Genomic DNA, 127444 nt, shown 5'->3' with positions numbered 1-127444 from the left:
TATGCATTAAATTAAAGTTACTTTTATAATTTTCATTTTACTTTTATATTTCAAAACAAAAACGCCAGTGAAACCTGCTGTAATCATTCGTCGATAATTTGCGTCCTTGTCAGACGTCATCTCCCCACAATTTCTCATGATCTCTCCTGAAGATTTATTGTTGCTTACGCTTATTCCAGTGGTTGATGAACGATTGATCCAAATTGTGGTCCGAAATTTGTAAGAGTAAATTTGTGTATTTTTTTTATATGAATATTTGATTTTAATCGCCGGCTTAGCTGATAACACTGGGATGAGAGTTAATTCTTGATTCTGATTGATCAATTTTGACAAAGTCGAATTTATTCAAATCTTAAAACAGAATTTCCAACAGAAACATCAAAACGGTATGTTCGTGACCTATTCTTGGGAGTACTTTTCTGCAGTCTACTTTGTTGTTACTGGTTTGAATCTTTGCATATTTTGTATCATTGTTATTGCCTTTAATTTACACTATTTCCGCGGTTACGCCGGTGGTTGTCCTCGTGGAGTATACCATTGTTACTGCCTTTAATTTATTTTCTATCCCCTGTTACACCGGTGGATGTCCCCGAGGAGAACACCATTGTTATTGCCTTTAAATTATTTTGTATCCCCTGTTACGCCGGTGGATGTCCTCGAGGAGAACACCATTGTTACTGCCTTTAATTTATTTTATATCCCCTGTTATACCTGTGGATGTCCCCGAGGAGAACACCATTGTTATTGCCTTTAAATTATTTTGTATCCCCTGTTACGCCGGTGGATGTCCTCGAGGAGAACACCATTGTTACTGTCTTTGATTTATATTATCTCCCCGGTTACGCCAGTAGATGTTCTCGTGGAGTATACCATTGTTATTGTCTTTTATTTAGGTTATCCTCCTGGGTACGCCTGTGGTGGTCCTCGTGGAGTATACCCTTGTTATTGTCTTTTATTTATGTTATCTCCACGGTTTAGACGGTGGTTGTCCTGGAGTATACCACTGTAATTGCCTTTTATTTATGTTATCTCCCTGGGTACGCCGGTGGTTATCCTGGAGTACACCATTGCTATTGTCTTTAATTTATGTTATCTCCCCAGTTACGCCAGTGGTTGTCGTCGTGGATTATACCATTGATATTGTCTTTATTTATGTTATCTCCCTGGGTACGCTGGTGGTGATCCTGGAGTATACCATTGTTATTGCCTTTAATTTGTGTTATCTTCCCTTTTACGCTGGTTGTTGTCCTCGTGAAGTATACCATTGTTATTGTCTTTTATTTATGTCATCTTCCTGGGTACGCCGGTGGTGGTCTTCAGTAAACCAATGTTAATGTCTTTAATTTATGTTATTCACCGAGTACGCCGGTGGTGGTTCTCGTGGACAATACTTTCATTATTGTCTTTAAATTATGTTATCTCCCTGTGTAAGACGGTGGTTGTCCTCGTGGAATATACTATTGTTATTGCCTTTAATTTATGTTATCTTCCCGGGTACGCCGGTGGTGGTCCTCTTGGGGGATACCTTGTTTGGTGTATTCCTGTAATCATAAATAAATATTCAACGCTTTCGGAAGTTATATAAGTTTTTGCACACACCTGCTCAAACAGTACTGAACTTTTTATTAACTTTTGAAAGGAAAGTTTAGAGTCAAAAACATGTATTAGGAATGCCAAAAATATATTTATCAATGAAATAATATAATTAGTGAGTTACATGGTGAATAAACAAATCATCGTTTCATTGGTCTAGGTTCTCTTTCTCCCTAGAAAATTTTAGCCCTTCAATTTCGTTTATTTGTCCGAACTTTTACACTAGATTTGTTAAAACTGATTACTTGATTTGATTTAATTAATCATTGTTAGAGGTAACTCGAATAAATTAAGTCGTTATATTTCGCCGATCTACGATTATTTCAAGTAGAAGAGATCGAATACGGGGAGGGACTGAATTATTCGGGTTATGTTAGCGGTGGAATACAACTAGACGGGTCATACTGTCGGGAACTAAAAACCCAACAGCTGTGCGATCAAATGATCGGAGCAGTTGATATGTAAATCATTTATTTTGGAATTCAAAAAGTAAATATTGTCATAAATGAAAATAAGACTTATATACATTTTGCTAGTACTTTTGTGAATTAACCTGCATGAAGAATGCTCAATATCCCAAAGTTTGAAAGGCAATGAATGATATATAAAACCAGAAAACATCAGGAACAATATGCTTAAAGGGGACATAAAAAAAGAACAACCAATCCATCTTACTAAACGCTACCTCGGCCTGAGGGAATCTTGGTTTTAATCAATTAATTAAAGAATTTGAAGGATTTTAACAAGACATTACTCTATTAGAAACAAATTTTATACTTTTAAAAAGCGTCGATTGTGCCTGATGTTCATATGATGAAATCATAATCTTTCAGTCAGTTTAATTGAAGTCTGGAGCTGGCATGTCAGTTAACTGCTAGTAGTCTGTTGTTATTTATGTATTATTGTCATTTTGTTTATTTTCTTTGGTTACATCTTCTGACATCAGACTCGGACTTCTCTTGAACCGAATTTTAATGTGCGTATTGTTATGCGTTTACTTTTCTACATTGGTTAGAGGTATAGGGGGAGGGTTGAGATCTCACAAACATGTTTAACCCCGCCGCATTTTTGCGCCTGTCCCAAGTCAGGAACCTCTGGCCTTTGTTAGTCTTGTATTATTTTAATTTTAGTTTCTTGTGTACAATTTGGAAATTAGTATGGCGTTCATTATCACTGGACTAGTATATATTTGTTTAGGGGCCAGCTGAAGGACGCCTCCGGGTGCGGGAATTTCTCGCTACATTGAAGACCTGTTGGTGACCCTCTGCTGTTGTTTTTTGTTTGGTCGGGTTGTTGTCTCTTTGGCACATTCCCCATTTCCATTCTCAATTTTATTATATATAATAATATTTCGCCAAACACAAAGTGTGAATAATATTTTAGTCAATTTCAACACATCAATGACTTCACAGAAGCATCCATTTTTGTGTTCAAAAGTCCTGAGTAATGGTAATACTATCACCTAAACATATATTAATTGAATTAACATACATTCGAAAAGACTGAAGATTATTGTGATTTTTGCAATTTCGGAAGCCAAATAGAATTAATTGCATAACAGTGTGGTCGACAGTAAAACGTTTGTAGGTTGTAACTTGTTTGTCAACGGCTATGATTTAATGCTCACCCAGTCTGTCAGAGGCCTTCCAGTGGGGATTGAAATTCACTTGTTACACATTCCGATACATAAAATGAAACTTTCTTTTTACAAAGCTTGAAAGGAATTTGTTTTAAATATTTATTATAATCATCACATACAACCGTGTCATTTATAAGAATAATAATGTTCAGAGATGATATTATTTAATAATAATAAAAAAAAATAGGTTTATCCATTATAAAAAAAACTATTAAGTTGATGGGGTTAATTCACAAAATATCTCATTGATTAAGAGCACAACTACTTCTACGGTGTGATCATTTAAGAATGGCCTACTATTTATTCAATGCGTATACATGTGGGTTTTGTTTGTGAAGAGTTCTGGATAATTAAAAAATCATTTGATTTCTTTGTTTAATACCATAAAACGATTCATTCTTTCAGATATTTGTCACTTTGCCTTATCTTCAAGTCCAACACAATTTCTCACGTTTCTTACAAAACTTATATTCTTGTGATGTATTCTTTTGTTGAAAAAAAAATATAGAGTGGGGTGCGCGGCATATTCGCCGGGGACACAATTTCGCCGTTTTATAATTTTGAGTTGTAAATACTTCAAAAGATGGCTGAAATGGAAGAAATATATATGCCGGTAACTAAGATTTTTATAACAAATATGATTTTATTTTAAACTACGACAAAATTGCGGCACTTACCGCAAAGGACCGAAAAACGGATAACGATTTTCGGCCAATTTTCCGAATGAATAATACGATTTCAAAGAAGTATTTCTTAGTAAATCTTTGACTGATTGCCCTAAATTTCAGTTCTGTACACCTTTAAAATGTCTGCTTTTGCCATTTATAATGAAATTGATTTGAAAAATATTGTTTCAAGCTGCAGTTTTTTGGGTTTAAATAGATGTATAAAAACGGCGAATATGTGTCCCTCATTGACAAAACATCAGGCAATTTCAAACACCCTTTAATCTAACTTTTCAGATGATTATTTTCAAACAAACACGTTTTCAGGCTTAAGAATATTTTGCATTTGAAGTTATCTTTATATAAAAATATCAGTATACTTCAAAAACATATAGACCTGAACATAAACTCTGGAAAACATGGAAAGATATGGCGAAAATGAGCACCCCACTCTATAGATATAGATAGATATAGGAAGATGTGGTATGCGTGCCAATGAGACAACTCTCCTCCCAAGTAATAATTCATAAAAGTAAACCATTATAGGTCGAGGTACGACCTGCAACACGGAGCCTTGGCTCACACCGAACAGCAAGTTATAGAGGGCCCCAAAACTACTAGTGTAAAACCATTCAAACGGGAAAACCAACGAGAAACGAAAAACACATATGAACTACATAAACAGACGACATCATGCATTGTAACTTTTAAAGCCAATTAAGTAAAAAAAATAATCATATTAGGAAAATTGATGGTCAAACCATAACAAAAAATCAAGTAAAGAATTTTAAGTATTCAACCTTTATAGCTTGCTGTTCGGTGTGAGCCAAGACTCCGTGTTGAAGGCCATTTTTATTTATTTTCAAATTACAAAGGTTATTCCTGATAAGTATTTTTAATTATTTTATTTAGGCGTTTAGAACCTTTGGTGACCTCACAGTTTAAATTTTTATGATAAGTACGTCGTGAGCAGTGGGCATTACAGACGAACGTTCACCTAATTTCCCCCAGTCAATGAATGGCCATAGCTACACTGTTATGAATTTCATTCTAATCGTTTCCATTATGTACCGTTCTTTCAAATAAAAGATCATATTTAGACCATTTTATAATGTATATTCAATTGTTGCAATGATTCGTTAATTGTTTATCATACAATACTCACTAATAAAGATATCGTTTGCTGGTTGTATATTTATCTGTCTGATTCTGTTATGGCGTTCCTCAGATTTAAAACAGAAACAAATAATCATGAATAATACTATGAATATACATATTGTTCCTCCTACCACCCCTCCAACAATCAATTCTTCCATGCTTCCAAAACGTCCAGCTATAGTACAACACCTGATGTATCGACAATATGCTTTCACTCCAGACGAGTAGAGGTAGTAATATTCACTTCATAAACGTTCTGAAATAATGCACGATAGCTTAAGTAATTTTAAACAAAATACGTTGTAAAACAATTTTTCAGTTCGTCGTCTGAATTTAATCCCTGTTTTACTTTACATTTGGAGCAAGAATTGTTAGATTCACGAACTTGAAAATCCCGAATAACCCCCAACTCATACATTTGAAGTGCTATTTGGTACATTGTAATTTCAGGGTTTCCAGCGACACGCTCTCACAATTCCTTGTGATATGGTTATGGAAGTATGCTTATAGTTAAACAACTTTCAACTATATATCTGTTTCCCTTTCAAAATAACTACTTAAATTTCAACGGGAAATCTTACAGGCAAATATCTGGTACAGCCATGGGAAAAAAGTTGCCCCAATTTTATCCCATTTAGTTATGGCATTTTTCGAAACTCATATGTACGAACGACCTAAATTACAGTTCGGTTTCAAATTCCACAAATACATTTTAGATCATTTGTAACGTTACTTAGATGGCTGTTTTATATTGTTTATTTCTTGTATTTTGTTTAGTATTGTTTATTTCTTGTGTTTAGTTTAAATGAAACAACGCACAACATTTTAAAAACAGACCGGGCGTGTTAAATTGTTACAAAAAACGAATGTTCCACAAGGTTTTCCTTTTTCAAAGAAATAATATTACTCCCGCCAATCTAAATAACTCCATGAAACTCACAATGAAAAAAAGTGGGGGGCAACAACAAGAAAAAATTATAGCTTATTCACGAACAGTGCGTTTTGTTATCAAAATACACAAATTTATACCGAAATATGTAGCTGCGATCTTTAATTTCCAACTTGTTTTGATAATATAAAAATCTGAGCATACCTTTATTTGTGTTGAATTGCCAATAAAAGAGCAATGAGAACCGTGTGCTTCCTACTTCTAAAAAAAATGTATTCATATTTGTAAACTTGTTATGTGCCGAACAAACATACACTAAAACTTTATTCAATTGAAAGCATAGTTAATTTGTAAATAAAAGGCCAATAATTTAAGTATTTATAAGATTAAAAGGATTAAAACCTGTAACATTATTACATGTGTTACATGATAAACTGTAACAAAACTTTAATTACAAAAAAAACCCATTTTACATTGACAACATTTAAAGCCCTTTTAGCACTAGTGATATCATGTAATCAAAATGTGGAAAATCTTCAAGATAGAATTGAGAATGGAAATTGGGAATGTTTCAAAAAGACAACAACCCGACCAAAGAGCAGAAAACAGCCAAAGGCCACCAATGAGTCTTCAACACAGCGAAAAAATCCTACACCCAGGGGCGTGCTTCAGCTGGCCTCTAAATACTCAATACTGTTTTGAAACACATTTATTTCAGAATGGTGATCATAACCAAACAATGAAGATATGCATATGAACTTGAGTTTTTGATAGTAAAGTTGCTGACAATTCAATTTGCCGAATTTAATCGATTGTAGTTTTAAAAGCTAAAAAGTTATTTTTTTTGCGAAACTACATAACTTTTTTTTTTACGTGCATAGATAGCAAAGCTTAAATACACCAACCAGAACAAATTGCATTGGTCATACACACTTAGATCTTAAATAATGAAACTCTTTTAATTGATTACGTGTTTTTTTTAAAACTTTTTTTTACAGAAAAGGTTGAATAAAAGGATAACATCAGTTTGTATCCGCAATTGCTCCAGCACCTCTTGATGAATTTGGTTAACATCTACAGAATTTCCCACTCATTATGACACGGACTTTGTCAGACCTTCACATTATCGTACACATTTGCACACATTTCTCTTATTTAACCCCTAAAAAGAATCGAATGACGCATTTTCATTACCTGTATAATGCAATCTAAAGGCGTGTTTTATTTTCTTTAACCATTAACCTGGTTGAAGTTTGGTTATTGGTTCAATGTTTTATTATTTTTTGTTCTTATAAACCAATTGGTTATTTGGTTAATGAACCCTTTAACCGTACTTCCAAGGACGGTTTAGAGATTTTCAAAATGGTGGCCTACAGGCGATTTTTTTTTTTTATCTCTCTGTGTGTTTAACAGTCTTTTTCATATAAAAGTAAGAGCTCTAGCATACAGAATGGAGAAAAAACCTCCTGGCTCCCATGTTTGAAATTTAAACTTAAGTCTATATGTTCATATCTATATCTGGTATGGCCGGTTTATTTAGTTTATGGAATATAAGTTAAATAAGAATGCCTCAAAGAATAGACTTTTCTGTGTTCTATGACATGCAGTTTTAACCATTATTTCTAAATCCTTGACTCCTCAGAACCTTTTTTAACCGGTGTCAGTCATCATGACTATATGCAATAAGTCACCTATACATGCATGTATATGTGCATGATGTATATAAGAAGATGTGGTATGAGTGTCAATGAGACAACTCTCCATTCAAGTCACAATTTATAAAAGTAAACTAGTATAGGTCAAAGTACGGTCTTCAACACGGAGCCTTGGCTCACATCGAACAGCAAGCTATAAAGGGCCCACAAAATTACTAGTGTAAAACCGTTTAAACGGAAAAACCAACGGTCTAATATATATAAAAACGAGACACAAGAAACACTTATGAACGACATCAACAAACGACAACTACTGAAGATCAGATTCCTGACATAGGTCTTACTTAGGAAAGGTGCAAACAATTATGCACTTAACGATTGCCTTATTTTTTAATTATGAAAAAAAAATCACATTAACTGATCACAAATTCATAAAAGAAAATTAAAAAAAATTGTAATGCCCAATACTCTAATGACAAACTTGACACAGCATGTACACAAGTCTATAAAACCAAAGACTTTCGGAACAAGAAAATTGCACCTTAATTTTCTAAAATCAAACTTTTTTGCCAAAATTCTCAAATAAAGAATTTTTATTAAATCATCATAGCCTTTTTAAACTATGTCCGTTGTAGGTGTTTTGAGTGATACTTTTTTTATGTGAAAAAAACCCTGATCAGTAGAATGTACAACTCAAAGCCATCCTGTAGCAATTGTGAAGTTGGCACTGAATATATATCTAAGGTACTTACCTATGAATTGTTTCGGAATAAGGAAGCGATGTTCTTTGACTTAACCCATAAGTATTATTTTTCTCACACATCGATGACATTTATAAAGTCTGAGTAGAAGTAGCAGCTCTCGAATTTAGAGAATGAGTTAAGAAATAGATAATCCATGCACTGGTGAACTTGGTTCATTGCTGTTAAAAGATGAGAAAAATTTACAATTTCAAATAGGAGTTGTCGCGTTTGGCAGACACTGGTACTGAGAAAACATAGAAAATATAGAAGCCCGGTTAACTGTCAATTTGCTCATTTCGAGTTGTTAATATATAAAAGAAGAAGTGGTATGATTTCCAATGAGACAACTCTCCACAAGAGCCCAATGAGACAGAAATTAACAACTAAAGGTCACCGTACGACCTACAACAATTAGAAAAGTCCATACCGCATAGTTAGTTATAGAAGGCCCTGCAATGACAAATGTAGAACAATTCAAAATGACAAATCGTTTGTTTTAAGTCTAAGATGTTCAAATATACTGGTTTTCTCTTGAAATGTTTCATATTTAATTCTTGTTTTAGCTTATCTTATTCCCTGACAAATCAATTTTAACACTATAAGGCAGGATCCTTTCCATAGTTCAAATGATCCAATTCCAACTTCTAAATATTCTCATTCAAAAAAGATAAATAGACTTATTAAAAAGGGATATAGTTACGATACTGTTGTCATGTCATTAAAGATTGCATATTTTAGCGTCAATATTGATTCACTTCTAGGGTCTTTACATCGGAACTAAACACATTTATTTAAAAACCAGCTGTTGGCATGACACGGGTTGTGTTCTTCTCATATATAATATGATGGTATGATACTAAACTCCTCACGGGAAGGATTATGCCTTATATTCATACGAGGAAGACTTTATCTTTCAGTCAGTTTAATTGAAGTCTGGAGCTGGCATATCAGTCACTGCTAGTAATCTGGTGTTATTTATGTATTATTGTCATTTTGTTTATTTTCTTTGGTTAAATCTTCTGACATTAGACTCGGACTTCTCTTGAACTGAATTTTAATGTGCGTATTGTTATGCGTTTACTTTTCTGCATTGGCTAGAGGTATAGGGGGATGGTTCAGATCTTATAAACATGTTTAACCCCGCCGCAATTTTGCGCCTGTCCCAAGACAGGAGCCTCTGGCCTTTGTTAGTCTTGTATTATGTTTAGTTTCTTGAGTACAATTTGAAGTTTAGTATGACGTTCATTATCACTGAACTAGTATATATATTTGTTTAGGGGCCAACTGAAGGACGTATTCGGGTGCGGGAATTTCTCGCTGCATTTCAGACCTGTTGGTGACCTTCTGCTGTTGTCTGTTCTATGGTCGGGTTCTTGTCCATTTGACACATTCCCAATTTCCATTCTCAATTTTATTTCGAATATATTGCGAAAAGTGTTCTTGACCATATTAAAAAAAATGAAAAAGATTTAATAGAGTTCATAAAGTGCAGCCAATATTTCGAGAACGTTCCACTTTTCCACTCTTCACCATTGTTCGGCATACTTAATTGAAGGAATATTTTTGTTTTCTCATTTCATATAGCATATTCTTTAAGAATAAGTACTGAAAACACATGTATCTGGTATAAAGGATATCACAGTGAAATAGATATTTTACGCGTGTGCTCCTCTTATAATTGACTTGATTGTGTACTCATGTATAGCAAGTTTCAAATAGTAAGTAAGAAAGTAAGCAAATAGTTTACTATAGCGTCACGATCAAATATACATCATCCTTTTAAAAATAAAAATATATGCTATAATGTATAATATTTGAAAGATAAACTTTTCATACGATATTAAAAATTCTAAAAACTCTTCAAGTTCATTTATACAATCAGTAAACATTAAAAATTGGCTAATAAAACTTGGGCATCATCACAGTTCATAATAAAATCAGACATATATGCTACATATCTATACATCTTTTTTTTTTAACTTGCTGATCAACAATTTACAACTAGCATCTATAACAAACACGATGGTTTCAGTTTCCATATTGTCCAACCCACATTTTTGAGTAGTTATATACCATTTAATCGAGCCTAACACGATTACCCATATCTGTATGTAAGATATAATATAGTTTTTTCGTACTTTTTTTAAATACAAAATAGCAATTTCACTTACACCGGTATACGTTTTGCTTAAAGCATCTCTCCATTAAGGTCATACTAGTAAGAAGGGGAAAACAATAATTGATACATAAACAATGATTGGACATACTATCAGGTTCAAATAACCAATGCATTTTTTTTATTTATTCAACATATTATATACATTAAGCCAATGTTGAAATTGCATAAATTATTCACAACTTGATAAAAGAATCATATCATGGTTCTTTCAAGACATCATTATAATATAATATAATTTACAATAGTGTACAAATTGAGCTTAATTTACTCCTCTGTTCCCTTTGTTCTTTGTTATGCCCACAGTAACATAATGATCCATCTAGACAACATTGACGTGTATTGGAAGAGTCTGGTTTTTCAGCTTTTTCCACAGTATTTATAATTGTATTTGCTGCGGCCATGACGTCATTTGAATTTACAAACATGATAGCTTCTGCCATTTCTGAGGCAACTGATGCCTTGAATAATAATAAAACAAAAATCATTATTCAGAACATTAAAATTAAAACAAATTATGTGAAATTAATGCAAAAATGAATAAAAGGAAATCAGTGACATGAATTTATCAATGTCAACAACCCAACGACACTCACATCGAAAGATGCAACACACAGTCTTCAAAGAATGATAGATATTTCTACATTATATCACCCCTAAATAATACCGTGTCTTAACATTTTGTTAGGGAATTATATGAGGAACCTCATAGATATACCATCAAAATTTCACAAAAATATTAGTTCAATGATATGGGAATATCAGTCAATTCAAGGCGCTGTTATAGTTCTCTAGTTCTTATCCAGTTTTAAATGTTTTAAATGACCTCCTGAGAAAAATAATAAAATCACTTAGAACACATCTGATTCCGCAGATGCACACATACATATATTATGTCACGTCTGTTTATGTGCGAGTTTATTTATTTGGGACATAAACGAGTTTTGTCTCAGAAGGTTAAGCACACCAGAAAGGATGGTATGGTGGCCGGTTAAGGCCATTTCGCGTTTTGCGTTTTCGCCTTTCATATTCTATAGGGCGAAATCGCGAAAACGCGAAATGGCCTTAACCCGCCACCATACTATGCGAAATCGCGAAGTCGAAAACGCGAAATCGCGAAAAGGCGTTTTCGATTCGCGATTTCGCGTTTTCACGTTTTTGCCTTATGGAATATGAAAGACGAAAACGCGAAAACGCGTAATGGCCTTAATCGGCCACCATAGGATAGGGAAAAAAACCTATAAAAACGTCCGCAATGAGGGTTTCAAACTTATATATACGTAGATCTCTTTTTTTTTGGACACCTGCACCAATTCTATATAAAGAGAACAAACCAAAAGTCCCTTTATGCGTGAGTGTTTTATTTGGGAATAATTACATTAGATGTATGTTACATTATAATACGTTATTCTGATTGGCTAACTGCACATCACGTGTTATACCTTAAGCAATTGCATTTCACAATAAAACTTATCATTCATGATAACACAAGGTCCCATAATAAAGTGCACAGGTGAATTAAATAAAAAAAAATTGATAAAATTAGTGATTTCATGATCCTAGCAAAAAAATATAATTATAAGTATTGAATGCTTCTTTTTGTAACTTCATAGGGTTGTAAAAGCGTTGACCGTGCGCACATTTTTAGAATGAAGCGCCGCGCTTCATACAAAATGTACTTCGGTCAACGCTTTTACACCCCAATGAAGTTACAAAAAGAAGCATTCAATTCTTAAAACAAACATATGTTGTCGGAGAAGGTTAAGCAAACAGAAAGGATGGAAAAAAGGTAAAAGTTTGGTAAAAAATGTGTTTCATAGCTTCAGGATGTACACCTCTGAGGAGCCAAAAATTTCTAGAATTAAACTTTTTTTCTTAACCTGATTTTTGGGTTTATAAGACTGTAACAAAATAATTGATGAAAAAATCAGATGGGTGGTGCACTTCTATTTTTGCTACGGCCCTTTGAGAATGCCCAATTGTGATGATTTTCCCATTTTTCATCGATTTTTACCTATTTTTGGGCTATGATCGTGAAAAAAAAATCACAGTTCCACAATTAAACTTTTTTTCATACTTTCGTTAAAGATGAAGTGGACCAATCTGCATAAATTCTACTTAAAAAAACTATAGTTAGGTGTTAATATAAGAAAGTTTTATCATAATTATTTTGACGCTTTTTTGTGTAAAATTTACCAAATAATTGCTGTCAATTTTGTATTTTTGTGATTTTTCTCAGTTTTAAGAACAAAATGCATATTATTTCACCTTTTTTGTTATCAAATGATTAAAAAAATACATATCTAAGAAATTTGAAAAGACCAAAATGATATGGGATATACATAATTCTTGTAAAATCATTTTTTGTATCCCTCACCCATTTTCTCAAAATTTTGGCTAAAAATACTGACTTGATTGTTCGTAAAATTTGAAAACTGGATTACTCAAAAACCATTCATTGTAAATACACAATTTTTTCACATAGTTATGTTTGATTATAATATTTTAAAATTTCATTGACATTTTCCACTTGTATCACATGTTTTGGAAATAATTCAAGAACGAGATTTCAATGAGACTGAACGAGACTGAAAAGTCAGAAGAATACACAACGGTACCATTTCTATACAAAACAAAGATATACCTGGTACGTTGTCCATTTTCCCCGTCTACCACTTTCCTCCCCTATATAAGCAGCTACAGCTGAAGCTAAGATGGTCGCAACAAATGATCCAACTGCCTTCTGAATATCCATTTCAACATGTGCTTTACAACGTTCTATGTTATTATCACATGTTGGCCCAGTGGAAGTGTATGCTAAATCCTCTGTTTTCGTCAATTTTTGTTTAATTGTAGGTTTATCTATTCTCAATTGTAGCTTAGCATCATTTGCACTACATTTGACTGTTTTAATATTCGGTTGTGTATGTATACTTTCTGTACTCGAGCTGGTAGGTTTATCAGTGGTCTTTACATTCCAAGTAATATCTTTACGCTTAAACTATATTAAAAGAAAAACGGTAAAACATAAATGTATTCTCAATCAAAGTATGCCATCTAAAAAAAATATATATTTGAAACTTACATACTGTATATATAATACGTAGTTGACATTAAAAGAAATACTAATTTCATAAAATAATAGAAAACCTGGGATATGGGATATCCATCCATGACACAAAATCAATGCATGCACAGCAACAACAGAAAAATTACACACAAAAAGCAAAATGACGAGAAATCATCATCTAGCATTATAACAGGTAGTCTAAGATCATCTATTTAGAGACGAATATTCTAAAAGTTATGTAAATCATGCTCATCTGATAAAAGAATAACAATGTTGATTAAAATATGGAAATTCATCGAGTAACTGATTAGTCATTTATCACTTAAAATGATAAAATCTAGTGAGGTATCGTTCATGATATTTATTTGCAGATAAAATACCTTATTTTTCTTTACAGTTGTTTTTGGTTTTATCATTTCTAATTCTAAAGCCGGCTGTGTTTCTTTTCTATCTATTTCCAAAGATCTCCCTGTTTTACTTTTTAAATAGTGTGCCCATTGTTGAATTACATCTTTTTCATCTGTAACTTCAAAATCTAAAATAATTTTGTATATCATTTTAAACATCAATTATATCATCAGTGTCTGTTAATTTCCTTTCTGCATAAACAATGGATTTACTGATATTAAGCCCCAGACCCACTAGACTACGATCGCACCACGCTCACCGCGATCTAAAATAAATTCAGATCGTGGTGAGGTCGTGGTATGTGCGGCATGAAAATGTAAATTGTCGTTGCTTTCACGATGCTACTACGTCCTCATTACGCTTCTACAACGATCCCGATACGATTATACCACGTTCTCGCCGCGCTTATTCTGCGACCTCACTATGCTTATCAAGATCTTTTCACGTTCATCACGTTCTCACTACGACCATACCAAGAGTTATCCAATTGCAACACGATCTTACCACGCTTCTACTGCGATTATAGCACGTTCTTACCACGATTATACTACGTTCATACCGCGATCTTACTACCGTTCTCATCAATAACGTCAACATCTTGTTCCATATCGACACAGTTCCATTCCTTCTATTTCTGATTAATACGTAGATTTCTCGGAAACAAGACAGTCATGCCACCAAATTCTACTAGAACACGTGGGCGTGGTGGTAGGTATTGATGTAGAGACAGGGAGCTCTGATAGTAACAATCCTGATCAAGCAGAGATGTCGGACCGACCAATCCAACCTAAATTACAACCTATTACTGGTCTATAAAGCTCAAATGACGATATTTTGGTGAACGATAGAAGAGATGACACAGATGTTTCAATAGAAATAGGAAGATGTGGTATGAGTGCCAATGAAACAACTCTCCATCCAAGTAACAATTTACAAAAGTAAACCATTATAGGCCAAGGTAAGGCCTTCAACACGGAGTCTTGGCTCACACCGAACAGCAAGCTATAAAGGGCCCCAAGATTACTAGTGCAAAACCATGTAAACGGGAAAACCAACGGTCTAATCTATATAAAAACGAGAAGCACGGTAGAGCCGTTAGAGAAAATAAACAAGAAGTCCTAATCACATGCAGACACACAAAACCTGGAGAGATTTCATATATTTTATGTGAAAATGACAATGAGAATGATGGTCGTAGTATGAACGTAGTCAGGTCGTAAGAAGAGCGTGATGAAGACGACAAGGGCGTGCTAGAATCGTACTATGGTCATGAACAGCGTGGTATAGTCGTAGTGGAAGCGTAGTTGGGTCGCGGTGAGAATGTACTGGTCGTAGTGAGGTCGTAGTAACGTCGCTATAAGATCGTAGCGCAGTCTCTCCAAATAGAATCACGCTCTCGCTACGATGGTACAGCGACCTTTGCGATCTTACTACGATCTTAGTGCGCTCTCACTACGCTTCTACTACGACCTGATTTCGCCATGCCCGCACCACGATTTTTTGAAAGCTCAAAGTTGGCCACGCTCATCACGATTTAAGACCTCACCATGACCGTGATACGACCTTACTGCAATCTACACGATCGTACTACGATCATCAAAATTTGCAATTTTTTCCCAGATCGTAGTGCGATCGTGGCCTAGTGGGACTGCGGTTTTAAGATGCGTAATTTTAAGTCTTAAATATTTGTCATTTTATACTGGTAGAGAAATTTTAGGGTCGTAAAGCAACTTCTCATTTATCAGTAGTAACATATTCTCTGCCCCATATGATAATTACGTACATGTTTACACAATACGACTTCCTTGGCAGGAATTAGCTTCTTACACAAAAACTGCTAAAACCATGTTAATATGATTAAGAACGACAGAAACCAACTCAAATTGACAGACAGATACAAACATGCCTATATCTCAACCTGCCAGCTATAGGTTCACGCCTACTTTAGATGCAAAAAAAAAAAGTCGTCCAACTTTTGTGTTTACCAATTGTGTCAAACCAAAAATACATAAATATAAAGCGGAGATTTTTTAAAATGTAAGACAAATATGTAAAAAAAAAATATCAACTACGTACTCATGTTATCTTTGCCGAAACTATTTTATCTACAAATGTTAAAACTTCTGTTAAATAAACGAAAGCTTAAATGATTTGGCTTTTACGGTAGTAATATATTTTGTTTTATTGAGAAACAAAAAACTTATCTATCGTTGATATTTATACAGTAGTCGATAACACATTTTAAAAGGAAGAAAAATACTGATTATTCAAACAGCTTTCCATACATTTATCAGTTGATATTGACTGAACTTTGAATTGTTCGCCCATCTTAAATTTGGTAGGTGTTTATATACTTTTTACTTCAGCATGTACAGCATTAGTTTATACTAGTTTTTCTCAGAAACTTTTGATTTTTTTTAATTAATAGTTTTGTTTTTCAAATTGATTTCTCTGATATTATTTTTTATGTCATACATCAATGTTCAATAACAAGTTGAATTTAAAAGAAAGATATTTTGTTTATTATGTTTTATTTCATCGATTGTTTGTGATAATTAGAACTATTTTTAGAAAGGTATACCATATAGTTATGAAAGGTACCAAGCTTATAATTCAATACGCCAGACGCGCGTTTCGTCCACATAAGACTCATCAGTGACGATCAGATCAAAATAGTTAGAAAGCTAATCAAGTACAAAGTTGAAGAGCATTGATGACCTAAAATTCCAAAAAGTTGTGCAAAATACGGCTAAAATTATCTATGCCTGGGATAAAAAAATCCTTAATACTTCGAATAATTCTTACTTTTGCAAACAATAAATTTATAAAAATGACCACATAATTGATATTTATAGTGTTGACTACTTGGCTGGTGATATCCTCGGGACAAAATGTCCGCCAGCAGTGGCATCGACCTAGTGGTGTAAATAGTTATCAACGGTACTAGTCTTATGATTTAATAAGCCAGGCACGCGTTTTCTCCACACAAGACTTATCAGTGACGCTCAGATCAAAATATTTAGAAAGCCAAACACGTACAAAGTTGAAGAGCATTAATGAACCAGAATTTAAAAAAAGTTTTGCCAAATGCGGCTAAAGTTATCTATGTCTGGGATAAGAAACTCTTTAATATTTCGAATAGTTCATACTTTTGCAAACCTCAAATTTATAAAAATGATTATATATTGATATTCATGTCAACACCGAAGTGCTCATTACTGGGCTAGGGATACCCTCGGGGAAGAAACGTCCACCAGCAGTGGCATAGTCCCAGTGGTGTAAATAGTTATCAAAGGTACAAGGCGTATGGTTTATAATTGATATTCATGTCAACACCGAAGTGCTGACTACTCTTTTTATCACACATACATTGTATTTGGGTTTTGTATGAATACTCGATACCAAATCTTACAATTTTGAACAACTTGTTGCTTGAAGAAAGTCCTGGGCTCATTAGTTTTATTTTATTTTTGAAAAGCATGATTTCAGCTACATTTTGGCAAATTGTAAATAACTCTATGGATTGAAATTTAGACCATGATAATCTATCTGAAGTTGTTCTCTGTTGATGTAAAATATTAAGTATGATTCGTAACAATACAGAAACAGGACCGTAATAATTGGTGTCCATTAAGTCCCCACTGATATTCCGATTACTGGAATATACGGAATCTCCATAACGAACAAAAATTTAAGTGTTGTTATCATATCAGAACAGGTCGGAGCAGATCAAAACGACATATTTTTTTCTTCTTTTTGGGGGGTCAAAAATATGACATAAAAGAGATAGATTACATATATAAACATTCTGACTTTTTTTCACCAGACTAGCAGTCAGCACTTCTGTGTTGACTTGAGTTACCAAATTAATAAATTATCTGTGAACAAAAATTTGAATTGCCGAAATACTAAGGTTTTTCTACCTGAGGAATAGATACCAAGATTGAAAATTTATATTAACGCCAGACGCGCGTTTCGTCTACAAAAGACTCATCAGTGACGCTCGAATAAAAAAATGTAAAAAGGCCAAATAAAGTACGAAGTTGAAGAGCATTGAGGACCAAAAATTCCTAAATGTTTTGCCAAATAAAGCTAAGGTAATCTATTCCTGAGGTAGAAAAGTCTTAGTATTTCAAAAATTCAAAATTTTGTTAATAGACAATTTAGTAGTGAAAGAATGGATAAAAAAAACAAAACAAATTTATATTCATTTGGGTATTTTGTGCAGCTTTGGAAGCCAGTACATAGTTGGACTGTGGAAAATTAATTTCTTTTATTATAGACATTTTCTTAACGTCGTTTAGCGGTAATTACGTAACAGTATATTTGATATCGCTACTTAGCGACGATATTGTGATCATATGTAGTTTAAATATGGGCCTGCTTCGGTTCTTCTTATAAATTTACAGCTACAAGTTTATGTTTGTTAGCAATGTCATTTTCCTTATACTGAGTCATACATGATTACATTCAGTGACTTTCTTTCTTCAGAATGCTGAAATGGCTACAGCTGGTTTTTGTGATCAATGCTCAGAATGGAACAAGTCATTATCAGCAACAAAGTATTGCTTCGACTGTGAAGAAAGACTCTGTGCAGACTGTGCTGAAACACATGACCTTTTTAAATCATTAACATCTCATAATGTAATTGATTTGTCATCTGTCGATTCCAATAACCTAACATTTGCGATGAAACACTGCAACTTCCATTCAGATACGGTTTTGGATTGTTACTGCATAGATCATCAAATCGTTTGCTGTAAAAACTGCATTCGTCATAACCACAGAAAATGTCAAAACGTTCTTCCATTAGAACATGCGTCGAAGGATGTAAAAAGTTCTGCATTGTTCTTCGACATTGTGCAGAACATGAAGCATATGATAAAAACATTAACGGATTTAATCGATAACCGAGAGTCGAACTTACAACGTCTTGCAAAAAGTAAATCAATTATAAGAAAACAGATCCGTAAAGTCAAATCTCGACTATTGAAACAAATCGATAATCTAGAAATCGATCTTCAGGCTAAACTGTCAAATCTCAAACGGAATCACGCCATCGAAATCAACAAACAAAAAGAAGACATACTACACGTTTTGGACAGCTTAAAAGCAACTGGTAATGAAATTAATTTCCTAAAAGATCATGGATCAACAACTCAGCTATTTATAGCCTTGCATCAACAAGAACCTATTATCCATAGCACCGATGAAAAAGTTCTGCAAATGGTCTCTAATTCAAAAGAAATTGATATAACATTTGATGAAAAGAAAGAAATAAAGATTGAATCTTTCGAACCACTGTCAGACACTTTTAACCCTTGTCAAGTTCAATACACGTCACGGAAATTCCAACAGGCTCAGAGCATGGCAGAACCAACACAGATCATGGTAGAACAAACGAAACGTATAACTGAGTTTCAAATAGATACTGAATTAAAACTGAAATTTAGGGTCAATTATAACATAACAGATTTATCAATCACAGACGATGATAAGCTGCTCTTGGCGAATTGTTCTCCCTCCGTTTCAAAACTATATGTCTACAGAGACTGTACGAATTATGAAACAGAGATAAATTTTTATTGTAATCTTTTTGGTGTTGCGGTTATACCTGGTATGGACAGAGCTGTTGTTACACTTCCTTCCAAGATGTCCATACAATTTATAAACACTAAGCAGATGACAAAGAGCAACATAGTTAACGTTAAATTTGAATGTTGTGGAATCACTGCTGGACGTGACAAAATTTACGTTGGGGGTACATATGGTACTATCAAAACATTAGACACCAATGGAACAATTCTTAAATCAATTAAAAACGGAAGTGGCATTATTTACTTTATTTTACATGATGATATTCGTGAACAGTTTATTATTAGATGTCATAACAAACTTCTTTGCGTCAACTTTGATGGAACACAAGTATACAGTGCGGATGCGTCAGGAGTAGCAGGAGTAACACGGGATAGACGTAATAACTTTTATTTCGGTAATTACCATACCAACACCATACAAAGATTGTCACCAGATTGGATAGATTGCGCAACACTGCTAAACGAAGCAGATGGCATTAACCATCCATATGGAATGTGCTTTAACAACGACTTTTCCGAACTGTTTGTTGTTAATAACTTCTTGAAGTCCGTATTTGTATACACATTCAAGTAATGACATTTCAGTAGCGCACTCGTGATTCCATTTATTTCTTGTTTGTAATGTTTGACGATAACAGACACATTTTTTAGTATTTTTCATTTTCAAGCTATTTATCATGATATACCATTTAGAAAAAAAATTAAAGAAAAAAAATACAGATTTATTTGGTATAAAACAAAAAGTTATCTTAATTAGTTTGTGACAATATTTTATACTTTTTTTCCTTTATTTTTATCAGATCTAAAATCTAAAACTTGTAAATGAATAGATTAATGATAAATCAGAGTGGCTACGAAAAAAAATCGTTGTCTTAATTCCAGTCTTTTTTTAAATGACATTGTTTATCGAAACCCATAAATTGAAAGTTTTCTATGAACTACACGTCAGGGATACTCATGATTTGGCCACATTAATGTGTCATGGGAAATAATGTTGCACCCCATGTTCTAAGTGTTAAATTTTTAAGTCATTCTTTCGGAACTGTACGCCATGATGACCATGCGATGGTTGATTGTAATGGAATATCTTTGCAAAGATGACAGCGGATATGTTCCACTTGTCGGAACCACAATCTAGTCTTCAAAATTATTTTTTTTACCTAGAAATCGGATATTATATATGCTGCGTCTGGCGCAAATACAAAATATTAATCCTGGTATCTGTGATGAGTTTATTTTATTGATACAATTTTGACGTCAAATTTTAATAATCATCATGATGAGTTGATAATTAGAATTAGTTCAGTAGCAAACATTACAAGATCCTCAGGGTAAAAACTTGGTAATATGAAATGAATATGAACCCTGCTATGTGAAATGTCTGAAATGCACAGCCATTGTTTTTAAACTTTAAGTTGACATGGTATACGTCTACAGCAAGACATGTTCATACACGGAAACATTATTCTGACTCCGAGTAGAAAAGTTCGTTTCAATTTCTCATAATTGTTTCGTGATAAGTGGAGAAACTACATATACCACCTTTCGGGACTGTGGTTTGAGTCCGCCAGAGATCGCACCAACAAACCCCAGCACTTGAAGCACAATATCACACGAGAAAAAAGACTTTCAAATATATATCAATCAAATCAGTTTGTTTTTGTTTTTGTTGTTGTTTTTATTTATATTATGTCACAAGTATCCTTTTGTACTTTTTAGAAAAGCAAATTATATATTACGAATTAACAACTACATAATAAAATAACTTGGTTTAACATTTAAAAACGATCAACCGTATTGCGCGTAAAGATCTTAATACCACGGAAATATGTCGCTAGTGCGGTGATATATCAAAACATCGTATTAGTAACCCATTCGTGATAAGACCGTAAACTTATGTTGTCTTTATTCCATTTGCATGGCACTTTTGGTACAGAACTCACTCCAGGTAATCAAGTGAAAAATAGTGTGGATCGTTTACTCAGATATCTAAACGACATACGATTGAGCAGATACCATGTTTCTACTGGGAAATGGGAGGGTTCACAATTGGAAAAGTAAGAATTGTCGTTGATTCTAGTTTGAAGTCGTTCATCTGTGTCAATATCGAGGAAAAGTTCAAAATGTAAAGCACTCATTTTTCTTTATGTTAGTATCCTCCATCTAAATTTCACTGGAGGCGAAAGCAATCGTTTGAATGTTAGTTAATGAGTCACAAAACATGATCAATATATCTGGACGTGAAATTAAAACTTTGCAAGATACTTTTCGTTTTCTTTGAGAAGGTTCTGTATGAATTCTGCAATTTATACACAAACAAGAAAACCAGTACTGGTGTACGATTAATCTTTGATGAAAAGAAAAATATGAAACCTGAACCTTTTGGACCACAATCAAAAACTGTTAATCATAAAGAATTATAATGTACACCAAAAACTAAACTTATGGGCAACTTATGAAATCTTTTGTGGCATTGGAATTGAACCATCTACTGATTTATGAGTCCCCTAACTCTGAAAATGTGTTGTCGAAAACAAATTCAGCATTCATTGTGGAAATCAGTGCGATTCTTCACAAAACATTTTTTTTTACCTCAAACATGGACTTTCTGTCACATTTAAAAATAAAACCAAAAGACACGGTTAACGGAGACGGTATAGTCAATCTTACAATTAAGCATGGTCAATACGTAAAGCATAAAAAAATCGAAGGTTTCGATAGTACTTCAAAAGTGTAAAGATTTGGTTGAAGTAGACGTTTAGAATTTAAAGAATCCGGATCTGATTGAGGACATTGTTTGAAAATACCTCTTCACAATATTTCTACGGGCCATCTTTTACTGAAAAAGAACATTAGAAAGATGTTAGTCGAACATTTTGACGACACGGCTGTATGTCGTTCTTTATACCGAGTTTTGTGTGGTGTTGGTATCCAATATAAACATTAGCATGATTAGAGGTTATCATTGTCCTTTTGTCCATTAATACTGACGGAGAGAAGGGTTGATTTGAGATTCTGAAAAATTAATAACATTATCTCACTTCTCCAAACGCATGAGTGCACATGTTTGCGGAGAAATGCAGGAAGATCAATATTGTGAGCAGACTATTTCTCAACACTTGGTATTTTTTGCGATAGATTAAATGTTTTGATTAAAGATGAACATTATTATTTTTTTACCTTGAAATGGAAACAGTATTTTTACTTTTGTTTCTAATTCTTCTTCCATATCATCTTTCTTTTTGTATCTATTTGTCAACAAAGAAGTCAAAGAACTGGCACCAATAACATTGCATGATCGAAATTGTTCTCCATCAGCAGACAGGTATACCTTCAAATAGAAAAATAAAATGGAAAAAAAGGGGAAAGAATGTTTAAGTGCAATTGCAGAAAATGTTAATCGCCTCTCGGTTATTGACTAGATATTTCTGTAACAAACTTTCCTGACTCTCAATTTGAAAATCTAAATATGCATAAAGCAAGCACACTAGTCTTATGTAATATGCAACCTGCATCAAACATGACATGACTGAAAAGGACAATGAGATGAAAGCGAATAGCTAATAGGTTTTATTTGAATACATCCCATTACTTCTATAACAGTTCAGCGTTATGTCATGCACAGTAAAGTTCTTTTCAGACAATACATTAAACCATCTAAAACCTAGATCATATTCTGACCAAAGCAAAACAATGAGCTAAAGTAATGTTCATGTTTTTGTATGTCTATTAGTAGTTATTTGTGGACTCTAACTGGTGTGGTATCGATATATCTACTTTCTTCGTGACTTGGATTTTTATTCACAAAGTATTGTTAATTGTTGTTTATATATATTTAAAAGCATTATTCCATTTTCACAAGACATTACTCTGTTTGATGTCAGTATAATTAATGATTTGGTCATAATGCTTTCTGCACTTATTGTTTTTTCTTTCGATAATTGCAGGACTACTTTCTGGATATACCATTTCACTGATATTTAAACATCTTTTCAAAAATAAATATATTTTAGCACATCATTTATACAAATGATGATATCAGTCGAGTATCTCCTTGGTGAAGTATGTTGCTTATCTTCATTATTAATCGTCGGATACCAATTTTTGTTTATATTCCTGACTAAAGGTAAACCACGAGTTGTAATGGTCAACAAAGTACAAAATTTACATAGTTTTGTATGAATATTTGGGCAAAACTACGAAATAAAACTTCAACAAAATACTTTTTTTTTCTCTCAATCCATTGGAAAGCACGAAGATTAACGAATCCACAGCATGAGAAAAAAATATATAAAAAAAAAATCCTCTGGTCAAGTGTATGAAGTGCAGCCGTTTATAACATAAGATGTAGTTTTACATTAAACATTACTCACTTTATTTGTGAAAATGAGAAGAAAAAAAATCGAATGATTTAAGTACTTATGAGACAACGTTTTCCATTCTTACCTTTACTAGTAATAATTGAAACCTAACTTGGTAAATAATGAAACGCGTCTAGTGGTATATATAATTGATATCATAATGAATATTTCAAATAATTTCATATTCGCTGCATTTTGAAATAATCATTTAGTAGAATACCGCAAATACTTAGCTGTCCAAAATAACTGATGACAGAACGAAAGCTTATATGTTGGCGAATTTGTACTATGCATCCATCAAACTTGCTATTACGTGTATATATCTTGTTACCTGATAATTTAGTTCTTGCCAGATTGAAACGTGATTTAAAAAACAATCCAGTGCTAAACCAACAGTCATCCAAAGTGTTTGACATGCTTCTTCAAAACTAGAATATAAATCAATATCTGTTCGAACAAAATACTCCAAGGACTCATTCTGTGTTGTTATATAGATATAAACCTGAAAATGAATTAAAACAAGAGTATCAAAGAAAACCTACTGAACACATGACAACCATGAATAGACGTGAAGGTGCGATTTAATTAGGTTAACAAGCCGAGAGAGAACAGTTTGACTCACACCATTATCCAAGTTTAGGGAGATGGGTGTTGCAACAGCAAACATGTTTAACCCCCATCATTTCTGTATGTGCCTATCCCAAGTCATGAGCCTGTAATTCATTTAGGGTTGTTTGTTGCTGTATATCATTTGTGTTTTCGTTTCTGTTTTTGTACATAGATCAAGCCGTTAGTTTTTAGTTTTGAATTGTTTTGCTTTTATCATTCCGGGACCTTTGATAGCTTGCTATATGATATGGGATGATGGCCGTACAGTGACTTATAGTTGCTACTTTTACATCTATTGGTTTTTCGTGGAGAGTTGCCTGTCTAGCAGTTATAGCACATCTTCTTTTTTTTTTAATATGTTTGCAAAAGTATTTGAACTTGTTTTAACTGAAATCACATCTGTGTCTATGAATAAAGAGCAAGATCCTCGCTATTATCATGATTAAAATTACCTCAATATATTACAAACAGTTTCAGAAGATTTCAATTAAAAAATTATAAAGTTCCTCTACATTCAAATTCACACATGTTTCATAGCAGATTAGGTAAAATTCGAGAGCATGACGGTCGTTTTGCTGTTGTTTTTTGTTGTTGTCTTATTCAGGAGTGAATGTGGTTGTATTAAGGATACCGATGCATCAAGAAACAGCTTGTGGTCATTTAATGTAATCTCGTAACAGAATTTATTATGTAGAAAACTTACATCATTTATTCGCAGTAGGATTCCAGTCTTCCATCCATAATAGTAATTATTTACATATTTATAAACAAAATATACAGCACCAATGTATCTTTCTAAACACCCCGGTGGTAAACCTTGAGGAAATAATACTTTCAACTTGAGTTGTATATCAGATGTCTGAAGGTCTTCATACCAGTTTAAAGACTGTAAAATAAATATTATATGATAACTAATGTATCTGTTAGAAGGCTTGAGATGAGTACAGATCATATAATCGTCATTTTAATCATAAATAGCGAGTAATAGTATGTCAGCAAGGGGTCAATCTCATTCTTTACTTCATCCAGCTCTCCTTATTATATTAAAGTGCATTTCTTTTAGAAGATAAATGAAAATTAAAAAAATCCCACCTGCGCTTTCTTAATGAAATTAAAATATGGACAATTTTATGTTTAGGGCGTCTTGAAATCTTTTGACAGCTTCCGAAGTGCTAATTGGCAACCTTTTTCAGCTGGACCAAATCACTACTTTCCTTTAAAATTCTGAACCCAAATTTTTTTACAGTGTAATTTCACCCCCCTTCTTGCAATTTGAGGCATTAAACATGGAAAAATAAATTTAGAAGAGGTATAAAAATTAATGGCAAGTAACCTACTGTCAACACTAGGGACTATCAGAAGGGTTGAACTATAATTTACTGTTATAACGCTTGATGCAAGCGATAATCCTATTTCAATGAGATCATAATAGTAAACGGAAACCCTGGAAAATATAATCATTTGAGATATACTCCATATACAGGCGCTGCTAAAACGTGACTGCACAGAAATGGCGAGTTCATAATTATAAATTGTTAGAATCTCGTGTGTTGGGATGCTTAGTTCTCCATCAACCCATAATTGATAAATAATAGCGATAGTAGTTAACCAGAATCGAAATCAACAAAGGAGGGACAAATCAAGACAACAAACAGAAACATAGGGAATCGTAGAAACACCAAAAAGGGTGAGATATTGTACGTCGACAGAGTAAACCGATATTATAACATGACAGTTTCCATAAAATATGATATGGCTACTGGGCGGAAAGTACATTCGGAATATTGTTTTTTTCTTAAATCCATTAATTATTTAAACATTTAATACGATCTACTATAAGTTACCGGTTTTAAGTCGCTCATTTTTCCCATCAACAAAAGAGACATTTGGTCAACTGCTGACAATTGAGGATAATCCTTTAAACTGATTACATCACTAAACATTGACATCTTTTTATAGGGCATCAGAAGGCCAAATCTCTCCATCTCAGTAGATACCAGGAGAATTTGTTCTTTGTTAGACAATAGGTCCTGTAGGTTAAAAATGAAAATAAAGACAAGTTATCAGGCTATTTTGCATTTGAAAAATTATTTACACTAGTGATTAAATTGGTATATGTTCACTTTCTGGAAAGAATAGAAGGGTAACGGTAATGTTACAAATAAGGGAATGATAAAAAAAAAAGAGTAAACACATGGCTGCCTATTACAAGTCCATATACGGATGTATGCGTAAAATTCTGCAAATTTGGTACAGTTATTTAAATTATCCAGATTGATATGCTGAGTTACGTACACTTGTTTCGTACTAAAAATTAAAATCACAAAAATACTCCGATAAAAATTCGAACAAGGACAGTCCCTAATCAAATGGCAAAATCAAAAACTCAAACACATCAAACGAATGGATAACAACTGTCATATTTCTGACTTGGTACAGGCATTTTCCTATGTGGAAATGGTGGATTTAGATAGCACAATACAAAGATTTTTCATGCTCAATCAGACAACTTCAAACTGATGTTATTCCTCTCATCCTTCTTAAAATTTTATAAATGAGGTACCAAAAGAAAAAAGAAGGATTAATCTATCAAATTGATGATTATACCATTACATAATTATAACTTTTGGTACCTCATATATAAAATTTAAAGAAGGATGAAATGAATTACAACCGTTTAAAGTTTTCTGATTAGGAGTGAAAAAATCTTTGTAATGGCTACCTTAAACTTGGTTTTAAAGCTGCTAAATCTCTCACTTGTATGACAATCGCATCAAATTCCATTACTGATACATTTTTAGAGTTTTACTTCCGCTTTCTTTGAATTATTCTGTATCTTTTCATTATTGAATAGAATAGGAATCCTAGAGGATGACAAACACTTCTTGCATCAGAATAGAATCATATTCAAAACAGTGTAGCTGTGGCCATTGATTGACGACCTTAAATTATCCCATTGACTGGGGCAGATTATGTGAACGTTTGTCTGTAACGACCGCTGCTCACTATGTACTTGTTAAAGACACTTAAACTGTGGGGTCACAACAGGTTCTCAACACCTAAATGAAGAAATTAGAAAAACTAATCAGGAATAACACGATGTTTTGATTTATATCAATAATATAAATCAAAATATAGAGTTATTCCTAATTAACTTTTCGAATATTTTAATATCAAAGGAGTTAAGAACCTTTGATGACCCCACAGTTTAAATTCTATAATAAGTAAGTAGTGAGCAGTTGTCGTTACAGACACACGTTCACCTAATCTGTCCCAGTCAATGGGATAATTTAAGGTCTTCAATCAATGGCCACAGCTACACTGTTTTGAATATGATTCTAAGTCACACGCAATACTAAAATTATTATAGAAAAACACTGAAAAACTACCTGCCATAGTAGTGGTAGAAGACATTGTCTAAGTAAACCATTGATTGGAATATCTTCTAAAACTTTTACCAGAGACTCCCTGTCTGGTTTGTCTTGATGCCAGAATCTGTTTGGTGCAATATGAAATGTCTTGTTACAGCTGTCAATGTGAATAGCATAGACAAGTTTTAGAAACAGCTGTGGATTCACACAGATAAATTCACCGTCGTTATTGGGGTAGCATCCATGTTTGAGTATTAATCCCTAAAATAATATTTTAGTATCATTTAAAACTCTTAACAGATTCGAATGTTAATAAAGCATTTATTATTATTTCTAATTGTGTCATGTTTGTACAATTATGATTCTAAAACTTAATCAAAGTACTGAAGTACTGAACATCGGATGACCGCAGGTTCTTGTGGATGGTCAAAAGCACATGTCACAGAAACAGATCACATCTCTATACCTGAAACTTGGGTTAATTTACAGAGATATTTTTTTCTGATACAAGTTCGTGCTTGGATGATGAATAAATGACAGGAAATTCAACCTCACCGTAATAACTATTATTTTGTAGTGCAAGAAATCAGTATACCTTGGACTATTATACTTGTATAATAATAGTCGTAGATAATACACTGGTTTGTTGTTATATATAGTATTAATATTACGATTGCATGTATGTACCGATTATCAGGTTGTCTGCATGTTGATATCGTAAAATATCAGCTGCGAGACATAATATTAAGCTTTTTGTCGAGTAAGCGCAGCGAACGAGATCAAAAAGCCTTCATATTATGTCGAGCAGCTGATATTTTACAATATCAATATGCCGATAACCTGATAATCGATTTATCGGGCTGCATTTGCGTCTTTTGGAAGTATTGTCTTAGTTTCACCAGCAACCGGAAGTTGACTTGATAAGTTCGGGTCAAACTTATCAACGTCGGTTCAAACATTATGACGTCGTTGATATGTCCGGGTCAAAGTTATTAAGGCCAGGTCAACGTATTTGACGTCACAAAGCCGTGATATGGAATTTTATTAAGAGCTGAGCAGATTGATATAGACATTTGGACGACCGATACATATCATTTTCATCTATTTGTATATATGATAATTCTATTCTACTATTATTATAGTGCAGTGCAAGTGCATGGTGGACACTCTTCTGTAAAAAAATCAAAGCCTTAAAGGCTGTAAAAGCAATTGCTGCCATGTTAATGTTTTGGGACACTTTTATTTTTCATCTACATATATAAGAATTAAACCTGACAGGACATGGTTGTCTAGTGAAAAGCAAGAAGGTTTTGACTTTATATCAATAAAAGACTTAAGCAGGAAATCATTTTTAATATGTTTTATATTTCACAAGGAGACAACAAGTTTATCCCCTGGTAGTGTTTGTAACTGGGCAATAATTACTTTTATTTATTTAATTTTAAAAATATTTTCATAGTGTTACTTTGACATCATTTCTTAAAACTAAGTCCCACACATAATTGTTCATTTGATATGTGTCATCCTCATGCGATACGAGAAGTTTTCATGTCGCTAAATAGTCTTCTTGTCGTTTAATTTATTCTTCTTGTCCGTTCTTGACGCTTCTTGTCGCTAAAAGTTCTTCTTGTCGTTATTAGTGAGACCGCTATTTTTAGATTACAGGTGGTCATTTACACTACACGTATAACCTGTGTAGTGATTTTTATTTTCCGATAAATTTATGAATGAACGATAATTTTATGAATGAACAAGAGCACCTGCCTCTTTCTGAAACACCAATTAAACATATAAAATCGTATTTATTAAGATATAATTCAGTCAAATTTTCACCACTAAATCAACAACTGAAATGATTCCATATTTTGTTGAAACATCGTACAACCGGAGAACAGAAATCGCAGGTATGAAAATGCACTTTTTTCACTGGTGTTGAAAACCCAAAACTAATTTGACTAGAATTTATGAATGACGGAAATTTAAGCGATAACAATACATCGGAGTGACCTCAAGGTCATCCTCTGTAAAAACAAAATGCCATGATTATGCAGTAATAAAGTGAGCTAGACGTTGCTTTGTCTACAAAATGTCCATCGATAGAGGTGGCATCAAATAAATTGCAGGCGATAGTAATTACGAACCTGGAGAGTAATAAAAACCTTAAAGAAAAAAAAAGTTGCAAATATTTGGGTCATCAAAGCATGAGGAGAAAAACCATTGTCATTCTGAAATTTTTAACATTCCATGAAAGGATAATTTACAAAAAGGTGACCGTCACACAAGCGCCGAATATTTTGGATAGATATACCAAAATTCCTTCTATTTGAATGACTTCACATATATTTTAATAACATTACAAAACTATTGAACTTTTGGATCATAATATACCTTTGCGGTTAAGTTGTTCAATATATTTCCAATATCAGCTGGTGTCACAATACTGTTATATTCAAGTGTAGAACTAAACACAACATCCTTTCTTTGTTTCAATACAGTATTCTTTAGTCTTGTCAAATCGCCTTTTTCTGTGATCATGTTGCCTTTTTCTTCTCTTAAAAGTGTTGTTAATATTGTCAGAAAACCCTGTAAAAGATTGAATTTAGTCTCAAGAAATAAATTTTTGTAGTGAGTCTAAATGTAAATGGAACACGGTCTGACGTTATAAGCACTTGCATTGAAATAACTGTTTCTTGTTTTTATTTTTGACAATTTCAAGAAAATACAATGTATCATAATAATTATTTTGATATTTTTTAACATTCTTAGACTCTCAAACTTTCTGTCTGAACCGTATCTTATTTTAGGAACACTTGCAGTGAGAGTAAGATTTGTTGGAGTTACCTACCTTTTCTTTGGCCGTATGTAGTTTGTGGTAAGTTCTAGAAAGTCTGTTAACTCTGAAATCAAGTATGACACACAGTAATATTTGTATTGAGTACTTGTTCCTTCACTTTGAAATAAAACTGAATGGTGTGCTTTATCGAAAGGATTAAGGTATAGAACAACTCACCGAGTAACAAACATGATACTGCTTTGGTATTTGTCTAACATGGCAACCAGTACAATTTTTCGCAATTATTTAGCGCAGTTCGTGTTGCTTTGTATTGCGCAGCTGTTAGCTTCATAACTTTCATTATGGTGTCACTCTGTATTTAATATTTATCCAAATTTTATTTAAGATTATGATAAGGCAACAGCAGCTTAAGCCCTAGTCACACTGTCACGTTTTACTACGTTTAAAATTGCTACGTTTTGAAGAAAAATGTCCCGTTATTTTGAAAGAGAGGTTTTACTAGGTTTGAATTACGTTCTTACCACGTTTTGTTACGTATTAGTACGTGTAGACCAACGTTTCCACCACGCATTGATACGTTTCGATACGTAGAAAGCACGTTTTGTTACGTTCCAATTACTAGGTTTCAATTTCGTTTCAATTTTCGCTACCTTTTTTTTTGGAATTTTCAAAACATACGGGGCAGGTCCCGTTTTAACCACGTTTTGTTACGTATTAGTACGTGTAGACCAACGTTTCCACCACGCATTGATACGTTTCGATACGCTTCGTTACGTATATTCCCGTTTTGCTACATACGCTTTCAAAACGTAGTAAATCGTAGCTCTTGAAACGTGACAGTGTGACTGGTTCTTTACCGATATACAAATCTCATACATTGTGATGATTTAAATCAAGGTCAAATGATTCTGGAGGGAATTGCACAAACTTTAAAATGAGCTAGACCGGGCGCGTTAACAAAATAAGCGTTTCCTGCAACGCATTTATCACCTGTCATGTAAATCCTCGTTCAGTCAAAATGTCGCGATTGTGAATAGGACATTTCAAACATTTGTTAACAATGATTTTTATTTTCGGCGATTGATTTGACAAAACTTTTGCTCGATTAGAAATAATATGCAGTTTATTTATAAAACTCAACTAACTGTATATAGTACTTACTGGGATTGGCTTTGCTTGTATGTGTTAAGACTTTCATCAAGAACTTCAAAGGTTTGTACTGTTTGTTGAATGACATCCGACGTGGAATTTTGCGATACATTCGTGATAATAACATGTTGAATGCCCTGTTTTAACAAGCACACTTTTTAAATACGTTTTAACAATAGAAAAAAGTTATTTGTAAAAGAAACTTTATGAAAGGCAAACAATAAACAGAAAAACTAAAAAAAATTACAAGGTTTCAATGGCTATAGAAGATACATGCACTGGAAAACATGTGTTCGAGCAACACTTGAGCTTCTCAGGGTAATATAACTGTTGAATAAAGCAATTTCAAAACAGGTCACTCAAACATTCTTTTCAACTTGCTATAAGAAACAATTTTTAACTTGTTTAAGGCTTGGGTTATTAAGACCTTGAACGATAGTATAGAGCAGTTTGTTTGTCTTTTGTTGATATGTATATTTTGTTTTGAGGTTTTATTGTATTGTTCAATTACAGTCTCAATGCCGTATACTCCCACCTTCTTCCGTCAATATTTATAGATTATCGTTGATCATCTCAACGAGATTGATTTTCTCACTTGAGCCGGGACGGCGAAAGCGATAAAGGCAATCGAGTTGAGATGACCAATGATAATCTGTTTATCGCTATTTTATCTATGACGACGTTGTCAATTTCATGTCAATTTCGTTAGCAACGCCACGTGCCTGCTTAGTTTCTAGCGATAATTTTTAATCTCAAGCGAGTAGCATGATATGAAAAATTATCACAAAAAAATATCAAAGGAAAAATGCACAAAATAGCGATAATATCAATTCTCAACATTTTGTTATCACTCTATGTGTTAATGTGAATGTGCTCACATCTCAAAACATACCTTGAAAGTAAAATTTCTCCATAGTTTGGCAATCTTTTCCGTTGCTGTAATGTCTTCATTACTAACTATGATGATAACAATGGCATACTGGTTTATAAATAGTTGAGATATTCCTTGGCTGAGCTGTAAAACATTTATCATTGAGAAAAAAAACCAGAAAATATTTCTTTTTCAAAGATTTAGAATGTGATAATACGCGCGATGTTTATAAAGAAAGTGTTTCATCAATTAATTAATCAATTTCCAACACAGCTGTTAGGTTTCATTTATTTATGTTCGCTTGTATTGCATCTAGTTACAAACAAAAATAAAATAAAAATAGAAAGTACTCCTGAGCATATGTTGTGCAAGAATTCGAACATATTCGTACTCATTAATTGCAGATAATTTTCTGTTACAGACTTCATCCATGGCTATGATAATTAAAGACAATGCTTTGACATTAATGTCAGCCTCCAATTTTATAGATATTTTAAGCGATCTCCCAGATATTGGATAACATACCACAGGCTATCTTTTAATACAGATTAAAATTACAAATAACAAAACGCAATCTGCTTTATATCGTATCCCAACATATACCATATAGCTTTTAACTAGCTATCAGTTACTGCGAGTACTCTCATATCTTTACTTTGTGTCTTTTTTGTTGAGTAGATATATTAAGATCCTGTCACACCCGGTCTGTGTTTTTGTTATTATGTTAACTTGTTCTGCATTGTATGTTCTTGTATCGATCCTATGAGTAAACCTTTTTTCAACTGATGTTTATCGTTTCTTCTTATGTTATACTGTTACATCATTGTCACATGTAAGGGGTGGAATTGGCGCAGTCAGACATTAACCCCGCCCTATTCTTTATTTGCCTGTTCCAAGTCAGAGGCCAGTAGTTGTCGTTGTCGTTGGTTCATATGAAAAGGAGATGTGGTATGATTATCAATGGGACAACTCTCCACAAGAGACCAAATGAAACAGAATTTACAAATATAGGTCACCGTACGGCCTTCAACAAAGCACATTCCGCATAGTCAGCTATAAAAGGCCCCGGTATAATTAAAAGAATTAAAACGAGGAAACTAACGGCCTAATTAATGTACAAAAATGAACGAAAAACAAATATGTAGAACATCAACAAACGACAACCACTGAGTTACAGGCTCCTGGCTTGGGTCAGGCACTTACAAACAGAATGTGGAGGAATAAAACATGTTAGCGGGATCCAACCCCCACGACCCCACCCCCTCCTTTAACCTGGGACAGTGGTGTAACATTACAACATAAGAATTAACTATATATATATATATATATATATATATATCTGTTAAAAAAGGCTTAACTCATCAGATGAATAGAAATAGAAATACATCTAACAAAAACACATTACGGACGTGGCCGGGTACTTGTACATCCTAACAGCAAAAAGGCAAAAAGACACTAAGTAGTGATATGGGAGTACTAGCTTGCAGTTACTGACAGTTCGTTTAAGGTAACTAACAACTACACAAAATCATGCATCTAAGACTAAATTATGTCTATTAAATGTCAAATAAAGGATCGATGTTCGATACTATACAGTTGAACGGGCATGCTACAGTGATTCTTTCCGAAATGACGACATACATATTTTCTCATTCGTAAGCCGAAGTTGACTCGTATGTGGTAAAGCAATAGATGCAAAAACGGTAAGCTTGATATGCTTTTATTTTCGCGTTACCTACCACCATTTTCTTCTTTTATGAAAATGTATTCCAACACGAGCTTCAGTTTTGAGAGTCGTCTTTTTCCTTTTATGTGAATTTAACAATAAGGCTAAAATTTAGATAGTTAAAACGATCCTGGTTGAATTTACAATTAGTTGATATAGCAGAGAGCTCCTTCTCTTCATTTACATGAATCTTCAAAACAACATAAATAGTCTAAAAGAGCTTGATCACAAATAATATTCTTGTGGGATTAAAGATTTTCTAAAGGTGTTAAAAACGGTTTGAAAATGTATTTTTATTTTTTATAACGTTTAAGACATTATGAAAAAATGTTCCCATTAAGTTTCAGGCTAATATAATGAAAGTTCAAATACAAGTCATATATGCAAGTGTCCAAAAACATACCTCTTTGTCCGAAAAATTCCAAATTTTACAACTTGCTTTTTGGCTTACTGAAATCAATAATATCACAATATGTAAGTATGTTATATAGTCATATATTCATTATATTAGCTAAAATGAATATTTCAATGAGTTACCGATTTATATACACTGGTTTTTCTCTTTTTGCTAGTTTTTTTTTATCGCCCCTTTTTCCACTTATATGATTTTCATTTGGATGTCCAATTCTCACTTTTTCATACATTGTTTAAAAGACAAATATCAGCATTTTTTTATACAGATAACATTTCATATGTACACGATTGGGACAATCGTCTAATTATTTCTTTGGTCAAAATTCCAAGTAATTAAGAGCTCCAGCTGTTGAAAAGTATATAGTCGTTGATTTGGCTCGTTCATTGACTATTTTATCTTTTCAGATAGAAAGATATGCTTCGTAACGATATATGTTGCTATCTCATTGAATCACTCCCTCCTCCATCTTCGTTGCTCTTGTCTTCTTATCCTTATCTTATATTAACGAACTGTAACACTACCGCAGCGAAGCTGTTAAAAACTGATCTGATTATTTAGGTTTGAATAGGGCAAGTAGTTATTACTGAAAGATAAAATATGTATTGCATGTCTAAAGAACTAGTTTAAAGATTAAAGAGAGAATGTTTACCTTTGAATATAATAAGGTTTGTAATGAAAAGAGGAAATTGGAATACTAGTACTACTTTAAAATGACATATTTCTCCAAATTTTACATAAAGTAACATGATAAAGGAATTGTAGTATATAATATCCTTACAAGGTAATGTATGAATTTCGACCTCCTCATCAACAAACACAGCTGTATCATTTATGTCCTTGGAGTTAGAGGATGTACTTATATGACCTTTATCGTACTCGCTTAAGGTCACTCGGATTAAATCTTGTCTTTCAGAAAACGTTCCACCAAACACGAAAACATTGAACCTGAATCACAAAAAGAAAGCATGGCGAATCAAATTGTATTGCATATCGCAAAGATCTTTGGGACAGTAAATCCAACAGGTGACGACATTAATTTTAATCAACATTAGTAAAAATGTGTGTCTTGAGTGCATATTTTTCAAAGCAATGTAATATTTGGCTTCATATAGACACAACGAGTGTCACTTAAGAAGGATCTGATTAACCTGATTGGCCACCGTTTTTATTGCTGAAGTTCATGCCGCTCAATTGTCAGTTTTATTTGTGGTGGTTTTTTTTTTATTCGAACTGTTGTTTGCTTTTTCGTCGTTTGTTGGCATGGCATGGTGTTGTCTATTTGTCTTCGATGTTTGTTTTTTTTTGTTGTCTCTAATTTAGGACTAAGAGTAAATACTTTTTTTATGGAGTCAGAATCATTTATCCGGATAGGACATGTATTCAAGTAGATATTTATCATATGCACTTGCAAGGTTAAAAAGTCCGACCCGGGATATCAGTCAATTACAAATCAATTTGTGTGTACATATATTAACATTTATGTTATTTAACATGTTTGTCACTGAACGTTGAATCCCGATGCTTCTAAAACACAAATCATACAGATGAAGGAAGATATTAATACTTTGCAATACTATTTACCCTAGACAGTACATGTTTGTTCCCTTGAATTAAGTTTTGGCACAGTCTCTGTTTTCTCATAATACATCTTTTATTATATTAAGAAAATTAAGAAAACAAGATAATGACGCAATATACCAATAACACATGCTTTCAACACGAAATAGTAGTCGATTATGTCAACATTTCGATAAAAAGGGGGAAAAAATGTAAACTTGCATTATGAAATTTTCTGAAAAGTTTTAAAATATTAGCCCTGTAAAATTATCGTATAAGACATATTTAAACATGTTAATAATTCATTTTAATTTGTAACGGACGAATGGTATTTAATTGTTATTAAGTGTTTTTTCTTAAATTTGAACGCCAAATAACGATTTTAAACAGTACTAGTGTTCATTGTAATAGAGAATTTTGTTTACTAGTATTTTAGGTAAATATCGTTTTTATTAAATTAAACTGCGAGTTATCTATTGGAGTACATTTTTAAAAATATCGTCGATAAAGTTTTTCTCATCTCAAAATGATTTTTTGTGTTAACTTTTATATGTTATAGATGATATTACTTCTCCCTAATTTTTCCTTAAACTGATCACTAAAACTGTGCCTTACATTATAGGGTGTAAACAAATATTAAAAAGGGAGTGGTGGGGGGTATCGGAATATACTAAGATATCTACTAGTCACCTTTACATTAAGACTGGGGGTATCGGAAAGAAAAAAATATAGAATAAATATATAAAAAAAAAAATACAAAATTGTAAACAATATGATTATAACACAGTTTTCTAGAATTAACAAAGCAATTCAAAGCATTGTTCTTTTTTGATTACATCATCTTCGACCATTTGGTAGTCATAATTATCATACAAACAAAAAACTTACCTGTCCACGACATCAACGCTGGATTCCATTTTGTTTTAATAATTTACGTGAAGAACATGTGTAAACAATCGAGATGCTGAAGATATTGTTTATCTTTGAAAACACCTGTCAGTTCTCAAATGAAATGAACAAGATTCTGTAAACGGACAGCTATGTAAATACTTCATATCTTTATTTAATTTAGAATTCCAGATATCTTATGTGTTTTCCTAAACATGAACCGTTGCCAGCATTGTAAATCTCTGCCAACAATATTTGCGGTAATTTCCAATTTCCAGAACTTCCTATTGTTCCTGTAACATGTGTAATTGCTCATTAAAGTTTTACAGTCGATAGTTTGTGAGGTTTTATGTTAAATGTTTAAAGGTAGAATCAGAGATAAAAAAAAATCCTTCCTTTAAAAGTTTAATCAAAGATGGTATATATACTTTGATGGCATCCGTTTTTTTGCTGTAAGACATATACATTCATTGCATATTCTGCCGAGGCTACAGCACGGTATTCCTGTTAGTTACTAGTCACAACTTGGGCAGAATTCGTTTATATGAGTGATAATGAAGCAATTCAATTACAAAAGACACTTAAAAAAACATATCTACAAGTCCCACTCTAAAGATTTCTTACTTCGTACATGCTTATTATTTTTATAATTAAGAATTTTTTATTACAAATTAAATTTGCAAAGATGAATTCCAAGCGATGATAACGAACAATAGTCACTAAATTCTAAAGATTGAACTACGCGAACTCAATTAAAAAACGGGAGGTGTCCGCACGTTATATATAGCCTATTAGGTATATAGGTAAAATAAAAACTACCAGTAAGACAAATGCTTGTGCTGTATGATAATGCGTTCGGAGTAGTGAAAATAAGATTTCAGTTGGAGCCATACTTAGATATTGCTCATCATGTATCTATTATTATTATTATTATAGTGTTGTATCTTCAATCCAGTGCCCTTGGCTCTCTGACAGTCATTCAGTTTTAAGTTGTTAATTTTCAATTTCAAAGTAACAAGAATTCCAACAAATACTGTATATAAATACCCAAGTTGATTTATTTTAGAGGGTTGCTGCTTACAAAGATGCTACTGAAGTATGTGATCTTTGTGATAAAGTTAAGGTCATTCCTTTGAAAGTTTTACGTACCGCATAAGCTGGTTACCCGGAAATGGGATAGCTGTGTCACGGATGAACACGGATATCGATATGTAGAAATAATCCCGTCTGCTTAATTGTAATCAACTGTGACATACAAACATGTAGCACCAAAATGTGTACTTCCGACATGAGACACGAAAGATGACAAATGTGGAGTAGAATCTTCTTACCCTTCTGTAGCACCTGATATCAACCCAATATTTTGGTGGGGTTCGTGTTGCTGAGTCTTTAGTTTTTCTATGTAGTGTTTTGTGAATAGGTGTTTGTCTTCTTATTGTTTTTCGTTTTAGATCATTGGGGCTGTCGGTTACTTTTTGACTGATGGATTGTGATTGTTTCTTGAATCGTTTTGTCATTCCGTACAAACCCCCGAAAAGAGACAAACTCGTTATATGTTCATCCTGTGTTTAGTCTTTTCATTAAATGTGACAGAGAGAATCGAAACCTTTTTATATTCTCTTCTGATTCTCCTGTTAAACTTTATTTACCAAAACTTGTTTCATCCCACTGTCTTATACAGTTTTGCAACCATCTTTTATTTATTTCTGTTGAAAAACAAGACTCCCCGAAACTCACTTTTTCTCAATTCCAAAACCAATGAACTACTTTATGGATATGAGCTACAATTAAATCATTCATTGAGGCTTTGCAATACTTTATTTGTGTTTATTATTAAATTTTCTCACATTTATTTAATTATGTATTGTCTTCAGTCTAACGTTACTGTGAAGAATTGCAGCAGAAATGATTTAGCGTAAAAAGATAGATAACTCTGATTAGTTTCTTGAACTAAAAATATCGGTCATACTTATTGGACTTGTGCAATTCATCTGCCAGTGTGTTAAGAAACAGAGACAGCTTAATAAAGAAATAACACGAATAACTAAGAAATAAGGGAACTACATTTGTTTATTGTGGGTTTATTTTTGTAAATAGAGAAATATGAATGATAAGTGTTCTATCAGATTTTATAATGCATTGTGATTATCAAAAGGAAATTGTCCTCATGTCCAATTAAAATGTATATGCATCGAATTCATTAACAGAATATGTCAATCGTGAAAAGAGGCTAAAATTATTTGTTTTATACAATCTATCAATAATTTTAAAAAAAAACATACAAGTTTACCTTTGACTTTCATATTTGTGAACAAACTTAGGTAAGTCTCCTGTCGGATCAAGGCCTTGTAGGGAGCTTTTTTTTGTGTCTGGGAGAGCATTTGATGGGAAGTGATCATAATTTCAGTAGACCTGTAACATTCGAGACATTGAAATGTTGGTTCTTTTCCAACAACAGGCATACAAGTTCATCGGGCATTCCTCCATAATGTTTGCAGACCAACAGGTATCCATACTGTTAGCCACGTAAGACTGATCATGCAATGAACTTACTACAGAAATCTTATGGCAGGTGGATACATGAGCATAACCTGACAAGTATGTCCACCATAACCATTTCTGTAACCGGACTGTATATTTAAAGTCTTTTTTCAATAATCATGACAAATGAAAGTTTAATCGAGCACGCTCTATGATGTAATATCTTCTAATTGGTGTTTTTCCATGTGATAAGTATTTGTTTTATGAATCCCCTAAACAATTGTCAGACACATAATCATGAATCATTATGAAACGGAATTGGGTCTGATTTAGCTGCAGATAATAAAATGTATGAACCTGAATAGTGTTCTAAATTAATATAAAAATATTAATTTTTACTAAGATATATTTGTTTTCCTTCATAAAGAACTATAATGGGACATAAGTATCCGTTTGGGTTAGGGTTAGGGTCAGGGTTAGGTTTAGGGTTAGGGTTAAGGGTTAGGGTTGGAGTTAGTGTTAGGGTTAGGTATAAAGTTAGGGTAAGGGTTAGGGTTGAGTTCAGAAATTTTACGAGATTTTTATTATTGCGAATAATGCGTCAGAGTTGTAAACGCAGTAATAAAAATTCGCATTTTGTAATATTTTATCTGAACTAAGCAGGACTTTAGCTCAAAATCGTAAAAAATAAAATCGCATTTAAGTTTAAAATGACAAAATCGCAATAATAAATGCACGCAATAATTTCTGAATTTACAGTATTCATAATCTATGGAACGCCATGACTGCCTTATGTTGATGATCAGCATTATATTCAGTGGTCAAAACATTATATGAAGTGGTCACACCATTATATGCAGTGCTCACAACACTATATGAAATGATCAAACCATTATATGCAGTGCTCACACCATTATGTGCAGTGCTCACACCATTATATGCAGTGCTCACTACATTATATGCAGTGCTCATAACATTATATACAGTGCTCACAACATTATACGCAGTGGTCCCAACATTATATGCAGCTGACGGGACATTATATGCAGTGATCACAACATTATATGCAGTTGTCGGGACATTATATGCAGTGGTCACAACATTATATGCAGTTGTCGGGACATAATATGCAGTGGTCACAACATTATACGTTTTTTTAGCTGATGAAGGTGATGATCAGTGATGGTGATGATAATGATTGATGTATGTGATGATGGTGGTTCAGATTCGGTAAACTTGGGAATTTTTAGCGGAAATAACCGAATACAGTCATAATTGATAATGCCCCGCAAACAAATTGAAACAGTTGTTGAAGTCATGTTATCAAGGCAATTCGATTGAAAATTTTATCAGAAAAAAACCACCTGCTATTGTCTGCAAATTGGACAGACACAATTTTATTAATTGTATGGAAAGTTAAATATGGGAAAAGAGTTGAATTAATGAAATAGTTCTGTTCGTCGTAATAATCGCCGAATTGCTACTAGTGTCGAAAGAAGTTTTTTCTTTAGATATTCTTGTTGAGTGACTTTATTCTTAGAAAACAAAAAACTAATAAAAAAAGAGTGGCATTTTCATAAAGTGTGCATGCATTTCGTGCCAACCAAATTAAACTTGACCTTGAGTGGATTTTTCTGTCCTTTTTTAGATTTCCTTTTGACCATAAGCGCTCTTAAGTATGCAAGTAATTACTAATACCTCATTCAGTTCTTTTTTTTGTAAGGTTTAATCGTTCCTGATGGAGGTAAACCCAGAAACGCAGAACAAATATAGTGTTATTTTCATTTTCAAGCGCTGTCGATAAACGAGGGTATCATCAGTGTCAGTGCCTCGGTATTGACATGATTTATATCATACCATTCTTAAATTAAAGTTGATTAAATTTGGATTTTTTTAAACAAAGGTTCCAACTTCGGCATGCAAAGTTGATCTTAGATTATTTGGCTATATTCTTAATTCTCTATCCTCACTTATTTAAGTTGTTGTACATCATTTTCTTTCATTGTCTTGATTGAACTGTTCATTATTTTGTTTTTAGTTCAAGATATGCTTGAACTAGTTGTCACTGGACGTTGACGGGTTAACAAGTCTCCTATGACTGAATTCAAATCTGGGACCGCAAAGCGATAAAATACAACCTACTGTCAGTTTAAAGTTCAAAATTTTAACATTATATCGTCCTAAAATATGAGTCGACTCATGAGACCATTAAGCATTAAATACTTATTCAGTCAACTGTAGAAGGTCATATAATATTTTTTGGAGATGCAACCTTGACATATAAGACCGGGCATTCACAGGTACATAAATTTGTAATAGCTTTTAAAGGCCAATTTAATATGACTGTGCATCCATTTGTTCCCACAGACGTAAATTATAATCTTTTAAAAATAACCTGTAGTTGAACTTGTTCAGTAAATATTTGTTAGTTTAATTCGTATACAGGTTTTATTTCGAGGGTTGTCACAAAAGATGTTTAATCTTCATTGGCAGTTGCTTACAATAGATTACCTGTTTAAGTTGTTATATCATTATATAATAGATATGCGTTGTTATCTTAAATTCAAGTCTTTTTCTTTTTATTTAGAAAAAAACGAACAGTTCTAGTATTCAACCATTGTTTATCGTGATGGAAGTTTTTAACGACCTTGACTGGCTATACAGCCCTTGCATGGCCGGTACCATTGTTTAGAGTGAACTTCCCATTATATGAAGCAGACCGATATGAAAAAAAGTAGGTCTCATATTTCATAAACCGTGTTATACTGCTAAATCAACTTAACATACTGAAGTTCATAAATATATCGCATCTGTGTTTAATAATATAAATTAATAATAATTAAAAAAAAAGGGGTAATAGCGTGAAGGATCAAAGTAAAGTTACAAAAGTTTATATCTTAAAGAAATAGCAAAACACAGATTCCGTATGCATACAAAATTCAATGCAGAAACATGGGAACAAAGTCTAAAGATGTTTGTTGAACTTCTATTCAATTCGATATATTATTAAACTTTAACTAAACATTATAATTGCGTCTTTACTAAACTTGTTTATGTCCGTTTAAATAACTGCGTATTTTATTTAAATTACCAAGCATTCTTTTTTGGTCATATTTCGACAAGAATAAGAATTATATACATGTATCTTCATTTTTTCTGTTTAAACGTGCAATTTGCGACATACCCCACTAGGGCCTTGGAGTATGGACGCTCATTTTTCTTTTTTTTTTGTCTTTGTGTTTAGAGTTTTCTTTTTTATTTCTTTAATATAAATACTTATATGCCCTTATTTTAGATTTTGTACATATCCATACAATCTTACAATAACTGTGATTTATACCTGCTGACCCTCTACTCTGAAAAAACTCTTGAAAAATCAACGTAGAGGGGAACCCAACTCTTATAACAAAGAAGAAGAGGGACATAACATATAGATTACAGTTGTTTTTTTCATTTTCATTGTTGACCTTTATCTTAAGTATGGTTTTGTGCCAATCTGCCTATCAGTTGCTATCTGATATGCGCATAGCCAAAATCTTCTTTCATTCAATTGTCAACGATGCCGCATGATGAGGTGGGAGATGGATTAACGACGCCAGTGCAAGTATTATGTTCATTCATTCATTAAAAAAAAAAAAAAAAAAAAAAAGTAAATTGTATTTATATAAAAGTTTAAAGCAAAATTTAGAAATGGAAAACTACTTAAACTGTAAATCTTTTGAAAAGAGAAGCAACATAACAAAAATGAGAATTAGCGATCATAATTTAATGATAGAAAAAGGAAGACATTTAAAAATACCTAGAGAAAAAAGACTATGCACATCATGTAATACAATGGAGGATAAAGCCCATTTTATTTTATACTGCAAAAAAATTCTAAACTAAGAGATATATTTATAGGAAATGTAATTAAACATATGCCAGATTTTATGTCCTGGCAAGAAAATGAAAAAATTAAATATCTTCTTTGTCCATCAACCTCAAAAGAAGTAGAAAGCTTAGGGTCCTATTTTAAACAGGCATTTGAACTGAGGACAGGGGACTCTTGATTTATTCATAAAATATATTTATATATCATATAGATAGATTGTTTTGCTTTTTTGCTTTTTTTGTTTTCATGGTTTTGTTTGTTAAATGTATTTTGTGTATGTTTATATTATTTGTCACAAACTTATTGTTCAGAGTTTATATGACAATAAATATTTGAATTAAATGGATTTGCTTCAGGTAAGGGTGAAGGTTGGTACTTATATTATAACATTTAAAACCTCTTCATTTGCTTGCATATGTTCTAAGTCAGGAATCTGATGTTCAGTGGTTGTCGTTTGTTGATGCAGTTCATAAGTGTTTCTCTTTTTTTTCCGTATAGATTAGACCGTTGGTATTCCCGTTTGAATGGTTTTACACTAAGTCTAGTAATTGGGACCCTATAAAACTTGCTTTTCGCTGTGAGCCAATGCTCCGTGTTGAAGACCGTACTTTTACCTAAAATGGTTTACTTTTACAAATTGTGACTGAGTCGGAGAGTTGTCTTATTAGCTCACATACCACATCTTCTTATATCTATTGAAGAAACCCATTCATGCTTCGAAGGATGTTTTATCAATAAAATATAAATTTCGTTCAAATTCAATATTCGGAGTAGAAGAGCAAGCTACTTATGTACCTGTGTACCAGTATCGAGTAAAACATTTCCTATTTCTTTGTAGAAAAATTCATATGAAGTATATTGTCTCCCGGTTCAAAAGCTTGTTTTTCTTATTATGTTCTCCCAAATAGGGTTTGATGCTTAAAAGAAAAGCCATTGAAACAAATTGTTCTTAATGGTAAAGTTGAAGTAATGTTTTCAAAAGTTTATGGACGCTATCAAGTTTGGATTTTGAACATGTGTCACAAATAAGTTACTTGAAAAGATAAACTTATATTTTATATAGATATTTTATTGTTATATACCCTGTTTTATACGTTTAATAGGCTTACATTGGTTACACAGTTGCTATATTAATACCTTGACTAACAAATTTCTTAGATATAAACTTTGCTCAAAGTATATTTTCAAAATCATAAAAATAACCAAATACTAAAGCATTGGTACAATTTGTTTGTCAACATAATGTTAAACAGTCCAAATGGTATCCGCTATGTCGTCTATAAATAGTGCATGTTGTAGTCCATCTGTTCCCGGTAACCATAGTGACGAGTAAGCATGTGTCCCGATATTTACTTATCTTTGGTATGACGACATACTAAAACAGGTACATGGGAATGATGAACAACAAAGTCACTAACACTTCCGAGTAGTGTTCTTCGGAGTTTGCCCATTCCACGTGTTCCAGTAACAATAAATGTTGCGTCATTCTTCTGGGCAAACTCACAAATGGCGTGACCGGGTTTTTCTGCCGATTCTACAACAAATTCAGCTTCAACCTACAACAAAATTGATAATTATTCATTGTACATATGATGTATATTGTCAATGTCAAACACGTAATTGTTGAAATTATTTGCCAAACGGTAGTTTATGAACTCGCAATGTCTTCTTAAAAAATCAGAGTGAAATTAACATACTTGTGTAAAAAGTCGGCTATTTTAAGCTATCTAATACTTATATGTATGCACCCTTACGGAGAAGATTTGTGAAATTATAACGCAACAAAATGGTCACCTACCGAATCCATGTGATACTTTGGTGATAAAACTGAGAATGGAAATGGTAAGCATGGAATATGCTAATTATTAAATTGTTTTTGCTGTGACAAAATATCAATCCATTGTTATCTGACGGGTCACTTCAATTACGTACAACTCCATCTCTAGTCGGGTATTGCTATCACTTTGTGTACTTTTATGTTGATGTGACTAAAAAAGTTTGTGTTGTGTGTCGATACAATATTGTTGCCTGAAGCATCACATAAAAAGTATTTTCGAAATATGTAACTGAGAAAGTGATATTGTTCGAATTTTCGTTACTTTGTACTTTAAGGCATATGTTTCTAAAATGGACAAACATACGATGCTAGCTGCTCATTAAATCTGTCTTGATTGCTTCTTATTGATCAAAACTATTTTAGTTCGATTACTGGTAGTACTGTAATTAGTTTTTGAATAATTTAGTACCAAGACTTTTGTGGCTTAAAGCAGATTTACTTTGTTTTGCGTATTTTGCATCGTATATATTCATTTCAGTGACATGTGGATAACTGTATACTACTTGAGTTATGTAGGATCATGTACTAAACATTTACATAACATACTATATGTACATACATTATCTGCATTGGCTTTGGATATAAATTTGGCCTTTAACTCAGCAGTTTTTGCATCAGCTTCTCTTTGACATTCTAGAACTCTTCCGGGACCTATTTAAGATAATTAAAATGTTGGTAAAAATATCTAAATCAATTTAACCCAGTGTTACTTACAGCAATTTGCGTCACTATTAAATATATGTTTCAAAAAACAAGTTTAGGACTAAAGCCGGTTCTTGACAAATGTAATTTATGAAGCTTATCTTTTTTTGGATGGGTCGATTTTTAATTAAATTCCCTATATATTATCACACTTTCATACTATGTTACTCTTGTTTGAATTATATATTTCTCTGGTTTATAGATTTAACAGTTCATTGTCTCTCATCTGCTGTACAGTTACTATTTTTTAAGGAAGATGTAATTCATCAAACTATTATGACTCGTCTGGACCATTTCATACGGGAAATGTTTTATCATAAACTATCTATGTAACTCAAATGTTTTAGTAAGATCCACACGACACTGTAGCCATCTCTTAAAAACATTTATAATCACCATGGAGAAGTATGGTTGTATTCTCATGAATAAACGTCACAGCAGATTAAAATGAATGTCTCATAGTTTTTTGTTTTGTATAATATATCATATTCACGTACTCATTGTAGTTGCGTTAATGTAACTTTCAGGGCTGTGTAGGAAAAGAACTTTGTTTCCAGCTTGGTGGAAGTTCTGGACATACCCTGAAAAAGATGAGAAAAAATCTATACAGATAACTATCATTAATATACAGTGAATAAATTAATATTAAGAAATTTCCCTTTTTGCTCTACCAACGCAAATTCCACTTTTAAAATAGTCCAAAACTGTATAAAAAAAAAGTTTCTTCTTTATGAACTAAATATAAATCGATGTATTAAAGTTATCTTTTCATCAGTAAAAAGTTGTTTCATTTTGGGTATGGTTCGGTGTGTTGTTAATTGCTTATGTTTTTATTTAGTCATATAATATATTTCGTCCAACAACCTTAGTGCCTGTTCCAAGTCAGGAGCCTGTCGTTTGTTGATGTGTTATTACTTTGTTCGCTCATTTTTTTGTACATAAATTAGGCCGTTAGTTTCTCGTTTGAATTGTTTTAAATTTGTCATTTTGTGGTCTTTAGTAGCTGACTATGTGGTATGGGCTTTGCTCATTGTTATAGACCGTTCGGTGCCCTATAGTTGTTAATTTCTGTGTCATTTTGTCTCCTGATGAGAGTTGTCTCATTGGCAATCATACCACATCTTTTTTTTATATATTAGGTACAGTTTTAAACATGGAAATACAATAGTTTCTTTTGAAAAAAATGCTAGCAGTAAAATAAGATTTTCTGCTTGTTGACAAACATGGCAGCATGAGTGCATGTGATTTTATCTTCTCTACAGATCACCACGAGGAGATACAATCGTATAAGTAACCCCAATATCACTACAGAGGTTACTTAATCCTCTTCATAAATGACACAATAAGAATATCATCTTCACAAAGTATTCAATTTACAGATACCAAGGTATAGGAAAAGTATGTATACTGTCCTGTTATGTTATATAAACACAATGGAGTACGACCCTTACTAAACAGTACCATGTCAAGCTAACTTAAAGTATAACACGGGTACTTTTTATAAGTACCACTATTAAAAAGTAAGATCGTTCACAATGATAAACACAATTGATAGAGGGAAGACCGTCTTCTATAAATGTTTATTATATGTATTATCTCCACTATAAAGAAGTTTAAACATGATAGTAAAGTAATTCTTTCCCACCACGAAAAAATAAGATTGTCTCCTCCATGTCCTCGGTGGAATCTTTACCACGCATAAGTTTCTTGAGGTAGTTTCCTCAATAGAAACTTCTACCACTACCACAAAAAGCAAACTATGATATTTGATTTTTAACAACATAAACCCCATAACATATTCGCTCGTCTATTTATTTATTTGTATTTAAGCAAGTTTCAGTTTTAACATTAATATTTACGTGTGCTACATTGAAAATATTACCAATCACATACAACATGTGTTTGTTGTTCAACATAGAGGTACTACATGTAATAATATTAATATCAACATACATTAAGGATCCTACAGGATTCTACATAGGAATTCGTATCGACCAGACTATATCTGACAAGCTAATAATTGAAATCATCTGAATTATTGTAAGTGGTCTATGTTTACAGCGAACAACTAAACGACTGGGATTATCTGACAATGAATACAAGAATGACATCAACTGACAGCTTAATCACGTGTCCATCGAGTTCTGAATACTGTCTGGAATGCCAGACTAATTCCAGGTTGATGCGGGAGAGACTGCTTCATAATCATTTTTGTGGTAACGAGAAATTATGTACTCTTTCAATGTAAAAAAAGGTTTTATTGTAAGCTTTATTTTATGTCCTTCATCAGGAACGTTCAAACCTAATCATGCGAAAGCTAGAGATGTACAAGTACGTAGAAACATTAAGGAATATATGAATTTATCAAAATATCAAAATATATCTATTAAATGTAAACTTAGGCCAATAGTTTCAAGGGATATAACAGACAAATGTATCTTATAACACGATTTTTATATTTTAATTCAAATCAATTGAATTGAAAAAAGTAGGCGTATAATTTATTAGATTTGTATAATGTGTTAATACTCAATCTCTGTCAAGAAGTACTATATCTATTTTTTAAATTAAAAATCGTATTTATTATGACAAACTTTATATTCTAAATTTTAAAAACAGTATTTATTATGACAAGCTGGTATTCAATTTATTTAAATAAATGCTTGTGATAATATATCAACAACTCTCTTGGTTGTCTAGTTTGTAGTTTCTCTTGATCTGTTGAACAATAACATTATCAGACATTTCGACCGTATTTTGAAATTTCTTTTTCCCATATTAAGTAGTCTCGTACATTTATTATATTCGATATATAAATATGTTGCTGTATTATAAGAATCTATATAGATCTCTAATGACCTACAAGGTGGAAAGTGGGGGTGATCGAGGTCTTGAACTTTTGGCGATTGCCGAGTTATGAGTTAATGTACCGTGTTGGGATTGGATCTTTCGTTAAATAACAGCAATTAAGGAGCCGTACCTTAGCATGCTTAGCTTATGTTTATACCAATTTCATTTAGGAATTTTGTGTCTTGAATAAATGTACTTTATCATTCCTTTATAGGACAGGTTTAAAACGCGAAGATAATTTTGAACCGGTCTTTGAACTACACAAATACTAGAGCGCGAACATAACATATTTGTCATTAGTCGGGTTAACGTGCTTGACTGCTCAAATATTTCAAGTTTTTTTTAAGATATATACTTAGTATAAATGAAATGCACTGTTGATCTTCAATTCATATGCGCTACGATGTTTTTCAAAATTAGGAAATATTTTAAATACGCTTTTATATTGAAGTGTCAAATGTAAGGTAGAGGTCATTTCACAATATCGTCGGAAAATTTATCATTAAGTAAGATTTTAATTGGGTCTAATTCAACCAAGTGAAATAAATACCAGAATATTCTAAATGCTTTCGGAACCACAAATTAAACTTCAAAACGCAGTTTTATCCAGAAGTATCTACCATTTCATTTATTTGTATTTGCATCCATGATCCATTAAGTAAATGCGCAGTAAATATGTTTCTACATGTATAGTTTAAGCAGATGTACATCGTCTAATCATCAAGATGTATACTAAAAAATAACTTCAAATTAATTGAGAATATGAAATCAGAACCATCTATAATACATGTTATATATCAACTACAGCCTGAGTGGGAGACTGGAAAGCCCCTTCCTCTTCCAAATAAAGGATCAATATAGGCACTTTTTTTATGAATAAATATAATAATAATAATAATAATAAATTATTTTATTAAAGCAAGGATTTGTATAGTAAGACTATACAAATCCTTGATTAAAGTGTCACGTATTGATTAACATCTGAACAATATACAGTAAAACATATACAATATTTAAAATAATCAACACCCAGCCAAACAAATTGACTTATGAGACACTGTAAAAATATAATAAAAACAAATATTTCACGTTCAAACGATTCAATATATATTTATCTCAACAAAAGTTTGGTTATTTTTTTTCAGAAAGTCTTATTCAACCTAACACAAGTATTTTTTAAACAGAATTAGGAAAGATTGAACAGGGATAAGGAGACCTTGAAAAAAGGGGTAGGAAAGTAAGAATAATTAATAAAAGACTGATGCCCCCTCCCCCTCCCAATCAACACCACTACTCAGAGAGGGAAGTTTAGCTTATTTCAGTCATTCCCAAAAAATGGGTACAATTCGAATGTAGACACTGTTAAAAAATAAATTTCAACTGAGCAGAGAGAGAGTGCTGTTTTCTTCTGTGTCTATATCTAGTCTGTCATTTTTTAAATTTTTACTTACACCATTTTTGTTGTTTTCAAGTTTTAGCATTTTTTGTAAGACAAGGTAAGTATGAACGTATCGGAGGTTAGTGTTGTATAAAGTCATCTTAAAAATTGCATTAGAGAAAAACACAAGATTTAAATCCAGGCTCATGTGAAATGGGTTACATTAACCACCATATCAAACTGATGTATACGTATTATTCTGTATATATTGAAAGCAAATACCAATTTTAAGGTCTGAATCAATATAGCGTTTAAAAAATAATTCAAATTAGTAGTTTTCACAACTTATTTAGTAATGAATTTGAACTAATGAAATGTTATGCTGTATAATATTTTAGTTTCATAATACAGCTTTCCATGAAAAACCCTATTATATATGTTTTGAATCACTTGTATGTATTTTTTATGCTTGTATTAATCCACACCCCCATCTTTGTTACGGAGGTTAATATCAAACCAGTATCTAAATGCTGATACAAAGTAACACTTAACTCTTTAATGCTAGCTTTTCTAAACAATTTATTGACATTACAAATTAAAAAACTGTTTTCTATCAAGTTATATGTTTCTTTTAGTCAAATGGACTTGTTCTTGTCAAAATCTCCGTAACGATTCATGAACTTTCACTCAAAAATATGTTTTACCTAAACCGAATACTGTTCAACTTAATTTTATTAGCTCTATACATATAATGTCATCTTCCTTCACACTATAATGTATATATTATACTCAACTATGAAGTTTTGGGGTCAAAATAATTTCATTTCGAAACTTTCTATCCTCCGTAACGACATTTAAAACCTCCATAACGGACAATTCCAGTTCTTACCAACAGCAAACATATAAATGAATGTAAATATTGGAATTAAATGACAAACAAGACAACAGAATTAAAAAAATTTCTTAGTAAATCCTTATCGAAAAAGAGTAAAGTCCTGTTAGAGAAAAACACTTTTTTTTCCTTAAATTTCTATCCTCCGTAACGTAAATCAATGATATCGGTTATGATTTACATCACCTTTTGATATTTATTAGTGATAATTGATGGACTAATTTGGTATTTATAACAATGTACAAGAATTTCAATTGGTATGATCGTGTTTACATGCATGTTTAGATTTTTTTAAATTTGTATAACCTCCGTTACATTGATGAGTCCTAAATGATCTTGAAAATGTTTGCCATTAACCGCTGTTAAAGTTATGATTGTCGTCGTAATTACACAAGTTGTGTTGTAGACTATTTTACATCTGAGAAAATGGCTGATATAACGTTTATTAAACGTTATAATGTTGCTCACATAAAAGGAAAAAAGAAGTTAACCTACCTTTCTCAAAACAACATTTTTTTTCTCAAAATCTGTATTTTGTTTGTCTGTTTCCTTTATAATAAATGCTGTCTGCTACAAAAATGACTTTCGGCAGTGTCAGCAGCCGCTGATACTGATAAAAAAGTCTGACAACTTAACTGTAAATAACTGCGTCACGGAGGTTATTCAAACGGAGGTTAGATTTATTTACATTATACATGGAAATATGGAACAATATTGTTGAGTTGCTTTCTCAAAACTGATTATTGAGAAGCTTTATGGGTGATTTCAATGAAATAATCATCAAATTGATTTGTTCTTGGTTAGTACGTTCCAAAATACGCGTTACGTAGGTTGGATTCTTATATGCGACAATCGAAAAAAAGAGAAAAAGAAGATTTTTTTTAATTTTTCGTTTCATTGCAATAAAAGTTAAAGGCAGGATTTTAAAATTTGATGTATCAACTTTGCTTAAAGTCACTTTGGGCATGATTTCCAATCATATAAATATGTTTTGACTGTACCTAAAGATACGTTACGGTAGGTTATACGTTTATCGGCGACATTGGTTTAATGGGTAAATCTAAGTGTATATTATAACTTTGATTCTAAAATATTTTTGTGGATAAAAATCAATATAGTGTCAAATAAAAAAAGCAAATCTAATCATAATTTAGATGAAATAAAGTATTTTAATTCACACCGATATTTGGAGTTTTTCTTGGCGACATTCGGAATTCGTGTGATACCCGTATATTAAATAGAAAATCACACAAATATATTTAAGATATACATCACAAAAGAATATAATTTTATTTTAGTATACATATTAATCACTTAGAACACGAAAAAGATTATCTGTGACATATGTTAAGCTTGCATTTTGTGGTTATTTGCCGGCGACACTGTAATTTTGTAATTGTACCCATTTTTTGGGAATGACTGATTTAACTGAGTAAGGAACGGAAGAATAAAAAAAGACCCTACACCTCTCGTACATGAAAAAAATCCAATATTATCGTTAAGCTTGAGAAATGATCCGACCATACTTGGCAAGCAAACTTATTTTTTAATTTATTATTTCCTGTGGTGAGAAAAATGAATTGACAATTATTCCCCGCTGACCGCTAAAATATAACATTCATTTTTTATTCAAAACACGAAACGGGTCAGTGTTATTTAAGACAAGGAGAATAGAGGTGAAACATGACAATAATACATGAAGGCTTCAGACATGCGGTCTTAATTATAGATATTTATATAAGCCTTGTGTACATGTGACGTGTACAATTATTAATAAACAATGTACTACTAATATACACTTTGTACCACACATACAATTTACAAAAACAAACATGTATACTACACATAAACATGCATATAGCAGGGTTTGTTATAAATAGAAATTCAAAATAAAGTCAATAATTCCATATGCTAAATTTAGTGCAACAAGAGGAGGAGGGTCCATGATACGGAAACTGCGAGTTGATACCGGCATTGATGTTTATGTTTTTCTAACCACAAATCGACATGTGTCGGGCAAGAAAATGGGGGGAATCTTAGTGAAAAGTGAAGGAGAGCTAACGTCGTACCCTTATCCCTTGCCACTGTTTCTTGTAAAATAGCATAATCGTACAAATATGCGTATTAAGTACATGTCAATGGCTACTCTATACCTGGTCGATATTAAACATTCCATAAATAATTCGCGTAACTTCACGAACAACGTGAGCATGTTTCATTAGACATTTAGCCACACAATATTTGTCATACTCACAGTTATATGCATCCTCAGCATACTGACTTCCATCCAAACATATAACAACTTTCGCCATGTTAACTATAGTTGTTGACTGATAATATTATTAACTGACCTAAATCCGAGCCTAAATCTGTACTACGTTTTATTTCCACACTTCGACAATCACCAACAAAAATTTCCACTCGGTTATCGTCTTTCAAATGGGATTTTAAAATTGTGAAATAAATACTAATTTGGCCGGAGTTGAAATGTTTGTATACACAAGTTTATTATGGAGAAAAATCAATGCGTAAATTATTATCATATATCAAGTTGTAATCTTGAAGTATCGATCAGAATATGTTATCTTTTAGAAAAAGCTGGTCTGTTGAAAAACACTAAAATAATAAAAATTCCATCAACATTAATTTAAAAAAAGAAGTCTTGTTTCCGTATGGTAGGCTAAAGTTATGTTAATTGTTTTGTTTTGCGTCCATTTACTAGCTGGGACAAAAAAGTATTTTTTTACCTCGCATATATAGTTATGCATTAATATTTTATGTAACTTGAACAAAAAGAAACAATCTGGATGTTTCATGATTTACATTTAACCATACAAACAAGATATACTTCCCCATTTAAGTATTGTAATATATACATATTGTATACAATTGCTCTATGAAACTGCGCAGATATGTGCTATATATAAAGAATAGAACAATAAAGAGGACATAGAAATATAGGTCACCATACGACTCTAAAACATATAAATACCAACATTGTAAGGCAAGTTAAAAAATACAGTTAATGGTCAGTATGGCATTCAGCTATAAATGATAAAAACTAGTACAAAAACTTCCATTTAGGTTGACATCATATATATGAAATATCTGTCATATTATGGATACAAAGATATGTAGGAATTTACATAGATTTTACAGTTATCTGTAAGAATCTCTGTTGGCCAATTCAGCTATTCAGAGAGAAGTGTTTCTTGATCTATCAAATTATGTGCCTTATGATTTATAAATAGTCCAGCTTATTTAAAAAAAGGATTTAAAAAACAGAAACTCTAGTTCCAAAAGAACATGTTACATTAAATTAAACATGCTATAATTATTTAAACTTGACGCAATTTTGTACTGAAACAACACTTCTGAAATAGGTGGGTTGACGAACTGAAAATAAAGCTTTCGTTTCTGCAGTTATGCGAATACAAATTGCATAGTCGATGAAGGCATCTTGATGTATTTTTTCTTTACCTTAAAATGGATTGTTTACGATTTCGACAGAGAAACTTGCCGCTCCAAGTCTGGATGCGATTTCCATGTTTTCCAAATGAATAATGCTCTGCTGACGTTCCCGGCATGGCCTCAAAAAGTCCAAAGCAAATTGCTCGAAGACGTAATAAAATACCTCAGCCATCAATGATGAATTATGGATAGCCTTAACTTTTTTTATGTTTTCGAACGATTGGAAATTAAAACTGTTGAAATGGCGCCTTTCAAAGGTTAATATTCCACAACACACATACTAATAAATGTTTGATTAATGATACTTAATACAGTCTCAAAGCTTATTCTTGAATTATTTGTATCTAAATCATATAGAAATGGAATATGTTGAATTTGTAAAGGTATATATACGAGGCGAATAAAGCGTGATACGGGATAAAGTCCGCAACACAACAGCACAATGTCATCAAAGTAGACCATCATCCCATTCTTAACAAACTGTGAATTAAGACAGCGGTTTACCAAATGCTGACATCAACACGAAACTCTGAACTAGGGATATTCGATTAAGGATGACTTTTTTGTTCTTAACCAATCACTTGTAAAACATTGCGAAGGCAAAATAATAGTTAATAAGTAAATGTCAGGGGTTTTGTTAATATTCAGGAAACAGTTTTTTTGTTATATACATATGATATTATTTTAGCTTATCTAAAATAAAAAATAATAGACCACTTAGATGTTTTGATTATTGGCGATCACATTCCCAAAATTGATTTGTTTATATACTATAGACGATGTTATTCTTAGGCTGGGTTAATCAATTGTTCGAACGTTTATACTAATTATTTGTTACGCCCATTGTATTGAACAGTATTGCTCATATTTCACCTTTTTTATATGCATAGTGTTTCAAATAAGCGTGAAGGTTGGTACCTATTAGAACGTTTAAACCCGCTGCAATTGTTTGCATCCTTCCTAAGTCAGGAATCTGATGTTCAGTAGTTGACGTTTGTTGGTGTGTTACTCGTTTGAACGGTTTTACTGAAGTCATTTTGGGGCCCTATATAGCTTGCTGTTCGATGTGAGCCAAAACTCCGCGTTGAAGACCGTATTTTGACCTACAATGGCTTACTTTTATAAATGGTGACATGGATGTAGAGTTGTCTCATTGGCACTCATACCACATCTTCTTATATCTATATAGTAAATGTTTTTATGAGCTGAGACTTCAATTAAAAAGCCTTGCCTTGCCTTGCCTTTGCCTTGTCTCGTAAAACAATAATGGCAAGGCTAAATGTTGTTTTTTCGGTAATAAGTGTTTTTAAATGAGTATTACGACTCGACATCAAACTTTGAATTTGAACTTGTGTAAGTATGGCGATACCTAAAGGTTGAATGTCTAAAAGATGACTTTCTCAGAATCATAAAACTGATAAATTTGAAATGAAAACAAAAAGAATGGTATGCCTATTTTTGCATTTATACATGTTGATTGTTATGAGATGCAACCAAGCCCATGATACGTTTATTTTTACAACTCGTGCCAAGGACAGAGCATAATGTTACAAACTAAGTATAATCTGCTCTTGTCTGTGTAACATTTAGGATAGTGAATATTAATGGAGATTTCGCATGTCACAGTCATTTTGACATCTGACATTAATTCAGTGTATCCTTTTGGAAACGAGCATATCAATCAATTAAAGAGTATTTAGGATTCAGGAAATTGAACTTCTATCATTTGATTTATAAGAAATAAGCCAATAACTGATATGATCTCTAGTTCGTTCGTATGTGAACGATATCATTTTTTTTTTTTAAAAATTTTGTGTGTTTGAAATAGTATTTGTACATGTCACAAAAATAATGATTCAAATGATTAAATTTGAATTTGCATTCGAAATATTGTTTTAAGGAGTTACTGCTATATTTCAATGCCTCATATCTGTAAATAGTGAAAAAGTACCATATTTCAAATCCATTTGTGTACCAATTAAAACGAATGTAATAAATATGATAAAAGCCATATCAATTTTCCAAGACCTTCCGACAAAGTTATCGTCAAGAGATTCATCAAGTTTTATTTTCTAGTATTCAATGAAATTGTTGACTCATATCCATCAAACCAATATTTATTTCCTAGATAACCAAATGAAGAGCGCGTGTCATCAGCAAAAAAATGTAAATGTTACAAAGTGATTTAAAGTATTTCTTACATCATCGGAGAGTAAATTTATAGTAGCCAATCTAAGACAATTAGCTTTTGTTTAGCGTAATGTAAAGATTACATCGTGTAATGATAAAAAAACGTAACAAACAAGACTTGAACAATACTTCATTTATATGTCCCAACTCGTTTTGCTTTTATTTCCCGTGTCTGTAGTGACGTTTTTGGATTTAAATGAACGCAATCATTATACTTCTGCATGGTACATTATAAGGTCAGTAATTTTGTAGCCACAAATTACGAAAACCTTTACTTAGTTCTCTATAGATTAATTGTTTGAATGTACCTGTAGAAAACTTATTTCAAACGAGATAGCACATCCTAATTTTTACAGTGATGTTGTTTACCAAAATCTAGATATGATCCGGATCGATCTTTAAAAAAAACTAATTCTAAAAGGTAACACATTCAACACTGTATAACTTTAAATATTGTTTTTATTGGTATAAATATTGATTTAGTTACCAGTAAATTAAAACCATGCAAAATATGATTGTTATACACATATGCACATTCACGATTCTACAATCTGTCGATACCTATATTTTGGCATTGCTACCTTGTAAAAGGTCATAGTTTTTTTCTGTTTGCTTATGACGTTTTTACGCTAAATCCACTGGGTGATGGATGTGTACTAATTGCTTTTTTAGTCTTAAATACATTAGTTGTTATTGGCTTTGAACTAGCTGTCAGTAACTAATTATGACATTACTCTCAGATCTGAACTTAGTGACTTTTTTGTTGCGAGGGATGTATAAATACCCTTACACGTGCGAATGCTTTTTTTGTCCTTTGTGACTGATAGTTTGTTATGTTACACTACTCAGTGTAACAGGCTGGGGATGGTATTCCAGCTAATGTGTTTAACTCCGCCACATTCTGTTTGCGCCTGTCCCAGATGAATTCCCGTAATTCAGTGCTTGTCTTTAGTCAGGCCGTTAGATTTATTGTTTTAACTGTTTTACATTTGGCCTTTCAGGGCCTTTATAGCCGATTATGCGATATGGGTTTTGTTCATTGTTGAAGGCCATACGATAACCTTAACTTGTAAACTCTCTGTTGGAGAGTTGTCTTATTATCGATCATACCACGTCTTCTTATTTTTATATTTTAAATGGATATAGTGTTCGACGATTGTTACAAAATTTCTTAAATATGGTGACCATACTGTAAATTATAAACTTTCCTTTATCTGACTCTGATAACTTATTTTAAACTAAAGAATTAATAGGTCAAAGTCAATGAGACAACAACCCTACATCATAAGTTTACGACAGAAACAATTATCAAGTCTGGAAATAAATAGACAGTTAATTACAGAGTCAATGTCATATAGATGAAATTGTCTGAATTTTGGTAATTTGTCTAGAATAGAAAAGCAGGAAGATATTAGGTCTTCCAATATAAATCCTTGGAAAAATGTATACATCACGAAATTAATTTCCAAATACTATATTTTGTCGATTTTCTGCTGATGGAAATTGACAAAATAATTGATATCGAACTAAGACTTTAAGTTGAGTCATCAAATATACCAAAGATTTATTCAAAATTGAGTTGCATTGATTTGTTAAACTTTGATAACTTTATCAAATATTTGTAATTAAGATGTACGTGGCAGAAAGGTTTACAAAGTCTATCTTTTTCATTCGCACTTTCAAAATGATTTGCAGATGATAACTTCAAATTGCGTTTTAAGACAGTTAGTTTACTCGTTAGGAACTCCTAAGCCAGTTTATACTATACAAAATAGTATTACCGTTGTCCTGTAATATCAATTGTTTAATTCAATACAAGCTTTAAGTTAACACATTTTTTTCTATTTTTCTAATAGTTCATGCTGTTCGAAGAGTATCTGTGCCCGCTGTTTACAGCTTGTTGGTTATTTCTTAAATCGTTCATTTATATTAAACAACCATATTTAAGAAATTATTCTATGATAAAATAAATGATAACCATCGTAGTAGTAGGAAATAAATAATGATGATTCAGATTTTCAGTTGATTCAAACATGAAAAAATAACAGTCACAGATTTTCAGTTGATTCAAACATGAAAAAATAACAGTCATGAAAAAAGAGCTGGTCCTTTATACTGATAATAATGGATTTCATGTTTGTTGTCTATCAATTCCAAATAAACTAATCCCATCAGACATTATCCGTGATGATATACAATATAGGTCTTGATTAAAACTATTTATAGAAACAATTGTATTAAAATATTATGAAATTGTGCTAGACTTGTTGATATTTGTCTACTAGATAAGATATAATACGAAAATAAATAACGGAAGTAGTTAAAGCACACGCTTTCCTTCCCTCCTTAAATTCCCAAAAATATAGATTGAAAAATCCTATCTTAATTAAGCAACAAGTTCTCAGTTTAGCCTTCACCAAATATCCAATCATATTTCAGAGTACGATAGCTGATATCTAGGTGGCACGGTAGTATTTCCTGGCCCATAAGGGATAATGATAGCCTTTTTAGAATTTTCACCACTTTCTAACACTGCAAAAAAATCTACATTCACAGTTAATTGAAGTACTTTCATTTTACTATTCAGAAATGAATTTGAATATGTATCATGACCGTTTACTTTTTTTGCTATTTTTAAAAACCTAAGGCCACTAGTACTTTTAGGTCTTTTATGGTGCAGTGAATAAAAAATTAAAAAAAAATCTCAAAAATTCATTTTCATCTGTATACATGTAAAATTATTTCATATTTTTCTACACCTGATTCATCCCTCAGTTTGGGAAAGTATGTTCAGTTGATACTGTATTTTTTGTCCAATCACACTGTTTAGATACATTAACCTAAGTAGGGTACACAAAAGAGCAACCTAAATTCTGGAATGCAAATACTACCGTGCCTTAATTTACCACCATTAACAAAAATCTAAGCATAGATGTAATATTACATCTATGATCTAAGGAACGGTTATATCAGCTATTACTGTTAAGGAAGGTATCATAAAAGTTACCAATACAAACTATAAGAATTCTGAGTATAATTGTCTTTTGTTTTATTTTGATTTGTTTTGCAATGTAAATGCACAAACTGATCAACCAAATTGCTATTTGAAATAATGATGTCAAATGTTGGTCAAGTATAGAAATCACTGGGGAAAAGTAATAAAATACATCAGTCAACAATAATGAATTATAAGATAGTCTTAACTTTTGTTTAAACTTTGGAATGATTTAAAATTTAAACTGTTGACATGGCACCTATCAAAACTTAATATTCCACAACATACATACTTATAATGCGGCGGGCTTAAACGTTCAATAGGTACCAACCTTCAACCTTATCTGAAACAATAGTGTTACAGAATCACTATAAAATATCAATTGAAATGCTTAACTTAATCAGAAGACCTACTTTAACATAGATTAGTGCACAAATAAATTTGATCTATAAAATAAGGAGTAAGATGATAATCAATACCAGAAAGACAACCATAACCTAAATAAATGCCGCAAAATGAGGAAATGTACACAGGTAAATGAAAATAATTTTCTTGTAAGGTATATGATATAAAGTAATGGAAAACGGAAATATGTTTTACAAAAAGAATAAAACTGAAGTAAATCTACTTCATAATAAGATATTGTTATGAAGAATAAATGCATCATACAACATGTTTAACCCCTCCGCAATTTTGCGACTTTCCCAAGTCAGGAGTCTGTGGCCTTTGTTAGTCTGGTATCATGTTGAATTTTAGTTTCTTGTGTATAATTCGGAGTTTAGTATGACGTTCATAATCACTGAACTAGTATGCATATTTGTTTAGGGGCCAGTCGAAGGACGCCTCCGGATGCGGGAGTTTCTCGCTACATTGCAGACCCATGGTTGGGTTGTTGTCGCCTTGACACATTCCCCATTTCCATTCTCAATGTTATGCATGCGATATCTCGTATTAGAGGTTTTTATACACATCGAAGGTGTGCCATGAACGCAAATGAGACAACTCTCCATTCAAGTCAAACGTCTAAAAAGTGTTATAGATCAAAACACGGCCTTCAACACGGAGTCTTTGCTCACGCATAATAGAAAACTATAAAGGGTCCCCAAATTACTAGTGGTAAACAACTTATCGACAAACGATAATCGGGTTCCTGATTTAGGACAGGTGCAAACAAATGCATCGGGTTTAAACGGCAATGTAATACTGTAACATACAAAGACAAACTAAGAAATATTAATTGAAATTGCTTCGTATCAGTTAATGATATTACTCTTTAAAGTTGAACGTAGAAGATATAATTCATTGTATATTGTTGTACTCTAACACGATGATAGATGGGCAGCTTTGCATATAAATCTTAACAAAACCGTAATTGTTTATTTTTTATCTCAAAGGTTCCAATTCTATTATTTTCTGTTTATGTGTATGTTTACTGTATTATAAACATACTGTAACAATTTGTGTAAATGTTTCCTGGTTCTTTTAAAAAGTTTCTAAGCTTTAAACTTCACAAATAGTTTATATATTTAACAACTTGTAGTAAACCCAACACTTAAAATGTCTTTCTTAAATTAGTTTGCAAATCAGTTTGCTCCCACTTTATTGTTTTAGCTATCTTTCTAATCTTAAAATTAACATTTCTCCTGTATACTTGGGTAAGATATATTCAGCTAATTTCCTTGCAAAGGTTGTTTAGTTTGAAAAAATACAAGTTTTATTACTGCCTTTATTTCTTTATTTTCCCATCTTTTACAAGTATTTACCTACTTGGCGTCTTACCCCAACCAAATAATTTTCATTCCGATCGTTCTATTAATTTTTATTTTTATTTCTTTGCCTTTTTCAAGCACTATATAACGCCAAGTGTATTACAGGGGTATAGAACTTCCGTTTCGACAGTAAATCCTTCCTAAGGTATAAAGTGGCATGTTGCTGGACAAAAATTCTGTCCCTGTCTAATACATTTTCATTGCCAGTATAAAGTTCACGACCTTCATCTCGGACAAACTCCTACCTCACAGGAACTACTTGTATTTTTTGTTATATTGTTCTCGCCTTGAACTTGCATGTAATTATTATATTTGCCACTTGACGTACAGCAAACACAAATCAATCAATTAATCAAGTTCTGTAAATTATTGATTGAAATAAGTTTTCAGTAAATAAAAAAATTAGAAAGTTTGCAAGTTATATGGCAGATGAGGTAATCCATCTTGCATGTCAAAAGCCTTTATATTCTGAAATATTGACATGTCATAGCTGTACTGGTTATCAAAACCCATAACCTAAATGTAATGTTGTTGCACAACCCAACATGGATTGATTAAATGCATTACTGGGACTGTTACAGCATAAACCTATTACATATTTATAACCAACATAAAAAATAAGTATCAAATTAACACCTTGTTGTGTACGGCATATCTTAATGGTAAAGTAAGCTCAAAGTTTGAGAAGCAAAACATTTCAAAGACAAAACAACAGAGACATGAAAGGAAGAAGTTTATAGTCAGAACAATCAACGCAGTTTTACTGGTCTTTGTTTAAACCTTCTAAACAAAAAAAACAAAAAAAAAATGAAAGATATTGAGTCGAATGGTATAATTCTAAACATAGTATGATAAAATGATATTATTAGTTTTTTTCCATTTCCTTATAACTACTGAAATATATTTGTAGTGGTATACATTGTACGGTATCTGGTCAGTATTTTATAGAAAATTACATAACATTTGGACACATCAGTGATTAAATCAGTTGTAACAATAAGATTTATAACAGACTTCATCGCAGGAAATCCATTTTATTTGATTAACAACACTTAACATAGACATATCAATACAGAATCTGTCATGATTTCTTAATACGACAGATGAATTATTTCCTAGAATAGCACGGAAATGTAAGGAAGTAAGTATTTGAAGTTTCCATGTAAAACGTGCACTGGATAGTCTAACTGTGAACTGTATTTATTATTACTGTGAACTCCCATGGCGTTTGTCATTTGCGTTTTAGAATTTACATTGTTTTCTCCCATAAGTAGTTATACGAGAATGAAAATAATATTACTTAGCCGTCCTAAAACGAACTGTTAATCTACAAAACTACAATAACGTTAATTTCAATACATGTATTGCCATAATTTTAACTGTCTTTCCGACTTTTTTTTATTACAAAACCATGAAAAATGAACGAAAACATATGACCTACTGTTAAATTGGTTTACCCAGAATGCCAAATTGTACCTATGATTACGAAACATTTATTATAATAGCTTATTGGGATCCTTAGTAGACTACGAGGATAGCTTTTTATATTCATATGTTCACACTGCTGCCTGGATAAAAAAAATGTATATGAAGTGACTATAATGTCAAAGATACACTTTAGAATAACATGAAAGTACATTATATCAATTAATCAATATTTGATATACAAAATAATTTGTAATTGACTTTCATTATGATTGATTTGTCGTTAGTTTTATTTAATTATCACCATCAAAATTATGTAATGTTGTCATTTCTATTCCTTCGAGACTATCTGTAATTCTATAATCGTGCAAGTAAGAAATAGGTATGCGATATGGAAATATTTTTGCTGAATAGTTACATGGAGTAACCATTAATTAGATTAATATCAGCTGATGTAAAGTAAATGAATAATCCCATGAAAATTATCATCTGTACGTGATGTTTGTCTCTAAACGATGCCTTGCGATTTGTATGGAGTTCATGTGCATCGTTTGAACCTGTCAAGTCATACGTAAATTAAATAATAGCGAATGGAAGTCTCGAAAAATCGTTTCATGAGGCTGATTAGCCAATCAATTTGACGATTGTTTTGAATCACACTCCGCAGTGTGCACGTGGTACGAGGAATATATCTTTTTTTCTATTTGTATATAGCCATATTCCCTAGTCAAGGGTTCCGAACCAATCCCCTCTTCATACAAAAAACGTAATCTATTAGATATCACTTTTACTCTCATCAGAAAATGCAATTTTCATGTTTATATGTTAACGCTTTCCTGTTTGTGATTATTTGTCATTAAACGTTTCAACAATGTTAAATTTCTAAGTCTGAGTCGACAAATTTTGGTGCAGATATTTATATCCTCTGCTATGAAACAACAATTCAATATCGTTATTTTTTTTTTTAAAGTTCGATGTAAATCATTAAATATGTAACGTAACAACTGTCTATATAATGTTATTATCTCATTTCGGTGTTGCGTTTTGTTATTCATCCTTGTTCTGAACAAAAACCATTCTTTCGCACATTCAGAGACAGACTACTTCTATAAGTATAACTATCATGATTTAAAGGTACCCATAAAAACTGTATTACAGATTGCGTCATATTTTATAACGGGATCTCATGATATCATGAAGTCTAACATTTAGACAGTTAAGTTGATACTCCCTATGCCGTAAGATGATATTAGTCTTAAACACATTATATTCCGTCGGTCGACTATTAGAAAAGGACATTATGCAACCATTTAACCCTATATTAAGGTTTACACCTTTTCTTCCAATATCCATAATCAAGGTTGCCATTTTTATTGTTATGATGTCAATGAAACAAGTTTCTTGGGTGGTATTGCCTGCCAAGCATCTATATAAAGTAAGTTTGTCTAACCAATCAGACAGTAGAAGCGGAAATATCTGGTTTCCAAATCCTGTAATATCTGTTACTATCTCTCTCTAATAGTCCTCTGATCTGCAAATTAACTGATTGTAAACTATTCCCGATTGTGACATGTAGACTAAGTGTATTGATTTGCATGGCGGATGATGCTTGAAAAGCAGGGCTACCTTTCCGGTTGAGTTGCTTGTGGAATTCCTGCATTTCCCGTAGTTTTTTGTAGTAAGTTTAAACAATATTTATTCAGATAAATCAACATTAAACATATTATACAATGAAATAATATTAAGGATTCAGAAACAAGCAATTTGCTTTTACAAATCTGTCTCCTTTTACAAAAATAATACACTTTTTGAACAATACATAAATGCTTGTCAATGAGACAACTATCCACTAAAACACACAACTTTAATTTTTAGTCATTAGATATTTAACAGTAGGCACACATTTAAACATGCAAACATTAGACCTTTAACAATATACAAAAACGTCACGAAAGTAAGCTATGCATTGACATTATTAGACCTTTAAAAAGGAGCAAAGATCTTTTCCAAAAATTAAACTGTATTTTGCCTTTAGAATTCAAAATGTTAAACATTAACTTACGGTCTTATTTCAGTCAATATATCACATAAGATCGTGTACTGATGTAACTGATATCTAAAAGAAAGATCAGTTATAAATTTAGCTCTTTCCAGGCCAAATTAACTTTTCAATGTGAGTACGTAATGGTATGGATTTATTGGAGATGACCTCTTTATATAGTTTGTGGGTAATCCTATTTTGAAATTGATAATGGAAATGGGGAATGTGTCAAAGATACAACAACCCGACCAAAGACTACAGCCGAAGGCCACCAGTGGATTCACCCCTAAAAAAATGTGTTATTGGTCTGTGAAAACAGACGGCATACTAATCTCCAAAACATATAAATAAACCAAGATCATAAAAAGAGGCTCATGACTTGGGACAGGCGCAAAAATGCGGCCGGGTTAAACATGTTTTGTGAGATGTGTATAGGAAGAAAAGAAACGCGACCTCAAGTGGAGATTCAGACAAGCTCGAAGACGTCAGATCTATTTTTTGTTTGATAGGTTGATCCGTTTGGTAATGACCTACACCAATGAATTTCGGTCGGAATTATTTTTATAGAAAAGCATTTTGGCCATTCTTCCCTCATGAATGTCAATGCATTATGGAAACCAATTGTAATATAGTTCTTTAATTCTTTATGCAACTGTATAGCATAATTTCACAATATTTGTATTTTCGTTTTCTTCATTACGAGGCATTGTATTCAATAGTTATTACTCAGATTGCCATGACAATACCAACTTCCTATCAATTGTGTAAGATAAGGCGCCAATCTAAAATCCTTTTGAATGGTATTACGGCAGTATGACATTATCAATGGTTATTTATTCAGTTCTGTAAATCTGAGAACAAAGTAAGATAATAAATTCCACATCATTGGTTGAATAACATTTATCTCTTTGTTGAATGACAGTAGATTCTTTCAAACCAAGTATGCAAGCCATGATTCCGAAGATGTCTGTATTTGCACGACTTATCTGTGACACAAACATATACTACTTTTAAGTGATCCAGAGAACTAATATTTTAATTTTGATTTAAAAGAACAAAATCTTGTTTTCACTTTTTTATTAGAGCAACGTAAGTCGATTCAGATAAGTCATCAACTACTAGAAATACGTATGACGTCTATAAGATCTATTGACTCTTTTATCAGAATCACATGATTTACCAGTGTGTCTGGTCAAGAATGTTTCCTCGGTGACTTGAATATTTAGTTCTACTCGAGTTTAAATACATTAAAGACATAGAATGATTAGTTCTTCAATTTTGCAATATCAAATATATCTTGACAAATACTTTTACTGGTAATAGCAAGTTCTCCAATAACAATATATAATTTTTATATAGCTGAGAATGCTATCGAATAACTGTTTTGTGTCTATAACAGTTTGAGGAAAGAACTACAAGTTAAAGATAAAGACTATTACATTAAGATATTAAAAAGATATAGATTGGTTGTGGAACTAATAAAAAATAAAACGATCAAGCTTTTCTATTTTAAAGGTAATGGATGACGCCTTGATTAAATAGTAAACGTGCTATGGCTATGCGTGGAAGGTTCGTAGTTCGTTCTAGAGATTGCATTATAAGTTTTATATGGTGCTTTCCACGTTAGTGCAATTATTCTGAAACAAAATTCACGGCAAGACCTGAAGAGTTGGGAGTTTGAAATTGTAGAGGAAAACATAATAAAGATTTTCCCCGTTATGTGTGTACACCAGACGCACATTTTGTCTAGAAAAGACTTATCAGTGGCACTCAAATCAAAAAAGTTTAAAAGCCAAAAAGAGTACGAATTTAAGGAGCAGAGAGGGTCCAAAATTCCGACACGTTTTGGCAAGGACGTATAACTAACACATAATTATACGTAAATTGTTTTTCAAAGTGCAGCTTAGCTATTCCTGGGATAAAAAATTCATATGATTTTCTTTTACATTCATCTCATTTCCATCTTCCCAAAGAAAAAAATACGCACACACAAAAATCAGGAAAAAAAACCTGACCTCGTGATATTTATAGTTGCATGTTTCACCACACAAGAGTCATTAATATTATTACTTATTTCTATGATAAAAATTTTGTGATAATAATGCTCTTACATAGAATTTATGATAAACAAAACATTCTCTCTGTATTAGTATCAGTTTCTCATTAAATAATGAACGTCCATTTGCCCATATAATATGTACAAGTGACTGGGAACAATGTTAATATTAATAAAGTAACTTGAACTCGCTTTGATCAATCAAATCTTAAAGATTGAAACAAACCATGCTTCAACTATAATGTTGAGTGATTGTAGTCATGTAGAGTCAAACACGTATAGTTACGTCAAGATCATAATAAAACTGATTTGCATAGTCTTGTGAGAAATGAACTGAGTGTTATTACGTCATCTATATTGCTTTTTACTTATAAGTTCTTTCAGTAGTTTGTTTCGTTTGAAACGTGTCAATTTTCAATTAATTTGTGTTGTTTCACTCAGCAAAACACTATATATTGTAAGTAATCACTTTGAAATGTACTGATACAAAATACAGCATGTACTTTTATTACTAAAAGTGTTTGGTAGTTTGAAATATTGTAGTGTAAGATTAAGAAAGATCTTATCACGTGAAATTGATATTTTTTGTAAATAATACCCGAGACGTTTCTGTACAGAAACAATTGGAAAGTCTGACAAGATATGTTTTATTTATACACATACTCTGATTCCCTCTAAAACTATATACGGTATTAGTGTGAAAACGCGCGACTGGTGTGACAAATTATAAAAGTTTCTACTAATAAATCCTGCAAGAAGTCAACTTATTTAATTCATTTATAGGAAATGAAACCTCATATCGAGTCCAAAAGAGAAAAAAAAAACGTGTTTAATTTTACAATAAACCTCAATTGTAATTGGTGATAAATTGTCTCTTCAACGTTAAATTGGATTTAATCTTTGATGAAATATTTTTTTAAATAAAAACAAAACTCAACAATTGTGATTGGACTTAATTATTGGTATCATTATTGCATTAAACTTCAAGCGAACTCTTACTGTGAACTCTAAGGTTGAAATTTTCTTCCAAAGTTTACTGAAAATATTGGATGTTAATTATTTCCACAAACGCTTATAAAACAAAACGTTATATTGCAAGCAAATTGTGTGTGTGAAAACTAAATGTCTAATCAAGCAAAAACCTAATATATCGAGGCAAAAATAATTCCTCTATAAAACAATCAAGTTTTTGTAAATGGCTTAACAATGGTGACACAAACCCAATCGACGCAAAGGATAAGATTAGTCTTATACTGCTGTCTATAATAGTTCTTTTAAATTCTTATTCAGACGAGTTGAGAAACAAAAGTCAAATGTTTCCGAATATTTGTTCACCAATGAGTTATTGACATTCAAAAAAGGATACACGGAAACTCAAACATTGGTTATATATGGGCTGAGAACGTGAGAGTTGTTTGGTTGAGGAGACAGTTTGACAGCATGGTGCATAAATACGCAGCCACGTTTGGTCGGCACGAAAACGTTATAATCAATGCCTTCATGCGGATAGAAAACCACGCTCTGTACATGTGAAAATACAATTGCAACAACTCCTTAATTTTTCCGTAGGTTGCCTGTTGCTAGGCAAAATGTCTGTCCTTATCCAAAACCTACTTTTTTTTTACAAGGACCTTATTTTTTTGTTAGTTAATGTGTTCTCATCATGAACACATATGCAATGTTTACCACTTGACGTAGAGCAACACATATCAATAAATTAATCAATTTCTGTAAATTATTGATTGAAATAAGTTTTCGGTATATAACTAGAAATTAGAAAGTTTGCAAGTGATATGGTGGATGTGGTAATCCTTCTTGCTTGTCTTGCTGTTTAAACCCTTTTGAATCTGGTTCTCTTAAACATTCGATTCAGACTTTTGGTGGCGAGAAGAGGTCACGAAAGTAATTGAAGTAAAAATTCTTCTTCAGAATCATATCATATCTGCGATGTTTGTTCTACAGTTGTACTGCAAGTTGAACTTTTTATTGCAACTTAACTTTATATTTGATTACGAGTTCGTATTCGTGACAATTTAAGATTCTATTTGATGTTTATCTAATTAAGGCTACATATGAAAGTAAATTTTTGAATAAACCGGAAATGAATGTACTTTTGCGTAATTATATTGATCTAGCAATGTTGTTACAAATCTTTCAAATGACACTGAAAGTAACTTATATATACAGAAAGTAGTGGTTTTATTTTTTTATTCATACAAAAGTAACCAATAAGTTTTTTAACTGATGGAATAAAAGCTTTCGTGTGTTACCGGGAATGAGTTGATGTTGATCTGAGGTAGCCATTTTTCTTCATTGTTTTGACGTAAAGCAAACACAAATTAATAAATTACTAAAGATAATCAAGTAATGTAAATTATTGGTTGAAATAAGTTTTCGGTAAATAAGAACTTAGAAAGTTTGCAAGTTGTATGGCAGATGTGGTAATCGGCCATCTTGCATGTCAAAAGCCTTTATATTCTGAAATATTGAAATGACATAGGTAGACTGGTTATCAAAACTCATAATCTAAAAGTAAAGTTGTTATACAACAAGGATTGATTTATTGCATTGCTAGGACTGTTTGAACATATACCTATTACATGGGTATAACCAACAACAAAACAATTTAGCACCAAATAAACACTAACTTGGTGTGCACGACATATCTTAATAGTAAATTAAGCACGAAGTTTGAGATGCAAAATATTTAAAAAAAAATACAAATATAGAGCCATGAAACGAAGACGTTTCTAGCCAGAACAATCAACGGCCGTTGAATTAACATTACAACAAAACAAAATTTGATGAAAGATATTGAGTCCAATTGTATAATACCAAACATAGTTTGATAAAATGATATTATGATTTTCTTTTCTATTTTGTAACTACTTAAATGAATTTGTGTTGGTAGAAATTGTAAGGTATCTGATCAGTATTTTCCTGAAAATTACATAACATTTGGACACATCAGTGATTAAAGCAGTTATACCAATCAGATTTATAACAGACTTTATCGCAGGAAATCCATTTTATTTGATTAACTACACGTAACATAGACTTAACAATACAGAATCTGTCATGATTTCATAATACGACAGATGAATTATTTCCAAGAATATCACGGAAATGTAAGTACTGGTCGACTAAGTAAGTATTTGAAGTTCTTATAGGAAACGTGGCACTGGATAATCTAACTGTAAACTATATCTATTATTACTTTGAAAGTCCTTGGCTTTTGTCTTCGTTTTTAGAATTAACATTATTTTCTCCAAATAAATAGTTATACGAGTATAAAACCAAAACCTATCTGATATTATAACTTATTCGTACTACTTCGAACTGTTCACCTACAAAACTACTATAACGTTAATTTCAATATTGCCAAGATTTTGTCTTTCCGACTTTAGTAGAAAACCATGAACATTGAACGAAAAACGAAAAAAAAAGACATAGAGCAACAAACGACAACCATCGTAATTAATATATCATTCATTGGCTTTCTTTTTCTTTGTTTTTTTTTTGGGGGGGGGGGGAGGGGGGTTGAGCGTTCCAGATAAAAATAGACACATATATGAGCTACAAAAGCCGCACATCAGTGATTTTGATTTTAAAACCTTTTCATAAACCAATACAAACTAAAAGAATTCCTAATAATAATTCTTTTGTGTTATTTTGATTCATTTTGCAATGTAATTGCACAGATTCTTCGTATTAACTGATCAACCAATTAAATTTCTATTTGAAAAAAATTATGTGAAATCTTGGTCAAGGATAGAAATCACTGGACAAAAGTCAAATAAAACATGTAAATGGTGGGTGACACGCTGGATGCTGGAACAGGGTAACGAAACATCTATAATAACTTATTGTGATCCTTTGTACAACATGAAGATGGCATTTTATATTGATATGTTCTCACTACTGTCTTACGAACACATGTATATGATGTGACTTTAATGTCAAAGATGCGTTATATAGATACACTTTTAAAATAACATGAAAGTACTTTATATCAAGTAATCAATATTTGATTATACAAGACAATTTTTAATTGACTTTCATTATGATTGATTTGTCGTTTGTTTTATTTAATTGAAACCATCAAAATTATGTAATATTTCATTTTTATTCCTTCGAGACTATGTGTAACTATATAATTACGCATATTTCAGTTCATTAATGTACTTATATATCAAATTTCTGTTTTAAATCGTGCATGTAAGGAAAAAATAGGTATGCGGTATTGATGGACAAATTTTTGCTGAATAGTTACATGGAGTAACCATTAATTAGATTAATATCAGCTAATGTAAAGTGTAAGAATTATCCCATGAAAATTATCATCTTTACGTGATGTTTGTTTCAAACGATGCCTTGCGATTTGTATGGAGGACATGCACATTGTTTGAACATGTTAAGTTATACGTGAATTAACGAATAGCGAACGGAAGTTTCGTAAAATCGTTTCATGATGCTGGATAAGCCAATCAAATTGACGATTTTTTGTATCATACTCCGCAGTGTGCACGTGGTACGAGGAATATATCTTTATGTAGATACCCATATTCGCTAGCCAAGGGGTACGATATATCAGCTGCTCTTCATACAAAAAAACATAATATAAAATATCACTTTTACTCTCATAAAAAATAGCAATTTTCATATTTTCGAAATACACAAAGTTTATATAATGGAGCTTTATTTGTTTTTAAGTAAAATTGAGAATGGAAATGGGGAATGTGTCAAAGAGACAACAACCCGACCATAGAAAAAACAACAGCAGAAGGTCACCAACAGGTCTTCAATGTAGCGAGAAATTCCCTCACCCGGAGGCGTCCTTCAGCTGGCCCCTTAACAAATATATACTAGTTCAGTGATAATTAACGCCATACTAATTTCAAAATTGTACACAAGAAACTAAAATTAAAATAATACAAGACTAACAAAGGCGAGAGGCTCCTGACTTGGGACAGGCGAAAAATGCGGGGTTAAACATGTTTGTGAGATCTCAACCCTCCCCCTATACCTCTAGACAATGCAGAAAAGTAAACGCATACCAATACGCACATTAAAATTCAGTTCACGAGAAGTCCGAGTCTGATGTCAGAAGATGTAACCAAAGAAAATAAACAAAATGACAATAATACATAAATAACAACAGACTACTAGCAGTTAACTGACATGCCAGCTCCAGACTTCAAATAAACTGACTGAAAGATTATGATTTCATCATATGAACATCAGGCACAATCCTTCCCGTTAGGGGTTTAGTATCATACCATCAAAACATATATGAAAAGAACATAACCCGTGTCATGCCAACAACTGGTTTTTGAATAAATGTGTTTAGTTCCGATGCAAAGACCCTATAAGTGAATCAATATTAACGCCAAAATATGCAATCTATAATGACCTGACAACAGTATCGTAACTATATCCCTTCTTAATAAGTCTATTCAAAGGTATACAAAGTACCCATATGATTTATGGTTTTGACGCCATTACGTTGAGACAATTATTGTTAACGCTTTCCTGTTTGTGCTTATTTATCATTAAACGTTTCAACAATGTTAAATTTCTAAGTCTGAGTCGACAAATTTTGATGCAGATATTTTTATCCTCTGCATTGATACAACATTTCAGACATGGTTATCTTTTTAATGCAATGTAAATGTAAATGTCTATAGTGACAACTGTCTCTAACATATTAATATCTTTTATTATTCGTCCTTGTTCTGAACAAAAACCATTCTTTCATACATAAAGAAAAACAAACTACGTATGTAAGTATAACTATCATTATTCAATGGTACCCGTAAAAGCTGTATTACATATTGCATGGTATTTTTTAACGGGATCTCATGAAGTCTAGCATTTATGCATTTAATTTTATACCCCCAAATGCCGTAGGATGCTATCAGTCTGAAACATATTATATTCCGTCGGTCGACTATTAGATAAGGACATTATGTAACCATTAAACCCTACTTTACACTCTTTTTCTCCAATATCCATAAATATAGTTGCCATTTTGATTGTTATGATGTCTATGAAACACGTGTCTTGGATGGTATTGCCTGCCAATCAGCTGTATAAGGTAACTTTGTCTAACATATTAGACAGAAGCAGTGGAAATATCTACGTAGCGGGAATATTTGCTTTCCAAGTCTTGTAATATCTGTTACTATATCTAATAGTCGTCTGATCGGTATATTGAATGATTGTATTCTATTCCCGATTGGGAAATTGATTCTCAGTGCATGGATTCGCAGGCTTATTTTCTGGTTGAGCTGCTTTTTAGAATTCATGCGCTTCCCCTTGTTTTTTGTTGTTGTTTTTTAACTTGGTTTGTATCTTCTTTATGTGTTTATGAAATTTGTGGAAAACTACTAATGCCTTTGATTTATTAGTGACGATATTACTTTTATAAATGTAGATATGGTTTTTACTCCAAAGATAGAGCATCGCCACAAAAGAACACGAAAAAGACATCTAGATATGAATTTTATTATCGTCTTCTTCATTAGACAGAAGCTATAGTGCTGCTTAATGTCTAATAGCCGACCATCTATACAAGTTGAGCAACAGAAACTTCGAAAGATATGAAGTCATCAATATTGTTCTAAAGATATTAAAAAAAATGATAGTTAAAACGGCTTCTTTCAAGTTTCCTGACTAAAGACATGCATATTGGAATGGTCAAACGACTTTTGATTACTCACATCTTCCTTTCAATATAGACAAATTGAAAAGCGAAACGTACATAAGAGTACGTTAATAAAGATGGAATATCAGTTTTACATATAAAAAATCAAAAGAACCATTAACAATACCCTTAGTTATGTGCTTGCGTGCTTAAATATATACATTCTTAAGATTCCAATCATTAACATATTGTACCAAAACATAGTTAATGGCTAAATGAAAAGTATATTCGATTGTCGACATTTTAATAATAAAATGCATCTGCTATTTGAAAGAGATAATATTTTTTTGCAAATAGAAAAAAATCATTTTTTCTGTCTGTATATAACAGAGTCACTGTGACATTTATATCACATAATCAAATAATGCGTCAATCGTATCATTCTATTTGTATTTATGAGCAGCATGTACTCTATTTCATTTTAACCAATCCTAGATATTTGAAATTCAAGCTTTTATCTTCATCAAATTAGTTGTTTACGGCAGATTGCGGGAATCTTGCAAACTGTGATTACATAACAGTAGTCGAGTTAAATGTAATATCTAGTTTCAATATAAATCTAATCACCATTCCTTAATGAAAATTACGTTTTAAAATTACTTTATTTAGCCAACATACTTTGATTATTAAACGCAGCAGAGTACATATTGAACAAATCCCTCCAACAGTTAAATGAGTAAAGAAATTATCAAACATCTACCGCTAATGGTCGACTGTAATGTGCCCCGATGGTATCATGGCCAATGATTATGTACTGTGGCCTAGCATGATAGAAATGACGCAGTTTGTCTATATAAGTTTCAAGTTGGTGAAATCTAAATTCTCGGTCTCAACTCCTTTGTGAAAAGTATATCTATAAAGCTTTGATAATTCTGGTTACACCTTTTAAATATTTTATTTGCATCATTATGGATGTTCTGTTTAGACTCTTTCGTCTGTTCTGACTGTTCTGTTTACTCTGTTGATTGTTCTATTTACATCACTATGGATGTTCTGTTTACACTCTTATGGCTGTTCTATGTATTATGATGATTGTTATTTTTACAACATTTTTTAATGGTCTGTTTAGACCTTTTTGACTGTTCTGTTTACTGTTTGATTGTTCTATTTACATCATGTTTGGTGTTCTGTTTAGACTCTTTTGACTTTTCGGTTTACTTTTTTATTGTTCTGTATACATCATTTTGAATGTTTTGTTTACACTCTTTTTAGTGTTCTGTTATTCTTTTGTGATGATCTGTTTAGACTCTTCTGACTGTTCTATTTAGACCTTTTTGAATCTTGTGCACTTTAACGTTTTATGTTTTGCTTTTATTGTCGAGTGTATGCCACGAAGGATATTCCAGTAAAACGTATCATATCTCTGTGTTTTCTATACAGTTGTACTGCAAGACTAGAACTTAACTTTATATTTGATTGATAGTCCGCATTCGTGACAATTTTAGATTCCATATGTTGTTTATTTAATTAAGGCTACATATGAAAGTAAAGTTTTGAATAAACAGGAAATAGATGTACTTGATCGTAATTATATTGATCGGTAGTTATCAATGTTGTTAAAAAAAATCTTTCAAATGACACTGAAAGTAACTTATATCAACAGGAAGTAATTGTTAAAAAAAATTCTTTCGTACAAAAGAATCAAACAACCAATTAGATTTAACTGATGAAATAAAAGCTTTCGTGTGTTAGCGGGAAGGATTTGATGTTGATCTGAAATAGCCACTTTGCTTTATTGTGTTGACGATTATTTAGATTCAATGTTGCAAATGCTTTTATGACTTTGGTACTAAACTCTTATATTTTTCAGATCTAATGTTCTGGTAGCTTTAAATGGCACAAGAATGAACTATTTCTTTGATAATTGGAAGTAGCCATTTTACCTCTTTTATCTTTGATTAAGTTAATTATTCTGACTATTTTGAACATCAATAATGAAATTCGGCTTTTTGTTTAAAGTAATTTTTTTTTTGTGTTGAAAATCATCTTGACAATACAAACTTTCGTTATGTGTTATATTTCATTATATTTGCATATTTGTAATCAAACATATCTCCAGAAACGATATAACAAAATAAATGTCTTCAGACGGTATCTTACCCTAGAGAAGACTCCTAAGTGATGATACTTTCATCAAGACTCCCATGATAAATACGTATCGAAACTTTGTAAGCATCTACATTGATTTTTGTTTGCTGTCTACGTAAGTTAATTTCTAGTAGACTTTTTCTCAATAGAAATACAAATATTCTATATCAAAATCAAGAGATATTTGTTTGCTTGTCAATGAGACAACTATCCACTAAAACAAACAACTTAAATATCTAGTCATTAGATATTTAACAGTAGGCACAACTTTAAACATGCAAACATTAGACATTTAACAATATACAAAAACGTCACGAAAGTAAGCTATGCATTGACATTATTAGACCTTTAACAAGGATCAAAGATTCGTTCCAAAAAGTAAACTGTATTTTGCCTTTAGAAATCAAAATGTTATGGAAACCAATTGTAATATAGTTCTAAGTTTTTTTTCTAACATCTGAATGGCATAATTTCTTAATATTTGTTTAGTTGTTGCCTACATGACGAGTCATTTCATTCGATAGTTATTATCAGGGATTCACAGTTTGTCAAGACAATACCAATTTCCTATAAATTGTGTTAGATAAGATGCCAATCTAGAATCCGTTTTCATAGTATTAAAGAAGAATGACATTATCAAGGGTAATTTATTTAGTTCTGCAAATCTTAGTATAAAGTGAGATAACAAATTCCAATTCAGTTTGGTTGCATAACATTTATCTCTTTGTTGAATGACAGTAGATTCTTTCAAAAGAAGTATGCAAGCCATGATTCCAAAGATGTCTGTATTTGCATTGCGCGACTTATCTGTGACAATGAAATATATATCTATTTTAAAAAACGATAACAGGGTTAAGAGATCGAGAGATGATATTTTTGAAGAGAAAATTGTTCTCTTGTTTACACTTTACTTTAGCGTGAACGTAAGTAAGTTCAATTCAGAAAAGTCATCAACTATCAGAAATACTTATAACTTCAATAAGTTCTATTGACTCTTCTATCAGGATAACATGTATTATTAAGTTTGTTTCCTCTGTGACATGACAATTTAGTTCTACTCAAGTTCAAATACATTAAAGACTCCAACTTAATAATATAATGTACATAATTTTTTAGTTTTTATTTCCAGATGACAGACCAGTTCTTCAATTTTGCAATATCAAGTATACATATATCTTGTAAAAAATGCTTAGATGTTATGCGTTTCCTTTTCTACATTGGCTAGAGGTATAGGGGGAGGGTTGAGATCTCACAAACATGTTTAACCCCGCCCCATTTTTGCGCCTGTCCCAAGTCAGGAGCCTCTGGCCTTTGTTAGTCTTGTATTATTTTAATTTTAGTTTCTTGTGTACAATTTTGAAATTAGTATGGCGTTCATTATCACTGAACTAGTATATATTTGTTTAGGGGCCAGCTGAAGGACGCCTCCGGGTGAGGGAATTTCTCGCTACATTGAAGACCTGTTGGTGACCTTCTGCTGTTGTTTTTTTCTATGGTCGGGTTGTTGTCTCTTTGGCACATTCCCCATTTCCATTCTCAATTTTATTTTACTGGTAATGGCAAATTCTCCAATAACAATATACTACTTTTATATAGCCGGGAATGTTATCGAAAAACTACGGAGCCCCGCTAGGGACATGCAAAGAAAAAAAAATATATTGTGCGCACAACTTAAATAAATTGTGCGCACAAAATAATATATTGTGCGCACAATTTAAATATATTGTGCGCACAACTTGAATATATTGTGCCCACAACTTGAATATATTGTGCGCACAACTTAAATATATTGTGCGCACAACTTAAATATATTGTGCGCACAATTAAATAAATTGTGCGCACAAAATAATATAGTGTGCGCACAAAATAATATATTGTGCGCACAATTTAAATATATTGTGCGCACAATTTAAATATATTGTGCGCACAACTTAAATATATTGTGCGCACTACTTAAATATATTGTGCGCACAATTAAATATATTGTGCTCACAACATAATATAGTGTGCGTTAAATTCTTTGACCTTACACATGGTACGGAGCTTCAATGTCTCCTTTTTAAAGTGACAGAATGGAGAGATGCATAAGGTTTTCTTTTGAAATGGGCTAGATTACATGGAAATACTCTAGCAAAAAATCATCAGTGCATTTGTATCGACTCCTGACATGAATACTGAATAAATTACGTTTATTTTGTCTGAAACCTAGTTTACCAACAGATGCGTCGGAAGCCTCCACAGAGTTTATTGGAACGGTTTGAAACAGACTTGGCAATAGAGCGAGGACACTATCGAACCTATGTAGACTTTCGTGTAACAAATATACAACAACTATTTGCACTTATGCATTATACTTTATTTCTGAAAATCTCAAGATTTTGTTTTGATTGACACTAGACTGACATGTTCCTCAATTCACGACTTTGATTTTGTTATGCTCCGTCGACGAAGGAGATGGACATTATGTTTAAAAGTCTTTACGTCCGTTCATCAGTCCGTCTCTGTTTATGGTAAATGATTTGGTTATAATTTATGATGAAGTTTTAGTGTCATCAACATTAATGAATAATGTGGTTTCCCTCAACATATCATTGTAAAAGTGTAGAGTAAGTCAAATCCACTGAAACTGAATACACGTACACAAGTATTTTTTATCATTAAAGATGACTGTTTGTTCATGATTAAGTACGGTTGTGACGGTGTGTTCAGTCTAAGAAATGAAGTTGTGTTAGAGATAAAACTGAGTACATATATAAATCAAAAGATGCAATATGAGTGCCAATGAGACAGCCTCTCCATCCAAATCATAATTTATTAAAAGTTAACAATAATTGGTTATAGTACGGTCTTCATTACGGAGCGTTGGCTCACACCTAACAGCAAACTATAAAAGGCCCAAAATGACTGTAACAAAACGATAAACATATATGAACCACACCAATAAACGACTACCACTGAATAACAAGTTTTCGACGTAGAACAATATGCTAATTATGAATTTGATTTTTTTTATGAGTTGTGTACAAATGTTTCAGGCCAAGTTCTGATTCATTCTGATTAAAAGAAGAGAGGGCAAGAGGTCACTGATAGTATCTTTTTTGATCGATTTCATTATACAATTTTACAGAATATTGTTCGTATTCATTATGAAACTGAAATGTTACGAAGCAATTTAGGAATAGTCAATGAAAAAGTATTCCTCAGTGGTATGTTTTGAAAACAGACGAAACAATTATGATTCAATTTTTTCCAAATATGGTCCGTTTTGGGGCATCATTTATTCAAAAACTTGTGGCCCGATTGATCGCGATCGATGCGAGTACCAATGAGACAACATAATACATATACACCATAGCTTATACAAATAAGGGTTATATACTTCTCATATATTGAGGTGTGGAGCTGGCATGTCAGTAACTGCTAGTAGTGCTTTGTTAATTTATGTATCAATGTCATTTTGTTTAGTTTCATTTGTTACCTATTCTGACATCGGACATCGGACACGGACTTCTTTTAAACTGAGTTTTACTGTCGGTATTGCTGGGTTTTTCTGGGTTTTTTTTATCTGCATTGGCTAGAGGTACAAAAGGAGGGTTGAGATCTCACAAAACATGTTTAACTCCGCCGCATTTTTGTGTCCGTCCAAGGTCAGGAGCCTCTGGCCTCTGTGTTAACTTGGTCTTCTATGAATTTTAATTTTAATTTCTTTTATATATTTTGGATAGATAAAGGAAGATGTGGTATGAATGCCAATGAGATAACTCTCCATCCAAGTCACAATTTATAAAAGTAAACCATTATAGGTCAAGGTACGGTCTTTAATACGTAGCTTAGGCTCACAACAAACAGCAAGCTATATAAGGGTCCCCAAAATTACTAGTGTAAAACCATTCCAACCGGAAAACCAACGGCCTAATCTATATAAAAAAAAACGAGAAACGAGAAACACTTAAGAAGTTTAGTATGACGTCCATAATCGCTGAACTAGTACATATGTTTGTTTATGGGCCAGCTGAAGCGCCAAATGAAGAACCAAATGTATCTGAGAAACAAACCTTATAAAACATGCGCGCCTTATAATTATTTTGTACATTAAATACAGTCAAACTATACCTTTATTATCGTATCTAAAAAATAGACCAATTCTGAGATATTTAAAATTGACCAATAAACCATGATAATAAAGTCAAGGTCAGACAAATAAATATATATACATTACACTCATTCCATAAAACAAATAAAGTTCACTTATTCCTTATAGTATCTGAAAAACAGACCAAACAAGACTCAAATAACACGAACCATGCATATAAAATCAAGGTCAGATTAATATTACTGCAAGATAGACAATAACACCATACAAACATTCCGTACACCAAATATATCTACCTACTGCTTATTGTATCCGAGAAATACACCAAAAACTTTGGTGACATTTAGACATTAAAATCGTTTCATACAACCAAATATAGAAGAACTATTGCACACCATATCATATTGTGCGCACAATATGTTTAAGTTGTGCGCACAATATATTTAAATTGTGCGCACAATATATTTAAATTGTGCGCACAATATAATTAAGTTGTGCGCACAATATAATTAAGTTGTGCGCACAATATATTATTTTGTGCGCAAAATATATTTTTTTTTCTTTGCATGTCCCTAGCAGGGCTCCGTAAAAAACTGTTATGTGTCTATAACACCTCAAAGAAAAAAACTGCAGTTTGATGAAGACAGTATAACATTAAGATATTAAAACGATAGATACATTGGTTTCGGTACTTTATTGTTATGAAACTAATAAAAAATAAGACGATTAAACTTTTCGATTTGAAACCTTTATAGATGACGCTTTGATTAAGTAGTAAACGTGCTATGGCTATGAGTGAAAAGTTCGTAGTTCGGTCTTGGGATTGCATTATAAGTTTTATATTGTACCTTTTACATAGAGCACTGATAGTCGGAAACAAAAGATTACGGTTAGCACTAATAAGTTTTGAGTTTGAAATTGTAGAGGAAAGCAAAAGAAATTGTAGAGGAAAGTATAAGAAAGATTTTTCCCGTAATGCGTGTGCAGCAGACGCACATGTAGTCTAGAAAAGAGGCATCAGCGGCAATAAAATAAAAAAAATTAAAAAGCCGAAAAGAGTACGAATTTGTGGAGCAGAGAGGATCCGAAATTACGAAACGTTTTGCCTTCGACGTATGACTAACATGTTATATACGTCATTGGTTAAGCAAAATGCAGATAAGCTATCATGGGTTAAAAATCATGTGATTTTTTTTTTTTACATTCACCTCATTTCCATCTTCACAAAGAAAAAATACACACGAACAAAAATCAGAAAAAAAGACCTGACCACGTGATATTAATAGTCGCATCTTTCACCACACAAGAGTCATTGATATTGTTTACTTATTTCTATGATAACGTTACTTGATTTGAGCTTTGATATAATAGTGCTCTTACATAGAACATCTTTGTTTAAAACAGTTTTTCATTAAGTAATGAATGTCCATTGGTCCATATATACGACTGGGAACAAAAATATTAATAAAGTAACTGGGACCCACTTTGATCAATCAAATCTAAAAGATTGAAACAAACCAGGCTTCAACTATAATGTTGAGTGATTGTGGTTATATGTATAGTCAAACAAGTATAGTTACGTCAAGAACAAAATGATAATGATTTGCATTTGCTAAAGTCTTGTTAGAAATGAATTGACTGTTATTACATTATCCACATTGTGTTTTACTTCTTTTACTTCTAAGTTCTGTCAGTAGTCAGTTTAGTTTGAAACATGTCAATTTTTAATTAATTTGTGTTATTTGACTCCACAAAATACAATAGTTAGAAAAAACTTTGGAAAGTACTGATACCGTATATAGCATGCACTTTTATTACGAAAATTGTTCGGTAGTTTGAAATATTATAGTTAGATATTTTGACAGGTTTTATTACGTGAAATATTTGGGTTTTTTTTGTCACAAGTACCCAAGAGGTTTCACTACAGAAACAATTGGACAGTCTTAAAAGCTGTTTCTGGTTTATGGAACCTGTATCTACAAAAGAAAACTCCCAGTCAAGCTTAAGGTGGTACCCAACACTTGCACTAAAATTAATTTGGCTCGTTTAATTTTCATAAAATTTTGTCAGAGTAAGTCCTTTAACAAAAATATAAAAATTTAACCAACCGATTTGTCAGAAAAATTACACTGGTTATATAGCAGTTTGACAAACATCAATTTCGATCATTGAGAAGCTTAATATTCCTTTTACAACACAACGTAATTAAAACGTTTAGCTGACTTTACAGAGTTATCTCCCTGTAGTGTTAGGTACCACCTTAATACAGTATAAGTGTGAAATTGCGCGTCTGGCATGACCAATGTTATCATGCTTGAACTTTTTATGAGTTTTTACCAATAAATCCTGCAAAAAGTAAAGTCACGAATCACACTAAACCACAAAGTTCAACTCACATATCTAATTTGTAGTAAATGGAACCAAGTACAAAATAGAAAGAAAAACGTGTTTAATTTTACAATAAACCTTAATTGTTATGGGTGATAAATTTCCCTTCCCCATTAAATTGGATGAAATCTTTGATATCATGTTTTCTAAAATAAAATAATAAAACCTCAACATCGGATTTAATCATTGGTATCATTATTGCATTAAACTTCAAACGAACTCTTACGGTAAACTCTAATGACACATTTTCTTCCAAAGATTACTGAAGATATTAAATGTTAATTATTTCCACAAACGCTTAAACAGCAAAAAGTTATATTGAAAGCAACTATTGTTAGAAAACTAAATGTTTAAACAATAGAAAATCCAATATATCTAGGCAAACTTAATTCCTATATAAAACAATCATTTTTTTTAAATTGTTGTCAACTTTGCACATGTTCTTAGGAATGGCGTAGCAATGGCAACACACTCCCAATCGACACAAAAGATAAGAAGATGAATCTTATACTGTTGTCTATAATAGGTCTTTTAAATTCTTATTTAGACGAGTCGAGAAACATTATTTAATTTTATAAAGTTAAGGCTTTCGAATATTTGTTCACCATTCATATGTTTGGTTTTAAGCGTCCCAAATAAAAGTAGACACATAAATGCGTCACAGAAGCCAACCATCAGTGATGTTTGATTGTCATTTGTTATATTTGATTAGTTCTTCTGGTAGAGATAAACCTTTCAAGATATCAATACAAACTATTATTATTCCTAGTATAATTTTCTTTTGTTTTCTTTTGATTAGTTTTGCAATGTAATTGCAGAGATTCTTCGTATAAATTAACCAATCAAATTGTCATTTGAAATGACGATGTCAAATTTTGATCAAAGAGAGAAAAGTAAAATAAAACATGTAAATGGTGACACGTTGTATGTTGGAACAGGAAAACGAAACTTCTTTAGCTTATTGGGATCCTTAGTATTATAAAAATTACATTTTATATATGGATGTGTACACTGCTGTCTATGTAGTCTAAGAAAACATGTATTTGTAGTGACATTCATGTCATAGATACGTTCTTCAGATACACGTTTAAAATAACATGAAAATACATTATATCAAGTAATCAATATTTGATTAAACAAGATAATTTTTTAATTGACTTTCATTATGAGCGATTTATTATTTGTTTTATTTTATTGAAACCATCAAAATTATGTAATGTTGTTATTCCTTTTCCTTCGAGACTATCTGTAAATATATAATTACGCATATTTCAGTTCATTTATGTACTTTAAATCAAATTAAGTAGGGGAAAATGTATGCGGTATGGAAATATTTTTGCTGAGTAACCATTAATTAAATTAATATCAGCTGATGCAAAGGAAAGGAATAATCACAAGAAAATTGTCATGCTTACGTGATTGTTGTCTCTAAACGATGCCTTGCGATTTGTATGGAGGAATTATATAGTAGCAGTTTGGTGATCAAAAATTCATGCAGCCGATCACAAGTGTAGCAATGCCCAATGCTGCAGTCGTCAGTATTTTTAAACCTTATAAACTCTCTATTTCAGTTTCAGGAGCAGCCATTTTTGACGGCATTTCAAACAATAAGACTAGTACGTCTTTAAAGGGATCATAAACTTATAATTTATTTTTAAAAAGTTTGGTTTCAGTTGGAGCAGGATCTCGCTAAAGAAAATAAATACAGATTGTTTTTTGTATAACGTTCTGTCTTTCGTAAAGATTGAAGTCATGTAAAATGTCATTCGGTATCAAAAACAGTGATATATTATGTATCTCCTTTTCAAAATTTGACAGTAGTTACCACTATTTTCTGGTTATATATTTTGTAGTGACAAATATCAGACAAGTTGCTCGATGTCATCCTTAGATGTTAAACGATGGTAAAGTCTCACACTTTAGGCAAAGCAAGGTGAAAATAGTGGAAAGAAGGTTCTTCAAAAAGGTTGATCTCATTGTTCAAAATATTTCGTCAAATGACAAGATGCAATGTTACCGTAATCTTGCCGTTTTGCTTTTTATACAGTAAACATAATCTAAAATATCCCTTTTACTTTCATCAGAAAATGCAATTTTCATATTTTAGAAATACACAAAGTTTTTAGAATGGAGCTTTATTTGTTTTTAGTACCCATTTGTGGTATTGACGCCTTTACTTTGAGTAAGACAATTTTTGTTAACGCTTTTCTGTTTGTGAATATTGATCATTTAACGTTTCAAAAATGTTAAATTTCCAAGTCCGAGACGACAAATTTTGATGCAGATTTGTTTTTATATCTTACTTTGATACAACATTTCGGATATGGTTTTTAATTTCGATGCTGATCAGTAGATATGTAACGTAACAACAGTCTATATAATATTAAGGTGGTACCCAACACTTTCACTAAAATTAATTTGGCTCGTTTAATTTTCATAAAATTTTGTCAAAGTATTTACGTTGACCCTTTAACAATAATATAAAAATTTCAAAAAAATTGAACCAACCGTTTTTTTCAGAAAAATTACACTGGTTATATAGCAATTTGACAAACACCAATTTTGATCATTGAGAAGCTTAATATATTTCTTTTACAACGCAACGTAATTAAAACGTTAAGCTGACTTTACAGAGTTATCTCCCTGTAGTGTTAGGTACCACCTTAATATCTCATTTGGATGTTGCGTTTTGTTATTTATCCTTGTTCTGAACAAAAACCATTCTTTAACACATTCAGAGACAGACTACTTTTTTTTAAGTATAACTATCATGATTAAAAGGCACCCATAAAAGCTGTATTACAGATTGCATGGTATTATATAACGGGATCTCATGAAGTCTTATATTTAGACAATTAGGTTGATACTCCCAATGCTGTAAGATGCTATTAGTCTTAAACACATTATATTCTGTCGGTCGACTATTTGATTAGGACATTATGAAACCATTTAACCCTATATTAAGCTTTACACCTTTTCCTCCAATATCCATAATCAAGGTCGTTTTCATGTCAGCGAAACACTTTTCTTGGGTTGCATTGCCTGCCAAGCAGCTATATAAGGTAACTTTGTCTAACATACCATATTTTCCAAATCCTCTAATATCTGTTACTATCTCTTATAGTCGTCTGATCTGTTGATTGACCGATTGTACTCTATTCCTGATTGTGAACTGTTGACTCAGCGCATGACGGATGATGCGTGCATAGCAGATGTTGCTCTTCTGGTTTATAGGTGCTTTTGGAGATCCTGCACTTCCCGTAGTTTTTGTTGTTGTTTGTTACCTTGATTAATATCTTCTAAATGTGTTTATTTTATGAGATTTGAACATCGGAAAACTACTGGTGCCTTTTGTTTATTATAGTGACAAAACTACTTTTATAAATGTAGATATGGTCTATACTCCAAATAGAGAGCATCGCGCCAAAACAAAAAACGAAATTAAGAGACATCTAGATATCAACCTTATTACATATTCATCATTAGACAAGTGGATTTAGCGCTACTTAAGGTATAATAGGCGACAATATATACAAGTTGAGAAATAGATACAACGAAAGATATACAGTCATCAGGACTATTCTAAGGATATTTAGAAAAAAAGATATGTTTTACAGTTACTTTTAAAATTCCTGGCTTTTGACAGGCACATTGAAATGGTCAAACGAGTTTTGATTACCCACTTCTTACTTTCAATAAAGGTAAATTGAAAAGCAAACGTACATAAGAGTATGCTTTAAAAAGTGGGGATATCAGTTTTACATATGAAAAAAACAATAGAACCACTAACAATACCCTTAGTTATGAGTTTGCTTGTTTTGCGTAAGTTCTCAAGATTCCAATCGTTAACATCTTGTCCCAAAACATAGTTAACGAATAAATGAAAAGTGTATCAGATTGTCAGCATTTAAATGAAATGCACAGTCTGCTATTTGAAAGAGATAAAAAAAAATGCAAATAAAAAAATAATATTTTCTGTCTGTATTTCCCAGAGTCAGTGAGATATTTATGTAACATAATCAAATAATGCGTCAATCATATCATACTTTTGGTATTTATGAGCAGTATGTACTCTATTTCATTTTAACCAAACCTCAATATTTGAAATCAATGCTTTTATCTTCATCAAATTAGTTGTTTACGGCAGATTGCAGGAATCATGCAACTGTGATTACATAACAGTAGTCGAGTTAAATGTAATATCTAGTTTTTTAATCTAATCACCATTTATTAATTAAAAATTCTGAATTACGTTTAAAAATTACTTCATACACCCATCATGCTTTGATCATTGCACGCTGCAGAGTACATATTAAACAAATCACTCCAACAGTTAAACGAGTAAAGAAATAATCAAACCTCTACCGCTGATGGTCGACTATAATGTGTCCCGAGGCTATAATAGTCAACGATTAAGTACTATGGCCTAGCATGCTTTAATTGCCACAGTGAGTCTATACGTATCTAGAACGTCGGTCGCAACTCTATCTAAGAAACTTTTAACCATTTTTGGTGAGACCATTTTGACTTTTCTGTCCTCATCCTTTTTGATTTTCTGTTTTAATTGAACTCTTTTGACTGCTCTGTTTACATTCTTTTATATGTTCTGTTTAGACTCTTTTGACTGTTCTATCTACATCCTTTTGAATGTTCTGTTTAGACTCTTTTATGTGTTCTTTTAACGTCCTTTTTGATATTCTGTTTATACTCTTCTGGCTGCTCTGTTTAGACCCTCTTAATCTTGTGCACTTCACGAAGGTTTTTTCCATGTAAAACAGAATCATATCTGTGTTTTCCACAGTTGTACTACAAGCTGAACTTTTAAATGCATCTTAACTTTATATTTGATTAAAAGTTCGCATTCGTGACAAATTTAGATCCCATTTGTTTTTTATTTAATTAAGGCTACATATGAAAGAAACTGTTTTAATAAACCGGAAGTAAATGTACTTCTTAGTAATTATATTGATGGGTATCTATCTAGCAATGTTGGTAAAACATCTTACAAATGACACTGAAAGTAACTTATATAAACAGGAAGAAGTTGTTTTATTTTTTCATGTCATATGCACAAAAAAAAAAACGACCAATTAGTTTTTAACCGAATTTTTGTGACAAAAATGTCGGTTATTGATTTGGGGATGTACGGCGGGCAGTCGGTCGGGCGGGCGGGCGGCAACCAAATGTTGTCTGTGCATTTACTCATGAACCGTTCAACCAAAGCTTTTAAAATTTTAATATGTTGTTACTGATGACAAAATTGAGGTCAAGTTCAATAATGTCGATTGTGACTTTAACTGTTCATCAGTTATGGTTCTTGAAAGATCGAAAAATGGCGTTTCCATTCATGTTGTTGCATTTACTCATGAACCATTCAACCAAAGCTTTTCAAATTTTAATATGTTGATACTGATGACAAAATGGATGTCAAATTTGATAATGACGATTTTCACTTTCACCGTTCATCAGTTATGGTTCTTGTGATATTGGCAGGACACAAATAAATATTAATAAATCCGGTTAGCTGTCATTGTGACAGCCTCTTGTTAACTTATGAAATAAAAGCTATCGTGTGTTACTGGAATGAGTTGATGTTAATCTAAAGTAGCCATTTTTCTTCATTATTTTGACGATTTGTTAAGATTTAATTTTATGAAAGCGTTCATTTGGTACAAAAATCTAAAGGTTTAAGGATAAAGTGTAGTGACAGCTTTAAATGGCACACGAACGAACTAATTATTTTAACTCGAGGTAGCTATTTTACCTCTTTTATTTTTGATAATTTTATTTCGACTATTTTGAATAACATTAATGAAATTCGGTTTTTTGTTTAAAATAATATTTTTTTGTATTGAAAATCATCTTGACAATACAAACTTTCGTCAAGTCTTATATATCATTATATTTGCAAATTTATAATCAAACATATCTTCTAGGAACGATACAACAAAATAAATATCTTCAGACAGTGTCTAACCCTAGAGAATACTCCTAAGTGATGATATTTTCATCAAGACTCCCATGATAAATATGTTTCGAAACTTTGTTGTCTACGTACGTTACTTTCTAGTGAACGTTTCTCAATAGAAATACAAATAATCTATATCAAAATCAGAAGATGTGTATTTGCCTGTCAATGAGACAACTATCCACTAAAAAAACGAATTCAACAGCCAGTCTTGAGATATTTAACAGTAGGAACAAACATGCTAACATTAAACCTTTATCAATATACAAAAACGTCATGAAAGTAATCCATGTATTGACATTGTTAGAACTTTAACAATGAGCAAAGATCTCAGAAAGTTAACTATAGTTTGCCTTTAGAAATCAAAATTTTAAACATTGACTTTCGGTTTATTTTAGTCAATATATCACATAAGACCAAGAACTGATGTAACAGATATCTAAACGGTGACCAATCAAAAATAAATGTTGCTCTTGTCAGGACAATTTGTTTTTTTCAATGGAAGTATGTAATGGTATGGCTTTATTGGAGATGACCCCTTTATATAGTATATGAGGTGTCATAGCTTGGAAGTTGTAAATTATAAAGATACTTGATATTTGCGTAACCTATGTAAAATTGAGAATGGAAATTGGGAATATGTCAAAGAGACAACAACACGACCAAAGATAATAGCAGAAGTCCACCAATGGGTCTTCAACACAATGATAAAATCACGCACCCGGAGGCGGGCTTTAACTCACCTCTAAATAAAAATGTGTACTAGGTCTATGAAAACCTATCAATGAGCTAAAATTTAAAAAAACCAGAGGCTCCTGACTTAGGACAGACGCAAAAATGCGACACGGTTAAACATGTTTTGTGAGATGTGTATATGAAGGGGAAAAAACGCAACCTAAAGTGGAGATTCATACAAGCAGTAAGACGTCAGATTTTTGTTTGTTTGCTAGGTTGGGTCATTTGTTATTGACCTACAGCAATGAATTTCGGTCGTCATTTGTTTATATAAAAAAGTCTATTTGATCGTTTATCCCTCATGAATGTCAATACAATACAATTTGCAATATACATTTGTAGTTGTTTGTGTCTTTTCTAACAACTGTATAGCATAATTTTACAATATTTTTTTAGTTGTTGTCTTCATGACGAGTCATTTCGCTCGATAATAATTATCGTGTAATCAAAGTTTGTCAAGACAATACCAAATTCCTATCAATTGTGTAAGATAAGGCGCCTATCTAAAATCCTTTTCCATGGTATTAAAGCAGAATGACATTATCAAGGGTTATTTATTCAGTTCTGTTAATCTGAGAATAAAGTAAGATAAAAAGTTCCAATTCAGTTTGGTTGCGTAACATTTATCTCTTTGTTGAATGACAGTAGATTTTTTCAAAAGAAGTATGCAAGTCATGATTCCGAAGATGTCTGTATTTGTATTGCGCGACTTATCTGTGACACCAATCTCCGGCGCAGAGATCACATATCCGTTCCGTGTAACACTACACATAATAAGTGCAGTATTGCGGAGCATGTATGGAACGGATATGAACTCTGCGCCGGAGATTGCTGTGACACTGAAATATGCATCCATTTTAAAAAACGATAACGGGGTTAAGAGATCGAGGGATGACATTTTTGAAGAGAAAATTGTTCTCTTGTCTACACTTTACTTAAGCGTGAAAGCAAGTGCGTTCGATTCAGAAAAGTCATCAACTACCAAAAATACTTATAACGTCAATAAGATCTGTTGACTCTTCTATCAGGATAACATGTCTTGTCAAGAATCTTCCTTCGGTGACTTGACAATTTAGTTCTATTCGAGTTTATATACATCAAAGACTCCAACTAAATAATATAGGATTATTGCATGAATATTGGGGAGTATTGTCCCGAGTAGAATTTTATATTGCACGAGCTTGCGAGTGCAATATATGTTCTACGGGGGACAATATTCCCCAATATTCTTGCAATAACCCTTTTATTGTATAGCAATATAATATTTAAAAGTAAAAATTGGTTTAAACTCAGATTTTGTCGTTGATGACGTCATGAATTTTGAAGATTTATTGCACTAGTGCAATATTAGAATTTAATGCACGCTAACTTTTGGTTACTTTCTGTGAGAAATATCATATAGCTTTACAAAAATATAATGTATATAATTATTTATTTTTTATTTCTAGATGACAGACTAGTTCTTCAATTTTGCAATATCAAATATACATGTATCTTGAAAAATGCTTTTACTGGTAATGGCAAATTCTCCAATAACAATATACCACTTTTATATAGCGGAGAATGTTATCGAGTAACTGTGTTGTGTCTATAATACCTCAAGAAAAGAACTGCAATTCAATAAAGACAGTATTACATTAATATATTAAAAAGATAGATACTTTGGTTTCGGTACTTTATTCTTATGGAACTTATGCAAAATAAGACGATACAGCTTTTCTATTTGAAACCTTTATAAAAGACGCTTTGATTTAGTAGTAATCGTGCTAGGGCTATGAGTGAAAAGTTCGTAGTTCAGTCTTGGGATTGCATTATAAGTTTTATATGGTACTTTTTAGATAGAGCAAAGGTAGTCGGAAACAAAAGATTACGGTTAGCACTAATAAGTTTTGAGTTTGAAATTGTAGAGGAAAGCATCAGAAAGATTTTCCCCGTTATGTGTGTGCAGCAGACGCACATTATGTCTAGAAACGACTCATCAGTGGCACTCAATAAAAAAAGTAAAAAAGCCAAAAAGAGTACGAATTTGATGAGCAGAGAGGATCAGAAATTACGAAATGTTTTGCCTAAGACGTATGACTAACATATAATATACGTCATTGTTTTTGCAAAATACAGATTAGCTATTTCTAGGTTCAAAATCAGGGTTGTTTTTTTTTACTTACATTTACCTTATTTCCATCTTCACAAAGAAAAAATACACACAAACAAAATCAGAAAAAAGACCTGACCTCGATATATTAGTAGTCGCATCTTTCACCACACAAGAGTCATTGATATTGTTTACTTATTTCTATAATAACGTTAATTGATTTGAGCTTTGAAATAATAGTGCTCTTACATAGAATGTACGAAGACCAAAATAACATCTTTGTTAGTAACAGTTTTTCATTAAGTAATGAATGTCCATTGGTCCATATATACGACTGGGAACAAAAATATTAATAAAGTAACTGGGACTCACTTTGATCAATCAAATCTAAAAGATTGGAACAAACCATGCTTCAACTATAATGTTGAGTGATTGTGGTTAAATGTATAGTCAAACAAGTTTAGTAACGTCAAGAACAGAATTATAATGATTTGCATATGCTAAAAGTCTTGTGGGAAATGAATTGACTGTTATTACGTCATCCACATTGCGTTTTACCTATCAAGTTCTTTCAGTAGTCAGTTTAGTTTGAAACATGTCAATTTTAAATTAATATGTGTCATTTGACTCAACAAAACACAACAGTTAGTAAGCACTTTGGAAAGTGCTGATACCGTTTAAAGCATGCACTTTTATTACTAAAATTGTTTGGTATAGTTTTAATTATTATAGTTAAAGATTTTGACAGGTTTTATTTCGTAAAATATTTGTTTTTTGTTACAAATACCCAAGAGGTTTCACTACAGAAACAATTGGAAAGTCTTTAAAGCTATTTCTGGTTTATGGAACCTGTATCTTCCAAATAAAAACTCTTCTTCCCAGTCAATTTAAATAAAGGCAACAGTAGTATACTGCTGTTCAAAACTCGTAAATCGATTGACACAAAAAAAATATCGGGGTACCAAACTAAAACTGAGGGAAACGCATTAAATATAGGAGGAGAACAACGACACAACATTAAAATGTAACACACACAGAAACGGACTATACGGTATTTGTGCGATAACGCGCCTCTGGCATGACCAAAGGAGTAGGTCCAGTAAGACCCTTTTTTGGCCCCAAAATATAGCAGTTTTACAAAATTGTTAAAATGTAAACTTTTAGTTTACTATTGGACAGTAGAATGCTTCTGCTACATAAATATGGGCTGTTTTTTACAATACAACGCAAAAATATCGGGTACTAACACTATCAAGTCATGCTAAACTACTAAAATCGTCACAATTCTAGCATTTTAGTCAAATTTTAGACGGTTTTCGTGTAAAACGAAATTGGCCGCACTCGTGTTCATCCTTAATATTGAAATGTAAGTTGTATTTTATGATAATTCATAACATATATAAAGATTGAGGATGAACACGGATGCGGCCACTTTTATTTTTGACAAAAACCATCTGAAAAGCGACATTTTTTGGCATATTTGGTAGATTTTTTATATTTGAGCTTGAATCGGATCGTTTTTAATGACTAAATCAGTTAAAATCTTTCACAAAAACTAATTGATTCAAATAAAATAGACACTTAAGTGTTTAAAAAGTGGTCAAAATCTTTCGTCAGATGAACCTGAGATTTGAGGCCAAAATCGGTCCTTACCGGACCTACTCCTTTATCAGGCTTGAACCTTTTATGAGTTTTTACTAGTAAACAAAATACAAAAAGTAAAGTCATGACTCACACTCAACCACAAAGTTCAACTCATTTATAGGAAATGAAACATCAGATCGAGTCCAAAAGGGAGAAAAAAACGTGTTTAATTTTACAATAAACCTCAGTTGTTATTGTTGATAAATTTTCCCTTCAACATTAAATTGGATTAAATCTTTGATGAAATGTTTTCTAAAATAAAATTATAAAACTCAACAATTATCATCGGAACTAATCATTTGTATCATTATTGCATTAAACTTCATACGAACTCTTACGGTAAACTTTAAGGATAAACTTTCTTCCAAAGATTACTGAACATATTAAATGTAAATTATTTCTACAAACAATTATCAAGCAAAAAGTTATATTGAAAGCAAATATTGTTAGAAAAACAAATGCCTAAACAATAGATAATCTAATACATCTAGGCAAAACATAATTCCTATATAAAACAAAGAAGGTTCTTTTTAAATTGCTGTCAACTTTGCACATGTTCTTAGGAATGTCGTAACAATGGCATCACATACCAATTTTATAAAGTCGAATGCTTTCGAATATTTGTTTACCAATGATTTATTGACATACAAAAAAATGTATACGGGAACTCAAACATTGGTTATATGGGCTGACAACATGAGAGTTTTCTTAGGTGAATAGACAGTTTGACAGCATGGTGCATAAATACGCAGCCACGACCGGTCGGTACGTAAACATTATAATCAATGCCTTCGTGCGGAAAGAAAACCAAGCTCTGTAATGGGAAAATACAATTGCAACAACTCCTTTATTTCTCCTTAGGTTACCTGTTGCTCAGCAAAATGTCTGTCCTTATCCAATAAATTCTTATTTCAAATGACAATAAAAAAAAAATCCCGACCTTTATAAAGTCGAACGCTTACCTCGGAGGACCTTTTTTTTGTTTGTTAATTTGTTCTCATCATGAACACACATGCAATATTGGCACTTGACGTAGCACAACACAAATCAATCAATTAATCAAGTTCTGTAAATTATTGATTGAAATAAATTTTAGGTATATAATTAGAAATTAGAAAGTTTGCAAGCTATATGGCGGATGTGGTAATCCTTCTTGCTTGTAAAAAGACTTCATATTTTGAAATATTGAAACGGCATAGCTAGACTAGAATTTGATATGACAGTCATACAAGTGAGAGGTTAGCTAGCTATTTAACCAGGTTCAATTCGCCATTTTCTACATAAGAAAATGCCTGTACCAAGTCAGGAATATGACAGTTGTTATCAATTCGTTTTAGCTTTTGATTTCGCCATTTGATTAGGGACTTTCCGTTAGGAATTTTCCTCGGAGTTCAGTATTATTGTGATTTTACTTTTTATCAAAACCCATAACCTAAATGTAATGCTGTTGCACAATAATGATTGATTTATTGAATTGCTAGGAATATTACAGCATATACCTATTACATGTAAATAACCATCAAAACAAATCAGCTTCAAATAAACACTACATCGGTGTGTACTACCTATCTTTATGACAGATTAAGCTCGAAATTTAGAAGCAAAAAAATTCCAAAGACATACAACAAATAGGCATGCAACGAAGAGGTTCCTAGCCAGAACAATTTACGTTGTTTAACTGGTCGTTGAATTAACCTTTAAAACAAAACAAAAATTAGATGAAAGATATTCAGTCGAAGTGTATAATACCAAACCTAGTATAATAAATTACATTATGCTTTTTTCCATTTCCTAACAATTGAAATTATTTGTAGTGTTAGAAATTGTACGGTATCTAATCAGTATTTTCCAGAAAATTACATAACATTAGGACACGTCAGTGATTAAAGCAGTTGTAGCAATCAGATTTATAACATACTTCATCGCAGGAAATCCATTCAATTTGATTAACTACACGTAACATAGACATATCAATATAGAATCTGTCATGATTTCACAATGCGATATATGACTTATACCATAGAATAGCACGGAAATGTAAATACTGACCGACTAAGTAAGTGTTTGAAGTTCTTATAGGAAACGTGGCACTGGATATTCTAACTGTGAACTGTATTTGTTATTACTTTAAACTTACTTGGCTTTTGTCATTTGCTTTTTAGAATTGACAATATTCTATTCCATAAATAGTAATACGAGAATAAAAAAAAAAGCAATATTAAATTGACATTATAACTTAACCGTACTAATACGAACTTTCAATCTACAAAACTATTATCATAAATTTCAATTTTTCCAGAATTTTGTGTCTTTCTGATTATTTGTACAAAACAATGAACAATGAACGAAAAACAAACACATGTATGATATACAACATCGAACCACAACCAAAAGAATTTAAATGTCATTGGCTTTCTTTTCGATGGCTTTTATTTCAATGTTTTGGTTTGAGAGTTCATGATATGCAGTGAGATTTAAATAAAAATATTGCATCATAAATGCCCTACAGAAGCCACACATCAACGATTTTGATTTTCACTCGTTATAAACCTTTCCATATACCAATACATGTCATTTATGTCAAAGATACGTTCTACAGATACACTTTTAAAATAACATGAAAGTACATTATATCAAGTAATCAATATTTGATTAAACAAGATAGTTTTTAATTGACTTTCATTATGAGTGATTTGTCATTTGTTTTATTTAATTGAAACCATCAAAATTATGTAATGTTGTTATTCCTTTTCCTTCGAGACTATCTGTAAATATATCATTACGCATATGTCAGTTCATTTATGTACTTTTAAACCAAATTTCCGATCTAAATCGTGCAAGTTAGAGGAAAAGGTATGCGGTATGGAAATATTTTTTGCTGAGTAACCATTAATTAGATTTACATCAGCTGATGTAAAGTAAAGAAATAATCACAGGAAAATTGTCATCTTTACGGGTTTTTTGTCTCTTAACGATGCCTTGCAATTTTTATGGAGGAAATTATATAGTAGCAGTTTGGTCGTCAAAAATTCATGCAGCCGATCGAAAGTATAGAAATGCCCTATGTTGCAGTTGTCAATATTATTTAAACCTTTTAAACGCTACTTTTAGTTATAGGAGCAGCCATTGTTGACGGTATTTCAAACTATAATACTAGTACGTCTTTAAATGGACCATAAACTTATAGTTTACTTTAAATAAGTTTGATTTCAGCTAGAGCAGGATCTCGCTCAAGAACATAAATAATGATTTTTTGGGGGTCGAATGTTCTGTATTTCGTAAAGATTGAAGTCATGTAAAAAGTCATTCGGTATCAAAAACAGTGATATGTTATGTATCCCCTTTTCAAAATTTGACAGTAGCTGCTTGATTTTACCACTATTTTCAATTTATTCATTTTGTAGTTACAAATATCAGACAAGTTGCCCTCGATGTCATCTTGAGATAAACGTTGTAAAGGTGGTGATGAAAAGACTGCTCTGACTATGTTTTAATCATTATCTGTACAGAATTTTAGAGGAGAAAATTATTCACAATGAATGTAAACGATGATAAAGTCTCACACGTAAGGAAAAGCAATGGGGAAAATAGTTGAAAAAAGGTTATTCAAAAATGATGACCTCATTGTTCAAAATATCTCGTCAAATGACAAGATGCAATGTTACCGTAATCTTACCGTTTTGCTCTTTATACAGTAAACATAATCTAAAATATCACTTTTACTCTCATCATATCTTCGAAATACACAAAGCTTATATTATGGAGCTTTATTTGTTTTTAAGTACCTATTCATGGCTTTGACGCCATTACTTTAAGTATGAAAATTTATGTAATTGCTTTCCTGTTTGTGATTATTGAACATTAAGCGTTTCAACAATGTTAAATTTCCAAGTCTGAGTCGACAACTTTGGATGCAGATTTGTTTTTATATTTTGCTTTGATACAACATTTCAGATATGGCTAACTTTTTAATTTCGATGTAAGTCAGTAAATATGTAACGTAACAATTGTCTCTATAATATTGAATATCTTAATTCGGTGTTGCTTTTATTGTTCGTCCTTGTTCTGAACAAAAAACATTCCTTCACACACTCAGAAACAAACTTCTTGCGTAAGTATAACTATCATGATTCAAAGGAAACATTAAATCTTTATGACAGATTGCATGATATTTTATTTCGGAATCTCATGAAGTCTAACATTTAGACAGTTGATTTTATGCTCCCAATGCCGTAAGATGCTATCAGTCTTAAACATATTATATTCCGTCGGTCGAATATTTGATAAGGACGTTATGTAACCATCCATTTAACCCTACATTAAGCTTTACACTTTTCCCTCCAATATCCGTAAATATAAGTTCCATTTTGATTGTTTTGATGTCAGTGAAACACGTTTCTTGGGTGGCATTGCCTGCCAAGCAGCTATATACTGTAATCTTTGTCTAACACATTATACGGTAGCAAAGGGAATATCTGTTTTCCAAGTCTTGTAATATATGTTACTATCTTTAATAGTCCTCTTATCTGTAAATTGACGGATTCGAATGGTGGATGATGCGTGCACAGCAGGTGATACTTTTCCGGGTAAGCTGCTTTTTGGAATTCATGCGCTATATGTAGTTTTATGTTGTTGATTTCTTTTAACTTGCTTTGTATCTTCTTAATGTGTTTATAAATTTAGCGGAAAACTACTAATGCCTTTAATTTATTAGTGACGATATTTCTTTTATAAATGTAGATATGGTCTTTACTCCAAAGATAGAGCATCGCCGCGAAACAAAAAACGAAAAAAGACATCTAGATATGAACTTTATTATCATCTTCTTCGTTAAAGAAGTGGCTCTAGTGATGCTTAGGTCTTATAGCCGACCATCTATACAAGTTTAGAAACAGATACTTCGAAAGATATGCAGTCATCAACACTATTATAAGGATATTAAAAAAATATATAGTTATAATAGCTTCTTTCAATGTTCCTGACTAGAGACATGCATATTGAAATGGTAAAACGCCTTTGTTTACTGACAACCTCCTTTCAATATCGACCAATTGAAAAGCAAAACGTGCATAAGAGCACGTTAAAAAAAGGTGGAATATCAGTTTAACATATAAAAAAAACTAAAGAACCATTAACAATACCCTCAGTTATATGAGCTTGCGTGCTTAAATATATACTTTCTTAAGATTCCAATCATTAACATAATGTACCAATACATAGTTAATGGCTAGATGAAAAGTGCATTCGATTGTCGGCATTTAAATAAAATGCATCTGCTATTTGAAAGAGATAATATTTTTTGGCAAATAGAAAAAATCATATTTCTGTCTGTATATACCAGAGTCACTGTGACATTTATGTAACATAATCAAATAATGCGTCAATCGTATCGTTTTTTTTTTTTGTATTTTTGAGCAGCATGTACTCTATTTTATTTTAACTAAACCTAAATATTTGAAATCAATGCGCTTATCTTCATCAAATTAGTTGTTTACGGCAGATTGCGGGAATCATGCAACTGTGAATATGAGCAGTAGTCGAGTTAAATGTAATATCTAGTTTCCATGATCTAATCACCAATCCTACTGACAAATATTAACTACGTTTTTATATATCCGTATTCACCCAGCATGCTTTGATCATAGAACGCAGCAGAGTACATAAAGTACAAATCACTCCAACAGTTAAATGAGTAAAGAAATTATCAAACATCTACCGCTGATGGTCGACTATAATATGCCACGAGGGTATCATAGCCAATGATTAAGTACTGTGGCCTGGTATGATTGAAATGACACAGTTTGTCTATAAGTTTCTATAGTTGATAAAATCTAAATCTTCGGTCGCAACTCCATCGTAAAAAGTATATCCTAGAAAAGTTTTGGTAATTTTGGTTACTCTTTTGAATGTTCTATTTACATCATTTTGGTTGTTCAGTTTAGATTCTTCTGGCTTTTCTGTTTACTTTTTTTATTGTTCTGTTTACATCATTTTGAATGGTTTTTTTAGACTCATTTGGCTGTTCTGTTTATATCCTTTTTGAGGTTTTATTTATACTCTTTTGGTTGTTCTGTTGATATCTTTTTGGATGTTCTTTGTAAACTATTTTGTCTGTCCGTTTTACGTCCTTTTTGGTGTTCTGTTTGACTCTTCTGGCTGTTCTATTTAGACGCTTTTGAATCTTGTTTCATTTTTTGCTTTTTAAACTTTTCTTGGAGGTAATTCCAGTTAAACGTACTATACTTTAAAAGGAATCATATCATATCTGTGTTTTCTGCAGATGTACTGCAAGCTGAATTTTTAACTGCATCTTACCTTTATATTTGATTAATAGTTCGAATTCGTGACAATTAAAGATCCCATCTGTTGTTTATTTAATTAAGGCTACATATGAAAATATTTTTTGGAATAAACCGGAAGTAAATGTACTTTTTCTTAATTATATTGATGTGTATCTAGCAATGTTGTTAAACAATCTTTCAAATGACGCTGAAAGTAACTTATATCAACAGGAAGTAGTGGTTTTATTTATTTATTTCATACAAAAGAATCTAACGACCAATCAGTTTTAATAAAAGCTTTCGTGTGTTACCGGGAATGAGTTGATGTTGATCTGAAGTAGCCATTTTTCTTCATTGTTTTGACGATTAGTTAGATTCAAGGTCGTGAAAGCGTTAATGTGTTCTAAAATTTTTCAGTTTTCGAATTAATTGTAATGACAGCTTCAAATTACACACGAACGAACTATTCATTTTAACTGGAAGTTATCTTTGATAATTTTATTCCGAATATTTTGGAACATCATTAAATAATTTAATGTTGGCTGTAACGCGTCTTCTGATGGATGACGTTATTCTGTTATGAGCCCATAAACATAATTTAGTCATGTGACCGTGACGTCAACAACGTTTTTTCATGGTTTTCTACGGTTTAAAATGGAATTTAGAATTAAATTATAAGAAATGACTGTAATACTTTTTCTGTTTTTTTCGAAATAACATAAAAAATGTGGTGCACACTGTTAATTAACCCGCTACGCGCGTTATTCAGTGTGCACCAAATTTTTAATGTTATTTCTTCATAGACAGAAAAAATATTACAGTCATTCCTTAATGAAATTCGGTTTTTGTTTAAAATCAAACAAAATTGTATTGAAAATCATCTTGTCAATACAAACTTTCGTCAAGTCTTAGATTTTGTTATATTTGCAAATTTGCGATCAAACATATCTTCCAGAAACGATACAGCAAAATGAATGTTTTCAGACGGTGTCTAACCCTAGAGAATACTCCTAAGTGTTGATACTTTCATCAAGACTCTCATGATAAATATGTATCGAAACTTTGTAACCATCTACATTGATTTTTTTGCAGTCTACGTAAGCTTATTTCTAGTAGACATTTCTCAATAGAAATACAAATATTCTATATCAAAATCAAGAGATGGTTGTTTGCTTGTCAATGAGACAACTATCCACTAAAACAAATGACTTGAATAGCCAGTCATTAGATATTTAACAGTAGGCACAAATCTTAACATGTTAACATTAGACCTTTAACAATAAGCAAAAACGTCATGAAAGTAAGTTATGTATTAACATCATTAGACATTTGCGTAAATACAAAATTAATACTTGTGCCTATGATGAGTTTAACTATTAACAATGAACAAAGATAAAATTGAGAATGGAAATTGGGAATGTGTCAATGTGACAACAACCCGACCATAGAGCAGACAACAGCCGTAGGCCACCAATTGGTCTTCAATGCAGCGAGAAACTCCCGCTCCCGGAGGCATCCTTCAGCTGGCCCCATAACAAATATGAAGTAGTTCAGTGATAATGGATGTCATACTAAACTCTTATTATACAAAAAAAAAAAAAAAAAATTAAAGACCTTTTTCAGAAAGTAAACTATATTTTGCCACCAGAAATCTTAAAGTTAAATATTGACCTACATTTATAAATGTTGCTTTTGCCAGGACAATTTAACTGTTTAATGGGAGTATGTTATGGTATGGCTTTATTGGAGATGACCCCTTTATATATAGTATATGAGGTATCATAGGTTGTATGTATAAAGTATAAAGATACTTGATATTGACCTAATCTATGTAAAATTAAAAATGGAAATGGGGAAAATGTCAAAGAGACAACAACCCGACAAAAGATAACAAACGCAGATTACCAATGGATCTCCGACACAGCAGGAAAATCCCGCAATCTTAAATAAAAATATGAGCTAGGTCTGGAAATATTTACGTCATTCTTATCACCAAAGCATATAAATGAGCTAAAATAAAATTAAAAAAAAAAACTTAAGACAGGTGCAAAAATGGGGTGGGGTTATTTGTGAGATGAGTATATGAAGAAAAGAAACGCGACGTAAAGTGGAGATTCAGACAAGCATTAAGACGTTAGATTTAATTTTTGTTTGCTAGGTTGTCCCGTTTGTGTATGAACTACCGCTGCAATGAAATTCGGTAGGTACTTTATTTTATATAAATTGTTAAAGAAAAGGCGCCAATCTAAAATCCTTTTTCATGGTATTAAGGCTGAATGACATTATCAAGTGTTATTTATTCTGTTCTGCAAATCTGAGAATAAAATAAGATAATAAATTCCAATTCAGTTTGGTTGCATAACATTTATCTCTTTGTTGAATGACAGTATATTCTTTCAAAAGAAGTATGCAAGCTTAGATTCCGAAGATGTCTGTATTTGCCCGACTTATTTGTGACACGAAAATATACTACCTTTAGGCGAGCGAGATCAATAATATTTTAAAATCTCTCTTTTTTTCACTTTTTTATTAGAGTTAACGTAAGTCGATTTAGAGAAGTCATCAATTACTTGAAATATTAATGACGTCAATAACATCTATTGAATGGTCTAGCAGGATAATGATTAACAGCATGTCTTGTCAAGAATGTTTCCTCAGTGACTTGACAATTTAGTTCTACTCGAGGTTATATACATTAAAGTCGCAAACTTAATCATAGAATGTACATATTTAATTTTTATTTCTAGATGACCGATAACTTCTACAATTTTGCAATATCAAATATATTCTGAAAAATGCTTTTACTTGTAATAGCAAATTCTCCACTTTTATATATCGAATATCTGTATTGTGTCTATAACACTTCGAATAAAGAACTCCAACTTAATAAAGACAGTATAACATTAAGATATTAAAAAAAGATATAGATTGGTTATGGTACTTTATTTTTATGGAACTTATAAAAGATATGATGAAGAAGCCTTTCTATTAGAAATGGTAAAAGTAATGCTTTGATCTTGTAGTAAAAGTGCTATGGCTATGAGCGGAAAGATCGTAGTTCGGTCCGGAGATTGCATTATACGTTTTATATGGTACTTTCCACATAGAGTAGTTATTCGGAAACAAAAAAATGACGGTTAGAACCTATGTGTTGAGTTTTTGAAATGGTACAGGAAAGTTTAAGAAAAATTTTCCCCGTTATGTGTGTACATCAGATAGATATAGGAAGATGTGGTGTGAGTGCCAATGAGACAACTCTCCATACAAATAACAATTTAAAAAGTAAACCATTATAGGTTAAAGTACGGCCTTCAACACGGAGCCTTGGCTCACACCGAACAACAAGCTATAAAGGGCCCAAAAATTACTAGTGTAAAACCATTCAAACGGGAAAACCAACGGTCTAATCTATATAAACAAAACGAGAAACGAGAAACACGTATATATTACATAAACAAACGACAACTACTGTACATCAGATTCCTGACTTAGGACAGGTGCAAACATTTGCAGCGGGATTAAACGTTTTAATGGATCCAAACCTTCTCCCTTTTTCTGAAACAATAGCATAACATCACAACAAAGAAAAACATACGATAAAATATCAATTGGCAGACTTAACTCAATCAATGCACATTTTGTCTAGAAAAGACTCATCAGTTGCTATCAAATAAAAAAAGTTAAAAAAGCCAGAAAAGAGTACGAAAATGGGGAACAGAGAGGATTCAAAATTCCGGAACGTTTTGCCAAGGACGTATAACTAGCATATAACATACGTTCTTGGTTTTGAAAAATGCAGCTAAGCTCTTCCTGGGTTAAAGCATCAGGTGATTTTCTTTTATTTTACATTCAACTCATTTCCATCTTCCCAATGAAACAAATACACAAACACACAAATCAGAAAAAAAGACCTGACCTCGTGATATTTATAGTTTCATGTTTTACCTCACAAGAGTCATTAATATTGTTTACTTATTTCTATGATAACATTTTTGTAATAATAGTGCTTTTACATAGAATTTACGATAAACAAAACATTATCTCCTTATTATTATCAGTTTTTCATTAAGTAAAGAACGCCCATTGCCCATATCATATGTACAAGTGACTGGTAACAATGTCAATATCATTAATAAAGTAACTTTGACTCGCTTTGATCAATCAAATCTAAAAGATTGAAAAAAACCATGCTTCAACTATAATATTGAGTGATTGTGGTTATGTATAATTTAACACGTATAGTTACGTCAAGATCATAATAATACTGATTTGCATAGTCTTGTGAGAAATGAACTGACTGTTATTACGTCATCCATATTGCTTTTTACGTATAAGTTCTTTCGCAGTTAATGTAGTTTGAAACGTGTCAATTTCCAATTAATTTGTGTTATTTGACTCACCAAAACACAATAGTTAGTAAGCACTTTGGAAAGTACTGATATAGAATACAGCATGAACTTTTATTATTACTAAAAGAAATGGTAGTTTGAGTTGGTGTAGTTACATGTTTTGACAGGTTTTATTACATGAAATAGATATTTGTTTTGTTATAATTGCCCTTGAAAGGTTTCATTATAAAAATAATTGGAAAGTCTTAAAAGCTATTTCTGGTTTACGGGGTTTTTACGGAATCGGTGTCTAGAAAAACTCTGCTTCTCATATAAACTATATACGGTATTAGCACAAAAACGCGCGTCTGACGTGACAAATTATAAGGCTTGAACCTTTTATGAGTCACGAATCACACTAAACCACAAAGTTCAACTCAAATAACTCATTTATAGGAATTGAAACGTCGCATCGACTACAAAAGAGGAAAAACAGTGTTTAATTTTACAATAAACCTAAATTGTTATTGGTTATAAATTTTCCCTTCAACATTAAATTGGATTAAATCTTTGATGACAAGTTTTCTAATATAAAAATACTCTCCAAACGTGATCTGACTTGATTATTGGATCATTATTACATTAAACTTAGAATGAACTCTCACAGTAATCTCTCAGGATGATTCTTTTTGTCAAAGATAACTGAAAATTTAAAAAAAAATGCAAATTATTTGCACAAACGCTTATAAAGCAAAAGATGATATTGAAAGCTAATATTGTGAAAAAACTAAATGCCTAAACAGAAGATACCATTATATATCCAGGCAAAAAATAATTTCCTCAAAAAAAAACAATCAAGTTTTTGTAAAGTGCTGTCATCTTTGTGCATATTCTCAGAAATGGCAACACAAACCCAAGAGACTCAAAAGATAAGAAGATGAGTCTTTTACGTCAACATAAGTCACATTACGAGATGTCATACAAGAAGAAAATAGAAGGGAATTGGTGCTACAAAAAGTAGAGATAACCGTGGTGTGTGACAATACATCCAATAACGGCCGACAATAAGATGTAATCGAATATTGTTCTTTCTAGAATCCCGGCAAGGAAAACAAACTTTAAAACATCTTTCGCTGACAGCATAAATATTGGATAGCTTTTAAAACAGAATTACAGATTCGTGAAAATTTTAAAATAAGACAGATGTTCCGAATTTGAAGAAAGAAAAAGCTGCAAGTTTATTGCAACAGGACAAAACGATATAAATGAAAATGCAAATAAAACACGGCTTTCACATGCATTCCAAAAGTATCATAAACGATAGAGTGGACATTAAATCATAATAGTACAGTTAACGTGGTCTAGAACACCAATGTAACCAATTGAACTATTTTACAATCGTCGTACAACAAGGAATAATTGGAAGAATACCTGAAAATTAATCAGAAAAATGTCTTTTTAGAAGATTAAATACGCAGCCCTGAAATTGGAACGTTGAATTATACGCATCTTGAACGTATGTCTAGTGTCATGCTATCCTACAGTTAAAACAACAGTGTAGCAACTCTTTGATGACAGTATGTCGCAAGTTTCCGGTTTCAATCTTACATACTCCCTTTTTTACGAGGCAGATTAGACATTATAGCCCGTCATCGTGGTCGACCAACTTTGACTTTTATCTGTTTTAGTTCTGCATGAAAAATTATTTGACACTGTTTTTTAAGAAAAGAATCATTTAATTAAACGATGTTGTGATTTCATGCAATATATCCTTATCAAAATGATAACGGTTTTTTTTATACATATAAAAACCTGATTAATTTAAGATGATGTCTAAAGCTAAAAGTCCCAATGGTTAAGGTAATGTAAATATGATGTAAATGAATTGTGTTTATATTGTAATAATGATTAGTAAGAAATGATCTTCTGAACCCTGACAAATCCCGATAAATATTATCTTCCTTACTATAGAGATGGAGCTGTATCATACAATAATAATGGCGTCAGTGAACAAAATAGTGGTATCAATCACAGTAAAACATACATTTACCACGTAAAATCAATTTCATTTCCGCTGATTACCAACACGCAATCCTATAACGAAAGATATATCAATACGCAATCTGTTATAAATTATAATTTGATACTATAACAACCAAAAAGCAGTTTAGATTTGTTGAAATTTCATGTATAACGAATGAGAACTGCAATTGCTATGGTTTGATTGATTCAAAGGCCATAAACTCTTCAATGGCGTCTAGTCAAAAAGGCAAATATAAATTGATTGCATATACAAGTTCATCAATTGCACATGTACTTTCGTATTATTACGTTTTTGCTATTCAAATGAATAATTGAAGTAACAATAGTTAAAATACTATTATGCTTTAACAAAGATTGCATTAAAAAAAAGTTGCTAAGCACGTCAAGATTCCCACTTTGTATTAGCCACTAATAGTATACTATTACATTTAACCATGCCAATTTCGTTATATATATGCCTGAGGTAAATGCTGTACTAATGATTCTTCTGACTTATGTTCTTACAACTGTTAATAACTCGTTAGGGTTTAAATATGAAATTAAAATTACAAAAGAGAGCTGTTAGATTAATACTAGAAACAGACCCTTTCTCTCCTTTTGAGCCCTTCAAACATTTAAACTGGATGACAGAGAATAAAATATCACAAGTTTGTGATTACATTTAAATGCATTAAAAATGATGCCCCATCAAATCTTACTAACAAGTTTCATTATGTTTCAGACAGAGATCCATACCCCTTAAGAAATGCTGTTCAAGGAAACCTCATACTCCCTAAACCAAAAACAGAATTGTTCAAAAATCTGTTATGTAAGTTGTATTGAACGTTATTATCATACTTGACTTTTTATACTAATGTAAGCAATGTATATGTTTGCATTTTGTTTGATTTTCATGATGAGGGCCTCAGTGAAGATTAGTTATATAGCTAACTGTGTAGCCCTCTTAAAATAAAGTATTGTTGTTGTTGTTGTTGTTATCAATACTGTAACAAAGGCTATGTCAATAGTATAGAACATAAAAAATATTTCTTGAGTTTGAAAAAAAATATCTTCAAAAGTCTGAGATCGGCTACGTTCCTTTTGAAGAAGTGTCCCGCCATTGAAAGTTATTTTTTTTAATACAAATTATTTAACTAAATCTGAGTTTTGCCATTCTTTATTAAAATAAGGTGTGACAATATCTGCTACAGTCTTTACATTTCCCTTTAGTAATAACAATGATAGAATGAAATTCAAAACAGTGTGGCTGTGGCCATTGATTGACACATTAAATTCATTAACAATGACATCAGATTCACGAACTTGAGATGAAAAGAAATATTTAAAGCCATTAAACGATTGTTTGATAATAAACAATACACATAACAAACTATCCAGGATACCAACACAACCTATACAGCATGCCATACAAATGAACAAAGGACAAAGCAAACTATACATGAAAACATGATATTGTAAAGTCCACATGCATACTTTTAAATTATTATAGTTTCTGTTATATTTATTCTCGAGTCAGGACGATTTTCAGATGTACCAATTGTAATCAACTGTCTTTTGTTGAAGAACTTCTATTGATATAGGATTTTTCAAGGAAACAAAAGTCACATAATATTAGTTTTTTTTTATATTTACATCCAGTAGCAAGTGTCATCTCATGATCATTACAAAACCGGTCCTAATCGATACGATGTGTCTTTTGTCTTTTCGCTGAATTGCAATTTGTCGATCGGATATTTGGACCCATTACCAGCTGATTTTTAAAGTTTCTTCCTATGTTACACTTTACACTGATCCAGGTTAAGAAATCTCTTGGATATCGCATTAAGCTTATAAACGTAAATGAAGGGAATATTTCAGTGTACTGTGGCAACACATATTAAAAGCTTCAGCTAAATATTGACATATCGTTATAAGATTTATTGCTCAAGAGAGATCAAAGTGATTCTACAATTATCAGAGTCAACCGCCCGAGTATTATATCATATAAATTAATGATTGGTTATATCAAATACAATCAAATCTGACAGCAAAGCTTAAAATCACATTCATAGTTGATTTATGTAGTTGACGGATTAAAAGTCGTTGTATACACTTAAAAGCATTCAATGGAAATAGGAATTTTCTCAGTGTTTTTTTTCTTTTACCCTTTTTTTACATTGAGTCTATGGGAGGGACATTCTGACTTTAACAGTGCTTATTGAAAAATGACAAAAAAAACTTTAGAGCTGGCTATTTTTAGCTTATAAAATAGGGAGGGTATGGTAATAGGTAAAGGGACATTCTGACTTTACCAGTGCTTATTGAAAAATGACAAAAAAACTCTTTAGGGCTGGCTATTTTTAGCTTATAAAATAGGGAGGGTATGGTTTTAGGAAACACACACATTCTTTTTATTTGGCCTGAGGTTCTCTTCCTTAATTGTCAGTTTTCTAGTTCTTATTCGTATTTTTTATCGTCTTGGTTATGGAGATGACCATTATAAAACCTTGAATTACTTAAGGTAGTACTAAACACCTTCGCTAAAATGAATTTGGCTCGTTTAATGTTTGTAAAATTTTGACAAAATATTTTCTTTGCCCCTTTGACAAAAATATAAGAATTTCCCCCAAAAAACTTGAATCACAAACTTAAGCGGACAAAAATCATTCAATATGTAGCAGTTTGATGCAAAAACACTAATTTTATTCATTGAGTGTCTCAATAGTTTCTAACAATAGAACGCGATTGAAACGTTCAGCTGATTTTTACAGAGGTAACCCATGCAGTTTTATACACCACCTTTAAACCTTAATATATTAAAACAGAAACTACTTTATATAGTAGTGTTATAGTAGTCTCACATTTGAGCTTAATTGTAATACGATTATCAGGTTATTTCATATCTGTAATAGATATTATCTTTAATCTGTTAAATATTAGAAATGATGAAGCTATAACAAACGAGTCAGGAAACGTCCTGTTATAATTCATGTTTTTTTTAAAGAATAAATCTATCCATGTCTTTTGGGTCAAAGGATTCAATTCCTGTCACGTGACATTTGTTTATGAAAATACTTACTTAAACGTAATCAGATTTTCATTTTTGCAGGAATCACAAGAAACACATGGCATTATTGCAAGTAAGTATGTGTATGTAAATATTAGATTTGACAACAATAATGGAAAGTTTCCAAGGAAATTTAACAAGTTAAATCTTTACAAGTCTTTATATACTGGGACAAACATGCAGGAAGTAATTTATTGTCTATATATACAGATAGATAATTAAATCGGTATATAATCTTAAATTTTACGAAGAATGTACAAAATAGAATTGTTATATATCAATTTTGAAACATGACACAACGCACTATATTGTTTTGATTGTATTATTAGAGGTATGTCAAAATTCAATGCTGAAGTACTGACTTCTGAGCTTATTTATTCTCATTTCAAGAGAATTGTTTTAGTTACAAGTACTTGTATTATTTTCATTCTTTTTCATTTAGAAATGGAATTAAGAAGAAAAGAAAATGTCAGAAAGAACAATAAAGTTTTTGCTGCTGTTTTGGAATCTGACATTGAAATTCTTCAGTCAATTGTTGAAGAAGAGGGTGTGTCTGTATTAGAGAAGAAGACAACAGAAGGTTGGACAACGTTACATGTTGCAGTCATATTTTCAAAAGATTGTGTAGTTAATTTTCTCCTTACATGACACAGATTTAAAAACACCACTTCACTGGGCAGCATTGAATAATGTGCCGTACAAAATTTTCGAAAGAATAGTGCATGTAGCTTCATGAATAAACCAGCTTGCGACGAAAAAGAAATTATCTCTAATGTTTCTATTGAAATAGTAAAAAAAGTGCAGTTATTGCTAAGTTTCGACGGTGATATCGATTCATTGGACAATGAAGGTAATACTTCTTTGCATTTATTGTGTTCGAACATCCACAATTGTGTACAATCAGAGATTGTAGAGCATAAATTGGTTCCAGGGAACTGAAAGAATTACAATCCAAGTCTCTATGTGGTTTTATTACAGAAATGTTCATAAACAAAAAGGCAAATATTTTCTTGCCAAACGAATATAGAATTACTCCTTTACATCTGGCTTGTAAATTTCTCTGCGTTGAAATGATAAATGTAATGTTATATCAACATTCTCTTTCGACTTCAGTGATGGACATATGTGATACACCTCCGATGTCTATGATATTCAGTCATGCAACATGTACATGTAAATCTCTTCCAAACAAAAGGCAGCAGTCAGACTGGTTCTACCTCTCTGATTACAAATCACGATTTGAAGACAGTCTACGTCATGTCTTAAATCATATGAAAATTTATATAAATAATACCAAACGTGTGTGTGGTTCAACAGCCCTGCATCTCGCAGTTTCGGATATAAAATGTTCATCTAACGTTGTAAAGGGTTTATTGGAATATGCAAAAGCTGATGTCAATGCGAGAAATTTTCTTGGTAAAACTCCCGCACATTGTTTGATCAAAGGAGAAATCAGTGCACCTGGTCAGATGAAAAATGTAATACAAACAAACTGGAAAAATAAATTAGCTTTGTTGTTTAGGCACGGTGCTAACCTCGACTGTCAAGATATATTCGGATTTTCTCCTTTACACGATGCTGCATTGCATTGTGACGTAGAGTTTCTTACATGTCTTATAGAAAACAATGCCAATGTATCTATGCGTAACAAACATGGTGCTACACCGTTCCACCTTCTTGCTATTAATACGAGAAAAGAATTAGACACAGATCTTGACGATTTCAGTACAGCGTTTGACATTCTATTGAAAGCTGCCGCTAACATAAATGATCAAGATGTGTATGGCTCGTCAGCACTACACTACGCAGTATATGGCGGCAATAAAGCTATTGCGTTAAAACTTTTGGAAAAAGGAATAGATGATGGTTTAAAAGATGTCGAAGGAATGACTGCTTCAGATCTCTGTTTTATTGTTAATCGTGTTGAATTAAAAAAAGTTCTTGGCTGAGGGGGTTAAACTTTTTGGCGATAAACTAGACGTGTTTTTAGAAACTGTTCATATCAATGATGTGTCAAAGTGGTTATCTTGTAACATTGCAAAAATTACACTTAGTGATGAAAAAATCCTTCATTTACTGCATCCTTCTCAAAATATCTCTTTATCAAACAAGGTCTCAGACAACATTGTTTTAAGACAACTTCTTGATCTCATGAAGTCAGTGTTTACTGAGGTGGAACGTCGTGACAACAGATTTAAAATTTCGATAGAGCTTTCAGGGAGCACTAGAGAGGGTACGAAAGTTGACGCGCCCGACGAGTTCGATATTCTGTGTTTCTTTGATAATTTCGAATATCTATGCGATGTTGAAGAAATCCAGGAATTATACTGTGTACAATGTAGACGAAAAGAAGGTGAACACAATCAATCATATAATGACTTCTTTAACGAAAACGGTCTCTTGATGGGTAATCGAATGGTCAAATTATTCTACCTTCATTTAAAAGAATGTCTTGGAATACCATCTGTTTGGAAATGTGCACCTGGATTGTCAGAAGATACTTTTGACATTGAATTCCCCTCCGCAGAAGACCTTCCGAGTATTCTTTGTCTACATTTTTTATATACTGATGCAAAGCATAAAGAGATGCCAGTAAGCTGCGATATCGTACCCGTAATACGTCAGAGACATTGGTGGCCATCTTTTGCAAAACAAGACGGAAGATTAAACACAGTGAATATAATGGAAAATGGTTGTATGATTATGTGTAGACCTAACAAACAGACTATGCTATCTGGTGACGTTGTCACATTCCTTACTCGTTTTACAGTGTCAGTTTACTTGGCGGAATTTGGTATAATACAATCTCTTCCTAAAGCCGTGGTAGACGGATACAAGTTGGCAAAGATTCTCCTAAAACAGAAACACTTATATCCTCCATTAACGGAAATTACTCAGCAAGGTATGTGCCCTTTTTGTTGAAAGATTAAGTCATTATTGTTTAGATAAGATACGAATTTTCAATATCATCTAAGTGCACGACCAAATCACTTTCTATGAGTTAGGAAAATTATCTTTCAAAGTTCCAAATCTGCTAAGAATAATTCACATTGCTTAGGGTTTTTTCATTATTGTATGTATTTTGACATTCTTATTATTTGCCATTACAAAACCTAAAAACAATAACATATATAACATTGTTGCTGACGTTATATCGTGTTCATATTATTTTCAAAACGGGCTGCTAGTATACATATTATTCGAATAAACAGACTGCACTAATATATTTTTTTTATATAAATAGAAATTATCAGTAACGAGGAGCAGGGGATGGACATTTTCCTGTCAGCCATTCATCCAATGATGGGAGTGTACAGCAAAAGAAACATGATCACCAGCTATGAATTAAAGAACGCTTTGTTTTACGAGCTTGATTTGGAACCTTATATACAGAACACTGATAGTCTGGATATCAAGACGACCAAAGAATGGACAGTGAGAATTTTCAAACGTGTTCATAGTTTCATATCGAATGGTTGTTTCACACCCTACTTCATGAGAACATTATCCATCTGTTCACCAACAAGTGAAAATTCTTTGAAAAATATTGAGTGTATGTTTTGTAAAATGATTATAACCATATTGGAAGGTAGTTTGAAAGAAATTAAATGATACTGTGAATGTGAAAAGTATTCAAGTGAGAAGTACGTGAATGGACAAAAGAACATAATTCAGTTAAGGGAGACGGTAACTATGATCAAAGGCACCTATGTGGCTCTTTAAATTCGAAAGTTAAAAAAAACAAACGGAAAATAGAAAACTGTAGTTGTTCATTAGACATTATTCTGTCAGATTATATAGTTTTAATATATTCTATTTGAATTATGTCTTAATAGTTTCTTCAGATTATTACAAAATTATCAAAAACTTCCTAAATAACCTCACTTTAAGATTCTAAAATTTTCCCCCTATTTTGGTTCTTAAAGGTTCTCCCCTAATTCATGTATGTCCGTCACAAAACATGATTCGTATTTGATAATATCACAACGGTATTTGTCTATTTATCATTCTCCCAACATCAAATGATGAATTGTATTCATTAAACTGTTTTATTACTTCAATATCGTATTTCTGGCCTATATTGCATTTTCTTCACAGTAAAGTTAATTTTAATTGACTTTATATTGCACATAGACATTTGTCCTAAAATATATGGCTAATGATGAAACATTAGATTCTGTAATGTCTTTTAAGCCCTACGATATGATAAACGCGCTTGCTATCAATAACTATTGCATGTGTCATAGCTTTGTATTTCTTTTTTCTCTTGGTGTTGCTACATTTTATACGTTTGGTTTCTTTAACCTGCTCTTGGTTGTGACCTTATTCAAGAAACACGTAACATGCACCTTCAATCAATATCCAACGATATAATTTTATTCATTGCTACCATGTCTTAAGATTCAAACATTTTATACATGCAAAATCAATTTGAAAGATTGTTAAAGAAGTCTTGTCGGCTAAGCATTCTAGTTTTTTTCGAAACTAAGGATCGCTTCAATTGCAAACACAACTTAAATTGATTATTTATTGTGTCGTGAAAGCTTATTTTTCAAGATGTAGCGTCTACATTATGATCCTCCCTTCATCTGTATTTAAACTTAATTCTCTCTAATAGCTATACGCATACAGATGAAATCAAATTATTCGAAATACTGTTATACGGCGGTTTTTTCCTTGTCTCTGTATTCAATGTATTCGATAGCAGTTTAGAAATAACAGTTATATTGATGATACATCCATCTAATTAACTATCTAATTATTAGATGACGTTTTTGGTATTATTGCATGTTAAATTCACTGGTTACTATGGATGTAAAGCTTTGTTACTCTATATCCTGTTAATATTACCATCATTACTATACATGAATAATTATTGCCTATTGCATTATTTCGATTTGTCACTTTTATTTTAGATATCCTGGTTAATGACATTTTCTGTCATACGATTAGCAATTTGCTGACATATGATAAACTGGTAAAAAAACCAATATTCTCGTATATCCAACTGAAATTGAAATTAAGGATACTACTAATACTAGAAGGACTGTTTCATACCTTGATATTTCCTCAATATTGTTACAGATGGACGAATTAATACTAAATCTATGACAATGGGACGATTTCAACAACCCAATTGGCGATTTCCGATTTCTCTGCAGTGACATACAATCTGCCCCTTCGTATGGTATATACACTATACGGACTTCATATACAGGAGTGTGCTCCTTACGCAGAAACTGCTCCAAAAAAGTTATGAAGTTATGATCCGTACGATATGTCTTTGTCGAAACTAACTAAGGACATTTTTACCACGTCTTAGCTTTGTGGTTAGTCATTACGTCGTCTGGTCTTTTAATTATCGAACGTGTCCTATTTCCAATTGTAACTATTTTACTGAGTGTGAATTCGCGTTGCTATAAGACGTGTCACGGTATTTGTTATCCAACATTCATGTATTTAATTTTGATGCTATATGTGTTATACTGATAGGATGTTGTTAAATGTCTTATCGTTTCTAGTTGTAATTTTTTTTTCTATTCGTGTCTGAGGGTAAAGATAATTAATCATTAAGTTGATTTTAGTTTTGGACAACTAAACGTATCCGATGTATTTGGTTTAGAGTTTGATTAAGAAGAAATACCGACATAGCTAGATGATACAATTAATCATCTAATTACTAACACAATTCTATATTAATTCTATTGTATTTTCATTGAAAACATCAAACATCATTATTACAAACTAATCTTGAATTATATCCTATTTTTTGAAAATGTTTAGAAATTTACCTTTGACGTCACTTTTGTGCCTCGATGTAGTCGGGTGAAATGCAATACGTAGTTCAGCTGTGCTGTTTTTATGTGCTGACAATGGTTGTTTTACGTGTTTGTTTTTATTCTGTGGTTAGTCACCACTTCAGTGTACATGTATATCAATTATATGGTCATTTCTATAGATTTACTGTTTGCAAAAGTATGAATTATTCTAAATACTTAGGATTTTCTTATCTCATGCAGATAACCTTAGCGTATTTGGGACAACTGTTTGGAATTTTGGGTCTGCAATGCACTTCATCTTAGTTTGGCTTTCTTTACTATTTTGACCTGTACTTCACTGATGAGGTGTATGTAGACGAAACAAGCGTCTGGCGTATTAAATTATAACCTGGTACCTTTAATAAATATTATCATGTCGTAATGATCTATTGTAATGTTTATTTGTGTATTTCTCTGCCCTGAAAGTTCTTTCATTTATTTGTATTGGGGTTCTGTCATGAAATGTCGTCATTTTAGTGTTATATTTAGCATTGTTATAAAAGCGGGAGGTTCGGCAAGCCACAAAACCAGGTTCAACACACCAATTTTTCTTAAAATGTCCTGTACCAAATGAGGAAAATTGCAATTGTTATCTTATAGTTCGTTTCTGTGTGTGTTGCATTGTCGTTTAGTTTTTGTTGCACTTTGTTGTTTCTGTTGTTTCGTTGTTTTCCTCTTTTATTTGATGTGTTACCCTGAGTTTTAGTTTGTAACCCGGATTAGTTTTCTCTCAATCGATTTATGACTCTCGAACAACGGTATACTACTGTTGTCTTTATTTTTCTCAATATCAAAATTAGCTTCTTTGGTAAATAATTATCAAATGTTAACTGTAGTAGGTAGGCATAATGGTTTTAGACCTGTGTGTCCTTTTCCCCGTTCGACCATGCATTTGTCACGCATCAGGTTAGAGTTTTGGTTTAAAGTATGATCAAGTTTTTGAAGGTAGGTCTTAGTTCTGGTTTAAGAGTGTGAAGTAACGGTGTAAATCAGTTAACAATGACATTGTGGTCACATCAACTTGACAGTTAGTACACTCGTATTATTTTGTGTTAACTTAAGATATTTGAAACTAAGGTATTGACTTCGATTTTTTGTTTTATTGAATAAAGACATAGTGTGAACGGAACATAGTTTCTTCTGGAAACATGTTCTTTTTTATTTGTGAAACACTTATTATTTGAAAAAAAAGTAAATATTTTTAATGGAAAGGAATATATATTGTGACATATCACAAAATCTCTTTGCACACATGACAATGTCAAAAGTAAAGAAGCAGTTATTTTGCTGTTTTTCACATAATTTGTTATTTCTGCTTACAATTAATGTGTTGACATTGTTCTAGTTGTACAAACAATCCAGAGTAAATACGATACAATTACTTCGATGCATTCAATCGACTGATTAAATATTAACCTCAGAAAGGCAAATTATATAACAATATAAAAATAAAAAGATATAACAAAAATCCTTTCATCTTAAATTGCTTTTTTTGTTATATGAAAGAAAGACGGCTAGAGGGAAAATATATTGAATATCTCTTTGAAGTGTTACATGAAATGCTGTTTATGTTCTCTTTTCTATTCTATGACATTTTTATGTTCTGTTCTACAGTCACTCGTTTCATTAGTCAAATGTCAAAGATAAAATTTCACATTAAAGTCAAATTGCAGAAGTAATTCCTTTTGTGCTTTTGTTAAAAAAAATTATTTTGATAGTTGATTTAAGCTCCATCAAAAACTGTATATATTCTTTCGTGTATTCATCAAACGCAGCGCAAGAGCCATATTTTTCTGTGACGATATCTTATAGTAGATCTAGACAGGTTTCAGTTTTTAATGTATGTGCTCTATTTTGTAGGGAACGGATTTGGAGTTTTCTTCCTACTCACGTTTGTTGAAATGAACGAGGAGATTGTTATCAGATTCGTTTATATATGAACAGATGATCGTGGGTTCTTTTCATAGCTGAAATTGCTAAATCGAAATAAATGAATGTTCTTAGTACTGGCCTGTACAGCTTTAACTGGGTTTGTTATTCATAGCAATATCGTGTCCTTTTCAAATTTATAAAACTACATAATATATGCTAATATTACTTAGTTAAACAATGACTTTGTGTTGTTTGAAACTTTCTCAAGAGTACTGTTTGAACCTAAATGTATTTATGTCTATATTTCATTATTTGTTATACGAGTTATAACTGCATCGTTCATGTTTCTCCACAAAATCAGACCTCCTTGGTGGTATTGTGGTAGCGTTTTTGTTTATGATCATTAATGAATGGTCGGGTCGGAGTCAAAATAATATGTCCGGGAAGGGTTTCATATCGTCCTGCGGAATGTTGCATTGAGAACTAGAGAGTTAAAAATTCGGCTTGGCGTGTTGGTTTTGTACAAAGCAGTGGTATTATTCATATTACTTTAATGTTTTCTCGTCCTGAATAGGCAATTAATTCTCCGCTGGACGTTAAACATTCATCCCATCACACCATCATCCACAATATATCAGCCCTCAACCACTATTAGCAATTGTGATCATTATGGGGTCACTAAGTTATACCAGTACAGGTACTAATATCAGAAATGTCGTGTTATTTCATTGTACGTAGCCGTAACATTTTGCAATGACTTCGAGCAATTATTATTAACTACTAAAAGACATTCATAACTTGAATCTAAAGCGCTTTACTCCCACTTCTGTTCTGCTACTGAACATTATCTTTTCTTATTAACTATAGTACCCTAACAATGTATTGATTCTTCCATTAGTTTTATGGTTTCGTTATTTAATATTGTAACAAGCCGCTGTTCTATAACATATAATCGATGTAATAAAGTGGAGGGAGAAATTGTTTTGTTACAAATGGACATTTACCCCAACAATGTCTTTGGGCTTTTTTTAAAACTTAAAGCATACTTCATTATCTTGGAAGTAATATTGCTAATTTCAAATCCCTAATGAACAACAAAGGAAGAGCTAACATGAGAATATGAATAACTACTCCAATCAACTCGTAATCAACGTTTAAAAAATGTTTTTCTTAAGTGACTGACCTTGTTTTCTCTAATACTTTAAGTATTAAAGATGATAAATAGGTTTCATGAACAAAAATTGCATCCATCAAATAATCCTGAAGTCGTGGTACTGTAGCATCAATTCAAAACAGTTTTACATATTTCAAAGCATTGGTTATATAATTTTCAATGCAAATCGAGTGCATCATATAAAAATACGAGGTTCAAACGCAACAAATCTCTTATGTAATTTCACCAATTGAAACATAAAGTTTAAGTAGTTGTTCTGTAAAGAACAAAATTAATGAAAATAAAACAATAGAATAATTTAAAAAAAACCAAGAATTTCATTCAATAGTATCGGTATTACAGAACACAAAACTACAGCTACAGCTCACGAAAACATTTTCTCAGTTAATGAAGGTAATGTTGGAGTTCTTTATCGGTTTATAACGAAATAACGCCTTCCTTCATTAGCTCTAAGGAGATTTCAAATAGTAAACCTCACAAATAGTAAAACATGATATCATATGCTTAATGTATTCTTGTAAACCTTTGTAGTAACAACTGTATACAGAAAAATATTGTACAATGTGCATTGTAATTAAGTTTAATTCCTGATATAGTAATACTATCGAAGTGGTTTTTACAACCAATGTAAACATTTCTATGTTTGATTTCTTCTTTTTAACTGGCAATTGAATTGGCAAATTAATCAAATAAAATTCATATTCAGCATTCTATTCAAGAATGTTTATGAATTTCTAGTTTTTTTAATCGATACGATGTGTATGCGACTTCTAATCCTATGACTTCAAAGTTTAAAACTGATACAGATGATCGCAATTCTGATTGATACACTAACAAATTATGTGTCCATGATCCGCCAACAAGAGAAAACGAAGCATGAACATATGGATTTTGACCTTAATCAGATTGTATTCTCATGTGAAATATTATGAGAAACACATTTTGGAAGATGCTTTATTATAAAGTATAAATCAAACAGATGTTGTCACATCAAAATGCACATTGGAGTCATCGGGGTCATGTCCTTTATACCATATGTAGTCCACATATCTTTAGCGCGGATCTTAGTTTTTAGTCATGGTGTAGACTGAAGATCTATTGCCGGAACCTCTGAGCCCAAAAACATTGCTTAAAAGGACAAGAAGTCCATAAGGTGGATCTTAGAGTCTTACGATAACATTTAAATGGAGCTCAGAACCCGTGTGATCCCCAAGTAGCTCATATTTCTTAAACGCTTCAGTATAGATTTAATATCTATATTTTTATATGATTTTTCGTAATTATATATACTAGTAAAAAACTTTTTCCATCGTAATTCGTTTCAGACACAACAATCTTGCATTATCTTATCTATTTTATATGCGCCTAAAACAATAAAACAACAAAACATTCAGTTGTCAATAATATTTTATTAAATGTATTACCTTTATGTATATTTATTTATTATCTATCCGTTACATGCCTTTCAAAGGCAATAGTTTTTTCCGAATTTTTTCTTATTACTTACATTTTTGATATGTCTAGTAACCGTCTAGATTGACTAGATTGAAGCAGAATGAAGAATGAAACTGAAAACAATATGACCAAAGAGGAAAATACGAAAAATTAACTAACCAAATATTTGATTGTTTTATTTACTTCTCTAAGACCTGACTTACCCATTTATAAGAATTGAGTATAGCTAAAAACATGTTGAAACGTCCATTTATAAGAATTGTTTATAGCTAAAAACATGTTAATCTAAAGCATTGTTTTCAAAGTATTAGGGCTCTTTTTCATAAAAACCCTTATAGAGCAAAAAATGTTCGTAAGGTATACTGAAATGTAAATGACTTACGAGTCAAATCGTAAATTTTCATTTTTGTGAATTGAGTCGATAAATGATATACAGTCAAAACGTCTCATATCGCTTTTTTCAACCTGTATGGGTTTATCCACATGCGTATCAGTATCAAACATAAATGTTAATACTGAGATTATTGCAACTTGAAAGTCTTACTCCTGCAACTTTATTATAAGTAAAACATTGCATCAAATTGATCTTCCCATGTTTAAGAAAAGCCAATGAACGTACGAAAATGTCCTAATTTTCCAACAAATAAACTTGATTTTAACCTTTGATTTTCTGTCTATGTTTATGTATGTTTGTTGTGATTATAAAGTATATTAAAAGGGGATTGTAAGGAGCAATATTCCAGGTTGTGTTATCATTTATATATGCTCCTTCTAATATCAGTGAAAATCTAAGAAATAAGAGAGTTAAGAATAAATCAAACAATATAAAAGATTTATATACTGAATGTTTTCCAGTTTTTAATGATACCGTTGTTACGTGTTACACATCCATCTCGTATTCTCATTTTCAATCAACTAATTGTATACAAAGTTCCGTTACATTCTTCTGTTTATGTTACTTATCAAATTTGACTAATTGCAGCATGCAATGAAAGCATGTCAGTAATAATTATTTAAAACAACTAGCAGAATAAGTACGACAAAAACAGTTTATTGAAAATCATGTAATTTTGGCGGTCTGTCTGCACGTATCAAATTGATCTTATAAATAATTGAGGCCATTCGGATATAAAGAAAAAAAATGGTTTCATTCTGAAAAATTTAAGTATTATTTTAGTGAAGAAGATACAAATTAAATATCTACAATGTTCAGAAAGTATTAAGTTTTGTCAGATAAGGATTTTCCTCGTACGTAATATAGAAATCTTAACAAAACCGATAGTTTCTATTTCCCAATCAATTCTTGTTTTGTTTAAGAATATTTTAGCTGCATACCACATCAGGAACTAACAATTTATTTTTACAGTTGTAGAAAAGCTTGATATTTCTTATCGATTAAAAACTTGATATTCTTATACAAGTCCTTGTCCTAACATTTTTCTTTTGTATCATAACAATCAAAGGCGGTCAATGTTTGAACAAGTGGAATAAAATATTTATACTTACAGGTAAAAGCCCACATTGAATTCTCACTATTGTCAACAGCCATGACAACAATGCGTTGACCTGATTCCTCTTCCATCTCTGCCATCGTTCAGATTTGTTTGTCTCTTTTTTAAATCCTTAAAATAAATATGATATTGTATCTGCACCTCCGACTCGAGAATGAATACGTTAATAGATCATCAAAGATACTAAATATCTTTACGACAATTGTGTCCTTAAAATTGCTAATTTTACAAATCGATGGCTATTAATTTCATAACCTGGCAGCGAAGGTGTATAATTGAAACAACTTTTCTGACAGACGATTCCAATCTCTCCGGAGGCATCTACAGAGATCAATACGACACGAGAGGTTCCAATAGTAAGACTCGATGAAATTCTTTTAGAATTAACTTCAGTTTCCATCCATAACGTAATGATAAAGTATTGACTTTACGGATCATCAACGCTCACAAGCTATTGGTTAGGAGAATGGTTCGTCTAAGCTTTGACAAAAAGGAGTACTTAGTACCATCATTGCAGAATTAGTCGTCCCTGAATTCTTTAATGAGTTTCAAGCTGTATTATATATAATGGTAAAAACAGTGCCATTATATATTGCATTGATAAACTGTTTTCAATCAGTGAACAAATTGCAGTAATGAAAAAGATAAGAAACACAGTATGATTTAAATAGTAAAAGAATTCATAAAACAATTCTTTTGTATGGATATGTTCAATAATAAAAAAGAAAGTGTTTAAAAAACGTAAGCAATTTTTACCCCTAACAATTATACATAATTGATGTTTGCAATCCATGCACGAGCTAATTAAAGATAATATGTTCTTACAAATTTGAATTGACTCATGCAATTCTAAAGTTGCATTTGCATTGATTTTTCTCATATTTGATAATTTCTTCTTTTGAAAAAAAAAAAATCGAAGAGTTCTATGAGTACATAATAGGAAACAGTGTCAAAAATGAGTTGTGTTTCTTCAACTTTATATCACAGCGACTGATTTTAACTTCTGTTAATTCTTTGTTTTGCATGCTAGTTTGCAGTTCTACGTACTTATTATATAGAAATATATCCCTAACGTTATTAGTGTTGCAGTCTCTGTAGAAAGTATATGGACTGTCACTTATACTTTAAATCCAATTCCTATTGTCTCATTTACGTTGCTGTGTTATAGAAGTTCAACGTGTACTATTGGTATCGTGTTTGTTTTATAAATATTTTGGTGGCGCGCAATGTTTGGTTTAAAATTATGATTTAGTGATGCAAATTGAATTTGATATGCCAATATATCTGATCAAACAAGAAACTGAAAATGCACGTGCAAGGTGCTTTCACTTTAGATATTTTAAACAGACATGTTTTCATCATTTTATAGATATTTTACAGATGTATATGTAAAAGTAGCCTGACATTATAGAATATTTGATTTTCGTTATGATATAAAAGGAGTTTCTGATCACTTTGACAGTTTCTCTTGCAAAAAGAAATTTCTCAAAATATTCCAGCAGTTAAAAAAGACAACAGTAATATACCGCTGTTCAAGAGTCATAAATCAATTGAGAGAAAACAAATCCGGGTTACAATTTAAAACCGAGGGAAACACATCAACTATAAGAGGAAAAAAACGAAATAACAGAATCACTCAAGTGCAACAAAAAAACAAACGACAATGTAACGCACACAGAAACAAACTATAATATAACAACTGCCATTTTCCTGACTTGGTACAGGAGATTTTAAGAAAACAATGATAGGTTGCATCTGGTTGTGTGGCCAACCAAATCTCGCGCTTATATTGCAATGTTAAATATAACACTAAAAGGACAACATTACATGACAGGAGTACAGTACAAATATATGCAAGAACATCCAGGACTGAAAAATACACAAATAAACAAACAATAATATATTTTAACATGCTAATAGATATCAAAGTTAGCAGACTAATATTAAATACAACAGACCCGCGTTTCATCTACATAAGACTCATCAGTGACGCTCATATCAAAATAGTCAGAAAGCCATACAAATATAAAGTTAGTGAGCATTTATGAACCAAAATTCCATAAAGTTGTGCCAACTACGGCTAAGGTGATCTATGCCTGGGATAAGAAAATCCTAAGTATTTAGAGTAATTGGTTAAACTTAACATTAAACTCATCTAGGATATCAGGCTTATAGTTCCCCCAGGCGCTATGTATTCTGAAGACTCACCAGTGACGCTTGAGTAAAGCAAAAGTCAAAAAGGCCAAAATAAAAAACGAAGTTTAAGAGTATTGAGGACCCAAAAGTCAGAACGGTTTGCCACATAATGCTTAGGGAATGTAGTTTTGTTTAGAACATTCTAATTATTTTTTTTAAAAGTGTATTGTATTATCTATACATTAATATATACGGATAAGAAATAACGGTTGCAATTAAATTGAAAGATAAACATACAAACACAAAATAACTGTCAATTCCAAAATTGTTACAGACACATCCCACTTGAAGTGATAATAAAACTCATCAAAGATACGAAGTTTATAGGTTGCTTCAAATTGGTTTACAATTTGATGTACGCCAGGTGTTAAGTTAACCAAACTAGTAAATCGAAATAACTGGTCCATTAATCATAAAAAAGAAAAGAAATTTATCAAAATAATAATATTTATCAAAATCTTAATGTTACAACAAAGTGAAAAACGTTGAATAGACAAACAAAATTACAAATAGAAAGCTAACCCCACCTAGTAACGGGTGAAATTACGTATTCCGGTAAAGTCAGCAGTTCCTAGTTTACATGTGACAAGGATCGTACTACACATGCAAGCACATATTCGATAATAAGTCACAAAAAATACGTCACAATCGAAGACGACAAAATTCTGGTTACGAATAAAGGAACATATCAGTTGTGATAAAGGTGTACCAAAAAGTTCATAAGGAATGAAGTCAACTTTTTAACATATGGAACATTTGTCCAAGGTCTACCTTGCTCATTAAAGACAACGCCAGTTTATCGTTGGTTTTACATTTGATGTCCTGTTTGTCATCGAGCTACTAACATTTCAATGTTGATATACATTTCTGGCTTACAAATATTAATGTTTGAACGTTCCCGATGAAGGTAAATCCAGAAAAGTACCTCAGACTCATGTTGTTTTTATTTTTATTTATAAATCAAGAAAATGGCTTCGGAAACACGAAAAGTATTAAGTATTATTTTCATTTACCGATGTCCAGGTCTTATACATCCATTCAAGAGTAAAAATTAGGTTAAAACAAACTGAAGGGCTCGTTCGAAATCATCGAAAATGAGCGAGACTAGGTACGTCGACAGACATACGAATCCTCACAAAATGTAAGACCTCTAAAATATATAGTGAATTGAGACATAGACACTTCGTATCGGTTAACCAATTTGTGACGGTGAGTGTCTAACTTACATATGTCAATTTAGGTAGTCTCTGTTTAAGCAGGTTTTGTGCCATGGAGATACGAGAACATACAAGAACATAATACTTTGGCATGTATTTTGATTAAATCTTAGTTTATAAGATATTTTTGGGAAAAAAATAATAAAAGATATTATATCAAATATCAGTATAAATAAACTAGATACGTTTTAAACTAAAATGTGGCTTATAACTTTTTTCACTTATTTTGTATTATTCAATATATAATCCCATAATCATATAACTTTACGTTCCTCTATTTGTTTGCTCAGTCAGTTACATTGGTTTACTTATAAAAAGATGTCATAGTTCTGAATCGTATGCATAATATCCAAATGGAACATTATAGAACGTATCTTTATCCAATCGAAATTGAGATAAAGGATGCAACAGATTCAGGATGGCTAATGGCAACCATCTTTATATAAATAAAGAATTAAATTAATTTAACTGATACAGTCAAGTCTAACTCATATATTGACTTATATCTAGAAAATAAAAATGGAGGTTTGTTGGGAACAACGCTGAACAAAAGTAGAGATGATTTGCAGCTTTCCTATTGTGAAGATTCTATTTCTACGTAGCAACATTTCCGCTGCGCATGCATATGTAGTATATATCTCCTAGTTGATACGATATGCTAGGGCATGTAGTTACTGTTATGGTTTCCTTGATAGAGGATTGTTGCTCACAAGGAAGTTATTAAAAACAGCGTTTCAATTGACGAAGGAAATCATCCCTTCGTAAATTTTATGGACTTTATCATGACTAAGTTGACTGATATGGAATAGCCTTTTTTCACAGACAACGACTAATACGTTCGAATTGTTGTTATTATATTCCGATCCTTATTTCCTTAAATGTAACCTACTGAATTAGACGTATCACAGGGATTGTACTAACATAAGCCTGCACAACAGTTCCAACAAAAGGAAGAGGAGATATGTACCCTTCTGGGGCAGATGGGATAACCCCAGATTTCGATGGCTTCCCGTTGCTCAGTCTTTAGTTGTTTTCTATGTTGTGTTTTGTGTACTGTAGTTTGTTTTAAGGTCTTTTCTCTTTTTGCCTTGTCGTTTTCGGTTTTTTGGTAATTATGAGTTAGAGTGTCTCTTTGGTATCTACTGCATCTTATCTACGTCACGAAATTGACATTAAGAGTCGTTTCATATATAACATATACCGACAAAAGAGAGGATTGCGATTCTCAGATTGTTAATTATCCATTTCTATGTTACATCATTACAGTTGACATGCTTCCATTACTTGCTTGTCTTTTTTTTCTCGATAAAACTTAGATGCTTCAAAATTAGTTATCATTCAAGTTGATTGCATCCCTTTAAAAGTTTCAAAGACGCCATCTGAGATTTAGTTGACCGACATGAAATATTAATATCAAATATGTCACATATGACCACAAGTATCCTCCACTTGTAGCGACATTCATGTTCAATTTTCATCAATCGTCATGTCATTGATTGTAACTTTGAAATTTAAATCATCAATACTATATATATATTAAAAAAACATATCGAGGCAGGAAAAGAGATTCGAAGTACCCAGCTCCTGTCTGTTTACTGTTTTGGGACATCTATGTTCTCGTATTGTGGATGAAATAACATGCATAAAGTTCATTTAGTTTTAAAGCAGGTAGCGAGTACTTCAGCATTGCCATTAAAATAAAGATAATAGTTGATTGAAAATTGATGTTAAAAAAAAAAGGAAATCATTTAAAATTACGAACAACATATCCTTCCTTGCCTGGATATAGAAATGCTGTTGGTCTTTTTGGTTATAATAATTTCTTCAATTATTAAAAAGATTTTGGATTTTCAAATATGCTTTCCTGGAGCATCACTGACGACAATAGATTGTCAAAATACAGATCTGTTGCAATGAAAGTGGTACTGTTTATTTCATTATGGTCATAATTCAGCCTTGTATCTTTGATGATTTCAATGATACCAGTATTTTAGTTCAATTATACCAGTATTTTATTACAGAAAATAAAACCGTCGTCAGTTTAGAAAACCAACTCTTTTCTCGGCAGCTAGAACAACGAACTTAAGTTCATGTTAAAACCTGAAATGTCTATGGAATAATAGAAAATGTGATTAATTGTAACCAAAACAGTTAAGCTATTTTGAAAGTGGGAATCATTGTTTCCAGCTGCATGTCTGCTTTTCAACCGTCTTTCAAACAAACAAAAAACTTTGAATATAAAACATAAAATTACATTAGGAAAATAACGTTTTGAATTTCCCTGGAGTTTAGTATTTTTGTGATTTTACTTTTTTCCAATACTTCTATTGTGTTATATACAAACATAAATAACATATTCGCTATATGTGGGTGCATCTTAAATTATCAGGGCACAATTTCTTAAATGTACTTATAGAAAGACTGTTTATTAAGAAATTGAGAAATCCGACCTTAATCTAAAAACAATGAAATATAAATTAAACAACTAGTATATAATTCCTACAATCGGTTGAGGTGATTAATCGGCATCCGCTTTATATGGTGTGAACACTTCAATACATGACTTCAAATAGAACAATTTTAGAAAGAAAATTAATGAATGATATTCAGACAACAGCCGACGAAAATCATAGACAGTATTACATGGAAGATATCACGGACATCAATTTTTCGTTTTATATCATTAGTAAGTTAATTCACCAAATAAAAACGAATTGTCTTGGGTAAAATTTTGTTTGATGTGATTGACCTTCATATGTTTATCGAAATTGTTTCAAAATTTACGAATAATGCACCGAGAATCTGTAATTCGACTAGACATTGCAGGTGGAGTTTTACTAATAGGGGATATATACAGCCCAGTAGTCAGCATTTCAATTTGTTGAGTTGAGCCTCCTTGATACATTACGCGAACGAGAAAGTCATAATCCTGAGGCATTTTAAGGAGAATGAATATAAACTGAATTATCATTCAGCTTCGTGCCATTTCGCTTTATAGATGATCTCCTATTACCGAATACGTAAAGTTTGATAACTAGATTCATCACATCTATATAAAAATAAAATGAAAGACACTATAGATACGTCTGCTTCAAATCTAGATTTATATCGTATTAACGCCGTACGGTGACCTATAGTTGTTAATGTTTGTGTCATTTTGGTCTCTTGTGGACAGTTGTCCCATTAGCAATCATATCACATCTTCTTTTTTTTTTTATATTAGATACAAGTAAACAAATTGACAGTGAGGGTCGAATGAGAAAAAATAATACTACAAAAGAGATGATTTCATTCTTATCATTGTTAGATCCCATATCTTTGTAACAGCAACTTCACATAGGGTTTATTAAGGTTTTAATCGTTTTCAAATGTTTTAAACAATTAAAAAGAGACAAATTAAGGTTACATACTTCGATTTATCGTATACGGCAACCATTCGTTATGTTGACGGTTTACATCATTCAGTTGATTCGATATTGAGAGCATACTTTTCCTA

At 31.9% G+C, this 127444-nt stretch overlaps 4 protein-coding genes across 5 annotated transcripts; 2 read left to right on the top strand and 2 right to left on the bottom strand.

Moving 5' to 3' along the window:
* Window positions 1-10065: 10065 nt before the first annotated feature.
* LOC139498872 (uncharacterized) lies at window positions 10066-37591 on the bottom strand. The gene is made up of 15 exons (XM_071287462.1): window positions 37335-37591; window positions 35668-35834; window positions 34878-34924; window positions 32770-32892; window positions 31890-32014; window positions 30780-30831; window positions 30323-30517; window positions 27953-28195; window positions 26408-26593; window positions 25267-25449; window positions 24286-24456; window positions 22774-22924; window positions 13969-14123; window positions 13163-13513; window positions 10066-10979 (listed from the first exon to the last, which is right to left on the bottom strand). Exons 1-15 carry the CDS (start codon window positions 37361-37363, stop codon window positions 10758-10760), a joined length of 2400 nt encoding a protein of 799 aa, XP_071143563.1. The 5' UTR covers window positions 37364-37591; the 3' UTR covers window positions 10066-10757.
* Window positions 16313-20474, top strand: LOC139498864 (uncharacterized). Its single transcript, XM_071287451.1, has 2 exons — window positions 16313-16334; window positions 18488-20474. The coding sequence occupies exon 2, from the start codon at window positions 18497-18499 to the stop codon at window positions 20165-20167; it is 1671 nt and encodes a 556-aa protein (XP_071143552.1). The 5' UTR covers window positions 16313-16334; window positions 18488-18496; the 3' UTR covers window positions 20168-20474.
* Window positions 37592-44734: 7143 nt separating the features above from the next.
* On the bottom strand, window positions 44735-120955 carry LOC139498851 (universal stress protein YxiE-like). 2 transcript variants are annotated; one of them, XM_071287433.1, is made up of 4 exons: window positions 120531-120955; window positions 46723-46806; window positions 46083-46174; window positions 44735-45242 (listed from the first exon to the last, which is right to left on the bottom strand). In XM_071287433.1, the coding sequence occupies exons 1-4, from the start codon at window positions 120613-120615 to the stop codon at window positions 45036-45038; spliced, it is 468 nt and encodes a 155-aa protein (XP_071143534.1). In that variant the 5' UTR covers window positions 120616-120955; the 3' UTR covers window positions 44735-45035. The 2 variants fall into 2 exon arrangements, with proteins under 2 accessions (XP_071143534.1, XP_071143543.1); XM_071287442.1 differs by lacking the exon at window positions 120531-120955 and adding an exon at window positions 53600-54074.
* Window positions 108678-112517, top strand: LOC139498844 (uncharacterized). Its single transcript, XM_071287424.1, has 3 exons — window positions 108678-108777; window positions 109147-111606; window positions 111949-112517. The coding sequence occupies exons 2-3, from the start codon at window positions 110856-110858 to the stop codon at window positions 112314-112316; spliced, it is 1119 nt and encodes a 372-aa protein (XP_071143525.1). The 5' UTR covers window positions 108678-108777; window positions 109147-110855; the 3' UTR covers window positions 112317-112517.
* Window positions 120956-127444: the final 6489 nt, after the last annotated feature.

The sequence above is a fragment of the Mytilus edulis genome, chromosome 1 (assembly GCF_963676685.1).
Source record: "Mytilus edulis chromosome 1, xbMytEdul2.2, whole genome shotgun sequence".
NCBI classification, from domain to species: domain Eukaryota; kingdom Metazoa; phylum Mollusca; class Bivalvia; order Mytilida; family Mytilidae; genus Mytilus; species Mytilus edulis.
This window is presented reverse-complemented; position numbering and strand designations above follow the sequence as displayed.

What these genes read in the sequence shown, in the direction of transcription:
- LOC139498851 (XM_071287433.1), bottom strand. Translation starts at nt 120,615, where the DNA reads ATGGCAGAGATGGAAGAGGAATCAGGTCAACGCATTGTTGTCATGGCT. An exon ending in CATTAACGCAACTACAATGA is followed by an intron (nt 46,175 to 46,722) that starts GTACGTGAATAT and finishes TATCTTAAATAG; the next exon opens with GTCCCGGAAGAGTTCTAGAA. An exon ending in CCAAAGCCAATGCAGATAAT is followed by an intron (nt 45,243 to 46,082) that starts GTATGTACATAT and finishes ATTTTGTTGTAG; the next exon opens with GTTGAAGCTGAATTTGTTGT.
- LOC139498844 (XM_071287424.1), top strand. Translation starts at nt 110,856, where the DNA reads ATGAAGTCAGTGTTTACTGAGGTGGAACGTCGTGACAACAGATTTAAA. An exon ending in AACGGAAATTACTCAGCAAG is followed by an intron (nt 111,607 to 111,948) that starts GTATGTGCCCTT and finishes TTATATAAATAG; the next exon opens with AAATTATCAGTAACGAGGAG.
- LOC139498864 (XM_071287451.1), top strand. Translation starts at nt 18,497, where the DNA reads ATGGCTACAGCTGGTTTTTGTGATCAATGCTCAGAATGGAACAAGTCA.
- LOC139498872 (XM_071287462.1), bottom strand. Translation starts at nt 37,363, where the DNA reads ATGGAATCCAGCGTTGATGTCGTGGACAG. An exon ending in CGAAATTCATACATTACCTT is followed by an intron (nt 34,925 to 35,667) that starts GTAAGGATATTA and finishes TATTGATTTCAG; the next exon opens with TAAGCCAAAAAGCAAGTTGT. An exon ending in TGAACAACTTAACCGCAAAG is followed by an intron (nt 28,196 to 30,322) that starts GTATATTATGAT and finishes ATATTATTTTAG; the next exon opens with GGATTAATACTCAAACATGG.